Genomic DNA, 121,817 nt, shown 5'->3' on the forward strand with positions numbered 1-121,817 from the left:
TCCCCTTATATTATTTATTTTCAGGTAGTTCATTCACAACGTCTGAGTGTATGTTGTCGGCGATTAGCCTAGCAATGATCTTAATTGTGGTTGTCAGCCCAAAACCCTCTAATTAAATGCATCTTACCAGATATAAAATGACTACTACATAATCTGTGGTAGTCATTTGGAGCCCAGTTTTCTCGTCGAATTGCAGCAGTCAATCTCGGTCTCCTCTCCGGGTCTCTCGGAATACGGTAAAACTTCAAGTCTCTCCGTCTATCTTCTCTGTTTTTGCAACCGACCGCCACACACGACTTCACCATTTTGATTATTAATGTTAACGAGCAGAAAAACATGCCATAATAGGAGGAATTTGCGAAGCGCTAATGCATCAACATGACGAGTATACGGACAACATGGCGCGGGGGCGTGGCTGTGACGTCACGTGAGTAGGGTCTATAGGATAAGGATAGGATAAGGAGGTTTTGTGGGGGGGGGGGGTCACGCCAGTGAGTGAAAGCCGGTCCAATGTGTATTCTGTATATCCTGTCAGCCTTCCCTTTTTTCTCCAAAGACAAAACTTTTTGTCTCTTTTGTTGCTCTGCCATCTTTACAGAATTCGCGCGAAATCGTTTGCATGGACCTCCGTCTATAATGAATGGGAAAAGGAAGTGACGTATGCCGTAAAGCAGTCAGCACATTTGTAGGTTTTTTTGTTCCTGCCACCCTCCTCAAAGTTAATTAGTGTCGGTGATAGCGATACAGCCCCCTCAAGATACATAAGAGGTGTCATCACAAATGTCATGAAAATATTTTAGAAAAGTTGAAAAGTTACCTATTGTTGCGTTAAGTATTTTGACTGTTATTGTTTTTTCTAACGAGTGACACGACAAGAATTAAAAGCAATGTTTCTACTCACTGCTTTTGTAGTGTGTGGTCTATTCGAGATGACGAACAACATCCCACACATCTCCACTGACATCATACATCTCCTGCCCCAAATTAAGGTACATGTCTGCCATAGTACCAAAACCTATAAGTGGGCACCTATAGTGCGCACAGGGCATCCAGACTGCTGTAAATACAAAGATGAAGTAGTAAAAATTGATAAAGTTAGAATGCTGGCTTGTTTGGTAGCTACAGTACTTTACAATTGCGAACACTTTGTGTAATTTATACTTATGATTATCTTTTAGAGGCATACAAAAGAGGGTCCATTATTGATGCGAAAAGGGGCAAAAGCTCAAATTCAGCCCAAAGGGCCTATCACAAAACCTAAAGCAGGGGTGGCCAACCCTGGTCCTCAAGAGCCGCTATCCAGCTTGTTTTCCATGTCTCTCTCCTTTAACACACCTGAATCAAATGATCAGCTCTTCAGCAAGCTCTGCAAGAGCCTTATAACGATCCTGATTATTTCATTCAGCTGTGTTTAAGGAGGGAGACATGGAAAACAAGCTGGATAGCGGCTCTCGAGGACCAGGGTTGCAGACCACTTGCCCAAAGTACCCTGTAAATGCCCTAAAATGAACAGGAAATGACCTGTAAATGCCCACAAAACCGGGAAGACTGGCTGTGAATGCTCTAATTTCAGTGCCATTGACGGCACTAGACGTCCAAGCCAGTCAAAATGAATTGGATGTTAGCACTTTCAATGGCAGCCAGTGAGCTCATGTAAACTAATCTATTGGAAGATTTTGGTAGCTTTTTTGGTAAGATTTTGTTTGTTTGTTTGTTTTTTGTTTTTTTTTTAATCAGTGAGACCTTTTTGAAACGATACAGTGATCCCTCACTACTTCGCAATTCAAACTTCTTGCCCTCCGTCCATCGCGGATTTTTTTTTCAATTAAAAAAAAAAAAAATACAGATGAGCTGTCCCGAGCCGATCGCGCAGTCTCACTCTCCCTCCCTCAATCCCTCTCTCTGCTCTTTGTTCCTCAGGCAGTGCACTGGAGTTGCTTATTAAAGGTAACGATGATTGACAGATGTTTAATGTTTGATCTTGCCACAGATGCCTGGAACCCGAAGCTTCAAAGTGCAGCATGCATCAATCATCATTTAACTTGTTAAACAGTTGCTGTGGCAACTCATCCTGTGTAAGTGAGTAGCTTGAGCGGATTGGAGTGGACTCATTCAATGAAGCATTTAATAAAGACAAGCATTTTTATACTTTATTCTTGTTTTAAAATAATTTGGTGGGATAATAACATATTTAAAACCTCTAATTCGTACATTTGAAGTGCTTATAGACCATTCATCAAAATATATGTAAACATAAAAGTGTTTTCTTATTCTTTGGGAAAAAAGTGAAAAAACATGCACACTTTTTTGTATCTATTTCCGATGCAAATTTTTTTAGAGGGTCAGGGTGGGGGGGCACTACTTCGCGGTTTTTCACTTATCACGGCAGGTTCTGGTCCCCATTAACCACGAAAAACGAGGGATCACTGTACATCGATTCTTGGCAGGACGATATCGGTAACCTTTTGGGCTACAACGTATTGCGATATATCACCTTTTCGATATACAGAACAAGTATTTGATACACTGCCGATTTTGCTGGTTTTCCCACTTGCAAGCCATGTAGAGGTTTGTAATTTGTATCATAACTTCTCTTCAACTGTGAGGGACGGAATCTAATACAAAAATCCAGAAAATCACATTGTATAATTTTTAAATAATAAATTTGTATTTAACTGCATGAAATAAGTATTTGATACATTACCAACTAGTAAATATTTCGGCTCTTAGTTCTTTTTTAGGAACCCCTCCTGTTCTCCACTCATTAACGGAAGTAACTGCACCGGTTTGAACTTGTTACCTGTATGAAAGACACCGGTTCACATGCTCAAACAAACAAACTCCAACCTCTCCACAATGGCCAAGACCAAAGAGCTGTGTAAGGACATCAGGGATAAAATAATAGACCTGCACAAGGCTGGGATGGGCTACAGGAAAATAAGCAAGCAGCTTGGTGAGAAGGTAACAACTGTTGGAGCGATTATTAGAAAATGGAAGAAGTTCAAGTTGACGGTCAGTCTGCCTCGTTCTGGGGCTCCATGCAAGATCTCACCTCGTGGGGCATCACTGATCATGAGGAAGGTGAGGGATCAGCCCAGAACTACACGGCAGGACCTGGTCAATGACCTGAAGAGAGCTGGAACCACAGTCTCGAAGAAAACCATCGGAAACACATTACGCCGTCATGGGTTAAAATCCTACAGCGCATGCAAGGTCCCGCTGCTGAAGCCAGTGCATGTCAAGACGCGTCTGAAGTTTGCCACTGACCATCTGGATGATCCCGAGGAGCAATGGGAGAAGGTCATGTGGTCGGATGAGACCAAAATTGAACTTTTTGGTCTAAACTCTGTCGTTGTGTTTGGAGGAAAAAGAAGGATGAGTACAACCCCAAGAACACCATCCCAACCGTGAAACATGGAGGAGGAAACATCATTTTTTTAGGGCTGCTTCTCTGCCAAGGGTACAGGACGACTGCACCGTATTGAGGGGAGGATGGATGGGGCTATGTATCGCCAGATTTTGGCTGACAACCTCCTTCCTTCAGTGAGAGCCCTGAAGATGGGTCGTGGCTGGGTCTTCCAGCATGACAACGACCCAAAGCACACAGCCAAGGCAACTAAAGAGTGGCTCCGTAAGAAGCATCTTAAGGTCCTGGAGTGGCCTAGCCAGTCACCAGATCTGAACCCGATAGAAAATGTATGGAGGGAGCTGAAAGTCCGTGTTGCCCGGCAGCAGCCCCGAAACCTGAAGGCTCTGGAGAAGATCTGCATGGAGGAGTGGGCCAAAATCCCTGCTGCAGTGTGTGCAAACCTTGTCAAGGACTACAGGAAACGTTTGGTATCTGTAATAACAAACAAAGGTTCCTGTACCAAATATTAAGTTTGATTTTTGTGATGTATCAAATACTTGTTTCATCCAATTAAATGCAAATGTATTATTTAAAAATCATGCAACGGGATTTTCTGGGGTTTTGTATTAGATTCCGTCCCTCACAGTTGAAGAGAACTTATGATACAAATTACAGATCTCTACATGCTTTGCAAGTGGGAAAACCAGCAATATCGGCAGTGTATCAAATACTTGTTCTCCCCACTGTATTCTCACACCCCTAGATTAAGTATTTAGGGTGACCAATTAGGATTTTTCCCCCTTTTTGGTTAACGTAAGGGTTCCAATAAATTAGATCGTTTGCATAAATGAAGTAGTGTCTCAGTGTGACGTATTACATTTTGACACCGCTGTAAACTACAACACAATATTGTTGGATAAATACCTCACTGAGAGTGAGCAATACAGTCATTTTTAGGTATATTGAAATGTTTTTTTGCCCTGGTTTTTTGATTGTTCATGTGCGCTTTATAAAGTGGCCGACAAGTGTATTTCATGAGCCCTCTGTGAGTCTCAGAGCAAAACCATCAGGAGGAGACCAAAGGTCATTGATGGAGAGTCAGCATGCAGTCAGGGAAAGTTCAAGAAAAACATGACCATCTGAGAGCAGATAGTATGTTTGAACAGGGCCAGCACGTACACCCAGCTGTTACCACTTGACGGAATTCCTTACTCACCTCTCATGGCAACAAGTGGAATAGTTTGTCATATAGTTCAATTTAGAGGCTGACATTATTTCAATTAGGTTTCACTGTACTGAGCAATATGAAACCTATATCATGTATGTGTATGTTTCACTTTTGAATATGTTGCAGACTTTTGATTTTTTTCGGTACAGGTTTCAATATAGATCTATCAATGCTTTGGAGTAACCTTTACTATTCAGTACATTAAAATGCATGACAGTTATGCAGGAAGTATTACCAAAACTAAAGGAACATTTCTTTTTATGGCTGCCAGTTAAATTGAACTCCATGTATCTATTTCTAATGTCACTGCTTACAAAAATACACAGATAAATTTGACGAACCGGTCTTACACATTGGCTACTGCATTGTAACAAGGCATACACAAGAAAGAAGAAATTTTCAATCAAAATTGTATTTTTTCAATGATGTGCAAAATAACAGTTAAAAAAAAACACCAGTAATCCGAACCTCCATCTCCTAATTATTATGTTCCCTCATTTCCTCACATTTAAATGCAAAAGCTCAATTTTAACTACTTTAAAACATAACTGTATGTACGTATTATTGATTTATTATCTTAAATAATGATACAAGTAACATACAATAACAAAAATACATACAAATGGCTTACATTACACATATGAAATGTTTATTAATATATGTAATTATAAATATGTTGATGAGAGATCGACTGATATGGGTTTTTCAGCACCGATACCAATTACAGTGATCCCTCATTTTTTGCGGTTAATGGGGACAAGAACCCGCCACGATAAGTGAAAAACTGTGAAGTAGCGCACCCCAAACCTCACCCCAATTTTTTATTTTTGTGTTTAATGTATTTATTCATGTTTAGCATTAGAAAGAGACACATACTGTATAACACGTTTTCGCCTTTTTTCCCACAAAGTATAAATTTTTTAAAAATCCATATTTTAATAAATGGTTTTTAAGCACTTCAAATGTATTAATAATGAAAACTTTTAAAACATGTTACTGTCCCACCAAATTATTTCTAAACAAGAATAAAGTCCAAAAATGCTTCTTTATTGAATGCTTCAATGAATGAGTCCACTCAAATCTGCTCACTTACACACGAGTTGCCACAGCAACTGTTTAAAAGGGTTAAACTATGATTGACGCATGCGGCGCTTTGAAGTTCGTGTCTCTGGCAACATCAAACCCAAATATCTGTCAATCTTCGGCAACTTTAATAAGCAATTCCAGTGCACGCCTGACAAACAAAGAGCAGGGAGAGAGAGGAAGGGAGGGGGAGTGAGCCTTCGCAATTGGCTCAGGACCGCTCATCTGTATTTTTTTTTTTTTTGGAAAAATAATCCGCCATGGACTGAGGGCGCAAAGTTTCAAGCGCGAGGTAGCAAGGGATCACTGATCACAAATGACTTACATTATGCACATTGAAATGTTTAATAATATATAAAGCTATAAATATGTTAGAGATCAACCGATATGGGTTTTTCAGGACCGACACCGATTATTAGTAGTTAGAGTAGCCGATAAACAATTTTTGGAGCCGATATTCATTTGAAGTTAAAGTGTAAAAATTGAATAATGCACACACTGAACTTGATTGAAATGCCCAAAGAATGTTTACTGAATCACACAAATAGAATTTGAGTTTTCTGGCCGGAGCTTCTCATACAAGAACATTTTTCCTCTCATGGTCCAGTGGGTGTTTGTGGGTTCGATTCTCCGCCCTGATTACCTCGTCTAAGTATCCGTGTGCAAGATAATAAACCTCACGTTGCTCCTGGTGCTGCGTCACCAGTAGGTATGTAGATGAGGATATAGTGTGAAACGTTTTGAGGGCCTTGAAAAGGTGGAGAGGCGAAATACAAGTACAACTCTATTTACCTTTACCATTTAACCAATCAGAGGACGGGGTTAATACTCGTGCAGGAGAGAGAGGCACATCTGCATCAGAGCCGAAATCACCCAGTTTTAAATAGATTTTTCATATCGGCCGGTCGGATTTAAAAAAAAGGCCGTTATCGATATATGTCACATTTCCAAATATCGGCGCCAATAATCGGTCAATCTCTAACATTAATATTTTAAAATCACACAATCGTCGTCTTTTTTTTTAATTATAAGAAAGTCAAATAAGTAGCCTAACATAAATGAACAAAAATAAGTCCAAATGTGCACAACATGGAAAATGTTTTGAACCTCCCTATCTGAGCGAATAAAATAAAACAATATAAAATAAATTGAGCCCCTTCAACTCTACCTGTCTGGTAAAAAAAAAAAAAAAAGCATTTCCTGTTCCCAGCAGGGGACGTCAGGCCTAATGGGTATTTCAATGCAGTCATGTTCAGGCTAGAATACTCATCATTAGGGCTGCAGCTATCAATTATTTTAGCAGTCAATTAATCGATTAACTAGTTAGTTCGAATAATCGAGAAATCGGATAAGGAACATAAAAAAATTAAAATACCTGAGTTGAGCCTCAAACGGTATAAAAAAAATCAATAAACGACGATCCAAGTACAACAAAAGAACAATTGGCTAACTTACATAGCAAAATGTACGCTAGGTTGAATGCGATCAAATGCTAACATTTTTTTTTTACAATGCTTTAAAAAAATGGTTCAAACACATGTTCCCACAAAAAAGGGCTAAATATACTTATAAACTAAATTACGAATGCATTAAAAAACATTGGCTCAAACAAAAACTTAGCTTATGTTGGTCTTAACAGGAAGCATTTGGATTCAGCCATATGAAATGAGTGATGTCATATTCACTGTCACCACTAGACGGCAGTGTATCACCCCCAGATCAATAGAACTAAATGCAAACACTTTCAAAACAAACCATTACAACACCACTTTAATTAAACAAATACCGTGGTACCTCAACATATGATCGGTTCGACACACGATCTTTTCGACATCCGACGTAAAATTTAACTCCCCGTTTGTTTCTACATCCGACGACATGCTCGAACATGACAGCCCTGTGGATGGACGCACGGCAAATTTTTTTGTGAGAGAAATCAACACAGGTTTCAAAAAGGTTTATACAGATGGTCAAACAAGGAAAAAGGTGACACCATCGAAATTAAGATGCAAACTATAGAAAAATATGAGCGTGGGGTGCGCATCCATGAACTGGCTCAACAATACATCTCCACGGTCCTCCTCCGACCACCGTTTGCCAGTCTTTATAAGTTAAGATGACAATTATTATTGTGCTAACATCGCCAAAGAAATTGCCAGCTTCGTCAGGTTTTTATCATTTATTTCAGAACTTATCCAACACAAAACACCTCATGACCACCAAAGTTGACGGTGTTCGCCAGAAAACATTTGAAGCGAAAGTAAACTCTCAGCCGCGCCGGTCCCTCTGTGTCACGTCAGCCACGCGGTGTGTTCAGGTACAGAAAAAAACGGCCGCCACATTACAACCCGATTCGTTACACCATTAGAGGAATTACTGTTATTATTATCATTATATTTTTATTCCGATTTCTATTTATAATTTATTTGTTTTGCTATGTGTGACTGCCATTTTTAAAAGTACCAGCAGTATTTATTAAGGATTTAGTGTAGGTTTTTGGGATGTGGAATGAATTAATGGGATTATAATGCATTCTTATGGGAAAATCCTGCTCGACATACGACCATTTTGACTTACAAACAAGGTCCTGGAACGAATTAACTTCTTATGTAGAGGTACCACTGTACTCAAAGCAGCAAAATGTAATTTGAATCTTTTTCTAGTCGAATTACTAGAGTTAATCGATTAATCGTTGCAGCACTACTGCTCATGCATGCCAGATATGAAAGACTGAATTTTGGAGCAGGGAGTTATTAGTCATTTACTAAATTTGGCATGTTGCCCCCCAAAAAAGGCTGACATTGGCACCCTGCCCAGGAATGATAATTCACCATTTTGATATCTTTAGATCTGATATGTCTTGTTAACAGTCTCACCAATTTTGAGGAGGATAGGCGGAAATGTCTCAAACGTGCACCCTGTAAATCGATAAAAAACTACACATATCTGATTTCCTCTTGGGTTTGGGATATGGGGCCAAGAGACTTTGGTGCAGTTTTGCACAAGGTTTTGACTCCCAAATTTTCAGCGCTCTACGTTGAAAAAAATTTAATAGGAGATACCTTTTTGAAAAATTCAAGGGAGTGATGTTGAGCCATTTTGTTACGGTTTCTGGCAAGGTTGCAACATTATAGAAACTTACGTTAAGTATCTGCAAATTTTGGTGAGTTTTCGAGCATGCTAAGGCCTCTACATTGACCATTTTCATTTGCCCCGATAAAAGAATATTATTATTAATACTTTGCATTACAATAGGGCTCTCGCACCACTCGGTACCTAAATAACAAATAAGCTTAGGCGGAGTTTGACTTTTGGGGAGGGGGGGGGGGGGGGTGGACAACCTGTTGATGACCCCGAAACATAGTGTCAGCAATAAAATTAACTTACAAGAATATTTATAATAATAAGTTGACAACGAGTGTTTTTTGTTTCCCATTATTCTAAAGGGGAACTCTAAACCAGGCGGCTTCGGCAATACTTTTCGCCAAGATCGTCATCCATTGAATATGGTACGCCCACCAGTGTCGTGCCAATGTTGTTACCACAGTCAAAAATTGTATCCCCTGGGCAGAGCCATATGGAGGTAGATTTGTGACTTTATTCTTCAATCAAAAAAAAGTTGCTTCAATCAAAATATATATTTTCAACCAACAAAAAGTTGCTTCAATCGTAAAAAAGAATGTTTGAATGCAAAAATAAATGTAAAACTAAAAAAAAAAAAAAAATGCATGTGAAAGCTATTTTTCTTTGATTTTTTTTTTTTTTTTTTTAATTGAAGCAACTTTTTTGATTGAAGTAATGTTGATTTGTGTTTAGGCCACATTTTGGCTAGGACATATTTATCTTTATTATTCAATAAAAAAAATAAGTTGCTTCAAAAAAATATATTTTCAAAAAGAAAAATCACTTCAATCAAAAAAAAAAAAAAAATTCAATCATGGAAAAGGTTTTTGAATGCGAAAAAATATTTGAGATTGAAAAATTTGCATTTGAACACTTAATTTTTCATTGAAAAAGTTTTTTTTGAATGAAGAAATCCTTTTTGTGTTCGGGCCATATTATAAGTAGGACATTTGTGTCTAAATCATTTAATCCCCAAAAAAGTTGATTCAATTAAAAAAATATATATATTTTCAATCAAAGAAAAAAATCATTTGAAAAATAAAATTGTCCTTCCCTAATTTTTTTTTTTAATGATATGCAAAGCAAATGACCGTCTATGTTGCTAGTCACATGGTATGTTCGAAAAAAAATTTTTGACCCATTATAAAAAATTTTTTTTTTGTTCATTTAATTCATTTTTGTTGCAGTTTTATTGCTTTACAACTTTTATATGTATAGGAAAGTCAGTTACATGCAATCACACTTTTCGGCCACCCATAAAATCCGCTTATTCAAAAAAGATTCGAAGATTAAAAATAAATATGGAAACAAATACATAAATAAATCAAAGAAAAAATGAATATAAATACAAAAATAAGATTTAAAAATTGAATTAAATATTAATCAACGAACAGAAGCACCTTACTCTCGATTGTCAGCGTGAACATGCAGGGGGAAATGCTATTCAAATGATATCTTATCAGAGCAAATGAAAATATTATCTCTGTGACACAACAAGGTCAACCTTGGTAACACACATAAATCCTCCCTTCAGTTGTTATCATGCGTCTTTTTGTCCGCTTTTTAAAATACAGACATGGCTTATTGAACCAACTTCAAAAACAACAAGACTGTAGAGTTATGCAGATTGCTAGTGTGCCACGAGAATTCCAACGCTTTGGTCATCCACCATGTTCATCCCCATATTTCCTCTCAACGCTCAATGCAGATTAACAAAGTACCAAATGAGGCAGATAGAAGGCAGGCCCCTCTAACACACACACAAATACACACATGGCAGCAAACAGACCCTCTCTTATCCACTCCACAAATGTTAGTCCAGAGACAATCTGAGTATTTATAGCCTCGGTAACTCAATGCTGCTTCATTAAAAGTCACAATTCTACTGGAGGGGCCTCTGCCAGGACCATAGGGGCAGGACCAGCATTGTTTTATATTTCTGATTTTAAGCCCCTTTTAGTAGCTTTCTCTTTTCCATGATGCTTCAGGAACAATAAATGACAAATATGATCATTTCCAGTGCATTCGGTGGATGAAGCATAACCACAACTAAGCTGCTCCACAATTGGACTAGTTAAAGCCAAAGCAGAGCCAAGACAAATGGTGTAAAAAGAACTGCATCCATGGGGGGTGAGAGTGGCGGCTCTCTGTAATTCTAAGGTCTGAATGTAAAGCTGCTCGCTTGCAAGACACTAAGAGAAAGAGTTGTCTTATCAAACTAAATTTAGAATGAGGAAGTTTGGAGTTTGAACCCTGCATCCCATGTGTTTGTACAAGGGGTGTAATTGTACACAACAGTCACGGTTCGGTACGTACCCTGGTATGGGGGTCATGGTTCGGTACAGGTTTGGTACAACATGAAAAACAAAAAGGATTTTTTTTTTTTTTTTTTTTTTTTTTTTATCCCCGCATTTGAAAGTTCAAGTATGTTCTATTAGATAAAACTAAAAAGCAGCTCTTATTTAAGTGCAAAATAAATAGATGAAAACATCAAACTTGTGAATTTGTGTTTTTGTTGTTCTAACGTTCTTTAATTTGCAGTTTATGTGCAAAAAATAGACAACACACCCTTTTTTGTAGGGATCCACTGAGGTAACAGTTAAAGTCAGTTAGCACTCACCAGCCTTGGTAACTTTTTAAATATAAAAATAAGATACTACGTAAAGATAGACGTACACGTTTAGCGCTGCCCAACTCCCCACCGCCACTGTACATAGTATGTCTCAAAACACTGTATATTACAAAAAAAACCCAACTAATTTTTGAATTGACCAGAGTTTTTAAGTTAATGCCATAGCAACACCTTAGCATCGAGGGACGCGCCTCACTGCCGGCCGCTACCCAATGACGTAATTTACAGAAGTCCTCACCAGCATTCAAATACAGGAGTACGTATATATTAAGCTTGAGAACGATAAAACGATACGACCGGATATCCGGTTTTACAGGTGAGAGATACAGCTGTATCGATAGTAAAGTTACCATTCGACAGTAATTACCCATTAAATATTCAATGTTTTTATTCCTCCAATTATACCAGTGGTAAAGCATAATTTATTATTTATTCATGATAACATTGCAGGTTTAATTCTTTTTTTCTAGAGCTGCTGCATATAATTAAAATTTTTTGTTTGTAAGATGTTTACGTTGAAAGTTTGCACTTAAATTACTTACCTCTTGTGTTCGAAACACCAGAAATACAGTAATTGAATGATTGCACTAGGAGGAGCATGCTGTGACGTCGTTACTCTCGCGAGACTCCGTAGACGCATGACGCAATCAACTGGCTAGGCTAGCAAGTAACTTTGCTCAAGAAGACTTCAACTAATTTTCCCCTAAAAATTTTCACGATCGTGATTTACCTTTTTTCTCCGACTCCGCCACACATCAAGGAAACGCCATGGCAACATCCAGTCAACGCAGTGATCTCCCGGCGAAGCGTAAAAAGGCAGATTCTATTGATTCGGCTACATCGACCAACGATCTGTTGTTAGCAAGCCCACCCGAATACACAAAGTCACTTAGAGAGGGAATTGGATCAATCGATAAGAAAATATCGATAGCATTAGAAATCCTTCAAGCCGAGATTAAAGAGTTAAAAGAAAGCCTCGTGTTTACTCAGCAGGAGGTAGTATATCTCAAGTCGCAAAACGATATCCTTAAAGGCGCCTTCGAGTCGACGACAGGTCTATTAGAATCCCTGAAAAAAGAGAACAGGATAATGAAAGAATCTATTTTGGACCTTCAATCAAGGAGCATGAGGGACAATTTAATTTTCTCTGGCATCGAAGAAAACACAGTAGACAAACCAGAAGCCCTCGTTAAGTCATTTATGGCAACATCTCTCAAGCTGCCCAAGGAAATGGTGGATTCGATCAAGTTTGCGAGGGTACACCGTCTTGGGAAGCCAAGAGGAAGCGGTCCGCGTCCAATAATCGCCAAGTTCGAGCTCTACCAGCAGAAAGTACTGGTGAAATCCAAAGGAAGAGAATTACAAGGAACAAGATTCGGTATGAATGATCATTTCCCACGCGAGATCAACGAAAGACGGAAAATCCTCTATCCAATTCTGAAGCGGTCCAGAGCAGAGGGCAAACGTGCAATTATCACGCTCGACAAACTTTTCATTGATGGTCAACTATACCGAGACCAAGTGTCCACCCCATGGCTATTCTGACCGATAAGTAATGCCTAAATATTTCTATTATGCATACAATGCTGAATGTAGCTGTCTTGATTTAAGCAAGACATATGTATAGATTAGGGATGCTTAATACTTAGTTTACTTACTATAATGCTGAATTAAATTGTTTTGGGTTGATTAAGGCATATATGTAGATTAGGGCTGCATGATAACTATTTTGTCTGTACCTTCGAAACACTTCCAGTTCGTATATAATGCTGAATTAAGTGGTTTTTTGTTTGAGCAAGGCACATGTGTAGATTAGGATTGCATGATAATCACTTTGTCTGTACTTCCTAAACACTTCCAATATGTACACAATGCCGTATTAAGTCGATTTTATTTCAACAATGCACACGTACAGATCAGGGTTGCATGATAATCACTTAGTCTTTAAGAGTCACGCATGTCTCACACTACACATTTCTGTACTGGCGCTCATATCTTTTCTTTTTCTGGGTTATTTGTCTCACCTTTTCCACACCGCTGTTTTCAAACACACACTAAGTACACGCTTTAAAATTGTAATGTTTAGTGATGATGCTACCCATGTATTTAATCCTTCTATCAACGTCTTAAGGTCGTGTGAATTATGCCAAGCGGTTTACAAAAAATTGCATTCATTTCTATTAGAATTTGATTTATTACATACTCGTATGGCTTCTAATGAATGTGAATGGTTGATGACACTCAGGACCAAATATTATAACACACATCCTGAGATCATTACTTTCCTTAAGATACTTAGAAATATCCGCATATGACATATATAAATTTTGTTTCATTTAATGTGAATGGCTTCCGATCGCAGGCAAAGAGAACTAAAATTATGGAATACATCACCAAATTAAAGGCAGACCTCTTCTTCATGCAAGAATCACATCGAGCCAAATCCGAAGAGAAATATCTTAAACACTCAAATTTTAACTTGATGTATTCAGCCAGCTATAACAGCAGACAAAGAGGAGTATCAATATTAATAAATAAAAGAATCTCATACACATTAAATAGTGCAATTGCAGACCCGGAAGGTAGATTCATAATAGTACAAGCTACCATAAGTAATAAACTGTTCACATTAGTGAACATATATGCCCCAAACAACGAGGATACACAGTTCTTCCACAATATCTTTGGTAAACTGAGTGACATGTCAGTGAACTCAACAATTATTATAGGAGGGGACTTTAACACTACACTTGATCCAAGTATAGATAGCTCCAATTATAAACTCACTAAACAGTCACAAACTGCAAGAACCATTAGGAAATATATGGACGATTTTGGCTTAAGTGACGACTGGAGAGCAAAACATTTAACAAAAAGGGAATATACCTTTCAATCCCTAGCCCATGGTTCGTGCTCAAGAATAGATTTTTTTCTAGCGAATAATTCCGCTATTAATAATATTTCGCCAAGAATACATCCAATAATCATCAGTGATCATGCACCAATTTCTTTAGCCCTTAAAACTGACTCCCGCACGATACCCCAAGCAACCTGGCACTGTAATGATTCCTTATTAGATGACCCAGCATTTGATACATTCGTTAAGAAAGAATGGAAAGACTTTATGGAACTTAACGATTCCCCAAACATCTCACCGTCATTGCTTTGGGAATTCGAGGCAAGATTATCTCATATTCATCATATAAAAAAAAACAAGAACAGAAGTTGGAAAACGAATTAGAAATGAAAATCAAACAACTGATGGAGGAATTCGCCAATAATCCCACAGACGATACCACAAAAGAACTTTTCAGCGCCAAAGAACGGCTCAATAGTATTCTGTCTAAAAAAACTCAGTTTCTGTTACAACAACTACGATATACCAATTTTGAGCACAATAACAAATCCGGGAAATATTTAGCAAACCAACTCGAACGTAACAAAGAAAAAACATGAATTACAACAATACAAGATTCAGCCGGCATAATAACACAATCACCAGAAAAAATTAACGAAACTTTCTATAGCTACTATAAAAAGTTATACTCGGGGACAAACGATCATAATGAAGACATTGACCTATTCGTTAACAATCTTGACATCCCCCAAATAACTTTAGAAAGCCAACAATTGCTAGATACCCCACTTACCCTCGCTGAATTATGGAATGCCGTAAAGGACATGCCAATAGGTCGCGCACCGGGGCCCGACGGGTTCTCAACATCATATTTTAAACACTTTTGGAATATGCTGGCACCACTTTTCTATAGAATGGTTCAAGAAATCAGTGTCAAGGGTCAAATTAGAGACAATATGAACACTGCAGTAATCAAACTACTGCCAAAAGAAGGGAAAGACCTAACCCAACCAGCAAACTATAGACCAATATCCTTAATGAATACAGATATTAAAATTATTGCAAAGGCTTTAGCTACGAGATTAGAACAAACTCTTCCCACTATAATTCATAAAGACCAGACCGGCTTTATTAAAGGACGTAACTCTACAAACAATATAAGACGCGTGTTAAATCTTATTAATATTGCACAGAATTATAAACAGAAAGCAATTATCCTCTCTTTGGACGCAGAAAAAGCATTTGACAAAGTCAACTGGATTTTTCTCTTCAAAGTTTTGGAAAAATTTGGCTTCGGTGAGCCATTTATCCGCTGGATAAAAATATTCTACAACGCCCCAAAAGCCACTGTAAACACAAACGGGGTCATTTCACAAAGTTTCTGTCTGTTCCGCGCGGGTGCCGGTCCGGGGCCACGGCCCTTCCCCGGCCGGCCGGGGTGGGGTGGAGTTGGGGTGGGGGCCGGGGGGTGTATGCGGCAGCCATGGTTCCCTCCCAGGTCCGCCCGGCCGGAGCCGCGTCTCCCTGTACCGGGTGCCGGGGAGGTGCCCTCTGGTGCCATACCGTGCGCCCCTCTTGGCCCGGGGGTGGGTTGTGGGGGGTGCGCTTCCCTCTCCTTGGTCTGTTTCCGGCCCTCTCCGCCTCCCTGGGCCGCGGCGGCCGCGGCTGCCCCCCGGCCGGCGGGGTCGTTGGCGGGGCCTCTTGGGGCCCGCGGGGCCTAGGGTGAGGCTTGCTGTCCCTTGCCGGTGGGGTGGACGCCCCCTGGTCGCCGGCGCTTGGTGTGGCGCCTGCTCGGGGTGCGGGGTGGGTGCTCGGTGGGTGGGAGGGGGATGGGCGGTCGCGGAGGCGCCGTGGGTGGTCTGGGGCGGGGATTGATCGGGGCCCTGACGCTTCTTCCGCCCTGGGGCCGGTGGTTCTGGTGGACGGGGCCACGCCCGCGGGAGCCTGCCTCTTAACTCACGCACTTCTCACTTCGGCACTGTAAATATTTTTCACCCTGGCACTTACATGCTCATACATTTCTCCGGGGAGAGTTGGGACGGGGCTTTACAGTCCCAGCCCGACTCCCCCCTGTTTTTAATGCACCACACACCAAGGTTGTGGGATGGTTGGGACCTGTTGGGGGGGAGGAGCCTCACGGCTGCCTCCTCACCACAGGCCCCGCCATCCCTGCACCTTTTTTAAATGCACCACACACATCATACTCCACAGGAGAGCTCCGGCAAAGGGCGGTGGGACGGGCGGCTGGGCAGAAACTCCATGCTGCGGTCCCACTGCCCCAAGCCAAGCTCTCCTATTTTAATGCATACATTGCACTACCCTCCCCTCACACCCCCATCACGGTGCTGGGTGATGGCTGCCAGTCGGGAACCTGGCAGCCACAGTAATAGGGTGGTAGGTGGGTCCCACACTTTTTCTATATGGCGTGGCTCCCGGGGTGTGGCCTCCTCTCTGCCTCGGCTGCCGGCCGCGGGAGTGGGTTGGGGGGTCGGGTCTCCGATCTTGCATCGCCCCGTGGCAGTTCCTGGGCGTTCTCCTGCCTCCGCCTTCCCCTCTCTTCTCTGGCTGGCATCCGCCCTGCGCTCCGTCGCGGGTCGCTGGCTGGGCGCCGGTGTATCAGCGGGGTGTCGCCTGCACCGGCGGGGGTCCCTGCCTTGCCTGGGGCTTGGTGGGCCGCTGGGGGTCCCGTGGCGTGCCGTGCCGGTTGGGGGGCTGTGGCTGTGGCTCGTGGCCCGGGTGGGCGGGCGGGGGTGGGTGTAGGCGTGGGGTTGGTGATGCGTCCCCTCCTGCCATCCCTGAAGGCCGGTTGATGGGCGCGCGGGTGGCCCGGGGGACCACCCTGGGTCCCGGGGGGGGGGGGGGGGGCGGTGGCTCCTTTGCTGGGCGGCGGGAGGAGGGATGGGCTGCGCATGGCCCCCCCACCCCCCCGCCCGCCCTCCCTCCCCAGGCTGGCTGGGTGGGGGCCGTGGCCCTGGGTTGGCGCCCGCGCGGTTTCTCCGCCCGTCTGCGTGGCTGTTGCGCGCCCGGTGGGGCTTGCGTGCTGCTGGATGTGGTATGCTCGGGTTGGGGGTTCCGGTGCCGGGATTGGCGACTCGGCGGCGTAGGGTTGGTCGCCAACGGGCTTACACTCATAAGAGATTCACACGATTACTGGGTTCTAGATCACAGAACTGATTTGTGTACACTCTACCCCTTTCAATCACTTAGCTTATAGTCTTATAGACACCCCCACCCCCATTCTCCTCTTTCACTGGCCAAGAGGCCCCCACATGGTGTAAACAGGAAATACATCTCGCTGACGATAGCACCAGCATATTAGTAACTAGTTTAGATGTTCAATGTATTTCTTGTTGTTGTTTGTGTATGTGTTTCTTTTCTTTCTTCTCTTGTATTTCTTTTCTTCTGTCCCCCCATAATCCCTTCCTGTTCGCTGCTTTGTCATAATAAAAAGGTATTTTGAATGATCACAATGGGAGTATGTAAGACTCTCCATGTGAAACATTAAAACTGTTCAGAATCCGGGCACTTAGACTTCCATTCTCTGTGTCAAACAGCTGAAGAGGACAGGTTTTAAAAAAAATAAATAAATTAAAAAAAAAAAAGAATGATTGCACTTTATTGTTGTCTGTGACGGTCATATAGTAAGCCTTTTTTTTTTTTTCATAAAAAAAATAAAAATAAAACATAACATTGGTATGAAATTTTGTTGTTTAATTTTGCTATTAGAAATGTGGTCTTTTTTTATATGTTGAAAATACTGTACGAACACACACAACAAATGTTTACTATGGTATTGTTTTCACTCTGTATCGAACCGTATCGTTCTTAAACTGTATCGAATCGGTCGGCCTTAAAAATCGTTTTTGAATCGAATCGTAACATATGTATCTAGATACATATCGAATCGGCTTCATGCCAGAGATTCCCAACCCTAGTATATATACTCACCAAGTCCATGCCTCAGAGACTGCAAGCTGTCATAAAAGCCAGAAGTGGTGCTACAAAATACTAGAGATGTGTTTTGACTTTTATTTCTTTGTTTGTTTTTTGTGATTCCATATATTTTTTCCTCAGGATGGAGTGATTCCATATACACTCACCGGCCACTTTGTTAGGTACACCATCCTAGTAACGGGTTGGACCCCCTTTTGCCTTTAGAACTGCCTCAATTCTTCGTGGCATAGATTCAACAAGGTGCTGGAAGCCTTCCTCAGAGAGTTTGGTCCATATTGACATGATGGTATCACACAGTTGGTGCAGATTTGTCGGCTGCACATCCATGATGCGAATCTCCCGTTCCACCACATCCCAAAGATGCTCTATTGGATTGAGATCTGGTGACTGTGGAGACCATTTGAGTACAGTGAACTCATTGTCATGTTCAAGAAACCAGTCTGAGATGATTCCAGCTTTATGACATGGCGCATTATCCTGCTGAAAGAAGCCACCAGAAGTTGGGTACATTGTGGTCATAAAGGGATGGACATGGTCAGCAACAATACTCAGGTAGGCTGTGGCGTTCCAACGATGCTCAATTGGTACCAAGGGGCCCAAAGAGTGCCAAGAAAATATTCCCCACACCATTACACCACCACCACCAGCCTGAACTGTTGATACAGGGCAGGATGGATCCATGCTTTCATGTTGTTGACGCCAAATTCTGACCCTACCATCCGAATGTCGCAGCAGAAATCGAGACTCATCAGACCAGGCAACGTTTTTCCAATCTTCTATTGTCCAATTTCGATGAGCTGGTGCAAATTGTAGCCTCAGTTTCCTGTTCTTAGCTGAAAGGAGTGGCACCCGGCGTGGTCTTCTTCCGCTGTAGCCCATCTGCCTCAAAGTTCGACGTACTGTGCGTTCAGAGATGCTCTTCTGCCTACCTTGGTTGTAACGGGGGGTTATTTTAGTCACTGTTGCCTTTCTATCAGCTCGAACCAGTCTGGTCATTCTCCTCTGACCTCTGGCATCGACAAGGCATTTCCTCCTACAGAACTGCCGCTCACTGGATATTTTTTCTTTTTCGGGCCATTCTCTGTAAACCCTAGAGATGGTTGTGCGTGAAAATCCCAGTAGATCAGCAGTTTCTGAAATACTCAGACCAGCCCGTCTGGCACCAAATACCATGCCACGTTCAAAGTCACTCAAATCACCTTACTTCCCCATACTGATGACCGGGTTGAACTGCAGGAGATTGTCTTAAACCATGTCTACATGCCTAAATGCACTGAGTTGCCGCCATGTGATTGGCTGATTAGAAATTAAGTGTTAACGAGCAGTTGGACAGGTATACCTAATAAAGTGGCCGGTGAGTGTAAATTTCCCTGCATTTGCTCTATAAAAGTAACATTTACTGACCACCACAATGTTTTTATTCATTTCTTTTAGTGTTTATGAATGCTAAAGAGTTGCACTTTTGAACTAATTCATTATTTTTTCTAGCTATTTATCTAAGTTTGTCCTACATGATAAAATGTCTGAGTGAGTGCCCGTCCGAGACCGGTTATTCCATACTTTTTGCTAGGGGTAGTATCCTTATTGGAAAATCCTGCTCAACATACGACCATTTCGACTTAAAAACAAGGTCCTGAAATTGTCACGGTTCGCGGGCAGGCAGGTAGTGTGGACCCAAATGCAGGGAAACAAAAACGCAGTACGGCAGGTGGCGGTGAACTCAAAAAACATTTTAATATTAACTAACAAAAACACAAAGTACAACCGAAAGGACTGGGGATCAAAAAGGCAATGTTCAAACAAAACTTACTTAATCGGAGGGACTGGTACACGAGGGCTTAGACAGGACTTGACATCAACATTGACAATGACGCAACAAGGAGTGAACAGAAACTTGGTGTTTATATACACACAGAGACAAGGGGTAACGTGACAAAGAGGAGCAGATGGGTGACACAGAAGGATGCATGTTGGAGGATACACAGGGAGTAGTTACAACAGGTGAAATCAATGGGCAATCACAGGGACACACTAAGAGGGAACCAACACAAAACCGGAATGAGTTTACTTTGTATTTAGAGGTACCGCTGTATAGGCTACGTGGTCCAATAATATATAAAAATAAGTCAGCTAAATCACAACACTATGCTGCAATAAAAAAGAAAAAAAAAAAGGTCAGGGCAGTTTTATTAAAATTTATTTAACTAGAATATACTGAGGATCCATACAAATCAATATTTCAGAACAAAAGGGCATCTTTTTTAAGTCTGTTTTATCTTGTATAATATTGAATAATGTATTTGCAATTTGTAGTTAATATTCTGTTTCACAAGTCAACTACAGGTTAAGAAGCGCTCAAACTAAGTAAATAATAAATAGAAGTACTTATGCTCTTGACAACAGAGAAGGATATTGTAATTGCACTGGAAAGAGATGTGGTGATTAATAGAATAGCTGAAAAAAGTAATTTGCTAAAGAAACTTTAGATCACTTAGCATTAGAGTGTTTTGTTTCAGCTATGGAAAATTGATGATTATTGGTTCTTTTGGAGACAGTTTATTTTATTTTACTTCTTCAATAAACGATGACTTGAAATGCAGACATTTATAGGCAATCTTGCCTTGCCTTTTTTCTGAATATTGATTTTTTAAAATACTTGATTTCCTAGTGGTTATGCTGCATGCTTCTGTTTGCTTATTCGGTTCTTTAAAACAAGGCTTTTACATGAATATATGTTGTTGCATAGTTTTGGGTTTTCAGACAGTCTTTTCTATTTTTTATTATACGAGTTTTATTGATTTACTAGCTCTCTTGTTCTTGTTGTTAATTGGAGATACAATTATTTTTTAATAAAAATATTTTTATAACGAGTGCATTAATGTGGCTTCGCGGACGTTTACTCAAATATGGACTGGGCTGATCAAGAGTCCAGGGCTGTTTTTCAATCCCAGTCCGCCCCTTGTTTAGGTGCATTACCTCCACCGCCCCCTGGATTGGAGGATGACTAACTTGGACATGGATGTTTTTTTTGTTTTTTTTTAATCCAACATATTCGCTGTCTGACTGCGTGCACCGAAACGCGACGGTCAAGACAAATATAGTTACACTCTTAGTTTGTACACAATTAGAAAAAAAAGGAGGGAGAGTAGACTTAATACATGAATGTTTCCAGAATACTTTATTTTGTATTCTCAACACTTGACTTAACTTCATACCATACAGTTGCTGTACCGTTCAGGATTTGGTCATCACCATGGAGTACAATAATTACTCTTCTTGATGACGACGGCTCTGATTCCTAATTGTAAAATACAGAAATGGCATTACTGTACTTATTATAATCTTGTTTTATTTTAATTAACACAACATTTTCTTAGCTGTTAAACTAACATTGAATGAGATTACAATTGGAGTCAAAATTTCTATTGACATCAATCCTCTTCTGATATATGGAACCCCTTTGCATAAAGAAGCTTTTGACTAACCCTGACAGCATAGATAAGGTGGGAAGAAGGTAAGCAACAGCTGTCTTTTCTTGGTCAAGGCCAGTTTATGAAAACCATCACTGTTTAATCTGTATTGCAAACAGGGCCTTTGCATAAGTGTGCAAATTTTCTCAAAAACTGTACATAGATTACATGCACAGAAACATCTTCCCCCATATCCAGAATTTGGAAACTGTTATCCGCAAAGAATGGTTCCTTTTTGAGATGCAAATGACATGCTGATTCTGGACCGAAAGAAGCAGCTCATCTCACCAAGTGTCTCCAATGTAGAGGCAGCGGTGGAAAAGTACTTTGCCACTGTACTCCAGTACATTTTTGTGTATCTGTACTTTACTTGAGCACAGATTTGAAGTGGTTTTACATTTAGCATAGACTTCATAATGGTATTGACGGGTCACATCCATCATACATTGCACCTCGCCTTCAAGTAGGGGGCCTCCCCACATCAAGAGGAGTTATTCTCAGACACGCACGCAGCGATCTAAAGCCGGATTTCAGCTGAAAAAGTACGAAAGCTGTACAGCATACAAACAGGAAGGATTGTCTCAGGAGTGATTTGTTTGAGGATTCAAGGTAATTATTATATTTTTCGTACCATGCGTGCATTTTGAAAAGTGAAAAAAATCAATGGGAGAAATTAGCCGTTACGGCATTGGCGTCGTAGTTCGCAATATTTACGTAAAATACAGTAAATGCTAACTGCCGTTTTTTTTTTCGCTGTTGCGTTTAACCCTTTACACCGAACGTGTCGGCAGCGACGCGTTTACGTATATCGTCTTTGACGCTTCGTCACGCTGTAATTACGTCACCCATGTGCCGCTGGTTGGTCTCGTTTGAAAGTGCGGAAGTTGATGTCCACACCAGTTTTTATTTGAAGTCAATCGGCCCAGAAAAACGGGAGATAATGTCATTTGAGTTTTATAGTTTTATTGCACTCATAAATATGCATTAAAACGCTGCATGGACCATGTATCCATCTCCATATTTCCATCATTTCTTGTCCTTTTTCAAAACCGAAAGCAGCACAAAAGACTACATATCCCAAGAGCCGTTGTGATGTCAAGAAGGACGAACCGAATGTGATCATTTTTAATAAATTTCCGAGCGAGGCGCCAGCTATTGAAAGGGAGGCATGCGAAGCAAGCAACGGCCAATTGGTTTGAGCGAGCGACTTTGAAACGTGCAGAATGAATCTAAAACTATATTTAGCACAAGCTAATGCATTATTTCATTAACTCAAGGAAGAAGATGAGCCGTATTTTTCGTTGTTTTCTTGGGATGAGTCGGCGTCTCGGCGAGTAGAAGTGACAGCAGCGCGCAAACGGCAAAAGAGTAGGCTGTGTGACGTTGTGTGTGATGCAGCTCCGTGACCTGTTCAAGAAGAAGCTTTATTGAGTGCGCAAAAAAAAAAAAAAACTTTATTGGGTCGCATGCCTGAAAATTTTGAATCGAACTGAACTACTTGTCAATATTTTTTAAAATACTTTTTTCAATGTTATTTTTTTTTTTTTTTTCTTCACTATAATCTTTTCAATTTTTATGTAGATGTGTGTTCGAGAAGCTTGATTGCATGTACTTATATACTTTTGATAAGGTGATGGGTACAACACCTAACTTCACAAAGAGATATCCTCCAAACCGTTTTTGTGTTAGATGATATATATATATATATGTTTTTCTCACTATTTTGCACAGTATATAACCTGTTTTGACCATAGTATGTGTAAAGGCCAAAGACGCCGATGACCATACCTGCTGTTTGTGTTGAAATGACAAACATAAAACTATTCAATCTTATTTTTTTCTATTGAATGTTTATCCTAACAAGTTGAATAAATATTATCAAGCTTCAAAACGGTTGGTCGAGCATGTTTGGTTGTCAATAAGACATCAACATTACAAATTTTGAAAAAAGATTTTGGGATTTTTTTGTCTTTTTGGGTCCAAAATGTGGATTATAATTGGTCAGTGAAGAAAACAACAGTTTAGACATGAAGTTCAAGGTGTCCTGAAAAAAGGGACCAATTTGGCCATTGAAAACAATTTTTTTTTTTTTTTTTTTTAAAAATATAAAGGCAACATCAAATGCATGCAAATTCGGCCAAAATAGGCTTAGGTGTTAAAGGGTTAACCAAGAATCGAGACTGTTTTATGTCCATATCTATAAAGAATTCAGATGATTTAAGCATTTATTCACAAGAGTTTCCAACGGAAAAAGCTCTTTGTTGAAGTAAGGCGCCACAGTGCACATTCGACATATTTACATTAGGGCTGTCAAAATTAACGCGTTAACGGGCAGTAATTAATTTTTTAAATAATCACGTTAAAATATTTAACGCAATTAACGAATGCGCGGAACGACCCACTCAAGCATTGCTGCGAACAGACTACAATGGCGCCGTTTGAAGTATATTGAGAGCTAAGGGCAGAGACAAGCAAGTGGAGTGGACGCAGGTGTTACCGGCACCCGCCAAGGGGGCCGCTGTTATTTTCAATGTGACCGGCATTGTCAAATTGAGCAGTGAGGAAGAAAGTGGTCGAGCGAGAGAGGGAGCGAGAGAGTAGAGAAAGTGCGCAGTTAGCGCAGGCCCGAGTGCTGCGTTCCCCACATGCTTTTGTTTTGTTAATAAAAGTATATGTCAAGTGTATGTCAACACCTAGGGAAATGCTAATATTCCATCATTTATCCATAAACGAATGCCTTTTGGATTCATATCATGTCACTTCGTGTAATTACACACATCGCAACACCAAGAAAATGAGAGAAATTTGGGTCAATTTCAAGCTAAAAAGACCCGCCCCCGAGATCCCGGAAATCTGGCAGATTGTGGGCGTGACATCAAAACAAGGAAACAACCGGCTCAGTGCTTTAGTACTGAATGGCGGCGATGATGGCGGACAATTACGTTTCTAGTTGCAGCGACGAATCCGACGTAACGAACATTCTTCTAATGGTGGCGAGGAGCGTTATGAACCTTTCTTTGGTGTTTTGGGTTATCAATTTGAGCCCAAACGAAAGCCAATGCAGCCTAATGAAAGGATCATTGAGGGGAGCAATCACACTGATGAAACCCCGACAACAGTTCGTGTGGGAAACACCAAATGGTATGTTTTGCATTTCTTTTTGTGAAGCTGATACACCGTGACCGCAAAATAAAGTAATGTATAGAATAATTATCATTTAATATGCTATCATCGGTTTCGCTCTGCCAACCGACACAAATATGAATGGGATTAGAGCAGGGGTCCCCAACCTTTTTTGCACCACGGACCGGTGTGATTTGGGTCTTTTTTTCCACAGACCGGTGTCCCTCTTTTATATTCAGTTGGACTCTCAATGTTATCCAATGGTGCTAAAAAACTATTTACATCACAAACATACATGTGCAACACGGAAATGGCGTAAATTAACGCTTAACGACACGGCGAAGTCGTTAAGTGTGAGGGCTACGTGCAGTTGTTGTGTGCGCCAAACATGGCAAACGTAAGTTAATATTCCTTTCTTTAAAGAAAGTTTGTAGTGTGTACTTAGGAATCGCTGCATTCGCGGTCCTTTTTAACGTTACGCGCATGCCAACTTTGTCAGAACACCGGCAATGTGCGGCAGAAAAATACAGCAAATATAAAATAGCATTTGTTTTTAGCCCCGTCGTGTTAAGTGCAGGGAAAAAACTACAACTCACCCGCTGAATCAGTGGGAGGGCTGAGTTTGTTTCGTTGAGACGAGATGGGAGAGTGAGAGAAGCTAGCATCAAGCTAGCAATGTTGGCAATTGTAGCACAGTTTTCAGCGCGCTCCAAGCGATGTCGGGATATTCCGAAATTACTTTAATCCAGAACTTCGGTAGAGTTGTTGTCTCAAATGTACGTTTAAGTCGCCGTGATTTGCGATCTCTACAAGCTGATATTCCTGTTCTGCAGACATGCTCGAATGACTCGATTTATTCACATACGGGTCACGAATTCACTCCTTCGCAGTTCGTGGGTCTTTAGTGATTGGGAAGTAGCATAAATTTTGTTTTCTTTGAGGTTGTAGGCACATCTTGTGGCTCGTCAGGTTCCCGTTTCCCTGTAAAATTGCAAAATTAGCCCTCTTAGCACTGACGAACTTTACTCATTGTCTGCGTAGTCCAGCTATTTTTCTCGCGTTCGGGAACTCATGGCTACTACATTGCGACAAATGGCTATTTGTAAACCACATAGCATGACAGGTTTGAACCATTTTAGCGATTTTTTGACAAAGCACGAACGCAACTCTCTCGTCGATAAACAACAATGGCACCTGCCTCGACCTTTTGTTTCCTTGTTATGACGTCTCCGCCCCATTCGGCTGTTTCCGGAACACTTTCGGAAATGTTCGTCATTTTCGATCTATTTTCGATAATTGCTCATCAAAAATGGAACAGGAGAACGACACGTGGATTGGTCCTGCTTCTGCAGTGATGCGGACTCTGCATCAGTCCGTAGTGGTGAAGAAGGAGCTGAGCTGAAAGGCAAAGCTCTCGATTTACCAGTCGATCTACGTTCCTACCCTCACCTATGGCCACGAGCTTTGGGTCGTGACCGAAAGAACAAGATCCTGGATACAAGCGGCCGAAATGAGTTTCCTCCGCAGGGTGTCTGGGCTCTCCCTTAGAGATAGGGTGAGAAGCTCGGTCATCCGGGAGGGACTTGGCGTCGAGCCGCTACTCCTCCGCGTAGAGAGGAGCCAGCTGAGGTGGCTCGGGCATCTGGTTCGGATGCCTCCCGGACGCCTCCCTGGAGAGGTGTTCCGGGCATGTCCCACCGGCGGGAGGCCCCGGGGAAGACCCAGGACACGCTGGAGAGACTATGTCTCTCGGCTGGCCTGGGAACGCCTTGGGATCCCGCCGGAGGAGCTGGTTGAAGTGGCTGGGGAGAGGGAAGTCTGGGCTTCCCTGTTAAAGCTGCTGCCCCCGCGACCCGACCCTGGAACAAGCGGAAGATAATGGATGGATGGATGCTCATCAATGTGATTGATTTTTTTGTTAACTTTATCAATATTTGTTATCTTGGCACATAACGGTTCTATTGATGTCTCACACCCCCTTTGCGTTTTCATACCCTTTAACTATTGTGGCAAGCAAAATGGGAATGTATACTATAGATGATCTTTTACTTAACACCATGTATTGTACTCAACGCAGAGAAGATATATCCTTTGCAGCAACCACTGTGACTCATGGTTGCTCAAATTCCCATTATGCATTTGGGCAGTTAAGAACATTTAAATCGCTACAGTATCATTTAGTGAAAGCACAACAAAAATAATATTCCTATCTCTCAAAAATAAAATATTGTTCACAAAAAGAAAAGTGCTCAATGCAAAGAGATCTGGCATTCCCAATCAAAATAGCTATGCAAAATAATACGCTATTCAAACATTAAGTTTAGCTAAAAAAAATATACTAGATGGCAATATTTGGTCACAATATACAAACTATCAAAATTACTATAACTTGTACTCACATTTATCTTTTATGAATTAAGTCTTTCTGTCCGTGGATCCCTTTCACAGAAAGAATGCTAATGTTAATGCCGTCTTGTGGATTAATTGTTATGATAAACAAACACAGTACTTATGTACAGCGTGTTGAATGTATATATCCGTCTTATCTTTCCATTCCAACAATAATTTACAGAAAAATATGGCATATTTTAGAGATGGTTTGAATTGCGATTAATTGCAATTAATTACGATTAATTAATTTTTAAGCTGTAATTAACTCGATTAAAACTTTTAATCGTTTGACAGCCCTAATTTACATACAATAAATGCTAACTGCCAGTTTGGTTTTTTGTTTTTTTTTTTTGCTTTTAACCAAGAATCGAGACTGTTTTACGTCCATATTTATAGCGAAATGATGGATTTATTCACATGAATTTCAACGTAAAAAGCTCTTTTTTTGTGGTAAGGCGGCGCCACAGTGACTTAAAGACTAGCAGCACTTTCATCATATTTACATAAAATAAACGCTAACTGCCCGTTTTTTTTTTTTTTTTAACCCAACAATCGAGACTGTTTTACATCCACATCTACAGCAGGTATCTTTACTTTTTACTCCATTACTTTTCAAATTTGTAGCCTGGATTACACAAATTACTTTTGTTTCTTCTTTTTTCAGTGTGAATTGATCGTTTCGTTTTCATGCCTCCGGCATAATCAGTAAGTTCCATGTAACTATAACATAACTGAGCACTAGAGGCAGCCACATGAGTACAAGCAAGATTAGGCATCTGAACAGGATATTGACCAATAAAAACCACCACACTCTTGTCCAGTAGATGGTGGTATGCACCTGATAGTGGCTTGCAATCCGCCATTAAGCTAAGTTTTGGAGTTTTTGAGATTGCTAAGCTTATTTACAGTGCAGTCAATTTTATTGCTTGTTGTTTACATTCTTGTTTTCACAATGAATTTTCTGATTCTTTCTTTGAATATTGACTAAGATCTATGTGTGAATATGTACTATACTCTATATAGGTTATTGTATACGTGTATTGCATTTTTGCATCGGGAAAAAATGCTTTTAGTTTTTCTTGTACTTTTACTTGAGTAATTTTTTTTCTTACATATACATAAGGGGCCGTGGAGCAGTTGGTAGCTGGAGCTGTCCTTGGACCGAAGGGTCAGTGGTTTGATTCCCGGCTACGACTACTCACTGTCGAAGTGCCCTTGGGCAAGGCACTGAACCCTGATTTGCCTCCAATGGGTTGACAGCACCTTGCATGGCAGCAGCCCCATTGGTGTGCGAATGTGTGCGTGAACGGGTAAATGTGTGCTAATGTAAAGCACTTTGGGCATTGGTAACCATGCAGATAAATGCGCTATATAAGTACTGTCCATTTACCATTAATTTTTCGCACCTTTAACTGTATTTAAGTCCAAAAAAATATATAAGTGCGTACTTCATCCACCACTATGTAGAGGTCATTATATTCTTCACTGTTAAGGTGCGAGAGCAATAGGGGATCCCAGAGTGGACACACAGTGGTAAAAAATGAGCAATCGTTTATTGTAGGTCACAAGGCTGTCTTGGGTGTAGATTGCTGGGAGCGGAGCAGGGGAGCTGACGTGGGAGCTCGGAAGGAGGCAGGCGTGGAAGCTCGGAAGGAGGCAGGCGTAGAATCCGACAAGGAGCGCGCAGAGAACAGGACCTGGGGCAAGAGCAAAGTAGTCGTGAGCCGGGAATCAATGATATCATATAAGGAATGCGAGAAGCAACTGACGGCGAAACCAGACGAGTTGATCGGGCGACGAGGTGGAGCGTCTGCTGGGCTTTTAAAGCTGGCTGATGTTCATTGCTCTCAGCTGTGGCCGCTCCACTCGTCTGACCTGCAATCAGCTAAAAACATGCACACCTGCTGGAGGTGGGCATGTCTCAGAAGGAGGGGGAAGAGGACCTAACAGGACCCCCCCCCCTACGGGCGACACCAGGCGCCCGACGGAGACGCCCAGGATGGGCACGGTGGAAGTCCCGGATGAGCGCCCGCGACAGCACCCACCGGGCAGGGATCCAGGACCGCTCCTCCGGGCCATAGCCCTCCCAGTCAACTAGGTACTGGAGCCCACGGCCACGGCGGCGGACATCCAGAAGCCGCTCCACCCGGAAGGCTGGACCCCCGTCGACCGACAGAGGCGGCGGAGGGGGCGGAACAGGGGGGGCCAAGGGACTAGTGGAGACCGGTTTCACGAGGGAGACATGGAACGTGGGGTGGACCCGGTAATGTGCAGGGAGCCGGAGACGCACTGCGTTGGGGTTTACCACCTTCGTGATCTCAAAGGGCCCAACGAACCGGGGGGTGAGCTTCACAGACCCTGTCTTCAAGGGCAAGGACTTGGAAGAGAGCCACACCTTTTGGCCGACAGTGTAAATCGGTGCGGGCGAGCGGCGACGATCGGACTGGGTACGGGACCTCTCAGAGGCGCGGAGGAGAGCGGCGCGCGCTTGTTCCCAGACTCTGGAGCAACGGTCGATGTGGCCTTGGACAGACGGGACGGCTATCTCACTTTCCTGGGAGGGGAACAACGGGGGTTGGTAACCCAAAGAACACATAAAAGGTGACATACCCGATGAGGCATTCGGCAGGACGTTGTGCGCGTATTCAATCCAGGGCAACTGGTCACTCCAAGTGTTGGGGTGAGCTTGAGTGGTGCACCGGAGGGCCGCCTCGAGTTGCTGGTTTGCACGCTCACACTGACCATTTGTCTGTGGGTGGTAACCGGAGGAGAGGCTCACTCCCACGCCTAGCGCCGCACAGAAAGCCCTCCAGACCTGAGAAGTAAACTGGGGCCCCCTGTCGGAGACTATATCTGACGGGATGCCGTGCAAACGGAAGACATGGTTAGTAAGCAGGGTTGTAGTTTCCATGGCTGAGGGAAGTTTGCGAAGGGGAATGAAATGAGCGGCTTTGGAGAATCTGTCGACAATAGTGAGAATTACAGTATTACCTTTGGAGGGGGGCAAACCGGTGACGAAATCCAGGGCTATGTGGGACCAGGGTCGGCTTGGGACAGGTAGTGGGCGAAGGAGTCCAGAGCTGGGCTTGGTGGACGTTTTGCTGCGCGCACATACTGTACAGGCTAGGACATAGGATCTAGTATCTTCTGGCATGGATGGCCACCAGAACCGCTGGCGTAGGACAGCCAATGTCCTACGGATGCCGGGGTGACAGAACAGCCGGGATGAGTGAGCCCACTCCAAGACCTGGGAACGGAGACTCTGGGGCACAAACAGGTTAGACTGGGGACCGGCTCGAGGATCTGGGTGCTCAGCATGGGAATCCTTTACTTTGCGCTCTATCTCCCATTCCACGGAGGCCAGGAAGCGGGTTTGAGGAAGAATCGGCGCGGGTTCTTCCTTAGGTTCAATGGTTTGAAATTGGCGTGACAAGGCGTCGGGTTTTGTGTTTTTGGAGCCTGGGATGTAAGAGAGCACAAAGTCAAAACGGCAGAAAAACAAAGCCCACCTGGCCTGTCGTGGATTTAGTCTCCTAGCCGCCTTGAGGTACTCCAGGTTCTTATGGTCAGTGAGTACGAGGAATGGCTCTGGTGTGCCTTCCAGGTGGTGACGCCATTCTTCCAGAGCCAGTTTTACTGCTAGGAGCTCCCTGTCCCCAATACTGTAATTGCGTTCAGCGGGTGAGAGCCTGCGGGAGAAAAAGGCACATGGGTGGATTTTGCTATCGGCGGGCTGGCGTTGGGAGAGCACTGCGCCCACCCCCGACTCTGAGGCATCAACCTCCACAATGAACTGGAGTGACGGGTCGGGGTGGACCAGCACGGGGTCTGAGGTGAAACGACTCTTGAGGTCACTAAAAGCGGCGTCTGCAGCGTCGGACCAGAGGAACGGTTTGGCGGTGGAAGTGAGGGCCGTGAGGGGAGCTGCAATCCGGCTGTAATTGCGAATGAATCTCCTATAGAAGTTTGCAAAACCGAGAAAGCGTTGTAGTTGCTTCCTGTCAGAGGGGCGAGGCCAGTCCAGAACAGCAGTCACTTTTGCCGGGTCCATTCGTAGCTTCCCATGCCCCACAATGTAGCCAAGGAAGGCAGTTTCGGGAACACTGAACTCGCATTTCTCGGCTTTTACGTACAGCCGGTTCTCTAGCAGTCTCTGGAGTACTTGACGGACATGGTCCTCATGTTCTGATGGGGTGCCAGAGAACACCAGAATGTCATCCAAATACACCACGACGAACTTGTTAATCATATCACTCAGGACGTCATTCACCAAGTTTTGGAAGACTGCAGGGGCGTTAGTGAGCCCGAATGGCATAACAAGATATTCATAATGGCCCATGGGCGTGTTAAAGGCAGTCTTCCATTCATCGCCTTCCTTAATACGGACGAGGTGGTAGGCGTTACGTAGGTCGAGCTTCGTAAAGATGGTAGCCCCGTGCAGGGGGGTGAAAGTGGAATCAATAAGAGGAAGAGGGTATTTGTTTTTAATTGTGATTTCATTCAGCCCCCGGTAGTCGATGGTGGGTCTGAGGCCGCCATCTTTTTTATTCACAAAAAAGAACCCTGCCCCGACAGGGGAGGAGGAAGGGCGAATAATACCTGTGGCCAGGGACTCCGTGATGTATGACTTCATGGCCTCCCTTTCTGGTAGAGAGATGTTGTAAAGTCGTCCCTTGGGGAGGGTCGCACCAGGAAGGAGAGAGATGGCACAGTCGTACGGACGGTGAGGAGGGAGTGACACCGCATGGTCCTTACTAAAAACCAGTCCAAGGTCATGGTAGCCTTCTGGCACTGCGGAGAGGTCAGGTTGCGTCGGTTCCTGGACCGAACAGGTAGGCACTAAGGCAGATTTAAGACAGTGTGAGTGACAATAGTTACTCCATGCAGTTAACTTAGGGTGGGTCCAGTCTATGGCGGGGTTATGAGTTCTTAGCCAAGGCAGACCAAGAACCAGAGGTGTGCGGGGACTACGGAAAACAAAAAAGGAGCTCACCTCTCGATGGTTGCCAGATAAGAGGACATCAACGGCTTCGGTCTGTCTGCTCACGCTGAACAGGGGCTGTCCGTCCAGCGCAGTAGTCTTTAAAGGGGCAGGAAGCGGGTGTGTACGCAACCCCAACTGGCTCACCAAGGTTTGATCAATGAAGTTTTCGTCGGAACCACAATCTACAAGGGCGGTGACCGTGCGGGATTGGCCCCTCCAGGACAGCGTGGCGGTGAGCTGGAGCCGGCGTGAGGAACTGTGGGACATGTGGCTCACCAGTCGTCCCTCCTCTAATGGTGAGCCTAGCAGTTTCCCGGACGCACCGGGCAGCTGCGAATAAAATGCCCCCCTTGCCCACAGTAAATACACAACTGAGCGCTGTACCTGCGAGTGCGTTCCTCCTGGGATAACCTGGCGCGGCCCAACTGCATTGGTTCAGATTTGTCAGCAGGGGGCAGTGTCGCCTGAGCCGCATCAGTGGCCTGAACAGGGAACGAAGACGGGCGTGGAAGGGCAGCTAGGCGCAGGCCGGGGGGGTTCGGCGGTTCCCGGCGTTGTCTTCTTCGCTCCCGCAAGCGATTGTCAATTTGGATCGCCAATTTAATAAGGTCGTCCAAAGACCCAGGCTCATCCCGCGTGGCCAATTCGTCTTTGAGGGACTCAGTTAAGCCGCGGGTGAAGATCTCCTGTAGCGCCGCATCGTTAAAACGGCTCTCAGCGGCCAACGTGCGGAATTCCACCGAGAATTCTGCGACGCTCCGTGACCCCTGGTGAATGGCCATCATCCGCTTGGCAGCCTCTTTACCACGAATAGGATGGTCGAAGATCTTTCGCATTTCATCGGTGAAGTGGGCGTATGAACTACACACCGCGGACCCCTGCTCCCATATAGAGGAAGCCCAATCGAGAGCCGCTCCGCGTAGGCATCCGATCAAATAAGCAATCTTTGTTCGGTCCCCTTGGTACATGGATGGCTGCTGTTCGAAGACGAGGCTGCACTGGACTAAAAAAGCACGACATGTACCAAGGTTGCCATCGTAAGGAGACGGAGCCGGGACGTGGGGTTCCCGTGCCGCAGCTGTTGACGCCAGGTTAGTTACGGGAACATGACTCGGCGAAGCGGCGGTGTGGCGGAGGGGAGGCGGGGCTGTACGTGCATGAGGCAGCGGCGTGAGTTGTGCCTGGATGGCTTGAAGTGACTCAGAAATGTCCGTTACCTTACTGAATAGATATTCGATTGCTTGGTGGTGGTCAAGGAGTGACGTGGGCGAGCTGGCTGTGTTGTCCGTGGGATCCATGATGGCCCGATCAAACTGTTAAGGTGCGAGAGCAATAGGGGATCCCAGAGTGGACACACAGTGGTAAAAAATGAGCAATCGTTTATTGTAGGTCACAAGGCTGTCTTGGGTGTAGATTGCTGGGAGCGGAGCAGGGGAGCTGACGTGGGAGCTCGGAAGGAGGCAGGCGTGGAAGCTCGGAAGGAGGCAGGCGTAGAATCCGACAAGGAGCGCGCAGAGAACAGGACCTGGGGCAAGAGCAAAGTAGTCGTGAGCCGGGAATCAATGATATCATATAAGGAATGCGAGAAGCAACTGACGGCGAAACCAGACGAGTTGATCGGGCGACGAGGTGGAGCGTCTGCTGGGCTTTTAAAGCTGGCTGATGTTCATTGCTCTCAGCTGTGGCCGCTCCACTCGTCTGACCTGCAATCAGCTAAAAACATGCACACCTGCTGGAGGTGGGCATGTCTCAGAAGGAGGGGGAAGAGGACCTAACACTTCACTGTACTGTGGAACAGCACTGCCGAGTTTGCTTCTGAAGGTTAAGTAGGTAAGTAGGGTATTTTTGTTCTATTTGCTTGTATAGCGGCTGTATAGCTTTGCATGTGTGTGCGCAGAGATGCATTTGAGTCAGGAGGCAAGCTGGTCCCAATGACTTCCTGGTTATAAATTCCTTAATTTTAATGAGATAAAAAACGAACTCACTTGAAATCAACACACTTACACAGTGTGTGGAACTCATCTTTGTTGGATAAAATCCAAAAGAGATAGTGGGGCGGGGTTAAAGATGCTCGGACAAGGACGGTGACTTTTGATGGCGGAGAACCCAGCAAAGTGCCTCACTTGGCCAGCTAGACGGCAAGGAGAGTGGCTAAGGAAATACCATTGAGCAACAACCATGAGGAAGCTTTTACTTTTAGCAGCTAACAAGCCGACGAAGTGCCAGAAATGACCTTGATAGTGGCCGTGACAGATGAATGAAAAGGGCGGGTACTTGCATCAGGCCACAGTTCTATTTCTACCTATCTTACAGTTTAAAATACTGTAATGGAAACTGAGTAAAGAACCTTTTACCTTTCCACAACTTTTGTTCTTGCAGTATATTGTTCTATTCGGAGTGGGTAGAACACAAATTTGTAGGGCTGCAACTAACAATTATTTTTTATAATCGATTAATCGGACGATTATTCGGATAATGTCACTTTTTTCAATTACCTTCACAATTTAAGTTGTTTTAGGTATGTTGTAAGTAACGATGAAGACAAAATGGGTGACTATTTCCTTTAAAAATATTGTTATTACAGCTTCCTGACTTAACGGAAGTCTACAACTGTACTGTTTTACAAACATAAAACTTATTAAAGTTTTTAATAAAGGTTCTGAGTATAAAACATAAAAAGAATTTCTCAGTAAACAAATCAGACAAAAGTCCTGTTCATTCAAATTTTTAAAAAGTGCTGCTGATTGACATTTTTTTCTTGTGGGCAAAGCGCTGATATAAATTGTGTCAATGACTCATTTATTTTCTTTAAACAAACTACACAACAAAATCGAATCAGGAGGAGGCAGACTTTAATGAATCTGTTTATATATATATATAGGAGTGTATAAGAGTGTGGTTTCTTTATAAAAAGAAATGAGACATCAAGATCTAACAATAACTCAAGTGCTAATACAACCCTTAGCAAAAAGTATGGAATCACCAGTCCCGGACGAGCATTCACACAGACATTTTATCATGGACAAACCCAAAAAGTGCAACTCTTTAGCATTCAGAAACACTAAAAGAAATGAATAAAAACAGTGTGGTGGTCAGTAAATGTTACTTTTGTAGAGCAAGTGCAGGGAAATGTATATGGAATCACTCCTGAGGGAAAAAAAAGTATGGAATCATGAGAAACATACAACAAGAAATAACAATCAAAACACATCTCTAGTATTTAGTAGCACCACCTCTGGCTTTTATGACAGCTTGCAGTCTCTGAGGCATGGACTTGATGAGTATTCTTCATCAATTTGGTGCCAACTCTCAGTTGCCAGATCATCCTTGCAGGTCAAGTGGACCATTTTTTTCAATTTTCGCCAGTTTTTCAATAGGGTTGAGATCTGGGTTATTTGTGGGCCATGACATTGAATGGATGAGTCTTTCGCCAAGGAATGCTTAACAGTTTTGGCTGTGTGGCATGATGCATTGTCATCTTGGAAAATGACAAACATATTTTCAATTGAAGGGATAAGAAACCTGTCTAAAATTGAAATGTAAACTTGTGCATTTATTGAAGATTTAACCACAGCCATCTCCCCAGTGTCATTGCCTGACATGCAGCCCCATATCATCAAGGACTGAGGTAATTTTGATGTCTTCTTCAGGCAGTCATATTTGTAAATCTCACTGGAACAGCACCACACAAAAGTTCCAGCATCATCACCTTGTCAAAAGTCAAGATTCTGCATTGGAGTTGTATGCTTCTCCAAGCCACGATAAAAACGGACACTTAAAGACACTGATTAGCATAATCGCTAACTAGTTTAGCGCTCCATGCTAAGTAGTAACGTCTCATCAACGAAAGAATAAAAACAATACAGTAGGCTGCATTGACTCATCTCTGACGGAGGCACACTGTATCTAACAACACACCTGATTTAAGACAATCTAACTCTCGCATAAATATTATTGAGTCAGCTACTAAACCTGAGTGTAGCAGTAAACTCTCCCAATCTCTTTTTCCAATCACTGGCACGCGCGCAGCCTCACATTACACACAAACAAGGACCCAAACAAGACTGCTCATGGCTGCCGGCAAAAATCAATTATCAAATTCGTTGGCAAAAAATTCATTAATCTATTAGTTGTTGCAGCCTTACTATTTTGTTTTGGGGTGGGAACCTCTGGGTAGCTCACGTTACGATTAGGGCTGTCAAAATTATCGCGTTAACGGGCGGTAATCTTTACTGAGGTAAAGAGTCTAATTATGCAGTGCGACAACAAAGATTCCACCGACCACCAGGAAATTGACATGAAACTCATTAAAAGCATTCATAATGAAATTCTACTCCCCATAACTCATATTTTTAATACATCTTTTGAGACTGGAATCTTCCCTGATGAAATGAAAATTGCTAAAGTTATCCCAATATTCAAAGGTGGGAACCCACATGAGTTCAACAACTACAGACCTATCTCCATCCTGCCCCAACTATCGAAAATTCTTGAAAAACTCTTCAACAATCGACTTGACAAATACATTACAAAACATCATTTATTATATGATAGCCAATACGGGTTTAGAAAAAACCACTCCACGGCGCAGGCCCTAGCAGAGTCTATAGAACTGATCACAGATGCTGTTGACTGAAAAGAATACTCAGTGGGCATTTTCCTGGACTTAAAAAAAGCCTTTGATACTATTAACCACAATATCCTACTGGACAAACTAGAGAGACTTGGAATGCGAGGCATCGTTCTAAACTGGGTGAGAAGCTACCTGGAAAGTCGCTCGCAATATGTTACATATGATGGGTGCAGATCGTCAACACGTCTAATTACATGTGGCGTGCCCCAAGGCTCCGTCCTGGGACCGAAACTATTCATCCTATACATAAATGACTTGCATCAAGCATCTAAACTACTAAAAATGGTACTTTTTGTGGATGACACCAACATCTTTTGTTCTGGAAAAGACCCACAGAGTCTATCTATACAAATAAATGCAGAATTAGCTAAACTACAAAAATGGTTCGACGCAAATAAATTATCTCTGAACCTCGAGAAAACTAAATACATTGTATTTGGAAGAAAAGGTCTGAATAAGAACCTAAACATACAAATAAATAATGTTGTGATACAAAGAGTACAACAACACAAAGTATTAGGTATAGTTCTTGATCACCGTCTAACTTGGAAGCCACATGTAGAGAAACTGCGCAACAAAATTGCTAGGAGCATCTCGATTCTCTTTAGAGTTCAAAACATGCTAGATACGAGGGCTCTCCAAACCCTATACTGCGCACTCGTTCTGCCGCACCTCAATTACTGCCTAGAGATCTGGGGACGTACTTATGCAACTCATTTAAGCCCACTCTTTATCCTTCAAAAAAAAGCCATAAGAATTATTCATGGAGCACCGTTCAGAGCACATACCAATGAACTTTTTATCAAGTCCAAGCTATTAAAATTTCACGACCTGTTTAATTACAAAATAGCTCAAATGACGTTTGAGGCCAACGCAAACTGTCTCCCGACTAACCTGCAAGCATTGTTCCAACTAAGAGAATCCTCCTACGATCTAAGAGGAAGCAGAATGTTTTCCTATCAGACCATTAGGACTACAATTAAATCGTTCTCGATCGTAAACACTGGGGCTCGCCTATGGAATACATGTGATGCAGCGCTAACGAATATAAATTCATTAAGTTACTTCAAAAAAATGTATAAACAAAATATAATAAAACAGTACATTGACCTAACTCAACTGTAAAACGCACACACATCACAGATAAGATGTTCTCGCAGCAAAGGATGATTAAATGTCAAGGTCAGAGAATAAGACATAACACTTGCTCTTAGGACATGCCCTTCAGCAAAATCACACTACTGAACCGCCATTGCAACGTGCGTGCAGAGTTTAAACCTGAGACAAAATGGAACTTGTAGATTGGGCAATGAGTTCCATGGATAAAATATTCTACGTCTGGTTATGTGGAGGATGCCTGGGGTAAATGGAGGCCGTTATGCCTGACGTCCCTCCAGATAGAGGACGCAGAGGACCTGTATATCTTCGGCGCTCTGATGGCTCTCGCCTTCCTGTTGCTTCTTGGTGCCCTCTGGGTTCGCCGATTTTCGATGAGGATGAAGAACCAACTCCACGAGATACTGGAGGTTGATCGTCACAACGGCGACAAATTGGCACAGGTGATGAAGGAGCAAGCAACGCTAAGTGACGCCGCCGCACGACTGGTCACAAAAATCGACGCGGAGCTGCGTGATCATGAGAGACACGCTCGACCAAACCGGGCAAGGGATGATAATGACTAATCTCCTGAAGCGGATACTGCACACGCGAGCCTCCATAGCACCCCAGGCTTTCCCTCCCTTCATCTACTTGGGACTTCAACTGATGCAATGAACTCAAATTGACAATATGCGAAATTTCCATGGCAATCAATGACTTTTGAATGAAATGCGTTAGACAATGACTGGATTGATACACAACATGCTGTTTGTGCGACCCGGGCTGATGGGGGACGGGTTTCCGATAAGCATTTGCTTTTCCCGTCTTCCTTGTCTGTCTTCATCTTCGTTCTTCCTTCGGGTAACAAAAAATTCCACACTCTGAAAAATGTTCCACACTCTGAAACTGTTAATGATTTTGATAATGATTTTGATGATTTGATGATGATTATGACGACAATAAAAAAATTCATACATCTAATCAATTTTTTAATTAATCACGTTAAAATATTTAACAAATTCAACGCATTGCCGCGAACATGCTACAATGGCGCCGTTTTATGTATATTGAGAGCTAAGAGGCAGAGACAAGCGAGTGGAGTGGACACAGGCATTCATTGGAGCCGCGCTATTTATTGGTATAAGCTTTGGTATGTCTTCCACAACAATTATAACTATTGTGGCGAGCTACGTGAGGAAGAATGACAGGAGATGAGCTTTTTCTTAACACCCTGTAAGGAACACAACGCAGAAAAGGTATACCATTTGCAGCCACCATTGACAGTCATAGATGCCCAACTTTACGTCATGCATTTGGGCAGTTAAGAACAGTTAAGTCGCTACAGTATCATTTAGTGAAAGCACAATAAAAATAATATTCCTATCCCTCAAAAAAAAAAAAAAAGTTCCCTAAAAGAAAAGCGCTCAATGCAAAGAGAACTGGCATTGAATTAGTGATGAGGGTATCACTAGTATAGTGGGAGGGTGCCAACGAATGAACATTCTTTCATTCGCTGCCATCCCTTCCACTTGAAACGGGTCGAATTTCTGTGGCCGTCAATGGCATACAATGAATTAATTTAGGGGCATTTCAGGTCATTTCATAATGATTTTTCATCACCTCCTGTATATTTTGGGGCATTTACGGTCCCCTTCCTGTTGATTTTGGGTTACTAAAAAGCAAGTGACTCAAGAATTTTCCCAAATTAATACAAAGTGACTCAAAATGAACTGTAAATGCCCCCAAAACCGGGAAGTAGCCAGGTTTGAGTGCCATTGGCGGCGCTAGACGTCCAAACAGACACATTTTTAAATCGATACAACGATTTTTGGCGGGAGCATAACCGTAACCTTTTGGGATACAAAGCCGCCGGTATCCATCAATGAGTTTCTTACAATGCTCTGCTGGAATTTTAGACCATTCTTCTTTGGCCAACAGCTCCAGGTCTCTTGAGATTTGTAGAGTGCCTTCTCCAAACTGCCATTTTCAGATCTCAGACTTAAAACTCCTTTCTTTTTTTTTTCTTCTTTTTTTATACGGCAAAATTTGTACTGAGGCACTGCAGATCAAACCATGAAAAAAAGTGACTTATAGTCGAGAAAATATGGTAACCACATTCAAACTCATATTAAATGAGATTCTGTCCACAACAACCACAATTTAAAGTGGAAATGATTAACCAACAAATAAAGTTCAGTTGTTATAGTATGGGTGAACCCTGAGAAAAGGATAGTTTACCCATACTGAAATGGCTATGGTGTCTTGGTGCCATTTGTGGTCCTTTTCAGTCCTTTGCCAAGCCCAATTTTCTGCTGATCTTAAAAACCTAAGGAACCATTGTTGCAAATCACTCTCTTCCAGGTGCAATTCATAACTCATGCCACGTACTTAATGTTGGATTGGAGTTTAACTTGCTAACGTCACAGTGTTTTTGCATATGAATTCTTAGGAATTAACTTCTGATTAACAAATCCGTGTGCGCACATGTTTTCTGCAGTACATGTGTGTTTGCATAGCAGGTAAGAGGCTTCATCCTGAACTGTGGTGTGAAGCACCAAATTGTTGGAAAGAACATAGATTTTCCACTGGATTTAGAACTTTGGACATTGGTTTTATAGTTGTTGTTCTCCCCCATTACTTTATTCATATTGAAGTCTAGCAGGACAAAAAAAGACACTGTTACTGCTGACACGAGCAGATTTATTTTTCAGGCTAATGATTAAGTATGTTTGTAGTCTGCCAAGGGGTATTAAACACTGACAAGTGCCAATGCATAAAAATGTACTGTACCTTCAAATCATGTCTGAATAAGAGTAATTCAATAGGTATGCTTTTTTGTTTCTTTTTCAACACCCCCTGCAAACACAAAATAATGACATGAGCTCACCAAAAAGTACTTAGGTCCCAGACACAGGAAGTAGTTTATCGGAGAATTAAGTCATAAAATGGATTTCTTTGAAGATTCGGAAAATATATGAAAGTTTATGCCAGATCGTTAGAAATGAGTTACAAATGTGCCTGAGTACTTCAGAAAGGTTGAAACAATCAGCAATAACAAGAGGCATTGAGGACTAGCGGGAGTGCAACAGTGGCATTCTATCATATTATGCTATATGTGGATTTGTCGCCTACAGTGCTGGCCAAAAGTACTGGCACCCCTGCAATTCTGTCAGATAATGCTCAATCTCCCCCAGAAAATGATTGTAATTAGAAAAGCTTTGGTTGTAATATCTTCATTTATTTTGCTCGCAATGATAAAACACACAAAAAAAAAAAAAAAAAAAAATCAGTATCATTTTACACCAAATTCCAAAAATGGGCCAGACAAAAGTATTGGGACCCTTTAAAAAATCGTGTGATGCTTCTCTAATTTGTGTAATTAACAGCACTTGTTACTTACCTATGGAACATAACAGGTAGTGGCAATAACTAAATCACACTTGAAGCCAGTTAAAATGGATTAAAGTTGACTCAACCTGTGTCCTTGTGTGTACCACATTGAGCATGGAGAAAAGAAAGAAGACCAAATAACTCTGAGGACTTGAGAAGCAAAATTGTGAGGAAGCATGGGAAATCTCAAGGCTACAAGTCCATCTCCAAATAACCTGAATGTTCCTGTGTCTACTGTTTGCAGTGTCATCAATAAGTGTAAATCCCATGGCACTGTGGCTACCCTCCCTAGATGTGGACGGAAAAGAAAAATTGACAAGGGATTTCAATGAAAGATTGTGCGGATGGTGAATAAAGAACCTCAACGAACATCTAAACACGTTCAAGTTGTCCTACAGTCTGAGGGTACAACAGTGTCAACCCTTGCTATACGTCGGCATCTGAATGAAAAGGGAATATTTTAGGATGCCCAGGAAGACCCCACTTCTGACCCACAGACATAAAAAAAGCCAGGCTGGAGTTTGCCAAAACTTACCTGAGAAAGCCAAAAATGTTTTGAAAGAATGTTCTCTGGTCAGATGAGACAAAAGTAGAGCTTTTTTTGAAAAAAAAAAACAACAACAAAGAGTTTTCGTGGAAAAAAAAAACAACAAAAAAAACGAAGCCTTCAAAGAAAAGAACATGGTACCCACAGTCAAACATGGCGGAGGTTCCCAGATGTTTTGGGGTTGCTTTGCCGCTTCTGGCACTGGACTGCTTGACCGTGTGCATGGCATTATGAAGTCTGAAGACTACCAACAAATTTTGCAGCTTAATGTAGGGCCCAGTGTGAGAAAGCTGGGTCTCCCACAAAGGTCATGGGTCTTCCAGCAGGACAATGACCCAAAACACTTAAAGCACTAGAAAGTCATCTGAGATAAAGCATTGGAGACTTTTAAAGTGGCCAGCAATGACTCCAGACCTGAATACCATAAAACACCTGTGAAGAGATCTAAAAATAGCAGTGTGGAGAAGGCAAACGAGACCTGGAGCAGTTGGCCCAAGATTAATGGTCCAAAATTCCAGCAGAGCATTGTAAGAAACTAATTGATGGATACCGGAAGCGGTTGTTTGCAGTTATTTTGTCTAAAGGTTGTGCTACCACTTATTAGGCTAAGGGTGCCCATACTTTTGTCCAGCCCATTTTTGGAGTTTTGTGTAAAATGATAATGATTACATTTTTTTTTTTTAATTCTCTTTTGTGTTTTTTTTTTTGCAAGCAAAATATATGAAGAATTTATCACCTAAGCACTTGTAATTGCAATCATTATCTGGGAGAAATCGAGCATTATCTGACAGAATTGCAGGGGTGCCAATACTTTCGGCCAGCAGTGTGAAATAAAGTTTAGTGAGATGTTCGTAAGTAGAAGTACCACTGTATATACCCATTTCTGTGCAGACTAAGTAGAGAAGCAGAGTGTAGGAAGAGGTGAAGAAGAGATGGTGAAGTTGATGGGAATGAGCAGAGGTTAATTGACTATCAACACAGAACAAAAAAACGTGACTTTTTTTCCAGAAACTTGTATTTTAGTTTGATTATACATAGTATAAAGCGCTATTTCGCATTTTTTATGATAGTTGCCTGGCACGGCCAGACTGTTCTCCATGTATTTTCCAAACACTGTGAGAATAGTCTGGGACCCTGATCCTTAATGGCCTCTCGAGGCGAATGAAATTATCCGTCGAATCAGATTCGATTATTTGCGTGACGTGTTCTTAACGAGTAACGTCGCCCTTGCACGTCGGAAGTCAACGAACGGGAGAGCCAAGAATATCTTCCAATCCGTGGTAAAATCAGTTTTAAATGACCAAAAACACATCTACACAAGTCATTGACAACAGTCCGTCTCGCGCTAGCCATGTTGAATAAACTTCTCTATTCTTCGCTCGCGCTAGTTTCTTGTCGCTTTACCAAAGTCACGTTTGCCCATCGCTGATTGGTCCACTCCGCTGTTTGTTTGCTGTGGCGTGCTCCGCCCTGGGATTATAATCCGCCGGACGGTCGCCAGACTCAATCGCTGGAACAGCGGTGAGGCTGGAGTTCCAGGCTAGCTCGCCAGTACTCCAGTATTGTATTATTTCTAGTGATGCACCTGGTTCTTACACCTTTTTCATAGCTAAATTCAAGCACTTTTTAAAGACTTTCAAGACTCTTGCCCCGAGTCTCTGTATGTACAACCCCTAGCAAAAAGTATGGAATCACCAGTCTCGGAGGAGCACTCACTCAGACATTTTATCATGTAGAACAGGGGTACCCAAACTACGGCCCATCCGGCCCGCGGCCACATTTGGTCCGGCCCCCTGAACAAAAAAAAAAAGTTTTTTTTTTTTTTTGAATAGTGTTATTTATTTCCTGGCTTTTTTTCTGTGAAGATCCCACAGAGGGTTATTTGGTTCTTATCTATTTAATTAAGTGTTATTATATTTTTATTATATTTTGTTCCGCGATGAATCCAGAAAGGGTTATTTGATTGTGGCTTTCTGAAAAACAATACATTTTTACATTTAGGCGCTCCTGCAATCGTCACACCTTTTCTGTTACAAACTGACCCCGGCCCCTCATCAGAGAAGGGAAAGGTTATGTGGCCCTCACAGGAAAAAGTTTGGGGACCCTGATGTAGAATAAACTCAGAAAAAAAGCTCGAAAAAATAATGAATTGGTTCAAAAGTGCAACTCTTTAGCATTCAAAAACACTAAAAGAAATGCATAAAAAACATTGTGGTGGTCAGTAAATGGTGGAAAAAAATATGGAATCATGAGAAACAAAGAAATAACAATCAAAACACATTTCTAGTATTCAGTAGCACCACTTCTGGCTTTTATCACAGCTTGCAGTCTCTGAGGCATGGACTTGCAGGTCAAAGCCTTGCTGTGGTCCATTTATTTCAATTTCCACCACAGGTTTTCAATAGGGTTGAGATCTGGGCTATTTGCAGGCCATGACACTGACTGGATGAGTCTTTCTCCAAGGAATGCTTTAACAGTTTTAGCTCTGTGGCATGATGCATTGTCATCATGGAAAATGACAATTATATTTTCAGTTGAAGGGATAAGAAAGCTGTCTAAAATTTTGATGTAAACTTGTGCATTTATTGAAGATTTAACCACAGCCATCTCCCTAGTGCCTTTGCCTGACATGTAGCCCTATATCATCAAGGACTGAGGGAAATTTGATGTTTTCTTCAGGCAGTCATCTTTGTAAGTCTCACTGGAACAGCACCAAACCAAAGTTCCAGCATCATCACCTTGTCCAATGCAGATTTTTGACTCTTGTCCAATGCAGATTTTTGAATCTTGACAAGGTGATGATGCTGGAACTTTGGTTTGGTGCTGTTCCAGTGAGATTTACAAAGATGACTGCTTGCAAAATTCCCTCAGTCCTTGATGATATGGGGCTGCATGTCAGGCAAAGGCACTGGGGAGATGGCTTTGGTTAAATTTTCAAGTAAGTACATTGAAATTTTAGAAAGCTTTCTTAACCCTTCAATTGAAAATATGTTTGTCATTTTCCTTTCTTTCTTTCAAATTTCTTTTTATTGGTGTTAAAAAAAAAATACAGAACACCCCTCCCAAACTAAACAAAATAATAATAATAATAAATAAATTAAAAAAAAAAAAAAAAAAAAAAAAATTGTTTCACTCTAAGTTATCCAACACAAACAACCATGAAGTCTATGTCTAATCGTAAATGTCCAGAGAGTCATAGAAAGTTCTTCCGTGCCATCACTTCGATACATAGTGGTTACGGAATAAAAATACAGTGCAATACATTCAAATGTCCCACCAAATAGGAGCAGCATGGAAAGCGACCGTACCGTTGCCCATCCCCCATGGCTAAATTAGCAATATAACAGTGCATATGTCATTCCTGCACTTGTGTAGTGGTGTTGTCAAAGAATGAAAGAAAAGGTCCCCATGTATTATAAAATTTCTTTTCAGAACCGCGAAGAATATATCTGATTTTCTCGAGCCTAAGATTCATCAGCACATCCCTTATCCAATGCGAAGTTGTGGGTGGGGCAGCCTCCTTCCACCTCAAAAGAACTAAACGTCGCGCCAAAAGGGTGGTAAAAGCAATAACCCTACACCCCCAAGTAGGCAGCCACAGACCCTCCGGTAAAACTCCAAATATTGATATTATAGGATCAGGAGTGATTCCGACCCCTAACACGAGGGAGAGGGCTTCAAAAATACCCTTCCAAAATATTTCTAAGCTGGGACATAACCAAAACATATGGATCAGTGTTGCATCCGCCAGCTTGCACCTATCACACAAAGGGCTGATTTCTGGAAAGATTCTGGACAATCTTACCTTAGAATAGTGTACCCGGTGTACTACCTTAAATTGAATCAGAACATGACGAGCGCACATAGATGAATTATGTACCCTACCCAAAACCTTAGACCACAGTCCCTCTCCGATTGGTGTTTGAAGATCCCGTGCCCACAGGTCTTTGATTCTGGATAAGGACGGAGCTACCTTATTAGAAATTAGATTAAAAATGCGCTTAATTCCCCCTTTCTCTGTCGGATCTAAAGACATAACATCATCTAAAACTGTTGTAGGAGGTTTATTTGGGAAAAGCGATATAATACTCTTAACGAAGCTTCTAAGTTGCAGATATCTAAAATGATGAGAGTTAGGAATATTAAATCTTTGGACTAGCTGTGCGAAAGAGGCAAAAATATCATCCACAAAAAGGTCATTTAAACGTGTAAGACCCAGGCTGGACCACAAATGAAAGGCTTTATCGACTGTTGAGGGGACCAAAAAATGATTCGATGCCACTGGGCTAAAAAGACAAGTACCAACTACACCATTTTTTTTCCTAAATTGAGATAGTATCCGAAGGGAGTGAGATAAAACTGGGTTATTTCCTGATACCCCAACTTTCAAGGGCAGTGGCGCACCACACAAGGCGGCTAATGAATTTGGGAGACATGCACAAGCTTCCATCTGCACCCAAGCGGGACCATTCTCCTTAAGATGGTAATATAACCAATATGCCATACAATTTAGATTTGCGGCCCAGTAATACAACTGAAAATTAGGAAGAGCCAAACCGCCGTCGCTTTTAGCCCCTTGCAGGAATTCTTTACGTAAACGTGGCTGTTTATTATTCCATATATAAGAAGAAATAATTGAATCCAATTTTTTAAAATATGAAACAGGAATGAAAATAGGCAAACATTGAAACAAGTATAAATATCTGGGCAATACCGTCATCTTGACAGCATTAACGCGTGCTGCTAGTGAGGTATGCAGCAGTGACCAATTAGCCAGGTCAGTCTTAGTCCTGACCAAAAGCCTGTCAAAATTATGCTCACGGAGTGCCTTATATTGCTTGGTTACCGATATTCCCAAGTAATTAAAGCTACTAGTATTCACTTTAAAAGGCAGGCTGACATCACCAATTTCAAATTTGTGAACATCTAAAGGCATCAATTCACTCTTATGGAGATTGAGCTTGTAACCTGAGAATCTGCCGAATCGTTGTAGCAGGTCAAGAGCAGGTGGAATCGAACTTTGTGAGTTAGATATGTAAAGGAGTAAGTCGTCAGCGTATAATGAAACTTTATGTTCTATGCCTCCTCTATTTATTCCTGTTATATATCGGTTAGATCTAATAGCAACTGCAAGAGGTTCAATGGCCAAAACAAAAAGCAGAGGGCTTAGAGGGCAACCTTGACGTGTCCCACGATATAAATTAAATGGCTCTGAAAGCTCATTATTAGTTAAAACCTTAGCCACAGGTCTGGAATATAATAATCTAATCCAAGATATAAATGTAGCCCCAAATCCAAACTGTTTTAACGTCTCGAACATATAGTTCCATTCCACCCTGTCAAAAGCCTTTTCGGCATCCATAGCTATAACACATTCAGAGGCAGACTGGCTAGGAGTGTAAATTATGTTAAATAACCGACGGATATTGAAAAAGGAACGTCTATGTTGAACAAAGCCCGTCTGATCATGGGTTATAATATTTGGTAAAACAGACTCCAAGCGATGCGCAAGTACTTTAGCTAGTATTTTGTAGTCTGTATTTAAAAGAGAAATAGGCCTGTAAGATCCAAGTTCCAATGGATCTTTATCTTTTTTCGCTAACAATGTAATGCAAGCTTGATTTAAAGTAGGTGGAAGGTAACCTGAGGAAAGGGACTCGCCATACACAGCCGTCAGAATGGGAGTCAACTGCCGAGCAAATTTTAAATAAAACCCACTGGGGAAACCATCTAAACCAGGCGCTTTCCCAATTTGGAGCCCGGCTATGGCATTCCCAACTTCTTGCTGAGTCACCGGCTTATCCAATTCTGAGACTATTTCGGGAGATATCTGTCGAGATTCCAAATCCTTAAAAAAACTTAGCATGGCCTCTGTGTCCCTGGGAGCCTCTGAAGTATATAATTCACTATAATAATCCTTAAAAGCTGTATTAATTCCCGGCTGATCCGTAATAATTTTACCATCCAACGTGATGCCGGTGATAGTGAATTTTGATTTAACACCCTTTAGTTGCCTAGCCAAAATTGAGCCCACTTTGTCCCCATGTTCATAAAAATTACTTCTACTCCTATTCAGCAGATTCTCCACAAAGTATGACGAAACACAGTCATATTCTGATTTGAGACGAAGTCGCTCTTTATACAGAGCAGGAGATGGAGATTGTGCATAAGTATTATCAAGGTCTGCTATTCTCCGGTCCAAGTCTAAAAGTTTTGCATTGGTTTTTCTCCTTTTGGCAGCCATATAAGAAATGGTTTGGCCCCGTAAATAGGCCTTGAGTGCCTCCCAAATTACTGAAAAAGAAACCTCAGGGGTGGTATTGATATCTAAAAACAGCGTAATCTGATCAGAAAGAAAATTTACAAAAACCTCATCTGCTAGTAAAAGTGAGTTAAACCTCCAATTCCTGCTGGTAGCACCTGCTTCCGGTAAATTCAACTTCAGCACAAGGGGTGCATGATCTGAAATAACTATAGTTTGGTATTCACAGGAGCGAACATTGGATATTAGTCTATTATCTGTAAAGAAATAGTCTATTCTGCTGTATGTATGATGTACATGTGAAAAAAAAGAATATTCCCTATCTTTTGGATGTAAAAAACGCCATATATCAGAAATGCCAAGTTCTAAAAAACAAGATTGAAGGTAAGAAGCTGATTTGGATGCAACCCTGCCAGGCTTATGTGACGACCTATCGAGCAAAGGATCCAAACAAAGGTTAAAGTCTCCACCCATTATAAGTAAATGGGAGTTGACATCAGGGAGCAATTGAATAAGTCGTACGAAAAACTGGGCGTCATCCAGATTTGGAGCATAGACACTAGCTAAAATTACCTTTAAATTATAAAGGCTACCCTGTACTATAATGTATCGGCCATTTGGGTCCGCTATGACTCCAGTGGGAGTAAAAAATATATTTTTATTTATCAATATGGCTGCCCCTCTTGCTTTAGCTTGAAAGGTCGAATGGAAGAGCTGCCCCACCCACTCACCTCTCAGACGGGAATGATCTGACCTTCGAAGATGGGTTTCTTGAAGAAAGGCGACTGCAGTCCTCATTCGTTTCAGGTGGACCAATACTTTCTTTCTCTTAACCGGGTGGTTAAGGCCTTTAACGTTCCAGCTTACCAGATCATGGTCGCTGTTCATGACGCTCCTCTGTGTAATGTTATATAGACAGTAGTCAGCATTAAACCCAAAAAATATAGTAACAGTTTGACAGCATTAATGACAAAGTGACAGCAAATGACAATATTGCTGTGAGTGAAACCCCAACCCCTTAACCCTCCTCGAACCCCTAAGGCGAAACTAGCTGTCAGAGTAAACAGCACACCTTCCCTAACTAACTCTAAAACTTCCAGATAGAGCTTAACTCTAATCCCTCACCCGCTAAAGTAATAGCATAATGATCCCCATGACTGTGAAAACCCCATATTGAAAACTTTATACTTTATAACAAAAGACCCCAAGTATGGGGGGGACAAAACAAACCCGAGTTTGCACCGAAACTAGCAGGTCCATCAACCTGCCCAAAAAATAAAATATAAATAAAATATCACTATTACTTCAGTATGAGCATGTTTGTCATTTTCCAAGATGACAATGCATCATGCCACAGAGCAAAACTGTGAAAGCATTCCTTGAAGAAAGACTCATCTAGTCAATGTCATGGCCTGCAAACAGCCCAGATCTCAACCCTATTGAAAACCTGTGGTGGAAATTGAAAAAAAAAAAATGGTGCACAGCAAGCCTCCGACCTGCAAGAATGATCTGGCAACTGCAATCAAAGAGAGTTGGCACCAAATTGATGAAGAATACTCATCAAGTCCATGCGTCAGAGACTGCAAGCTGTCATAAAAGCCAGAGATGGTGCTACTAAATACTAGAGATGTGTTTAGATTGTTATTTCTTAGTTTGTTTCTCATGATTCCAATTTTTTTCCTCAGAATGGAGTGATTCCATATATATTTCCCTGCACTTGTTCTATGAAAGATTTACTGACCAGGACAATGTTTTTTTATTAATTTCTTTTAATGTTTCTGAATGCTAAAGAGTCGCACTTTTGAATTAATTCATTATTTTTTCAAGCTTTTTATACGAGTTTGTTCTACATGATAAAATGTCTGAGTGAGTGCTCGTCCAAGACTGGTGATTCCATACTTTTTGCTAGGGGTTGAAGAAATAGGCCACAATGCTGGCAATTCAATTCAGCAAATACTGAAGAAAAAAACAACTTCCATATAAAAACAATTTATTACTATCAACAGTTGTGGGATGAATTGCATTTTCAGTTTTACATTGAATTTCACTACGTGTGTCACATTACATACTGCACTCTTAATCCCACTCCCCAATCGCCCTGTGTTAAAGAAAGACCTAATTACTGCCATTTTAAAGCAGTGGCTGATGTCTTTTGATGTAATATTACTATCCAAATCCAATTAGCACAACACTGTCAACATTGCTTCGCAGTGAGGGCCCAGTGCAGTCATTCCACTCTAATTCACCATGGTTTGGCTATACTGTGTAAATCCAAAAGTCAATTCTTTGTTTGAAAATTATAAGATTTACATTGGACATTTACAGGGCAAAGATCTAACTCAAAATACTACGAATGTTTAAATGATCAAACCAATTGACCCAGACTGACAGAACGAATTGGATATTAATTACTCTTCTACCTATTTTGATTCATTTGGTGACTAGAAAGTGAAGAGTACAATACCAGGACATCAGCAATATTGTGTCGTGTAGTAAAAGACATTGAATTACAGCAGAAGCAAAAAACACTGCTAGGCAAGTGAAAAAAGCCCCGCCAAGCAACACAGGCTGTGTGAAACAGCATGAGTGGAACATTGAGGATTTACAGTGGATGAAGGTTTCCATCTAATGGCCAACTGCTGAATATCTTACAAGAACGTGTACTATACTACAGTTTGGCTTTCTTTACTACCTCTTTGTCCCAGTCAGTGTCAAGAATGTCATCATTTAAATCACCAGAGCCAAAGAGCGGTGTGTTGATGAACATACCTTTTGAACCGTGAGGAGCAATAATCGGAGGGTCCAGGTCAAAACTCTTTCTTTTTAGTTTGCCGACATTTTCTTCCACCAGTTTTACACCATACAATCCAGCTTGCGTTGGTTCTGTTAGTTTTATACTATATTTAGGCATTATTCTAGCATTCCTCTCAGGGTCCTGTGCCTCTGAGTTTAGGCGTAATGATACGTTTACCTCAGGGATTTTTTCTAATTTCTGACTATGTGCAACAGAATTTTGAGGTTGTTTAACTAAATCACTACTTGAGATTTCAGCATGATCTATTTCTTGTGGACTTGTTTCCTTTTGATGATTCGTTGATTTGGGCCTGGGCTCAGTTGTGCCAGTGAATGAGAATCTTGAAAGTTTAGCTAGAGTTGAGGGGACGACTGTTGATTTCAAGGAGCTTGAAGGCGGTTTTACAAGTGTGAAGCCCTCTTTACTCCCATCCGTGCTCCCTCTGCCATGATTTGGGGATTTGTTGCCACCTGATTGTGCTTGTGTTGGCTTTTTCTTATCTGAGGTTTCTGATGTAAAACGCAAAGGTGGTTTCTTGCTAACACAGCTAACCGGTTTTCTTACGCCTCCACTTTTAAGACTCTGGTGCTTTTTGTCTTGTTTGTTTTTTCCGTCGTCGTTTTCTGGAAGGTCTTTATTGTCCTTACTGCCAACCTTCGGTTCAATAGGTCTTTGTGATGTAATTGTGCTCACATTTGAGTCATTATCATGGTGGACTAATGGTCTCATCTTCTTTGGTTTAAATGTAAAGTTTGAGAACTTGACAGGCATATTTTCCTCTGTTATTGTTTTGTTTATGGTTGTAGTTGAAGTTCGACACCCTTGGCTACCCTGAATTCTCTTATCCAAGCCACTATTGTCGGTTTGATTAGAAATGGTGACAGGGTCATTGGTATTATTCAGAGAGACTACGCTTTCTCCAATCCCTGCTTTTTCACCTGGTTGGATTTTACTGTGTTGTTCCTTTACTCTTCCTGCTAGATTTTTCGAGACTTTCTGAGTCACACTCCCTAAAGGCTGTGCGTGTTGACCGTCAATTCCATTTTGATTCTCCTGAACTTTTTGGTGTTTTTTCCGAACCATTCCTCTTTTCTCAGTAACTGACTGATCAGTATTTAAATCAAGATTGTGATTCACTCTTGAGGTGATGTTGGTTGACAAATCAGAGTGTGGTTTTTCATTGTCCTGCTGAGTTGATGTAGATACAGGCGAGGTAATTTCTTGTGAAGCTCGAGAAGGCGTGATGGAGTCAAACCAATGCAAACCATCATCTGGCTCAGCAATACTCTTCTGTGCCTCTGGTATGTCAGATTGCATTTGATGTTGGTGATCTGATGGTTGCCCAAAGCTGGAGGCCTCCGTGCGGCTGCCCCCAAGCCTAGTTAAAAAAGAAAAAGAAACATCCTTATAAATTAATTGGGTATGTTACTTGAAACTTTGCTCTAGCGATACAATTTAAATAACATGCATTTATTTCATGCAGTCACTTTGGGGTCAATCTTAAGTGGGCAAATGGGAACTGTGGCCAGAGTGCGCTTGCACCTAGCATAGACAAGTTTCCCAGGTACTTCAGCTTTATTTTCTTATGTCTGCTAGCAACTTTCGTTTTAGAATTTCTCCATCCAAAACAACAGTGGAGCTGGAGTAACATTACTCATCAAAATCCCTTAAAAAAGACAATTTGGAAATACTGCATCCATCTGCCATCATCCCGACAGGGGAGGACAACATGTTGATGAAGGCAGATGCGGAACCAAGTACCAAGTAGGGCTGGGCGATATGGCCTTAAGTACGTATCACGATAAATTGAGCAGATTTACCTCGATAACGATAAATTCGCCCAAGCGGACTGTTATATAATTTGACATTTTTAATCAATGCATGGAATACAAATTTCTCCGTTTCTCGTTAAATTTATTTACCAGCTTTCAATTTAACAATTGCACATGCAGTCTAAACATTAAGTATTATAAAAAAAAATCTTGTAAACAGTAAGAATTCTAGTGTGAACATTTATAACAGCTTGTATGACTTGAAAAATGTACAACACTATAAATATCAATATGACGACTGTGCAAACATGTAATTCCAACACAAATGACTTGCAGCTTTAACAGTACACTTCAGACAACTTATTGGTAATGGCTGATGTGACATAATTATTCAACACAAGTGTTAACGTCAAGGTTTCAGGTTTTTTTTTCCTGAAACATTTTTTAATACATGCACCCCCCCCCCCCCCCCCCACAGACACAACCAGATTAAAGCTGTATTGCTCTGATGCCAATGAAATATTTAAGGTTTTATGATGGCAGAATAAAGCACACACATACAGAAAAATAGCTGTGGCCATTAAACTGTCATATTATATATAGGCTTCACTGTTGGATTATACGTTATGCTGAGTGCTTTACCATCATGAAAGCTTTCAGAGAAATCACACAGAGATGCCAAATAACGCGACATAATGATTGCTACATGAAGTCCGTGCCCAGTCCACTCATTAATTTCAGCTGTTTCGACAAGGTTAGAGCCGCTATCCGACTCTTTCACGTTCATTTGTAGCAAGGCAAGGCAAGGCAAGGCAAATTTATTTATATAGCACAATTCAACACAAGGCAATTCAAAGTGCTTTACATCACATGAAGATCATAGAAATCACATTTAAATCATATATAGCACAATTCAACACAAGGCAATTCAAAGTGCTTTACATCACATGAAGATCATAAAAATCACATTTAAATCAACACAACGTAGAAACGAAGACAAAAGATCGCATTTAATCACAGAATAAAAATAAATAAATAAAATAAAAATAAAACAAAAACTACTACTACTAATAATAATTGAAATCAGCAATGGAGATAAAAACAAGAGGAATAGAAAGCAGGTAGATTGAAATATATAGACAGTTATAGATATGCAGTGCTAAACAAAAGCGTTTTTAGCCCTGATTTAAAAGAGCTAACAGTTTGAGCATACTTCAGACGTTCGGGTAACTTGTTCCAGAGGTGAGGAGCATAATAACTAAATGCTGCCTCACCCTGCTTGGTTCTTGTTCTTGGAACATGCAGAAGACCGGTTCCAGTTAGCCGCTAGCGTTAGCCTGTGGCTTGGCTACTAGAAGAAAGCACTGAAAGCATCCTCTCCTGAAATCGTGAGAACCAGGGAGGACAGCAGGTTAAAGCCCGTCTGGAACCCGCCAAGAGTTTACTTAATGTCGGGTGAAAGTTTGGCGAAACTAACTTAAGCCCGACTCCATCCCGTTTACTTGTAGCGTTAGCCGCTAGCGTTAGCCTACCGGGCTTCTGTTTGGCTTCCTGAAAATCACGCGACTCCAAACGTAAGCACACTGTCTGCTTTCTTAAAGGGGAATGAACATAGCCTAACAACACAGAGTCAAAGCGGGATGAAAGACTATATTTTCTTGTTTTATTAAATTACCGAATTTGCCGACATGGTCAAAATTACGTCGGTCATCGTGAAGAGTTTCGGTGACGGTAAATTTTCGGTTTACCGTCCTGCTCTAGAACCAAGCTCGTGCCACCACAAAGACCGGGTGTTTTTGTAGCCATGTTGCCGCAGTGTTATGGATTGTATGTTCTTCCTATCCCTGCATTTTCATGTGTCCGGTGCTCAAAAAAACACTAAAGCTAAAATCTTGTGCATGAAACAACTTGTTGCATTTGATATTGTTATTATGATGATGATTGTAATTATGATTATCTTTAATAATATTCACTACAATTACCTGAGGACGGCCGAGAGGCTGGGACAGCCGGTGGCTCGCCTCGCGGTGGACCGTCAACTCGTTCCCGAGATCCAACGACAAGCTTTTTAACTGCAGCAACTTTAAGATGCGCTATTGGAGCTGGAATTAGCGACGACAGCAAGAGAAAGCTTGTCTGTAGGCTGCCGAGGGTCTGCGTAATGTCGGGTCAAAGTTTGGCGAGGCTCTCAAGCCGCTCCGGAGCTCTGCTGTCTGATATCACATTCTCGCATGCTATTTTTTCTAACAATTTTAAAAACTGTGATTTATCGACATGTTTTGCACAAGCACCAATCATTTTAAAATGAAACAAGAAATGGAATAATGTTGTCCAAATATTTTATTGCGATCAATATCTGCAATAAAAAAGAATTACATACTATTTTTGTGTACATACCTTGTAGTATTTCCTTGTAACAACAAAATCCGTGTTAGCCCTTCTGTATTCGGCAAATGAGATATAATTTGTAATTTCACCTCATTTTGGTCACTCAAGTGGCCGGCGTATCAATCTATACCACACGTCAACACAGGCTGACAGATTGTTATAATTTTGTCCACGAATGATCAGCGAAGTGATAAGAACTATCATACATTCTCATCTACGTCTCATCTATGTCGTGCTGAATCCATTTTTGGAGATTCCGTGGGTTCCTCTGGCTTGATTTTGCAGGTTTAACTTTGTCAACACACTGCCTACTTCAACTTCAATTCATGTTGTTCTTTCTAAACTGGAAGTTCGGAGCAGACATTTTCCAAGATGGCGCCGCCCATATTTCGCTCAGGAAACTTGTCTATAGCCAGGCTATCCGTATAATAAATGGATACAATGGAAGCGACATCGCAGAGCGCAACAATGCCATTACTCATTACAGAATTGTAAACAATGGAGGTGAATGGTGCCAGCATTGCTTTCTTGCTCCCCATTTTACAACTAAAAGAGCTTGTAAATTTTACACTTCAATATGTACGGAGAAGCCATCGAAGAACGCCAAAAAATTATAAGCTTCTGGTTCAGATGTGACCCGAGCGGCCGATGACGTTACACACAAGGCCGTTCCTTTTTGTGCAGCCGTCCCGTGCAGGAGCATGGCGTTTATAAACGCACCTTAAACATAGTGCGCACAGGTATAAAATACTGTCAGAATTAAAGGCAAAAAAATTGTCCGTCCTAGTGTAGACTTAGCCCAATCTACTTTCATTTATCAGCCTATCCATAACCACAGGAAGGGTCTCAGTGCTAATCCCTGATGCATTCCAACCTCCATGTTGAAGTCCTCCATGACATCTGCTGCACATATCACTTCTATTCTGCTGCCCACCTTCATTTCCTGTACAATTCTAAAGTCCTTCTCTTGTACTACCTGAGGTTCTTCGGAGTAGCACAGTTCCTCTCTGGGTACACTGTGACTTTCTATAGAGCTCTAAAGAGACAATGTAGATTTTTCTGACCTCTGTAATTCTCCATCAACATCCACAGGGCGGTGCTCTTCCCAGGTATGAAACTGAATTCTTACATGCGAATACTCAATTCCGTCTAGCCTTTACCAATCGTTCCCACAACTTCGATACAAGTTTACCCCCCTTCCAATCCCACAACACTGCACATCAGTCTTGGTTTAAAAAACATAAATAAAAGGGCACACGTTTCCTTCCTTCTTCAGGCATTTTCTCAACTGCTAGAATTCTGTTCAACAACATGGTCAAGAACTCCTAAACTTACAGACTTCACAGGAATGAAGTTCTTCCTCCTCATTAGTGCCATTGTAGCATCACTTCTTCTTTGATTGTTCATAGTTCGGTGCATTACACTCACTAAGTTAGAACATTTTCATTTACAGATCGAATGCTCAAAATGGGAATTGGCTACCTCCTCAAGACTGGCATGCCAACAGGAAGTAAGCGTATTACCTACCTCGCCAGTCTGTCCATCTCCTTCTGGAGTAAGACGGGCAGGTTCAGGCCTTCTAACAGTACCTGACACTGTGTCTGATACTGCTGACCAGGCTCATCAGGAAATGAAGTCAGCACTGCATTCACACTTCCAAGTAAACCACCACCCTAATGGTAAAGACAATTTACAATATTTTAAGAAAACAAATGGGCGACTCAAGCAAAGCATTGACATCATTAGCTTTGGTGTCTAATGGAATGTGAAGTTCTTTAAACATGTCCCAGAAGGATTTAAAGACAAGATTGTAGTGAAGTCAGATATTATCATACTATAATTCACCAAAATTGTTATGTATGAAAAATTGACTTATTCCATATTGTGACAGGCTTAGTTGCATACATCATAAATTTTAAGACCCAGATATGAAAATTCAATACTTTTTGATTATTTTTTAAGGTATTATTTCCAAATTCATGAATTCAATGTTTTTAAGACAGGTCTCGTGACGCCCTGATTGTAACCACTTGTCCATGTTAAAACAACACTTAAATTAATATGTGTTCCCAGAGTGTAAAAGTGCCTAAATTACAAATGATTTCAAATACCTGCATAGAGCACTCCATTACAGAGACAGCCATTACAGCATCCTCTATTGTGACGGTCTCTCTGTACATGAGTCTAGCATGGGCTGTGCATAATTAAAACAGTGCAGTGATGATTATTGATAAGAAAGGTCCTTCACCTCATTTTAATGATCTTTTATGTGACTCCATAATTTTGCATGGAGTTTCAACTGAAAACAACAAAAGTTGGGAGTTTTTGATTATTTTCAAATTGACATGCTTACCTTCAGCCAGTCTGCCCAGACTTTCCAGCATCCGGATGGTTGTGCGTGCTGCATTGCGGCCTTCACTTCGCCTTTGCAGCTGATAGTACCGGGATAAGATGGAATTAGCCTCTGCTGAAACCTGCGGCTGCAAACGCTTTATTACACAGAAATATGCCTTCATTTTCTCCATGGGCCAGAGAGTGGCACTCTCAGAGGGCAATCCTGTGAAGAAAGAATGGGAAAGAATATAAAGGAAAGAATTGGTCACCTGTGCAGCTGGCATTTTGTACTTAAAGTTAACGATGATTGACAGATTTGCAGCTTTGATCTAGCCAGAGAAGACTCGATAGCTCTACGATCAAACGCACAAATGTGTGAATCATCGTTAAGTTATAACATACTAGCGGTAGTCTAGTCTGAAGTGTGCTGTGGTAACTCATTCATCGTGTAAGTATTTTTGTTTCTTCCTACCTCTTTCTTCCAAAATGAAGGACGAGATGATGCGATCCCAGTCTGTATTTCTGTTGTCCAGCAGAACCAGAACCAAGTCAAATCGACTTAGTAAAGGGCTACCCAGTGCTATGTTGACAGACAGTGATTCATTTGGGTCATACTGGCCTTTTGGATTGGTAGCTGCCAGAATGGTGGTACGAGTATTCAACTTACAGACCATACTGTGGAGAAAGGACAGAAACAATGTATGTAGAGGCGCACATAATTTATTTGCACTACCCCGGCTTTTTATAAGCAGCGCATCTTGATGTTCTGCACAGAAGGTAAAAAATATTTAGCCTTACATGTACTGAACTAACATTTTGAATAATAAAATAACATTGAATTGAATATCCTACCCAGCCTTGGCCACACTAATGGACTGTTGCTCCATAGCTTCATGAATACTGATGCGGTCATGTTCCTTGATGCTGTTGAATTCATCAATACAGCATAAACCGCCATCTGACAGTACCAGGGCGCCTGCTTCCAGATGCCAATCACCTCCATCCTTCACTGCTGCGACCGTAAGTCCTACAGCATTTGACAGTATATTAGGGGTGTGGCTAGAGATGTCCCGATCAGTTCACATGATCAGAAATTGGGCCGACTGCCCCATTTTTCAGAGGATCAGAATCGGGTGAAAAGGATTGGGGTTTTATGTTTTTATGCTTCATTCTCGCACAGCCTCTCACTCTCCCTCCCGCTGTTTCTTTCTGGTCAGCAGTGCAGTCGACGATGATTGACAGGTTTGTAGCTTTGATCTAGCAGGCAAAGGCTCTGTAGCTGTATGATCAAAGGTACGAATGTGTCAATCACGTTTAGTCATTCTTCATTGTCTAGAACGCTTTTGTCGGCAGTGTGAGCGTCAAAGCGTGAGTGAATTTGATTTGACTAACTCATATGAATTATGTGAATGTTATGAAGAGTGATTAAAAGTATGGCGTTATAAGTGCTCCAATGAAAAATGTGGGTGTGCCTACATTTTGTGCTGGTTCACATTAAGTTAGGTGCACCAGTGCAACCAATGCAAAAAGTAAATGTAGAGCCTCGTCATAATGGTAACTTTTCTCAATATAATTCAGGCTTAATTTATATAAATTTATTTTTACCTTTTGGCAATGCCATTGTATTTCTGGATAATCCCAAAATACAATGGCATTGCCAAAAGATACAAAAATATACACGTTGTATACTTGCTCCTGGAAATAGCGGAAGTACAGTAAAAAGTACAGAAAATTGCAGGCAGGCATCAGGATTCGGTACAGATTCTTAAAATCAGGGGGACCCTGACTTGGATGCAAAAATATGCGATCGGGACATCCATAGGTGTGACAATATATCGAAAAGGCGATATATCGCAATACAGTGGTACCTCTACATATGAAGTTAATTCGTTCCAGGACCTTGTTTGTAAGTCAAAATGGTCGTATGTCTAGTAGGATTTTCCCATTAGAATACATTATAATTCCATTAATTGGTTCCACAGCCCAAAAAACCTATACTAAATCCTTAATAAATACTGCTGGTATGATTATAAATGGCAATTACACATAGCAAAACAAATTAATTATAAATAAAAATTGGAATAATATGATAACAATAATTCCTGTTATAATGTAACGAATCGGGCTGTAATGTGGTGGACGTTTTTTGCGTGTTGTACCTGAAGGCACCACATAGCTGACGTGACAGTGAGATGGAGAGTGCGGTAGAGATTTAACTTTCTCTTTTAATGTTTTGTTGCTGCCGTCAACTGCGGCGGACAGTAGCAGGCGTGTTGTGTTGCAAAAGTTTATTGAATAAATGATTAGAAACCTGACGAAGCTGGCGATTTCTTTGGCGATGTTACCACAATAATAATGGTCACCTTAACTCATAAAGACTGGCAAACGGAGGTTGGAGAAGGGCCGTCAAAATCGTAAACATTCGACAGCCATATTGTCGAGCCACTTCACGGATGCGCGTACCACGCTAATATTTTTCTATCATTTCCATCTTCATTTCAATGGTAAGCATGACGTTTTTCCTTTTTCACTACCTGCACTAACCTACTTGGAACCCGTGTTGATTTCTCTCACAAAATCTGCCGTGCGTCCGTCTTCCAGCAAAACAAAGAAACTGCGGCGCTGTCCTAAATCCTCGTATTTCGAGGATTTAGGACAGCAAAAAGTTGCTACAAAATATCTTCCTCTGGAATTGTGTGTATGATAACTAAATGGCTGCCTTTGTTGGCACTGGACATCCAGTTCATTTTGATTTGATTAAGTGAATAGTACTGAAGCCAGAGCATTCACAGCCACTCTTCTGAGGGCATTTATAGGTCACTTCCTGTTGATTTTGGGTTACTGAAAAGGAAGTGACTCAAAACAGACAAAAGTAACCAGTAAATGCCCTAGAATGAACAGAAAATCATGTGAAAAGCCCCAAAATTAACAGTCATTGGCTGCCACTGAAGGCCATAGACATCCAATCCGTTTGAATTGGGAGGTTCAAATGGATTGGACGTCTGCTTGTGATAAACTTCATTCACAGCAGAAGGATGAAAATTGCTTATTTTTCTGTTTATTAGTTATTTTGTAGAATATCCTACAATGATTTCCTGGCCCATGTATCGATAACTGTTGTATCGCCTTATCGTGAGATCATTATCGTGAGCTTTGTATAGCAAATCCTATCGTATCATGCGGTACCCAGAGGTTCCAACCACTACAGTACAGTTAATCCCTGGGTTACAAACAATTTCCGTTTCTACTGTGGCGACGTAACCCGAATTTCCGTGTAATTCGGGATTAACCCCTCAGTTTCCCCAAAATAATATAATATCCAAAACGTCCAAAAGTATTGTATTTCGTTTAATGAGGGAGGATAAACTGCCCTATGTTGGCAGCGTTGGGTCTGGTTGGACTGTCGCCTTATATGACTGAGAAGCAGACTCGGATGTCTGGATAAAGGATAACAGCACTCTGGTTTGGCCCACAAAAGGCTGTAAGTTGTTTCAGCTAATATATGTTTATGCATGAATTTGTAATTAAATTCAGAGCTACAGTTTGTGGAGTAAAGTGTAAGCGATTTGCAATGAGAATTGTAAATAAATTAGCATTCGTAGCATTTAAGATAACGGATTTTTGTTATGTAAATTAGGCTAATTCAATCTACTAATTTTACATAATCATCAAACTAGAGGGACGTTTGAACACCAATTGTTTTGTGTCAAGTGTTTCATTTAAAACTGTGTCGTTTTGAACATAAGTGTACAGATGTGTGTTACAGCTTTACAAACTGTCAAAAGTGAAGGAAGTCAAAAGCTTCAAAAAGCACTATTGCCTTGTTTGCTGTCCGTCAAGCTGAACAACTTCACGTTTAGTGAGGACAGAGCACTTCATATTAATAAAGTAAAGTAAAAAATAAGATACTGTGAGGTACAATAAGGTGCTGTGTATGCGACAAAAAAAAAAAAAAAAACGACTGGAGACAAAATGGCGGACGAGACTCCGGCGTCGTAAAATCAAAATCGAGTAAGTCGAGTACGTCGTAACAAGGGCAGTACCTCTACTAACTGACTGGATATGCCATGACAGGCTAGGGAGAAGATAAATAGCACAAACCTGCGCTTGTTGAACCGATTCCAGCTGTGAGCACAGAACGAGGCATCATCTTGGCTGCATACTTCAAAAACTGAGACTTGCCTGTGCCTGGGTCTCCAACAAGCAGCATATGACATTCACCTTAGGGAAAAATACAGTAAGACACCAATTAATTACAGTACAGTGATAAGCAGCATTCTAATTTTCCAATCTCTTTAATTATCTGTGGACAAAAAAATCTCTATTAAATTAAGAATACAAACTGAGCACTGACCCATTTTTTTGGTATTATTTTTACAAAATATTTTCAGTGGACAAGGATAGGTACCTCTGGTCCTAGTTCCAGAAGAATCTATTCTCTGCACCCCTCCAGCTAACACCATTGCAACAGCCAGTTTAATTACATACATGCCATAAACTTGAGGGCAAAGACTCAACAAGATCTGGTTTCTGCCTACAGGTTGTGGAAAGAGAATAAAACATTAAAACACAAATTAATATGATTGGAAGTAGACAGTTTTTTCTACTTACCAGCTATTGGATCATATTTGTAGTGTTCCCAGAATTCTTCAAATTCCTTTTGAACATCTTCGGTCAGTAAAGAGGCAGCACCCTGTTGATTGTTAACTTCTATGTTGTTGGCTTTGAGGACAAGCTCAACATCACAACGAGACCCATCATAAAAGGGTTTCCAACGTTGGCACATCACTCCATAAACAGTCACGTCATCTCCTGAGAAACCAATTCAGGACATGCACTGGATCAGCTGATGCTCCAATACTTGTATTTTTTGGCTATGACTTTTGGCTTTGAAAACCAATTACATAACATTTTAATTTCCTTAAAACTTACATTTTGGCTTCTTACCTGACTTACAAGTGTCTACAAGGTCATCCTCCAGGACCACAACCATAGAACGAGGAATACTGCCAATTGACAACCTCTGCACCTATTATTGGTATGCCGATTGAAATTACTCATTACGAAAAACAAATGGCATGAAAATAGAGTGGACCCCAATTATACAAGCGCAATCCGTTCCACGACCAAGCTCTTAACGTGAATGTGCTCATAGCATACATAAATAATAATTCCAGTTAATGTCTGCAAGAATTTGTAAGATTTTATCCCGAAATAATAATTCAAAGTACCATTTCTAAGGCCAAATAATCTGAAAAAGTATTTGAAATTTGTTATTTATGGATGGATAAACGCACAAGCACTTACCAGACTGTAGAACATGAACGCTTATACTCCTTACAAAGAATGCAAACATGCATTTTCATGTTTTCTTTGATAGATAATTATTAAATGGTTATTAAATTTTACCAATGAAAGCTCATAATAAAGTATTGATTGCTATAATAGTATGTCCCATGATTGATTGCAATACAGAGACATTTTAGTGATTGATGACTATAGACATGTTTAGTTCTTGATAAAACTGCCTTGTCATTCTGACTGGTTTAAACTGGCCTAGGTTCCACAGGTCAACTTCAAGGACAAGCCACAGACACTGAGGAACTAAACTGTCTGGGACATTTGAAAAATCATATTGTTGCATTTTATTACTTGCCAAATGCTATTGCTTAATGAAATGTTTTTGATGAGATAATTCTTAAGATGTTTATTATATAATTGCTCTCATCAATAGAATTATTATGCAATAAAGAAATGCTTTAGCTTATTTCTGCTCGCAATGAAATGTTTTTCTTGAAGAAGCCTTAAAGACTATTGCCTTCTAAAGAGCAGAGACAATAACAGAGACAATTTTGCTTTGCTGGAATGTGCTGACACACATGTATTAAATCCACCTACATGCATACACATAGCCAAACAAATTCATAGAGGTGTTGCCAGTTTGCTTCCCCATTCCCTTTTAGGACAAGACATCCGTCTGTTGCAATGGCCATCCCATATAAAACGAGGTGAAGGAGGGGCTAGGCAGAACGATCGCAGAAGCTGTATAGTTTCCCCTCCTTCTCCTTGCAAGCTTTTCAACTAAATTGAGTGCCTTGTCTCCTTATTTTCGGTAATATTATAAATGTCTACCTATGGATTCATATTTGAACTTGAACTTCTTTTTTGTTCAGTTTCAATTACGAGCATTCTTTTTTCTCTCCACTGTCTTTGTCGCCATTTTCCTGGGGGATGTGGTTAATGTTCACTTGTAAGCACAAATTATTCCGATCTGCACTTCAATACAAAATCAATCAACGAGGATGAGCGTCATTTGTTGATATGAGATGCTTGAATACCCCCTAGTGCCACAATGGCTCTTTAGCACTGTCTTCGTGGCTCCCTGGAGCTTTTTCAAAAATATTTGTAAATGCAAAAGATTGGGGAGGGAACTATATTTTTTGTTTCAATATGGTTTCTGTAGGAGCACAAACATGACACAAACATTCTTCTAACACATTAAAATTGTGTTGAAGTTCAACTTGAGGCGCTATCGTACAACAGAGTAGTCACGTGGTGCAACATTCCCTATAGGATGCAATGCAGGTAAAATAAACATTTAATCATTACGGCTCATTATATATTTGTATATTTGTAGCCAACTTAGTAATTTTGATGGTAGGCTAACATAGATACAGCATGTGTTGCTTCATTATGAGGCTTTTTATTTCTTGCGGCTCCAGACATATTTGTATTTTGTTTTTGGTCCAATATGGCTCTTTCAACATTTTGGATTGACGTCCAGGACGCCGAGACAGTTAGGGAGGCAAAGCAAGAGAGAGCTTGCATTCCACTTGGCGGGACGTCAAGGCACTCGTGTAGTGAAAAAATGCTCACATAATGAGACTCATTTTCTTTCGTGAAAAACTCCTAATTTGAGGAGCTCATATCATGAGGGTCCACCATACCCATCAACCTTACTTGCTCTTGTATTTTGATCTCCTGGTAATCCCGACAGGCAGCAGGCTCAGATCCACCAGACAGACAGCTGAATTTACATGAATTACAGCCATCAGGATTGGGACAGACCACCGGTGGGACAAAGGAATAGAACTGCTCAAAGTCTGCCTGCAGCATGAAAATGTGACGACACTTGGCGCACATGTAATCACGCCCGTATTCAAGGACCTATGGAAATTGGCAGAATTAACACTTATTGATTTCAACACAAGCAGCACTACACATGAAATAATAACGATGGGTATCCATGAGTGCAAATATGATTACGCTGGTACCTCCACTTTAAAATGTCTCCCGCTATATAAGTATAACACCATTTACCATTTACATACAGAATTGTCAGATTAAGACACGCCTCAACGGAAGAATATTGCTTCTTGTTACAGAAAAAAATTTCAGGATACGAAAGGCAAAAATACAGTATGGCTGGTACGCGCAGCTCCCCAAGTTTACTCTATCTTTACTCTGTTCTTGTTTTTTTACATTATGCACAACTCAAACACAACTTTATGTTTATTGTGCAATAATATAATTGTAACATGTATTTGTTACGTTTTGATGTATTTTTATGCATTCTAAAAAATGTATGTCTGAATTTTGGGAGGCTTGGAACGGATTAGGGCATTTACATGGAAAATGCGGCTCTACTTACAGAATTTTCAGGTTACGAAACTACTTCCAGAACCCATTCATTTCGTAAGTAGTGGTACCACTGTATACAATTTGTTTACAGTAACAAACTGCATTATTATTACCTTGGCAATACTGGTGCGTATGACGGTCCCAGTGACAGACAAGAAATGCCCAACATCTCTAGACCGGGGAATTGTGTCCCTGGTGAGTTCTGGACAGACTGGTAGTCCTGGACACAAGAAAGATGATCAAAGGTGGGTAGAGTAGCCAAAACTTAATACTTAAAACGTAATGATTGTAAAGTAGCATTACTTCAAAATAATATTACTCAAGTAAAAGTGAAGTAGTTATCCAAATAATTTACTTAACTAAAAGTAAAAAAAAGTATTTGGCGTCAAAGAATACTCAAACAGTGAGTAAAATTGTGAGGAACTGCTTACAATGTCTGATTTTTTTTAAACAATGTTATATAATTTTTCCTCAGCACAACGTCATCTATGTGAACTGTTTTTATAATCCTGTACTATAACCTATTAGATGACCACATTAGGCCACAGAAATACACAAAAATCACCAAATTCTAACTAGAAAAATCTACAGAAATGAAATCACAAAGATGAAAAAACAGTGTCTGCTTTAACTAAAACCACCTAAACATTTATAGGTTTTTATATTTTAATGAGGATAGTATGCATCACCTGTGATACGTGCATGTAGGGTGTTTTTCACTCTTTGCTCTGTTGGGCGTAGTCCATCCAAATGCTTAACAGTAGCATTTTTTGACAACTCTCGGGCTGTTTTTTGCAAAACTTTGTCAAATATTGTCAGGACGTCACTGGGATAGGCATTAAAATAATCGCCAATCTGTGGACAAAATCAAACAAATGCATAACATTAAGTGTAGCCTATATAAATTCTTTTTTGTCAATCAATTGTGCTTTTTGCAATGTTTCCATGTATTGTCACAGATGCCTTTGTTTGAGTGTCCTTAAACTGAAAGACATTTCTGCTGACATATGAACGCATCGTGTTTTTCACACTGAGTGCTGTACATTTGCCTAAGTACATACATTTTCATTTTAACTGAAATGGGCGATACCAATACAGCAAAATCCAAAACTGATGGAACCATTGCCTGGTACACCAGACTCACCGCTGTTCCAGCTATTGAGTCTGGCCAGCATTCAGCGGATACAATTTCCAGGGCGGCGCAAGCCCAAGCAAACAGACAGTGGAGTGGACCAATCAGCGACGCGCAGACGTGACGTTAGTAAAACGACAAGGGCAGGACGAGGGACTTGCGCGCGGAAGTAAACATACGAGGAGAGCGGAGTTTATTCAACATGGCTAGCGCGAGACAGACTGTTGTCAATGAACCCGTGTCGATGTGTTTTTGGTCATTTAAAACTGATTTTACTGCGAATTGGAACATATTCTCGGCTCTCCTGTTCACCATCTGTGTTGTTGTGGAGACGACTTCCGACGCGCAAGAGTGACGTTGCTCGTTAAGAACGCGTCACGCAAATAAACGACTCTGATTTGTCGATTGATTTTGTACTTGCTCGAGAGGCCGTTAATGGGCTGGTTCCCAGACTTTTCTCTCAGTGTTTGCAAAATACAGGGAGAACAGTCTGGCCATGCCAGGCAACTGGAACCAGGGTTGTCCAGATGCCATATTTTTGCCCAGGTTCGAGTCCGAGTCAAGGGCGAAGGTTTGGATAGGGACATAACACTAGCAACTTTTCAGGATGCTCAAATTGTCCTCCACCAATTTTGAAGCAACCTTATTTGCATTACTGTATATATTGAGTTCAATTATATACAGTACCTTGCAAAAGTATTCGGCCCCCTTGAATCTTGCAACCTTTCGCCACATTTCAGGCTTCAAACATAAAGATATGAAATTTAATTTTTTTGTCAAGAATCAACAACAAGTGGGACACAATCGTGAAGTGGAACAACATTTATTGGATAATTTAAACTTTTTTAACAAATAAAAAACTGAAAAGTGGGGTGTGCAATATGATTCGGCCCCTTTACTTTCAGTGCAGCAAACTCACTCCAGAAGTTCAGTGAGGATCTCTGAATGATCCAATGTTGTCCTAAATGACCGATGATGATAAATAGAATCCACCTGTGTGTAATCAAGTCTCCGTATAAATGCACCTGCTCTGTGATAGTCTCAGGGTTCTGTTTAAAGTGCAGAGAGCATTATGAAAACCAAGGAACACACCAGGCAGGTCCGAGATACTGTTGTGGAGAAGTTTAAAGCCGGATTTGGATACAAAAAGATTTCCCAAGCTTTAAACATCTCAAGGAGCACTGTGCAAGCCATCATATTGAAATGGAAGGAGCATCAGACCATTGCAAATCTACCAAGACCCGGCCGTCCTTCCAAACTTTCTTCTCAAACAAGGAGAAAACTGATCAGAGATGCAGCCAAGAGGCCCATGATCACTCTGGATGAACTGCAGAGATCTACAGCTGAGGTGGGAGAGTCTGTCCATAGGACAACAATCAGTCGTACACTGCACAAATCTGGCCTTTATGGAAGAGTGGCAAGAAGAAAGCCATTTCTCAAAGATATCCATAAAAAGTCTCGTTTAAAGTTTGCCACAAGCCACCTGGGAGACACACCAAACATGTGGAAGAAGGTGCTTTGGTCAGATGAAACCAAAATTGAACTTTTTGGCCACAATGCAAAACGATATGTTTGGCGTAAAAGCAACACAGCTCATCACCCTGAACACACCATCCCCACTGTCAAACATGGTTTGGGCCTGCTTTTCTTCAGCAGGGACAGGGAAGATGGTTAAAATTGACGGGAAGATGGATGCAGCCAAATACAGGAACATTCTGGAAGAAAACCTGTTGGTATCTGCACAAGACCTGAGACTGGGACGGAGATTTATCTTCCAACAGGACAATGATCCAAAACATAAAGCCAAATCTACAATGGAATGGTTCAAAAATAAACGTATCCAGGTGTTAGAATGGCCAAGTCAAAGTCCAGACCTGAATCCAATCGTGAATCTGTGGAAAGAGCTGAAGACTGCTGTTCACAAACACTCTCCATCCAACCTCACTGAGCTCGAGCTGTTTTGCAAGGAAGAATGGGCAAGAATGTCAGTCTCTCGATGTGCAAAACTGATAGAAACATACCCCAAGCGACTTGCAGCTGTAATTGGAGCAAAAGGTGGCGCTACAAAGTATTAACGCAAGGGGCCGAATAATATTGCACGCCCCACTTTTCAGTTTTTTATTTGTTAAAAAAGTTTAAATTATCCAATAAATTTTGTTCCACTTCACGATTGTGTCCCACTTGTTGTTGATTCTTGACAAAAAAATTAAAATTTTATATCTTTATGTTTGAAGCCTGAAATGTGGCGAAAGGTTGCAAGGTTCAAGGGGGGCGAATACTTTTGCAAGGCACTGTCGGTAATTTAGATTGTCTTCCCATATGTTGTAAGGATACAAATGATCCTTTCATTGTGTTCAGACTTACATCTACCCCTTCTCACTAGCTGAATGTGCCAGTCCATTCTTCCCCTCAAACGCACGTTTGATTGGATGATGACTTTCATTTATTTAAAATGTATTTATATTTTTTTTCTACAGGATTTTTTCAAAAATATTTTTATTTCCAGCCCTTTTTTCGGGTACTCATAGTCAAGGTAAAAAGTTATCTTTTTTTTGTTGGGTTTAGCTGTGCTTGTTGACAAAAGCGGTAGTGTTTAACGAGAAGGAAGGCTCCATTTTTATTTATTTTTATAGCCTGATTAAGAAGTTTTTTAAGTTATATTTAATTTATTCATTCAGACAGACAATGTTGAGTGGTCTTAAGACAAATGTTTATTTTTTTGCATTCCAGGATAGTTAGGGAGATTATGAACAAGTTTGTATTTACTGTGTATGCTAGTATAATTTATGTTCAAATATTGAAATTGAAATTTGCTAATAAAATTCAGACATTTGTTCTGGGAGTTTTCAGAATTTGTCTTTAGTAGTTTTTGAAAACAAAGGTTTGATTTGAACGGTGTATCACCTGAAACAATACTCATGAAAGTTAGTATAAGTCAATACATATTTATTTTGCCTTAATCATTTAGGCCAGTGCTTCTCAATTATTTTCTGTTACGCCTGCGCCAGGAAGACGTAAATGTTCCGCGCCCACCCAACTCTCTGCCACCACTGTAAAAATACTGTAGTATCATTCGTATATAAAAATGGTATTATTATGAGTACAACTCTGCATAACATTGTGTTCTTTTTAATATTAAAGAAAAACATACTATAGATCAACTTACAATAAAGTGTAAGAAAAAAAACATCCATTCTGTAAAAATACACTCAAGATACATTTTTTGACCGTTTGATACTGAATTATAAAATTTAATAAAATCAATAAATAATAATACATTCAAATTGATTAATAACATTAACTCATGAGGACTATATGTCAGACAATTAGACCGAAAAAACAAAAATGAATTGAACAAAAATGTCGTGGCATTGGACAGAGGGACAGTTTTTATTTTTGCTGCAGGCAGTATCAGCTCCTTTGCTATGGTGTGGGGTTATTTTGCACTGAGAGACTTGGTATGCCACCTTATATGATGCTGAAAGTGCTCACTGGTTTACTGATGTAACACTGACAAAGCGGGAGGAATGTTGGCAATATTTGGCCCTCGCTGAAAAAAATAATTCCTGCTGTCCGTTGCAAACATTTTTAGACAAAGTAGACGGACTGGCCTTTCCTCGTCTCCCACTGTACCAAAAGGCAAAGCCAAAAGCTAAATGCTACAAACGCTTCTTCATATTTCCTTGTCTAAGCTTTTCATATCTCCAGTGCTCTTTGCTGTGTGCTTGGCTCAAAAATACTAAGCACATGCTGAAAATGAGAGCGGCACTGCCACCCACAGAGTGGATGTGCAATTACACTTTATTGCAGTACGACAGAAAAGTATGTTCCCCAAGGTCCCATGCGCCACCCCCGGCATCTCTCTGGGCCCCCCTGGTGGGGCCCACCCCACTATTTGAGAAGTACTGATTCAGCCTATCAATTAATTAGGTTCATATTCGTAAGAAATGTAACTCTGACCCCCGTTCCCCCAATCTGTTTGGTCCCGTCCCCAGCAAAAAGTGTACATGCAGGTTATAATGTAATATCGTCCCTACCGATGTTATGACAAAATCTACGCTCTTCGTCAGAGTCTCCGGATTTTGAGGACCTGTCGATACAGAGTACCAATCAGACACTGCAGTAATTTATTGATTAATTACGGAACATATTTTTTTTCTTTTAACGATGTCTTTATCTTTGTTGCCCTTAAAAAAATCCTAAAAACTCAATCTTTTCCACCCAATTCCAGTCTTCTAAAAATTATGTGATAGGGCCTGATTTACAATCACATGATCAGCTCAGGGACATTAAGACTTGTAGGTCCTAATATCCCACAATTGTTCTCTTGTACAAAAATGTTATTAGAAACACAGAAAATGTTGCAATTGATTTAAAAAGATTTTTACTACATTTTGACCTACGGAGGGCACCATGTTTTATGCGTGCAATGCACGCTGGGGGTGATGACACAATTGGGGCTACTTGGAGAATAGCTATGCTCTATACTAGCAAAGCTAGTCTGACAACTGGCATGATATTGTCACATTCCCCTGCTGGTCAAATTGTTTTGTTCCAGAGCTGTGGGATGAGTTTCTGACCTCGTACCTGCATCCAATTCCAGCTCATCAGCAGTTTATTTAAACCGATCCTAGGCATATTGCCGAGATACTGACTTGATGCCATTTGACATTTTGTGCTCTCGATCCCTTCGTTGCTTGTTGCATCTCTACCTTGTTTTTTTTCATTTGTCTGCCGCCCTTGTTTTTGGAATCCTCTACGTTGTGCAGCTATTTGAGTGAGATTACCCGAGTATTCAAACTAACTGATAGATAACTCGATGACTTAAATAATCAAGAGCTGCAGCCCGAGCTAGCATCCTACCTGCTAGCCACATACTACGTACTCCAGGGCGTCCGGCGGATGTTACAAATTCATGAAAATGTCCAATTTTTATTATTTTTCATGGGCACAATTCGCGCGTATTGAAATTGGCTGACGCTTTGCACAGAATACGACGGAACTGTGCTGCCTGCTACGTGTTCCCAGAGACTTCCAGAAGTTCCAGACTACTTTCTTAAAAAGGGGAATGAGCATAGCCAAACAACACATAGTCAGTGCGGGCTGAAAAGACTTTTTTTCTTTACATTAAAAATTTACAGACATGGTCAAAATTATATCGATTATCGTAAACCATCCCCGGTATCGGTAAAGTTTCAGTAAACCGCCCAGCTCTAGTTCGTGTCAATATTTACAATTTTTCACTTTTAATACTCTGTTACACGTAATCTTACATCATGATAGGGATGAATTGTCATGTAAGATGTGCTCTAATACTTTTGCATGCTAAGGTTAATAATGTGTGTTTAAAACTAATAGTTATAGCTACAGTCTTATTTAACAGTCTTAAGGCCTTACAAAAGAAAGAATGTGTCGCGGAAGGTCGCATTCAACTGAAGGACAGATGCCCAGCTTGACCCAGAGGGGTAGATTTCCTGTTTTAGGTTTCTATTGCTGACCATAAAGTTTCAACACAATGAGACAAGACAAATACTTGCCCGCATTCTTTTCTCAAGATAACAGCTATTTCTCAAGATGTGAAACTCACACATGTATGTTGAAACTTTCTCACTTGTCAATAAAAGCTGAGCTCCTCAGGGTGAAAGTCAGATAAGCTTGTTGAGAGCCACGAGCTCCCATCAACCTTTTTCTCCTGACGGCAGTCAGTAAATCTCCTCCGTTCCTGGTCTGATCTTTCTCCCGTCCCTTCCTAGGTCTTTGTTGTTTTCTTAGTTCAAGTATTAAGTTTAGACCTAACAGTCTTCAATTCATGTGATAGGCATCACTGGCAGTAAATGACTTAGAGTAGAAAATATTTAAAACTGCTAAACAGAACAGAGTGTTATCTATTGAGTATGCCGTACAGAATTTGTATAATAATATAATCAATATTTCATTTCGGGTATGATTACCTCCATATTGGCTTCGAACAATGTCATCGCATTGATAACAACAGGTTGGTGACTGTCATCACTGTAGGCTGCAATGAGCTTGATAATGTCACCATGATGATACTCTGTGATATAGGCTTCAAACATCTGGCTAATCAGAACCTCCTCTTCTGCATTTATAGCCATGATGAATAACGATCCACCTTGAGAGAAAAATACATGAATGAATGAATTAAAAATTATGGTAGGTACTAGCAAAAACGCGCCCCCTAGCTACAAAAATGGTATCCCAGGATTTGTCACCTTTTTGTGATTCCAGCCCCGCGTGCCTTTTTGAGGCAAGCCTTGAAACTATCGAAGCAGAATACTGTTTACTCCAAATTCAATCTCAGGGTCTTGTTTTGAAGCTGACTACATGGCGGATGCACCAAAGCTAATTTCAATAACATTAGTTAAGGTCACTTCATTGACTTCATAATGATAATGACGTGTCAGATTCAACCTTCAGTGCGCCACACCTTCAAGTAGGGGGCCATCCCACAATCCGCTTCAGTTATTCGCAGTCGGTCGCAGCGACACATGCAGCTATCCAACGCCGGATTTATGTTGAAAAAGTATGAAAGCTGTGCCGCGAACAAACAGGAAGGATTGTCTCAGGAGTGATTTGTTCGAGGATTCAAGGTAATTATTACTGGTGTCAACAATAATCGATGCGGCGATGCATCCCGATGCGGGGCATGGACGATACGATTCGATGCAGGCAACAAGCCGAATCGATTCAGCGCATTTTAAAATATATAAGACTAATAGCCTAGATCTTGAGCCCGAACCCGACCCAACCCGACCCGAATTTACCAAAATGTCAATGATTTACGTTCGGGTCGGGCCGGACTTCTTGCTCGCTTTTTTTTTTTTTTTTTTTTTAATAAATACAGTATATATTTGTATACTAAAACGATATAAGGATATTAAAGAGCATACGACACCAGAAAAAAAGTCTTAAATGGCATTATTATGTGAATTAGAATCATATTTTGAGACGATTCGACTATATACAACAATTTAGCAAAGCGCAGATGACGAGAAAGTAGTCTTTTAATCTGCCGGTTAGCCACGCCTACAATTATAGGGCTTTAGCGTCCCCAACAGGTGGATGACGTCAGCGGTAGACTAGGCTCATCGGTTTTACTATTCAGCCCATTGAGCTGCAAAATGGCATTGTTTCAGTCTCTCTACTCCCAATATTTTTACAGGATATTCTTTTTATCCAAGTATTTTCCCCAATAGCTATATAAATGGCTTGAGAAGGACCAGTCAGCCCGTCGAGGGGGAACTATTCACAATGAGGAAAACGCGACGAAGAGAGCGGCAAAATGTCATTGTTTCTGTCTCTTTACTTCAATATTTTTACAGGATATTCTTTTTATCCAAGTATTTTTCCCCAATAGCTATATAAATGGCTTGAGATGGACCAGTCAGCCCGTCGAGGGGGAACTATTCACAATGAGGAAAACGCGACGAAGAGAGCGGCAAAATGTCATTGTTTCTGTCTCTTTACTTCAATATTTTTACAGGATTTTCTTTTTACCCAAGTACTTTCCCCAATTGCTAAATAAATGGCATGGTCATGACAAATAACTTGTGCTAAATGGAATATAAAATAATAAAAATCCATTTATTCAAGACGACATGGCAAAATTACTCCATAATGGTCAAAACAGTCGACTTTACCTTTACTGTCACACCTGCCGAACGATATTTTATGACACCTAAATCGGACATATGTCATTTCCCTTCCCCGGCTTCGGAGAATGTAAACAGACCAGAAGGAGTGACAGCTAGCTGACATGCTAACCCGAACCGAGGGATGTTTCAAAGTCTTCGAAGTGGAAAATCACACATAACTAGCCTGGATTATTTGACATGACGACCCGGTTGTCGAGTTTCTTTGCGGATCGGCAAACCGCCCGGCGGAGAGCAATTTACAGTTCGTTCCCTGGAGGAGGGTGGCTGGAATTGTTGTGTAGCTAACGTGCTAACAGCTAACTGCTAATGAGCGTGAGGATAGCTTTTTACATGCCTATCAATGATCAAACGTAAGTAGTCCTTTATTTAAAGGAATTTTATAGTGTTTACTTTGTAATCACTGTGTTCGTATTTGACATAATAAAAAACAAGATGTTTACTCACTTCCTTGTAAATCCAATGGTCCCACAGTAAATATCCACGGTGAATGGGAACCTTTTGAAACTCCAAAAAGGCGCATACGCCTCTCCCGCATAGAGAATGATTTTTCTGCAGCCGTTTGGCTGGCGTGATGCAAAAAATAAAAGTATTAATCCGCAAAATCAGCTGAATCCTTCGTCCTCATACACAACAGTACACTGTAGCGTGAAGAGGACGTCTTCTACCGTACACGTCACAGCGCCCTCCTCCTCAATGCGAGACCGAAGCCGGAAGTCACTCATTTTCCTGGCGCGGGATTCAAAAAACTAAATAAATATAGCAATCGCTTCCACACACATCCAAGCGGTCCATGTCATTCAGGAGCATAAAATACCGCGTGTATTATGAAATAAACATGCTTTTTCGTGTCACAAGCACTTTAAACTAAATAACATTAGTTATAAAAATAAATACATTGGATAAAACAGAGAGAGGGCGCTTTGGTAATCCCAAACATGAGCCGCAGCGAGCCAGTGCATTGTTTGTGCACATGAACGCCGTGGCCCCGCCCTCCTTTTAATCTTCCCCTCGCACTTTGGCCTCTCCGCGAGTCTGCAACTGCATCCTCGTATTTCCTTTTCGAATTTCGATATAGAGCAGCAAGAGGTGAAAAGCAAACTAAAGACGGGGGGATTGAAAAGGCAAGAATCCACAAGTGGTGTGTGGAAAGGATTTAAATCGATAGTGGAAGATGCTACAGAAAACCGTGTCAGCCTTGCGGAATGCAACAAATGTGGCGCTTTGCTCTCGTACTAGAGCAGAAAGACTGGCACCTTGACGCTGAGCAGGCATTTTAAAAACTCTACTGGCCTAAAAGATGATATTAGTCAAACATCGTTATTATCATTTGTTTCGAGGGCTGTACCTCTTCGTGCTAACCAGGACATCGTGGTGTTCCTTTAAATGTTATTATTTATTTTGTTTCAGTGCTCCTTAAGGCAGGTTGTTCTTTTGTGTGTTCTAATGCGAGTCATTAAAATAAAGAATGTTGTTTAAAAGTATTTTAGTTTATTTTTGTATATGCTGCTGTTCCTCTCATTGTCATAGAGGCACGTAGTGACAGAAATATATTTAATAAACCTTTCCAGCGTTATTTCTTGTGTAAATGCATTTGCAATGATCAGAAAAATAGGTAGACTATTTAAACATTAAGAAAACTTGCGTTTTTTTCTGCCAACTCGAAGAAATTAAAATAAATGTCTATTGCATTTTGCCAAGGAAATGACGCATGAACTATCCACCTGATAGAACAGACACAAAAATATACAAGATATAAATGTTTATTGAATATGCATCTTACAGTCTTGTTTAACAGGGAGAATTTGTTACAAAAGACGGGCTTTAATTTGTTATCATTATGCACATGGCATCGTCACAAAAACACAACCACGCATCGCATCCCCGAATTTCCGAGCATACAAATAAAAAATGAAATTTCGATTTTTTCGGGCTCGGGCCTGCAAGGTAAGTTAATTGCTCGGGCCGGGTCGGGCTTTAATACGCGCGGGCCGAGTCGGGTCGGGCTGGATTTTTTAGCCCCGAACTAGGCTCTAATATAAGTACGTTCAAAAATCTTCCCTGCGCAATTCCGGTGATGCAACGGATTTGGTTTCCCCATTTGTATTATTATTCTCATGTTTACCTGTAGAGGAAGCTACTTTACATTCAAAGCAATGCAGGGGGGACGAGGAACCCAAATCCACTTCCTCACCGGAGTAACGTCACAGACATGCGCAGTTGCAATCGAGAGAGCAGAGCGATACGACATAACATCACAATGGCTGAAGCGGAGAAAGAGGGAGTGCTACTGTGTGTAAAAAAAAAAAAAAAAAAAAAAAAAAAGAGAAAGCCCTGGTCTCATTCAAAGCACAGATTAAATGCTGTGATGTTTTTTGTTGTTGTTTTTTTTTTTTAAATATATTATATCTGAAAGTATACTATTTTCATTTGACTTCAACCAGGAGTGACACAAGAGCCAATAAAAAGTTGTTTAATGTCTGACCGCTTGTGTTGCCTCATGATTCACGAAAAATATGCTTTGCTTTAGAATTTTAATGCATCCCAGGCTTTAATGCATCCCGATGCATTGCTGAATCGAACCAAATCGAATCGTGTCCCTCTGAATCGAATCAAATCGTGGCCCTCCGAATCGTAATCGAATCGAATCGTGAGGACAGTGCTGATGCACACCTCTAGTATTTATTATATTTTTCGTCTTTTCACAAGAATTTTCAACGTAAAAAGCTGTTTGTTGTAAGGCTGCCGCCACATTGTCTAACAGACTAGCATCAATCTTCGACATATTTACATAAACTAAATGCTAACTGCATGGTTTTTATGCTTTTAACCAAGAATCGAGACAGTTTTATGTCCATATCTATAAAGAATTCAGGGATTTATGCATTTATTCACAAGAATTTTCACCAGAAAAGCTCTGTTTACATATGGCAGCCGCCACAGTGACTGACAGACTAACATCGTACTTTGACATATTTACGTAAAATAAATGCTGAATGCACTTTCTTTTTCTTTCTTTTTTTCAACCAAGAATCAAAACTGTTTTACATCCATATCTAAAGAGAATTCAGGGATTTAAGCATTTATTCACAAGAATTTTCTTCGTAAAAGCTCTGTTTACACAAGGCGGCCGCCACATTGACTAACAGACTAGCATTGTACTTCAATATATTTATGTAAAATAAATGCTAACTGCACTTTTTTTTTTTTTTTTTTTTTTTAAACAAGAATCGAGACTGTTTTACGTCGATATCTATAAAGAATTCAGGGATTTAAGCATTTATTCACAAGAATTTTCAATGGAAAAGCTCTGTTTACATAAGGCAGCCGCCACATTGACTAACAGACTAGCAATTCATGTGTAAATGTTGAATCTCAAATGTATGCTGATGACGCCGTCATCTTCCCCAGTGCAAAAAATACTCAAGACGCAGCTTCTGCTCTCACATCGGCTATGATTCCTGTAAATGACTGGCTCAACAAATCTTACCTTCTACTAAACACAAGTAAAACTGTTTGTATGATGTTTACAAAGAAACCTTTGGACATCAAACATTCAGGCGTATTTTTGGGAGGACAGGAACTACAAATTGTCTCCGAATTCAAGTAACTTGGAGACACTCTCTTTTAAAAGTCATATTAAACGAATTTGTAACACTATAAAATTCAACCTGAATAATTTTAAACAGATAAGATCTTTTATAACACTTGGGGCTGCTAGAATGTTTCTACACTCAATGATTTTATCACACATTGAATACTGCATTACTTATTGGCAACTGGCAGGTGTAAATACATGCAGTAACATAGAGTCACTCTACAAGAAATCGTTAAAGGTTTTTGCCAGAAAACCAATGTCATTCCATGTGTGTAACATTTTAAAAAAGTACTGCTTATTGAGCATTGAGAATTTTAAAAATTTTAAAACTGCCTGTGTAATGTACAAGGTGTTACATGGATTTGCCCCACCTCCCATGTCGGACTTTCTAAAAAAAAAAGGGCTCACAGAGGTCTCGGGACCAGGGCTTCCCCTAGAGGGGACTGTAAAGTTCCAATCAGAAAAACAGCCTTCGGTCACAATTCTCTCTCTGTAATGGCCAGTAAAATCTGGAACAGTTTACCACTCGCCATCAGGCAATGTCCCACAATACGAACTTTCAAAACTCAGCTCAAGCAGTGGTTGAAAGCAAATCAGTCTTGCAATCACTGGCTTTTAAGTTCTTAGTAACGTATTGTATTGTGTTGTTTTATTGTAATCTTTTGTTATTTCTTTTCTTTTTGTATCTTTGTGTCACTTGTTTAGGGACTACAGATGTAAATTAGCATATACTTGCTACAATCTGGCATATTTACATCGTTTTAGATGTTCATCAATGTGCACTGTCCCTATTAAATAAATAAATAAACAAATAAATAAATGACTGAATGAATGAATTGTACATCAACATATATATGCAAAATAAGTGCTAACTGCACATTTTTTTTCTTTTAACCAAGAATCGAGACTGTTTTACGTCCATGCTTATAAAGAATTCAGGAATTTAAGCATTTATTCACAAGAATTTTCAATGAAAAAGCTCTTTGTCTGTGATTCCGTTCGATCAGCTTTGACAGCCACGCCAACAATGAAGGCCCCCTATTAATCTGCCCCGCGCCCTGTGTCCCGTCAATATCATTATGAAGTCTATGGGTCACTTATTAATGATTTGAATAATGGGGACTTATCAAAGTGATAATGGATGATGTAAAACTATATATTGATGTGATTTTACCGGCTAGGTTGTTGTTTATGTTTGATATTACTTGTTTAGGAAATATGAAGTTATAATGATGCTTTTATAGTGCCAGGCCTAGCCATATTGACTAATAGGCATATGATTTTGAAATCCATTCTATTCTACTGACTGCTATAATATAGCTAAATGGTATGAAATTGCACTTGAATGGCACTTAACATATTTCTTTCACATTTTAACTTTATTTAGATTTGTTTCTAACTATATAAAATATATTTTAAGCAGGAAATCGACATGTTCCTTTTTGTTTTCAGAGGTAAAATGTGTATTATTTATTTATTTTTTAAAGGTCATTTTATTGGTCAAAAGTCGGTCATTGTAAATTAACAGGTTAAGTAATATGCTATTATTGAACAGGTACACAATATTAATGACAAAGAAGATTTGACACAAAAAAATGTGGACCTATTTGTGAATTTTGATCGGCGAGAGGTCGACGGCTTATATTACAACATTCAGAGTCCACTATAATTCATCCAAATTTGGATCACAAAAAGGGGTTTATCATCGTGTCAATGAGCCAATTATTAGTGCACTTTTCCCCCCCATAACTTTTTTTTCTGTTTGGAATTTTTTATTGAAATAAATAGTGGCATCATTGTGTCAGTGAGCCTAGTAGGATTCAAGCAAAAATGTGTGAAAAAGATTACTTATAAATGTATTTCTAAGTGACTAATCATTAGTTAACCAGATGCTAATAAACTGTTAGCACACGAATCTCACACGTTAGAATGAAAACTATTCTAAACAGCAATATTTAGTCTTAACATGAATTTGATATGATACGCTCATATACCGATTTTACGCCACTGCAGTGCGGTCGATTCCGCTTTGTGTGAATCCAAACCCCCCAAAATCTCACCTTTGTCTTAAAGAGTTCAAACAGCATCCTTTTTAGATTGTAATCGAGTTAAGGTCCAAATACTAACAGCGCACCTGATAATAGAACAAACGTTTTTAATTAAAAGTAAAATTAGAAACAGGTTAGCATAGCCTCAACGAACACTTTTCCGCGGAAGTCAAACTACCCGCTTGAGCTTGTCGATAACATGCTATAGAATTTGACCTGATTTAAGTCTTTCAGGCAGTACACGTTGTTAAAATGCTAGTAAAAAAAATTACCCCCCAAAAAAATTTCTTTTTATATTTAAATATTTTTATATAACAATGTCGCATGTAAATAGCCAGTGTCGCTTAGCAACTGAGGAAACGCATACACATTAATTCTAAAATGAGGGAAAATTGTCCCAAATAGATAACAGGAAGTGAAAGCGAAAAATAATTCGAAATTAAACAGGCATGAATGCACACAAATAACTCAATAAACAGGACATTTTAAAGTAACCGAACAGCTGTCGTTAAAGTAAAAATCAAATCTAATAAAACACATCGTCATCTCGTACTTTTTCGGCATGCGTGGTATCCCACGTGAGGGTCGTTACGTAAAACTCATTTTGACCAATCAGCCGCAAAGCATCTGAAACGGAAGTTGTATGAGGTTCGTCCTCAAAACGGTAAACATTCGCAGTTCGCACCCCCAACCCCGATACGCATTCGAGAAAGAACGAAAATCGAAAATACTAGGCGAAAGTCGTTCACTTTTCGTGATGAGACACAACTCGAATGTCCCGGCTTTCCTCACCAAGCTGTGGACGCTGGTCGAGGATGCGGACACCAATGAACTTATTTGCTGGAGTCAGGTAAGCATGCTGCTACTGCGTGTAGTTAGCCTGCTTGTTGTGGCCAATGAAACCGATAAACCTCGCGACAACGTAGCGGACAGATCGTCGTACTACCTTCATTTGAATGTTAACCAGTAGTTGTCAATGTAAACATAGTTAAATATGATGTTTTTGTGATTAATGACTTGCTTAATCTGAACACGACTGTTCGACGGTATAGCTAACCAGGACCATATTGTATCTAAGCTTAGCTATTAAGCTCATTCAACAGTGATTTCTGATTTAGATTTAGACACAACAACGTATAAACATATATCTAGCTTCTAATAACGAATCTTAATGGTGTGGGTTGTCTTTAAGGAGGGCAATAGCTTCCTGGTGCTGGATGAGCAGCGGTTTGCCAAGGAGATGCTCCCAAAGTTCTTCAAGCACAACAACATGGCTAGTTTCATCAGGCAGCTCAATATGTGTAAGACATTTTATATCAGTGTTATTGATTGCTACTGCATGGATAAGATGTTAAGATTAGAGGTCGACGGATATGGGATTTTCAAATGCAGACACAGACATCTAAAAAAAAAAAAATCAGATCTCTAAAGCAGATTTTGTAAGCCAATATACTTTTTTTAAGCACGTGGATTATGAAAGGTAATTTTAAAATATCAGCAGCTTCAAATTTACAATGATGACCTGCAACTGAAAGGATTAGTTCGGTCTAGTGCTACCAAACCAACAAACGGAGCACTTCTTTTTATGATTATACATACACAGCAAGAACAGTACATTATTTTCAAATAACTAAACCCACCAGGACATCATGACGAGATGTAAACAAGTGACAGTTCAACCCTTTAAGGCCCTATTTTGTCCATTTTTGCATGCCTTTGATGTTGCGTACATATTTAAGGCTACCTCTACACTAGGACGGATAACAATAAAACAATATAAACGGCTCAGTGGCCTGGACGTACTTTTAAAACCATCAGCTTTCAAAATGTTCCAACCACTGTGAAATAATGCATCGATTTAAAAAAAAAAAGAAAAATCACATTAATTCCCAGTGCTTCCGTGTTTTGACGTGACGCTATCCAGATCAAAGACAACCTTACAGTCTTTGCTGCAGCCGTTGCTGTCCATGGGGCGTAAATGCGCGCAACCTGATTACTGCTGCTGATTAATTGTCTTTATCTCAGTACCCACCTAACGTTATACTAGAAGACGACATGTTTTTGAAACCCCCAGCACCCGGCCAAGCACCTAGGAAAAAAGACTACTCAAGGAGGAGAAGGTCACTGGAGGAGTTGAGGGAAAGCAAAATCCAATATGAAACGAAAAGTGAGATAAAGTTACAGCACCAGTGGTGAGAACGCTGGAATGGACTCGGCTACGATGAGACAAAAGAACTAGGTTTACTTTGTGGTGTGCTTATAACAATATCGTCATTGACGACGCTCAACACCCAATCCATTAAGACTGGGAAACCAGAGCATTCACAGTCACTCTTTCCGATTTTCAGGTGTTTTTCAGGTCTGTTTCTGCTCATTTTAGGGTGTTTACAGGTCACTTCCTGTTGAGTTTAAGTCACTTCCTATTCATTCCTGGGTCACTTTCTGTTCTGTAACCCAAAATCTACAGGAAGTGACACATAAAATGCCCAAAAATAAACCGGAAGTAACCCTGACATTCCTGAAAATCAACAGGAAGTGACTGAAAATCAACAAGTTTTGAAATGGCCCAAATTTACCTCGCAGCCTGGCACTGGCTGCCACTGACAAACATAGAAGTGGGAGGGGTTCATTCGCTGCACCCTCCCATTTCAAATGGATTGGGTGTATACTAGTGATACATTTACAGCAGAAGGGTGAAGATAGTTATTAGTTGTTTTGTAGAATACTCTAGAATGACTTCCTGACTAATGTATCGATAACCGTTGTATCGCCATTTCGTGAGATTGTTATCGTGAGCTTTGCATCGCAAATTCTATCGTATCGTGTGATACCAAGAAGTTCCCACCCTTAGTAACGATTACTCAGTATTTTTGCCCTGTTATATTTCATCAATGAGTATCACAAGATGTTGAGCTCTCGCATGATACCATTGAAAAAATTGGTTGAAATTTTAAGTTTTGTACAATTTTAGAAGCTTTGTTTCTGTTGAAAGATCCATCCATCCATTATCTTCCGCTTGTTTCGGGGTTGGGTCGCGGGGGCAGCAGCTTTAACAGGGAAGCCCAGACTTTCCTCTTCCCAGCCACTTCAGCCAGCTCCTCCGGCGGGATCCCAAGGCGTTCCCAGGTCAGCAGAGAGACATAGTCTCTCCAGCGTGTCCTGGGTCGTCCCCGGGGCCTCCCGCCGGTGGGACATGCGTACTATCTAGGGAGGCGTCCAGGAGGCATCCGAACCAGATACCCGAGCAACCTCAGCTGCCTCCTCCCTACGTGGAGGAGTAGCGGCTCGACGCAGAGTCCCTCCCGGATGACCGAGCTTCTCACCCTATCTCTAAGGGAGAGCCCGGACACCCTGGGGAGGAAACTCATTTCGGCCACTTGTATCCGGGATCTTGTTCTTTCGGTCACGACCCAAAGCTCGTGACCATAGGTGAGGGTAGGGATCGACTGGTAAATCGAGAGCTTTGCCTTTCGGCTCAGCTCCTTCTTCACCACTACGGACCGGTGCAGAGTCCGCATTACTGCAGACGCTGCACCGATTCGCCTGTCAATCTCCCGCTCTGTTAAAAGATGATGGTCAAATTCAAAATGACAAATTATGAGATTCCTTTGTACATTTAATTTATTTTATTACTAAATTATTTTAACCTAATTCTTGGTCCTTTACATTTGTTGTGTCAAGGTTTTTTTTGTTTCGAAATCGCTTCTTGTACAGTATCTGTACAGCAAGAATATAAAGTATATTTTCATTGTGTAGACTGCATGCAGTGCCCACCAAAAGTAACGCAATATCAGAACAGTAACATTTTCCTAATTCATTCCAAATAGAGGTGTGCAAAATTTCCGATTCTTAGATTATTCGCGATTCGGCCGTGCAAGATTCGAGAACGATTCACAAACATCCAAATTCCGATTATTGAAATATGCCAAGTAAAGCGGAAGTACAACACACTCAGCGCGCCGCGCGGTCTTCGGGGCAGAACGGAGCGGGAGTAGCTAAACATCATGCTTCTCATTAACCGGCCCCTCGGGTAATGCCAACGCTCATCTCACGGCTCTAGCTCAACTCATGCCACGAGATAAAAAAAACACAACAACATACCTGACTGCTGCCGAAAAGCTGCTACAAGTACAGCTAAGCTACATAATGTTACGGTAGATATCATTTATATAGGACTAGATGCACTGTAGACTCGCTGAAGCAGCACATCTGCAAAAAGCTAGATGCAGGCGTTAGTAAACGGCCGCCATCTTAAAGCAGTAAACTTCCCTGCAATGCTGTTGTAGCGAACCTTCCAAGCAAACCTAATTAACTTTTTATCTAAAATACTCCTAAATCGGTAAAATATTGACTTGAATCTATCTTTAAAGTAGTTTTAAAACTTTCACATGTCAAAAGTAGACAAAAGGGAAATTATGGAATAACGGGAGCAATTTTAACAACTTTAACGGTTGATTCACAACATTAAATTGATTGAATGTAGTTTAAAGCTGCTGATACAGAATGGGGACTGGAGTTTTTTTAATTTAATGTTATTTTTGTATATTTGTTTACTGCTATATGTTAACTTGATACTGAAATAGTAGTTTGGTTTAGCCTGAGAGTATTTTTGAACAATTTTGGAACTAATGTACAAAACTTTATTAAAAAAAAAAAAAAAAAAATTTAAAAGGAGGGGGGTGCATCAATAATCGTTTTATAATCGAATCGGAGCCTCTGAATCGTAATCGTAATCGAATCGTTAGGTGCCCAAAGATTCCCAGCTCTAATTCCTAATATTCTTTTTCATTCAGATGGGTTCCGTAAAGTGATGCATCTTGACCAAGGCATTGTCAAGCAAGAGAGAGATGGTCCTGTGGAGTTTCAGCATGCTTACTTTAAACATGGACAAGATGACTTGCTAGAGAACATCAAAAGGAAGGTAAAGTGTCCAACTGTCCATGTATTGAAAGGTTATTTAAGATACTGTATCTTGCTGAGGACGAGAGGAATAACATGGGTCGTCTAACTCCAGGTTAGACTTTTAAAAAGGCTAACAAAATTACCTATCCTAAATCGTAACATCAGGATTCCTAATTCCTTTGTATCAAGCTTTGTGAGTACGTTAATCATCACAAATTTATTTAGTTTTTTCTTTAAAAAAGACTTCTCTTTGTGGGACATGTTTTGTCCTGACTCTCAAGAATCAGTAGCCACGTTTACATGGAGCCAAATATTCCAATTGCAATCGGTTTAGATGTTTAAACCGAATAAATCTGTTCCATATAAACACCTCATTCAGAATGAACAGGCCCAAACCGAATGGAATTTCATTCCGTTTCACAGGGGTGGAATATTCCTTTTCCCAAACCGATTAGAAGTAAAATTATATCATGTAAACAGGGAAGCGGAATGGTGTCTGGTTGCGTTCTTTCTGCACATGCTCCGTACTGATGTGGTGACGTCAATTGGTGACGTAAGTAACGTCACTTGCAACATGGCTTCCAAGCACAGCGCACCTAATTGGAGTCTGGCGGAAAGTTTATATCCATGAATCCCTCCACCAGCCCACACAACTTTTTAAATGAACCGCGTGTCATTCTGAAGTTTTGTTTCCACTCGAAAAGTTAAAACAGCAGCTGATCTGACGATCGATCTCCATGTTTTGCAACGTGACGCTTTGTTTTGATTAATCTGCGCATGTCAGACGGCAGTTGTCAAACGTCCTTTCGGAATAAAGGCAGACACATGTAAACGCTGGATCGGAATAGATGAAGTGACATGTAAACAGCTGATCTGAAATTTCCATTCGGAATGATTTGAATCGGTATGAATAAAAGTCAGCATGTAAACGTGGCTAGTGATGTTGCATTGAATAAGGTGTGTCCAAAGTTTAAGCCTGTACTGTATATGGTGGAAAACAGACAAGACTGAAAAAGCAGCTTCTGCTCCTGCACCCCTCTTTAAAATAATCTGCTGTATTTTAAGCCAAAATAACTGTTTTGTTTGATAGAGCAATATGCCTATATGCTGCCATAGCAGATTCAGGGCGCATGAAGCCCCTGAACTATTTTTAATTTGTCATTTTTACCCTGGAAACCCCCCGTTTACAGATGTCGCGCAACTGCTTTTGTTTAAACTTAGCCATAAAAAGAAGGTACGTAATTGAATTTATTATTCAAAATGTCTGTCATTTTTAGCTTAGAATCATTAATTGATGTCTAACATTTCGTTTAAAAAAAAAAAACTTTTAAACAAATTATGTCACAATGAAAAAATTTGCGTCTGTAAATAAGTCACGGATATCTACCTCATAACTATCGCTTAATTGTATTTTCGTTTCTGTTGCATTTTCCCCAATATTTTAGATGATAATCGATCCAAAAAAAGAAAATTAAAAAAAAAAAAAAAACGTTTAAAAGGGTAAATATATGATAGTGAAAATCTCGACCACTCCTTAATGTCTGCGATTTTTGCATCGCGACTCTTGTTATATTACCATGTTTCACCGGTAAAATCCCCAAAAATTCCGGCTGCGGCCATTCACAGCTGTGTCTTGACACTCGATGATACATGCTACATGGAGTTTTGGGATCAAAAAGAGGTAAGTTTGCGATACATCTAGTTAAAATCATGGCGTCTTTAATTCTGCTCTCTCATACCCTCGCCTCCAGTTAGGATTTTACTGTTTTTAGAAAAAAAAAGAAAAACTGAAAATGCTGTCCTGGTGAAAACTTTTCTTTCCCTAGAAAATTGAGATTTTAAGCTTCCAATGATCTATCACACATGCATATAGGACAATTTTTAAATTTGGCCAAATTGGGGATCTCAGAGCGGAACTTCAAGTCACCTGAGTGTTTTCCGCCATATATATATATAAATTGTATAAAGATTAGAAGCGTGCAAAATTTCTGATTCTTAGGTTATTCTCGATTCGGCCGTGGAAGATTTGAGAACGATTCACAAACATCCAAATTCCGATTATTTAAATATGCCAAGTAAAGCGGTTAAAACACAGTCAGCGCGGTCTTCAGGACGCAATGAAGAATGGACCGAGAGTAAACATCACGCTCAACTCACGGCTCTGGCTCAACTCATGCCTCTGATTAAAAAAAAAAAAACAATAATACATGACTGCGGGCGACAGCTGCTACAAACTACACCCACAAAATGCTACGGTAGATATCACATGTATAAAGAACTAGATGCGAAATGAAAGACTCGGCGCCGTTAGCAAACAGCCGCCATCTTAAAGCAGTAGACTTCTCTGGAAGGCTGTTGTCGCGAAGCTTCCGAGCGAACCTAATTAACTTTTTATGTAAAATACTCCTAAATCGGCAAAATCTTAACTTGTATCTATCTTGAAATGATGAAACCGTTTTTAAACTTTCAACTTTTGTCGAAAGTAGACAGAAGGGAAATTATGGAATAACGGGAGTAATTTTAACAATTTCTAGTGGTTGATTCACAACATTGAATTAATTGAATGTACTTTAAAGCTGCTGATACAGAATGGGGAATTGAGTATTTTATTGACTTGATACTGAAATAGTAGTTTATTTAAGCCTGAGAGGATTTTTGTACAATGTTTGTAACTAATGTACGAAACATTAAAAGCAGCTAATAGCTGGGGGGGGGGGGGGCATAATCGATTTATAAATGAATTGTAGCCTCTGAATCGTTAGGTGCCCCGACATTCCCACCTCTATTAGTAAGTGTTTCCTGATGTCTTGCTGACAGGTTTCCTTTGGTCTGTTTACTACAAAAACATAATAAAAACATGAAATTATGGATATTAGTTTTGGTGTGCCACCATTTTTAAGATTTCAATCGGCCTCATTTGGCCATCCCATTGCAGGACGTTTTTTTTTTTTTTTTTTTTACATGCAAACGTTTGTTATGCTTCATAAAAGCAGCAGGTGTGCAGAGAAATGGCTTCCTGGACCCCTTTTACACTATATACAGCAATCTTCAACATTCACAGATGAACCCCTGAATTAAACAGTATTATAAGAGGTACAATGGGTATTTTTGTTTTTGTTTTAATATTGCAATATAAATCGCTAACCTATTATCGATATTATCGCGTACTTACCTTGTTTCGATCCAAAAACTCCATGTAGCATGTATCACCGGGTGTCAAGACACAGATGTGAATGACCACAGCTGGATTTTTGGGAGATATTCTGGGTAAAACATGGTAATATAACAAGTGTCGCAATGCAGAAATCGTAGACATGAAGGAGTGGTCGAGATTTCCTTTTTCATATATTTTCCTTTTTAAACTTTTTTTTCCCCATTTTTCTTTGTTTGGATCGATTATTTATCATCTAACATATCGTGAAAAAATGCGACAGAAACAAAAAAAAATACAATTAAGCGATGGTTATGAGGCAAATATCCGTGAGTTTTTTACAGACACCATTTTTTGCATTGTGATGTAATTTGTTTAAAAGTTTAAAATACGCGAGTGAATGATTTTTTAAAGTCGTTTTCTTTTTTTAAACGAAATATTAGACATCAATTAATGATTCTAAGCTAAAAATGACAGACATTTTAAATGATAAATCCGATTAATTAGCTTTGTTTTATGGCTGGGTTGAAACAAAAGCGGTTGCGCGACGTCTGTAAACGGGGTTTTCAGGGTAAAACAGACAAATTAAAAATAGTTCGGGGGCTTAATGCGACATGAATCTCCTATGGCAGCATATAGACATATTGTTTTATTTAACACAACAGTTGTTTTGGCTTAAAATGTAGCAGTTTCTTTTAAAGAGGAGTGCAAGAGCAGAAACTGCTTTTTCAGTCTTGTCTGTTTTCCGCCATATATATATAAAAAAATTACTGGTGTATGAGAATTATTGGTCCGATAATTATCGGTCCAATAATAGGAATTATGACGTCATCCCGATAAATCCAATAACATTATTAATAGGACCGATAATATGTACTGTGCTGGCTTTACAGTTTACACACTAGTATGGGAAATCAATTGACCATTTGCGGGGCATTTCTGCCACCTGCTGGTCAGAACAATTCGCTGCATCTGTTTTTTTGTTACAGTAGTTTGGTTCATTCACTTACATATTGCGGTGTCTAGCGGTAGCATTGACAATCGTGAATGCTTTCTGTTACGTTTCCGCCTCGGAAATATATGTCTGTAAGTATTTTATGTTTACTATAACATATGGATGTGCAATATATGTTTACTTCTGTGGTGGAGGGTGATATGTACAGAACTTCAGAAGTTGTTGTGTTATAGAAGCCAGCCAATGCTTTAGTAGCTCAAGCTAGTGTGCTATGCTATACATATAATCAGGGCTGTCCCAAACGACTAATTTTCTCCCGATTAGTCAGCCGACTATTTTTACGATTAGTCGACTAATCTAATAATTAATTTTTTTTTTTTTTTTTTTTTTTTTTTTTTTTTTTACTAATTTAGCAATGAAATTTTTGTTGACGCTTATCAATTCACAAAAAACATATTGGAACACTCAAATCATTTATTAAAGTACAAATAAACACGTAAATAACAATAATAAATCACAAATAAACAATGAGTTCAAATGCTGATAGAATTAACTAGTGTAGCATCCCGATTGAAAAGATGGTCTCTTAAACTGATGGTTTACAACTTTTATTCCATCCTTGATGTAAACACACCGTAAAGGCTACGGTGCACACAAATAAAGCAACACAATTAGAAATTAACAAAAACTTTTCACCTTTTTACTTTTAAACCTTATTTATATATCAATGAATTGCCTATATGAATTGCCTTTACCTTATCATTGACAATCTCTCCCTTGAGTGCAATCACTGTATATACTGTATATATTTATGACCTTTTAACCTTATATAATTTTCTATACCATAAAATAAACCATAACATGAAATAAACCTTTCAATTAGCATTAAGAACAATACTAATAGCACTTATAGGCCCATTGTCAATGAAACATTATTATTTAGTAAGGCGACAGCACCCTCTGGTGTACAAAAAATAAAAAAAATTACAAACTGCGTGAAGGCGCTTGAGGTGTTTATTCACGGCCGACGTGCAGCCAAGCTTGGCACTGAAGAGACAGGACAGAAGAGCGTACTCTCCTTTGTTTCTTTGAAATAAGTCGATGTTTTGGACACTCTGGTGCGCTTTTTTTGGCTTTGTGCCGCTTTCCCCACTTGCAAACAGAGCATCCGACATTCTAACTTTCCACGCATATATTTTTTTAACCCTTCATTAACCGTCGACGGGATGTTGTGCTCGTCGATGGATTTACGTCATCGATTACGTCGACTATGTCGACTAGTCGGGACAGCTCTACATATAATAGTTGTGTATATAAGTGTATTGGGCAGTTTGTTGCATATTGAGTATTGAATATGTGTATTTTTCTGTACTTTCACAATATTAATACGAGTGTCTTCCCATAAAAGCAAGAAAAGACCAAGCCGTGTGGTTTATGGAAGTGCATTCATTCTTAGCTGGCTGTCGGGCAGTGCAGAAGTGAAACGCACCGTTTTGTTCATGTCATTGTGAAAAATCTGGTGAGATCAAAGGCAAATCTATGTTTGTTCGTTTTTTTAAACCTCCAGGTGTTCAAAAACTCAGGTTATACATTTTAAAAATTATATATATATATTTATTATCGGTTATCGATATCGGCTTGACCCTTGAACAGACGTACGTAACAAACCGTGACTTGTAGATACCGTTACACCCCTAATATATAAATTATACAAATATTCGAATGTGAGTATATGCGTGCAGCGCAAATGTTATCATTTCTGTGGAAACTGGGTCAAAATGGCTCTTTGAGTGTTAAATGTTGTCAGCTGCTGGCAGACTGTATGTGTGTAGGCAGGGTCTGACCTCCATAATCATTGATCGTCAAGGCTACAAGAGACCTAATGTCTCATGATTTGTACCTTTTTCCTCTCCTTTAAGAAACAAGTTATTTTAACAGCATTTCACTTCTGTTTCTCTCAAAATAATGGAATGAAAATGAGTTTAACGTGATGACTGAAAATGAAATCAAAAATGAAATGAGAGCGGTGTGTTAACGAAATACTGAACTGTTTTTTTGGGGGGGGGGTCAAATTTTGACACTCAGGTTTCGAACACTCGTCCTGAGGAAAATAAGATTCGACAAGAAGACCTCTCCAAGATCTTGGCGAGTGTTCAGAGTGTTCACAGCAAGCAGGAAAACATTGATGTCAGGCTCGCAACACTGAAAAGGTCAGTTCAACCTCTGGGAAGTTGTGTTGTAGCAACCCATGTCAGCTTCTTAAATTTATTTCCCATTCATGGTACAAATGTACATGCATAAAAGTAAAAGCAGTCTTTCAAAAAATGTACTCAAAAACAAATTTAAAAAATTATTCCGTGAAAAGTAAGGCAGCAACTGACTATTATTTTGATAATTGATTAATTAGACTCCTAATCAGATGTCACTTTTTTCAATTACCTTCACAATTTAACTTGAAGTTGTTTTAGGCATGTTGTAATTAACAATGAAAACAAAATTGTAGACTACTTCTTCTGAAACAATATTTTATGACAGATTCATTCAAATAAAAAAAAGTGCTGCTGATTGACATTTTTTTCTTGTAGGCAAAGCGCTGATATAAATTGTCAATGACTCATTTAATTTCTTTAAACAAAAATTTTTAAATAAAGGAGGAGGCAGACTGTAATGAATCAGTTTCTTTTCAACCTTTTGTTCATAACTACTATCCAAACATTTTAAAGCGAACTCTTGAATGACAATTTACAGTTTGAATGGGAGTTTGTGTTGAAAGATGTTACATGAATGGGTTTATGTGTTTGGTTTCTTTATAAAAAGAAATGAGACTTTACTATCTCAATAACTGAAGTGCTAATATGCTTCTTCAAAACACAATATAAAGTAAACTGACATTTAAGACACTGACCTGCGTAATCGTTAACTAAACTCTGTGCTAGCAGTAACGTCTCAACAACAAAGAATACAAATAATACAATTGGATTCATTTACTCTGACGGAGGCACACTGGGTTTAACAACATTAACATTAACAAGACATTGTAAGCAGTTATGAATAACTGCTTACAATGTCAAAGCTTTTTTTTTTTTTTTTCTCTCCAAACAATGGTGTCATTTTACATTTAATTTTCAGCACAACATCATCCGTTATCATAATGTACTATAACTTATTACATTACCCTATTAGGCCTAAAAAAAAAATAAAAATCATCAGATTCCAACTAGAAAAATCTAAAGACATGAAACATCCCGTCTAAAGAGCAAGACCGCCATCTAGTGGAGCGAACAAATTTCCTACCATTAAATTAAAAACATCACTTCAAAATATTATTACTCAAGTAAAAGTCATCATCCAAAAAATTTACTCAAGTGCAAGTAAAATAGTGTTCGGTAAAAACAATATTCGAGTAATGAGTCCCTGTTTACAATGTCTTGATTATTGGTTTTTAAACAATAGTATTTTTTATCTCGGCACAACGTCATCTATATGAACTGTTATTCTTATTATCCTGTCCTAAAGCTATTACATGACAATATAAAGCCCCCCCCCAAAAAAAACACTAAAATCACTGAATTCCACCAAAAAAAAGCCTGCAGAAATGAATAATCACCCGTCTGAAGAGGATGAGTGCCCTCTCCTGGAGAAAACATTCCCTTGTCATGAAATTAAAACCGTCATATCTCTGGTTTTCCTCGGTCTACCAGTGCCAAATAAAACTTAAGAGAAAGGTTGAAATCCGCACTCTCAAGTAATGTTGACTGCAGCGCGCTATCTCATTTTTTTTATTTTTAACAGGGCTTTAAAGATGCCACGTGATTGAACAGGCCGGCGTAATCGTAGGGCTTTCAACTGCAAGCGTGTGTGTGGTAATGTGACCGTATTGTTATGTCTGATTGGTATAACTAGGTCATGTGATTATTGTTGCGACGTCTCATTGGTAAAACTGGTAGAGCCACTGTCGGCGTCTCTCAAATCAAATCTAGTCTTTAGGATAAAGGGGGAAAATGTAACGCAGCGGAGTAAAAGTAGCGTTTCTTTAAAAATCTACTGAAGTAAAAAGTATAGTGTGCAAGTGTCTTGGAACAATTAACATTTTTCTCCAAAAGTTACTCAAGTAAATGTTACACGTTACTACAGTTAAAAGTATTAAAAAAGCATTGAATTTAGTTTTCCATTATTAAAGGTATTAAAAGTGTTAAATTAGCTGTCGTAAGTCTGGAATTTTTTCACCGTGTTTTTAATTTTCAAGAACATCTCAGTGCAACCTGAATTATATCCGTGACGAAGTTTTTTTGTTTTTTTTAATCCAAAACGAAGATGACGCGTAGAATTTTTACGATGCACTGCACTTCGTGTGTGCGCGCCGTTAGCATAATTAGCATAAACATCACAACAGCAGGCAATCGCAGAGTACTGTGCGCAAATGCAAGGAACTGCTCAGATGCCTTAGTTGTTATGTTCGACGAAAGCCTCAACAATACAACCAAGTCCAAACAGATGGACCAGCATGTGAGGCATTGGATCGGCGACCAAGTCGCATCCAGATACTTTGGGTCGCAGTTCTTGCGAAGGCAGTGGACCTGCTTAACATTTCAAAGTAAGTTGCCAATTTCTCCAATTAAAATGTGTTCGATGCAATAATGTATTTCTGCACGGTTTGCCTTTCGAATGAATGTGAATATCGCAGTTTTAACTCAAGAGTTAGCCATGTTCAATGGGGTATTGGCAGGTGGACTAGCCTTAGCATGGATAAACCGGAGTCGTAGATTCACCATCACTCTCACACACAACACGGTTGACACTGTCTGTTATTGGAACGAGTGCGGGGTAACGTTGATCTGAATAACATGGCATGGTGATAGGCAAATTATAATGTAGGTGATAGTAGAACACCTCCTGGTATAGTTAAATGTTTTTCTTGATTAAATAAGAGTATGGATTTTCTCTATCTGATTAAAAGAAACGTCTTCAATAGCTAACAAAGGATTAACATGTGTTTTGTATACTTCTTGTAATTTGATTAGGAAAAAAACGATTACCAAGGGAAATGTTCATGTGTCCTTTTTTTATTTTGTGGTAATTAATGGTAAACTACTGCCATTTAGTGGCTGTTTTTAAAACTTTCACTGCCAATTGCAAGCACTTTACAGTTAAGGTGGCCAACTTGACAATCACCTACCACATTGATTAGGTCCTCTTAAAAGGGAAACCTGTTGTATTGCAAATGTAATTTCTGAAGTTGCTTTACAATAATAGTGTAAAATCCATTTTATCCCGGGGGAAAAAATTCTGAAAGACCTTATATTTAAATGTTTTAATTGTATCTTCAATAAATGTGCATTCTTTTGTCAAACACACTTAGTAATTGAGGTTAAATTTGATGTTCAGTGCTTTATTTTTTTAATATAATTCAATATTATCTAAATAATGGGTGCGAGAAAAGTATTAATTTTCAGTTGAAATGGCATTAAAAAAAGGTCTTAAAAGTCTTGAATTTAGATTTATCAATCCTGGGGGGACCCTGTACTACCCACCTCATATATGAACCATACTGGAAATCTGTTATTAAAAGCTTAATGATTTCCCTTCCAAGCATATACTAGTACAGTATTTCTTAATAATGACTCCAAACTAATTGTGTATGTCCAGGGAGAATGAAGCTATGTGGACAGAGATTTCTGATTTGAGACAGAAGCATGCCCACCAGCAACAACTTATAAAGAAGGTAAGTTTAGTTTTATACTTGAGCATAGACTTCATAATGATATTGACAAAGAAGGTAAGTTTAGTTTTATACTTGAGCATAGACTTCATAATGATATTGACAGGTCAGATTCGACCTTCACTGCGGCAGTCCTTCAAGTTGGGGGGGGGGGGGACTTTTTTTTTTTTTTTGCTTTCAACCAAGAATCGAGACTGTTTTACATCTATATCTATAAAGAATTAAGGGATTTAAGAATTTATTCACAAGAATTTTCACCGGAAAAGCTCTGTTTACATATGGCGGCCGCCACATTGACTAACAGACTAGTGTTGTACTTCGACATATATACGTAAAATAAATGCCAACTGCACGTTTTTGTTTTTTTTTGTTTTGCTTTTAACCAAGAATTGAGACTGTTTTACGTCCATATGTATAAAGAATTCAAGGATTTAAGAATTTACTCACAAGAATTTTCACCCGAAAAGCTCTGTTTACATATGGCGGCCGCCACATTGACTAACAGACTAGCATCGTACTTCGACATATGTACATAAAAAAATGCTAACTCCATGTTTGTTTGTTTTTTTTATTTTATTTTAACCAAGGATGGAGACTGATTTGGGTCCATGTCTATAAAGAATTCAGGGATTTAAGCATTTATTCTCAATTTTCAATGTAAAAATCTCTTTGTTGTCTAACAGAATAGCATCATACTTCGACATTTACGTAAGATAAATTCTAACTGCACTTTTTAGTTTTGTTTTTGCTTTTAACCAAAAATCGCTACTGTTTTGCATCCATATCTATAAAGAATTTAGGGATTTAAGCATTTATTCCCAAGAATTTTCACAGGAAAAGCTCTGTTTACATATGACGGCCGCTACACTGACTAACAGACTAGCATCGTACTTCGACATATTTTTGTAAAATAAATGCTAACTGCACGTTTTTTTGTTTTTTTTTTGCTTTTAACCAAGAATCGAGATTGTTTTATGTCTATATATATAAAGAATTCAGGGATTTAAGCATTTATTCACAAGAAATAGCTCTATGTCGCGGGGTTCTTCCAGCTACTAAAAAATAAAAAATAAAAAACTGATGGTGTAGTCAGGAGAATATAGGTGTTGTGAGTTTTTTAATATGTTCGACCCCCAGCAAAACCAAAGTGCACCATTGGAATATAAACAACAACAATATATATATATAAGTATGTACAGCAAAAAGTCAAAATCACAAAAAAAAGGAAGAAAATACTATTTACAAAAAATATGAATGGATTTCCACAGCAACATCCAAACATATAAACACAAGAAGCAAAAATGGGATTATGCTCAGACAACACTACCTTTCTGCTCTGGCATGGACAAACCCACCTCATGCTCCCCTCTACCTGCAGAAAATGCCTCTTTTTATACTAGTAACTCCTCCCCTCAAGCGCACCTGCTCCCAAATTACGTGGGAACTTTTCCCATTTAAGGGTCCCAAAACCATCATGCCTGTTTGGCTCTCCTTAATTGGCTTAATCCTGGAGACGTGGAAGGTGGGGTGAACCCGAGGGACCTGGGAAGACGGAGGCGCACAGAGACTGGGTTAATTACTTTGGCAATCGGGTAAGGGCCCACAAATCGAGGTGCCAACTTCCTGGAAGAGAAAAGTGTCCCGATTGTCCAAACAACGGCGAGAGTTTTAAAAAAAAATACGAGCGCCATGTGCGCGAGCACCGCTGCTGCCTATTGCGTGCGTGCGTGCATGCGTGCATGCGCACGCTGTCAGTGAGGGGGCCGCGCCGTCACATCCTTCATCTGTCATTTCACTCGGTCATCTTTGAAGGCCACGCCAACAATACAGGGCCCCTATTAATCGGCCTCGTGTCCCGTCAATATCATTATGATTCTATGACTTGAGCTAGACAGGTGTTTGCCAAATTGACCTCCTTTTGTTTCTTTTTCAGCTTGTGCAGTTCATCGTCACATTGGTACAGAACAACCACCTTCTGAATTTAAAGCGTAAAAGGTGTGTTCTCAAATCTATAAAGTATCATAATGGAATTGCTGACATGTCACTTAACCCGTTGCAGGCCAATTCTCATGAACAGCAATGGAAAGAAGGCCAAATATTTTCATGAGCTATACGATGATAAAGTTTGTGTAGAACAGGTCAGTGCTTTTACATTTATTATTATTTTTTTCATGGAGGGGGTGGTATGACCAGTGGTTAAAGTAGGATTTGACAGCTGGAGGAGACACAAAATTAGGTGTTCTGGCACGGTAGGAAAAACTAGGTTCCGTATTTTCAACACTGAAGGCGCATCGGAGTATCAGCCACACTTTCAATGAATGGCCTATTTTAAAACTGTTTTCATAAAGGGCGCACCGCATTATAAGGAGCAGTGTTAGTGGTAGTAGTAGTAGTTGGGGTTGCGTCATGCACCCACTAGATGGAGCTCCACTAAAGAGAATGTCATGTCATGCTTAACCAATATTATTCCATATACGATGGTGCGCGGCGCTACCTTTATATTCAGTCCATGGACGCTACTGCCAGTTTGACTTGAATTATTTGTTCATTTGACTAAGGAAGTGGAGCTCTGCTATAGAGCCTACCCACGTACCACGTGCTCGCTGTATGGTTCCGCCCACTTGTCCGTCAAAACATAGTGTTAACCTGTTACGGCTACGTACATTTCTCCTATTTACGGCGTGTTTTTCTGCTCCTTAACATTAATAATCAAAATGGTGAAGGCGTGTGTGGCTGTTGGTTGCACTAACAGAGAAGATGGAAGGAGAGACTTGAAGTTTTACCGTATTCCGAGGGATCCAAAGAGGAGAGCGAAATGGACGGCTGCAATTCGACGTGAAAACTGGACACCAAAAAATCACCACAGACTATGTAGTAGTCATTTTATATCTGGTAAGATGCATTTAATATATATTTAGAGGGTTTTGGCCTGACAACCACAATTAAGATCATTGCTAGGCTAATCGCCGACAACATACGACGTAGTACGACATAGTTTCAAATTCAAGATGTTTGTGACTTCCCTTTCTTCCACCATCGTTATTTTTTTGAATAATATTTAGCTGGTACCAAGTGAAAGAAACTGGCCTCGTCTACGGGGCTGACAAATAACCACAATTAAGATCATTGCGAGGCTAATCGCCGACAACATACGACGTAGTACGACATAGTTTCAAATTCAAGATGTTTGTGACTTCCCTTTCTTCCACCATCGTTATTTTTTGAATAATATTTAGCTGGTACCAAGTGAAAGAAACTGGCCTCGTCTACGGGGCTGACAAATAACCACAATTAAGATCATTGCTAGGCTAATCGCCGACAACATACACGTATGTATGTAGTGAGAGTGCTATCGCTAAACCATATAAACATTAAAAGCCTTAACTCCATTGACAAACGACATGAAATACATTAGACTTGACAGTGGATGTTAGCAATAACAAAAGATTTTGAATTGAAAATTTCGTAACTCACCTTTCCAAGCACAAGATAGATTCCTGCCGAATTTTCGTGGACGAGGACCTGTTTCACCCAACCAGCAACGAAGTATTTATAAGCCTCCAAGCTCTTGAAGTTTTTCATATTTTCGTGAGAATAGGCTGATTTAGTGTGGACAAGATAATTGTAAATATCTGCGTAGCAGATGTCAGGCAGACAGGGCGAAGACAGTGGGTCGAAAAACATCGATTTGGGCATCAAATATGGATCTGGCGACTGTATAGAACGAAGCTTTTCCTCATAACGCCTTTTATGCAACAGATCCAGTAAGTTTGCGGCATCAGAAAGCACCGGGTCTTCCATGAAATGCATTTTAAATTCCGCCATCAATTGAAAACAATGCTAATACAGAGTCAAAATGACGGACAAGTGGGCGGAACCATACAGCGAGCACGTGGTACGTGGGTAGGCTCTATAGAGAGCTTTAAATTTGACCCCTTGGTATGACAATACCTTTCTCAGAATCATTTTTGCATGAAATGGCGGAAGTCCACCTCAGTGTCTCGTTGTCCTTCCTTATTGCTGTTTAGTACAAAAAGAAAATATTTGTTTAGGGAAATACTTTTATTTGTATTGTAGGTGACCGGGAGTGTGCCTAAAACTATTATTATTTCATTTTGGGCAGTCACTGGCTATAAAATATGAAGTAATGACAACTGATAATCAAGGCTGTTAATCAATGTGTTGACTCTGAGATTTAGTTTTTTCAATTCATTAGTCACCTGTCAGCAGTCGGAATGGTGTTAAGGCCTCCGAAGTATCAGACGACGTCATCATCTGTGACTTTTCGGACAACGATGTAGATAGAGCCACTGAGATCACCGATGGGTCACCCAGAAATAACGAGCATAGGTGAGTCACTAACTATAATTGGTTGAATATTCTTGTTGTGTGTCTATCCTTCTCCTTGGGTGTAGTGGTAGTTGGCAAACCAACCAAATGGAGCATTACCGCATCCTCCAACTTGTGTAACTGCCCTTTCGCAAAAGCTCCGCCCTGTCATCACAGCCGAATCGGTTTAAAACCCAAAGGTTTTGGTGGCATGTCCCCCATACTCCAGAACACTAGGTGGCAGTAAGGCCCCAATACAAGTTTGCCAGTTTAGGGGACTAAAATACTGATGACGTCACCAACACGAGCAAGTTTATAACATGGCTTCATGTAACAAGCTAAGTTAACAATTGACCTTTCGCAAAAGTCCCCCCAGACTCAGTTACAGTTGCTAAGTCAACAAGCTCCGTGACTCCAACGGCACAAGCCATTGCAAGCAGACGTACACCTAAGTGTTTTAAGGCGGTAGTCTCCAACCTGGTCCGGGTGCAGGATTTTATTCCAACCATTCAAATGACAACATTTTTTCACCAATCTGGTGTTTTACAAGTGCAATCAGTTTATTGCAATCAGGTGCTGCAGAAACCTCATTGGTTCAACTACCTGTGCTGGATCGGCAGGAACAAAAACCAAAACCCACAGCGGGCCTTTTAGGACCGGGTTGCAGACGAGTGTTTTAAGTGATGTATTTTGGAGCAACACCAGGGCAACATTTTCCAGAGAGGCAAAGGGGTTTACAATATGCAGCGGAGGGTTGTATCGAAAAATTTAAAAATTGTAGCAAGCTTGGGATATTAAAGCAGTAATGTGAAGTAAGGTTGGCCAACCATCTTTTTGAATAATATCAATGGCTAAACAGTTATAAACATATTTTCGTTTTTTTTTTTTTTTAACGCAACCCTTCCAGATTCTTTGTTTAACCCATAGCAACGCCCTTGACAACGAAAATGCTTTTCTTCAGCAATCTTCGGAAATTACGTCACACCGGGAAGTGCGAGGGAAGTCCGCCATAGAACAGTATTGTTTGTTGCATTGCTTCTCGGTAAGATGTCACGGCGCTGTGTAGTGATGTTTTGTTCTCACTCAAACGAAAAGTTGTATGAGTGGCAAAAGGATAGCGGGGCACATAAATGGACATCTTTCGTTCGCACGAAGCGAATGAATTTCACGCCATCATCGAGTAGTGCTCTCTGCTGCAAACACTTCGAAGATGCCTGCTTCCTTAACCGGTCTGCTTATGATCAAGGATTTGAAAGTTAACTCCTGGCAATCCCCGATCATAGTTTTGCGTTCGCTAGGTTAAGCGTGTTTAAATTGTGCGTCATCTACGGTCTTGTCCGAAAGGGTTAATTCACTGTCAATCGGGAAAGGGGTGTTGATGTGCACATAAGCGGGTCGGCGTCGCGGTAATTCACGGTCACGTTGCCTTAAGAGACACACCGCCGGTGAGTTTGTGGACATTTATTTGTATTTGTATTATATATTTCCACCTTCATGCTTCAAGCATTGCTTTGCAGTTGTATGGTTCGGCGTTTCTTTCACGATGATCGCTTGATAGCCTTCTAGCTTGTGTTTTACGTGCGAGCCGCTGACAGGTGACATCAACAAGCATGTTGGTTTTAATGTCTGGCAGCAAATCAGTGCGCGCGCTGGTCACGCAGTGAATCATGGTAAATGTAGTCTCGGGACAACATTGAAGTGGTGCTTTGTAATCTGTCATCTTGTGTGAAAAAACTACATTTCCTCACGCCATTAGACGCCACTTCCTCCCGAGAGCCCCGAGTCGTGTTGTACGGTTAGCTCTACGTGTTAATAAAGAAACAAAGTTGTCAGCACGTCGTGTGTTCGATACATTTGTAAACAAAAAGCTCATAACAAGACACTATGCACGATCCGTTTAAGAGACGCTGGTGTAGTAGGAGGCGAGGAGGAGATCAGCGAGAAGCAAAACTTTGCGTCCGCTATTATTTTGTTTTCTTATTGTTGCCACAATAAAGTGGAGAAAGCCATCAACGACTCAAACCCCCCCCCCCACCCCCACCCCAACGTTTTTATATTATTATTTTATATGCACGAGAGCTGTCGGATCTGCCAAAATGAACATGAAGTCTGATTATTATGTTTTTTTAACAATGTCATCAGATAGACAAAAAAAATTATGTGCAAATACCTGAATCTTCAAATCATGAAAATAATAACAGCCTATATCTTACCAATCTTGTTATCTCGATGGGTCTTGTATCCATTCCATGTCAGGTAGTCTAGGCACATTGTTTGCATCCTGATTAGCGTCTGGCTAATACACGTTAGGTCCAACATAAAATTCCAACATAAAATTCCAACTCCTCTTCTTCCTCCAACTCTTCAAAAACTTGGATCTCCTCCCTTGCGCTCGATATATCGCTGTTTGAATCATTGTTTGAAGGGCTTTGTATGACGGCCGTATGTATGGAGCTGCCATCGCTGTTCCCGGTGTGACGTATCACTTCCGGGTTCGTCCCCTTTCAGGCTGGAACTTCGGAAACGCGATTATTTTGTCAAATATACAACATATAAATTCTTTTTTCATGCTTTATTTGTTGGACAATGTTTAATTATTTTAATTGTGACCCTTTTTGGCATGTTATGAAATGACTTCACATTACTGCTTTAAAGTGTAGCAAAGGGTTGGGATATTTAACTGTCCATTCACAAAATCTTAAAAATAGAAAACTAACTTCAAGCCGCCTTTTAGGATGTGATATGTTGAATTTTGAAGAAGGACAGATTTAATTTTAGCGCACTGATAGAACAGACTGCAAACGAAGACATGAAGCTATCTAACTTTAGCTACTGAGACAGCTTTACTTAGACGTTATGAATAAAATATAGATCAACTTAAAATAAAGTATAACTTTATGAACATTGTCTTTTCTGTTAAAAACAAAACAAAGTGCATCAATTTACCTGATTAAAAAAGTCACATCAAAACTGTAAAAATACTCTCAAGGTACATTTTTTTGACCATTTGATACTGAAAAATTAAATAAATAAATAATAATAAATTCAAATTGATAAGCAACATTAACTCATGAGGACAAAATGCCAAACAATTTGACCGGGAAAAAAAACAAAAATTAATAGAACAAAAAAGACATTGGACAGAAGGACAGTTTTTATTTTTGATGCAGGCAGTATCAGCTCCTTTGCTATGGTGTGGGGTTATTTTGCACTGAGCAACATGGTACACCACATTCTATGATGCTAACACTTCTTGCTGGTTTACTGATGTAACACTGCGAAACAAAGCGGGACAGTTGTTGGCAATATTTGGCATGTTTTCCCTGAAAAAAAAAATCAAGCGGCTTACCAATGTGATTAGGGTCTAATGCCTTTAAGTGATGTCTTAATTGATTTGGGTTCATGCTGTCCGCTGCAAACATTTATAGACATGGTAAACAGACTAGCTTTTCCTCGTGTCCCACTGTATTAATATTCAAAGCTACATACAGTTCGTCATATTTCCTCGTTTTAGCCCTTCATATCTCCAGTGCTCTTTTCTGTGTGCTCTTGTTTGGTTCAAAAATACTGCACTGAGCACACTCTGAAAATGAGAACGCCACTGCCACCTAACGAGTGGATGTGCAATTACTCTTTATTCTTGTACGGCAAAAACGTGCTCCCGAGGTCACATGCGAGTTTGTGAGAAAATTTAATTAAATAAGTACAGTGGGGAGAACAAGTATTTGATACACTGCTGATTTTGCTGGTTTTCCCACTTGCAAAGCATGTAGAGGTCTGTAATTTGTATCATAAGTTGTCTTCAACTGTGAAGGACGGAATCTAATACAAAAATCAAGAAAATCACGTTGCATGATTTTTAAATAATAAATTTGCATTTAATTGCATGAAATAAGTATTTGATACATCACAAAAATCGAACTTAATATTTGGTACAGAAACCTTTGTTTGCTATTACAGATACCAAACGTTTCCTGTAGTCCTTAACAAGGTTTGCACACACTGCAGCAGGGATTTTGGCCCACTCCTCCATGCAGATCTTCTCCAGAGCCTTCAGGTTTCGGGGCTGCTGCCGGGCAACACGGACTTTCAGCTCCCTCCATAGATTTTCTATCGGGTTCAGATCTGGTGACTGGCTAGGCCACTTCTGGACCTTAAGATGCTTCTTACGGAGCCACTCTTTAGTTGCCTTGGCTGTGTGCTTTGGGTCGTTGTCATGCTGGAAGACCCAGCCACGACCCTTCTTCTGGGCTCTCACTGAAGGAAGGAGGTTGTCAGCCAAGATCTGGCGATACATAGCCCCATCCATCCTCCCCTCGATACGGTGCAGTCGTCCTGTACCCTTGGCAGAGAAGCAGCCGCAAAAAATGATGTTTCCTCCTCCATGTTTCACGGTTGGGATGGTGTTCTTGGGGTTGTACTCATCCTTCTTTTTCCTCCAAACACAACGACAGAGTTTAGACCAAAAAGTTCAATTTTGGTCTCATCCGACCACATGACCTTCTCCCATTGCTCTTCTGGATCATCCAGATGGTCAGTGGCAAACTTCAGACGTGTCTGGACATGCACTGGCTTCAGCAGCGGGACCTTGCGTGCGCTGTAGGATTTTAATCCATAACGGCGTAATGTGTTTCCGATGGTTTTCTTCGAGACTGTGTTTCCAGCTCTCTTCAGGTCATTGACCAGGTCCTGCCGTGTAGTTCTGGGCTGATCGCTCACCTTCCTCATGATCAGTGATGCCCCACGAGGTGAGATCTTGCATGGAGCCCCAGAACGAGGCAGATTGACCGTCAACTTGAACTTCTTCCATTTTCTAATAATCGCTCCAACAGTTGTTACCTTCTCACCAAGCTGCTTGCTTATTTTCCTGTAGCCCATCCCAGCCTTGTGCAGGTCTATTATTTTATCCCTGATGTCCTTACACAGCTCTTCGGTCTTGGCCATTGTGGAGAGGTTGGAGTTTGTTTGTTTGAGCATGTGAACAGGTGTCTTTTATACAGGTAACAAGTTCAAACAGGTGCAGTTACTTCCGGTAATATGTGGAGAACATGTGGGGTTCTTAAAAAAGAACTGAGAGCCCAAATATTTACTAGTTGGTAATGTATCAAATACTTTTTTCATGCAGTTAAATACAAATGTATTATTTAAAAATTATACAATGTGATTTTCTGGATTTTTGTATTAGATTCCGTCCCTCACAGTTGAAGAGAACTTATGATACAAATTACAGACCTCTACATGGCTTGCAAGTGGGAAAACCAGCAAAATCGGCAGTGTATCAAATACTTGTTCTCCCTACTGTATAATATGTGGCCTTTTAATTAAAGTTGAAATCAACTCGGAAGTGAGTTTGCCGACTCAATAATATATTAATAACAGACTTAATACACACACTGCAACAACCTTTAATGATGGGCCTATTTTAATGTCTTCAGTGATGTTGAAATAGTGGAAGTAGAATTGGACACCTGCCCAGTGCTGGAAGCTGAGGCAGAGGCTTGCATAGAAGATGTGAAAGAGGCCGACGTTGTGGGACAGCTAAGGAGCGGCACTTTTGACAGCAGCAGACCAACCAGCAGTGCTCTTCAGCTCAATAAACCTGCTGGTCTTAGCCTCGAAGACCCTGTCAAGATGATGGACTCCATACTCAAGGAGAATGGGGCTATCTCACAGAATATTAACCTTTTGGGAAAGTAAGTTTACAGTGTCGTCTGCAATCTTGTCTGCAACGGGTGTTTTCTTCTTCTTCTTTTTGACTTGCTGGGGTTTGGAAATTTGCATAAAAAGCACACTATATTTCATGATGAAATTTAATTATTATAATGTAACAGTTGTGGGCCATGCACTTTTAACTCTTTAAGCGCCAAAGTAGCAAAATTGTGACAAGTAACATTGCTGACTTTAACAAGCCAGAGCTGCAAATACGGTGCTTCATGTACTTACTACATGAAAGACATCTACATCTTTTGGTGGGAAAAGTAGTCACAAGAAGCACTCAAAAATGCTTTCCTCATTTGCCATTTGGCATTAGGTGCAACTGAGAGGTCATTGTAAGACACTTCGGCATGGTCGCAGGCAGGATTGAACCCTAACCTTCAGGTTAAGAGACAATGACACGACCACTGGAGTCATCATTTTATGCACTATACTGATTAGACTAACATGCGAACAAATGTATGGAATCACAGGAGTGTCAAAATAAAAATAAAAAGTAATAAATGAATAAATAAATGGAACATAAATATAAAGAGAAATAAATGAATGAAAATATAAACGTATATTTTGTTGTTAACTTTTAACTTTTCTCACTGAAAATCCCAAACAAAGTATGGCGTGGTAAAACTACTCTCAAAGTACAAAAAGTTACTCAAGTAACTGTAACGGAGTAAATGTAATGCATTACAGTGATTCCTCGCTACTTTGCGCTTCAAACTTTGCCCCCTCAGTCCATCGCGGATTTAAAGAATAAATAAATAAATGAATACAGTATTTTATTTCAAAATGTTAAGATATATGTATGTATTCATGTACAAATCATTGTTTTCTATTACATTTGCAGTGCTTTAAAACTTTATATCAAAATATACATATAAGTTTTTTTGGGGGGTCTTTTTTTTTTTTTTTTTATGTTAAATTATACTTTTTTTTTTTTTAATTTTTTTTTTTAAGTAAATAATAGGGGGGTGCCATCTAATGCACCCCACGATTCGATTCGATTACAATTCAGGGAGCTACGATTCGATTATTGAACGATGATCAAGGTATAGACGATGATCACCGTTATCCCGATTATCGATGCATCATACATTATTAATTAAAGTAGCCAAGGAAATGCACGTCCATTATTTATTTAAAATATCATCAATAAAACAGGAACGATGGGAACATGCCCATACAACAAAAAGCTGCCCTTAAAGTGCCTGTGACACGAAAAAGCATGTTTATTTCATAATACACGCGGTATTTTATGCTCCTGAATGATATGGACCGCTTGGATGTGTGTGGAGGCGATCGCTATATTTATTTAGTTTTTTTAATCCCGCGCCAGGAAAATGAGTGACTTCCGGCTTCGGTCTTGCATTGAGGAGGAGGGCGCTGTGACGTGTACGGTAGAAGACGTCCTCTTCACTATACAGCGTACTGTTGTGTATGGGGATGAAAGATTCAGCTGAATTTGCGGATTAATACGTTTATTTTTCGCATCACGCCAGCCAAACGGCTGCAGAAAAATCATTCTGTATAAGGGAGAGGCGTATGCGCCTTTTTGGAGTTTCAAAAGGTTCCCATTCACCGTGGATATTTACTGTGGGACCATTGGACTTACGAGGAAGTGAGTAAACATCTTGTTTGGTATTATGTCAAATACGAATACAGCGATTACAAAGTAAACACTACAAACTTCCTTTAAATGAAGGACTACTTACGTTTGATCATTGATAGGCATGTAAAAAGCTGTCCTAATGGTCATTAGCAGCAGCCCGTTAGCTGCACAACAACTCCAGCCACCCTCCTCCGGGGAACGAACTGTAAATTGCTCTCCGCCGGGCGGTTTGCCGATCCGCAACGACAATAGACAACCGGGTCGTCATGTCAAATAATCCAGGATAGTTATGTGTGATTTTCCGCTTTGAAGACTTTGAAACATCACTCGGTTCGGGTTAGCATGTCGGCTAGCTGTCACGCCTTCTGGTTTGTTTACATTCTCCGAAGCCGGGGAAGGGAAATGACATATGTCCGATTTAGGTGTCATAAAATATAGTTCGGGAGGTGCGACAGTAAAGGTGAAGTCGACAGTTTTGACAATTATGGAGTAATTTTGCCATGTCGTCCTGAATAAATGCATTTTTATTATTTCATATTCCATTCAGCACAAGACTGTTATTTGTCATGACCATGCCATTTATTTAGCAATTGGGGAAAATACTTGGATAAAAAGAATATCCTGTAAAAATATTGAAGTAAAGAGACAGAAACAATGACATTTTGCCGCTCTCTTCGTCGCGTTTTCCTCATTGTTAATAGTTCCCCCTCGACGGGCTGACTGGTCCTTCTCAAGTCATTTATATAGCTATTGGGGAAAAATACTTGGATAAAAAGAATATCCTGTAAAAATATTGAAGAGACAGAAACAATGACATTTTGCCGCTCTCTTCGTCGCGTTTTCCTCATTGTGAATAGTTCCCCCTCGACGTGCTGACTGGTCCTTCTCAAGCCATTTATATAGCTATTGGGGAAAAATACTTGGATAAAAAGAATATCCTGTAAAAATATTGAAGTAAAGAGACAGAAACAATGACATTTTGCTGCTCTCTTCGTCGCGTTTTCCTCGTTCTGAATAGTTCTCCCTCGACGGGCTGACTGGTCCTTCTCAAGCCATTTATATTGCTATTGGGGAAAAATACTTGGATAAAAAGAATATCCTGTAAAAATATTGGAGTAGAGAGACTGAAACAATGACATTTGGCGGCTTTCTTCGTCGCGTTTTCCTCCTTCTGAATAATTCCCCCTCAATGGGCTGAATAGTAAAATCGATGAGACCAGTCTACCGCTGACGTCATCCACCTGTTGGGGACGCTAAAGCCCTATAATGGTAGGCGTGGCTAACTGGCAGATTAAAAGGCTAATTTCTCGTCATCTGTGCTTTGCTAAATTGTTGTATATAGTCGAATCGTCTCAAAATATGATTCTAATTCACATTATAATGCCATTTAAGACTTTTTTTCTCGTGTCGTATGCTCTTTAAGCTTTTTTTTTTTTTTAACAAGAAATTGCAAAAATATTAACCATTTCAAAGGCTGTACTATTTCTCAACATGCTTAACAACATACAGCTTAACAACACACCTTAAGATGCTCTTTTTCACAAGAAGGTACAAAAAAATTAGCTGTTTCAAAAGCAGTACTTATGTCTCTCAACAATACAATGAAATTTACACTGGTGGAATGAATTCCACATTTTCTGGAAACAAAGTGTCTTTAGAAATACAACTTCTTTAACCAATATACTTTGTTTTCAGATTTCTGTACTATTTCGCATATTTGTAGTGTTACCGCTGTACCTAATCCTGGTTTTACATGTTCTGCATCTGGAGTAACTTTTGTACACCACCAAACAACGCACAAATGGACATGGAAATACATCTTAGCGAATTCGCAAATTAGCATAGCGCGCTGCGCTAACTAGTAACATCTCAAAAACATCAACAATTGAAGGCTAAAGAATGCAAGAGGGTACTCACCTCTTACAGACGATTATTATGATTATGATTTATATTAGCGACACACTAGGGACATTTTCCAATTAACACAACTTGAACCTACTGCTGGACAGCTGAAAGGCAAAGAGCAACAAACTCTCTCTTCCCCTCTCGCTATAAAAAAAAATTTGCGCATAAAAGAGGACCCAAAGCACGACCGCCGGGTCCCTGCCTGTCTCATACGCAAATTTATTTTCTAGTCTTTTGAGCTGGAGTAATTCTCTCGCTCGGTAACTTCAGCTGCAGCCATCATAACCTTGTGCATCCCTTTAGGTGTCCGGGCGGCAGACATGTCTTGAATTCCGTTCCGCTACTAGCGGCTGTCATTAAGTTATTAGAGAAAATCATCATTTTTCAACATTTATGAATCGTAATTGAATCGTGACGTGTCGAACCTCAATGAATCTAATGATCGATTTATTGGCACACCGCCAGTAAGTAAGATCCGCCTCTACTTCGTGGATTTTCGTGCGGGGGATGGGCAGGTCCCCATCAACTGCGAGAAACGAGGGACCACTGTACTACCACCTCTGACCTATGAAGAAAAGTGTGAAAGCATTAATAATTTCAAGTTTGAACTTGTCAGGCATGGTAGTTACTAGTTAGAAATGACTGTTAAGTCACTGGTGTAAGTGTACTGTGTTATGTCAACATTGCACAGCCGCCAGCACCTGCTGGTGAATTTGTCAATCAATGTGCATATTTTTACTTTGGAAATACTGACATTATGCAGATACACTTTCATGGTGATGTTATGTCCCTGTTGTCAGGCTGGAGCTGATGGACTATTTGGACAGCATTGACTGCAGTCTAGAAGATTTTCAGGCCTTGCTATATGGGAAACAGGGCATCGACATTGATACGTTTGAGGTAAAATGACAGTTCATGTACTGTAAATATATGCATTCGAAAAACCTAGGACTTAGAATAACATTTTTAAAACCTCTTAAAGGTACAATGAGATGGTGTGCTTGTCCAAAAATGAAAATGAGTGTAATAATGTAATCATTTTGTTGAAAAGGAATTCACTCAAATCTGGCCTTTTTTTTTTTTTTTTTTTTTTTTTTTTTTTTAACCATTTCATTCATTACGCCCAAAACAATGCATTAGGAAAGGCCTAATTTTTTTCAACAATTCTGGTTTCAACATCACAAACGGATGGCTAGATGATCATATCTAGCCTTCTAGCGTTGCACTAGCTAGTACATGTTGACAGAATACCTCAACAGTCACACAGCAACAAGAGAATGGTTAGCATGCTAGCAAAATGCAAACATCTGCAACTCATTCTGGATGTGACACTGGACATTGACATTGGTTGGAGATTTTTTAGAAAGGAAGATTAATTAGGATCTAATTTCATTATTAAGGCCTTCTCTGACACTTTTTTGGATGCATTTGTGTCCAAAATAATCTCTGCTATCATTTTAGCGTCACGTGCTGTTGTATTTCATAGCATCTTTAATCTGTATTTTACATTTACCCAAGTACTGACTCAAAATTATGAACTAGTGCCTCCTGACATTGACAGTGTCATGATTTTCTTTAGGAATTTCGATTTGAAGCATGCAGTGTTTCATTTCCTTTTGTTTCCAGGAGAGTGCTTTGTCAAAACAAAACCCGGCACAACTGAATAGAAGCAAGCAGGTGGAAAACAATACAGGTGAGAGAATAAAATACCTTTTAGAATGCCCTTATCCATTAACTGGTCAAACTCTTGATTTATTTACTGTAGATTTAAAAAAAAAAAAAAAAAAAAAAAAGAGAAGAAGAAAAAAAACATTGTGTTCGTCAATATGCAACTTCTGGCAAAAATTTCATCTCCAGCCATGTTCACATAATTGTGTAATTCGGTTACAGGTTATGGAAAATTGAATTGAAATTCATGTCGTTTTCTGATTTCGGAAATGCTAAAATATGGAACCAAGATCCTGTGTTACCTTTTTCAGTGCTTTTTCAGCAGTTACCACTGCTTGACGGCTTGCTGGGCCGGCGAGTAGTGGCCATGATTCTTGCTTCTTAATGTTATTCAGGAAACACTGTTGGTGTTGCCACTTGTCACTCAAACATGTCTGACCAATAGCGAGGCGCAACATTTGTGTCAAAATGATTCAATCAAAAAAAAAAAAAAGACTTCAAAACTTTTTTTCACTTCAATCAAAAAAAAAAAAAAAAAAAATCTAATCTGGAGGATTTATTTTTGCATATGAGGTTTTCTTTGATTTAATTTTTTTTTTTTTTTTATTAAAGCAACTTTTTGGGGGGTTTGAATGATTGATGACACAAATACCCATAAAATGGCCCAAACACAAAAATGATTGCTTCAATTAAAGAAAAAATTTTCAATTAAAAATGAAGTTTTCAACTGCAAATTCTTGATTCTCAAATATTTTTTGGCATTCAATTTTTTTTTTCTATGATTGGGGAAAAAAACATTCTTTGATTGAAGTGATTTTTCTTTAAAAAAAAATATATATATATATATACATATATATGGCGGAAAACACTCAGGTGACTCTACTTTTTTAAGTTCCGCTCTGAGACCCCCAATTTGGCCAAATTTCAAAATTGTCCTATATGCATGTGTGATACATCATTGGAAATCTTAAAATTTCAATTTTCTGGGGGGGAAAAAAACTTGAACAGGAGGGCATTTTAAAGAAATAATAATTTTTAACCCCTAAACCCTAACTCGAGGTGACACCATTAAAGACACCATGATTTTAAGTAGATATTATCGCATATTTACCTTGTTTCGATCCTAAAACTCCGTGTAGCATGTCTCACTGAGTGTCAAAACACAGCTGTGAATAGCCACACCGGACGTTTTGGGGATTTTATGGGTGAAACACGGTAATATAACAAGAGTCGCAATGCAGAAATCACAGACATCAAGGTGTGGTCGAGATTTTCAAATATTTACCCTTTTAAACGTTTTTTTTTTTTTTTCCAAAAATTTTCTTTATTTGGATCGATTATTTCTCATCTAAAATATCAGGAGGAATGCGACAATAACAAAAACAATTAAGCAATAGTTATGAGGTGGATATCCGTGACCTATTTACAAGCACTATTTTTTCATTGTGACATAATTTGTTTAAGTTTAAAATATGCAAGTGAATTTTTTTTTTTTAACCAAATATTACACATCAATTAAATAAATATAAAGATTCAATGCTACAAATTTATTTAATTAAAAAATAGCTGGCAGCTACGACAAAGCATAAATATAAAGCCATCTATTGTTTATAATTTGATGTAGATGAGCCATAGATAAAGGAAATAATAATAATACGACTTTTATTCTAGTAGTAATAGTACGTTGGGCTACTTACTTTACGTAGCACTTCGTCTCTGTTAAAATCCACAATAGTGAAAGCATCTTTTTTTTTAGAACCAGTTTTACAAATAAAGAAAAAGAAAGCCTTCATTTTTTGGCTCCTCTACATTGTTATAATCAATAGAATGATTTATAGGCTATACCAGCACTTCGTCGTAGCTCCAAGCTACATTGTAGCGTTACGACGTAAGTGATGTAATAGCGAATGGGAGTAATAATGTGCATCTCCTGACCCTATATTTTAGAATCTGCTTCATGAATAAGGAAATCCTTTATCTTTTGGCTCATTTACATCAAATTATCATCAATAGATGGCTTTATATTGATGCTTCTTCGTAGCTCCCAGCTAAGGTACATGTATGTAAAGTGGGTAGCGGTCATAGGCTTCATAATGTATTGATGGGGCGCGGGGGCACTAAATAAGGGGGCTGCATTATTGGCGAGACAGTCAAAGCTGACTGAGTGGAATCACAGAAAGAGTTTTTTTCGTTGAAAATTCTTGTGAAAAAATGCTTAAATCCCCAAATTCTTTATAGATTTGGACGTAAAACAGTCTCGATTCTTGGTTAAAAGAAAAAAAAAACAGTGCAGTTAGCATTTATTTTACGTAAATATGTCAAAGTTCAATGCTAGTCTGTTAGTGAATGTAGCTAGCTACTGCCTTATGTAAGCAGAGCTTTTCCGGTGAAAATTCTTTATAGATATGAACGTAAAACAGTCTCAATTCTTGGTTAAAAGCAAAAAACCAGGCAGTTAGCATTTAAGTAAATATTGCGAAGTAGGATGCCAATGCTGTAGCAGCTAATTTTTCCCATTGATTTTTTTTTTCACAATGTTTCAAAATGCATGCATAGTACACATATATAATAATGACCTTGAATCCTCGAACAAATCACTCCTGAGGCAATCTTTCCTGTTTGTATGCGATACAGCTTTCGTACTTATTCAACCTAAATCCGGCGCTAGATCTCTGCGTGCGTGTGTTTGAGAATAACTCCTCTTGATGCTAGGTGTGGGAAGGCCCCCTGCCCGAAGGCGTTGCGCAGTGTCAGTGGTCCATGTCCCGTCAATATACACTGCCCTCCATAATTATTGGCACCCCTGAAAAAGATGTGTTTTTTAGCTTCTAATATTTTTTTTAAATTCAAATAATATGGGACCTTAATGGAAAAAAAGAGAAAAATCCAACTTTCAATACAAGTGCATTCATTCAGTGGGGAAAAATCCCACATAAAGAAAAAATTATTTGACATCACATAATGTGTGTCACAATTATTAGCACCCCTGGTGTTAATACGTTCTACAACCCCCTTTTGCCAACAAAAAAAGGTCTGGGGACTGAGATGGCCATGGGAGGAGCTTGATTTTGTGTCTGGTGAACCATTTCTGTGTAGATTTGGCCATATTTTTAGGGTCATTGTCTTGCTGAAAGACCCAGTGACGACCCATCTTAAGCTTTCGGGCAGAGGGCAACAGATTTTGATTTAAAATGTCCTGGTATTTCAAAGCATTCATGATGGAAGGTTCCCAGGGCCTTTGGAAGCGAAACAGCCCCACAACATCACTGACCCACCCCCATACTTCACAGTGGGTATGAGGTGCTTTTCAGCATGCGCATCTTTCGTGGCACGCCAGACCCACTTAGAGTGTTTGTTGCCAAAAAGCTCAATCTTGGTCTCAGACAGAAATACACACGGTCCCATGCTTCAACTGGGACCGTGTGCTTTGGCAATATGTGTTAAGCAGGGGTCCCCAAACTTTTTCCTGTGAGGGCCACATAACTTTTTCCTTCTCTGATGAGGGGCCAGGGTCAGTGTGTAACAGAAAAGGTGTGACGATTTGCAGGTGTGCCTAAATGTAAAAAAGTATTGTTTTTCAGAAAGCCACAATCAAATAGCCCTTTCTGGATTCTTCATGGAACAAAAGTAAATAAAATAATAATAATATAATATAATATAATACCACTATTAATTAAATAGATAATAACCAAATAACCCTCTCTGGGTTCTTCACAGAAAAAAGCTAGGAAAGAAATAACACAATTGGGGGGAAAAAAAATGTTCAGGGGGCCAGACCAAATGTGAAGGCGGGCCGTAGATTGGGGATAATACACTTCACGTCACGACACAATACGGGTCTTTAGGAATCGTTAAAGGGATCGTTAAGGCTTTTTCATTGTGATGTCGAGGCCTCGAAACACTAGGAACCGGTTCGAAATTGGAATCGGGAGTTCGATTCCCATCCCTAGATATCTTTTTGAAAGGCAATTTAATATAAAAATACAATAGAGAACAACATGCTGAATAAGTGTACAGTATGATAATGTTACATGATGCATGAACAACGAAGTGAGAATATACTGTCCTCACCAGGACGCTACGGCTCGGTCCTTGCTATACAGCGAGCTAAACTCCCAAATGACGATACTGGACGTACGTATAATTTGCTGAATCAATTTCATCCTCGATACCAAACAGGTTCGCATCAACATAAATAAATGATAATTAGGTGCTACTACAGCAATGACAAACACGGTTAGCATGCGTTCGCTAGCATTAGCACATCGTTCAAACAACCACACAACTGGCACTAAGTGTCCGATCGCGGGTGGAAAACACACAACAACAACAGAAAAGATGATACACACAGCAAGCATAGACAATGAATGTAGGATCACAGCCGTGTTTCTCTCACGCTAACTCGCCCACTCACGCAGAGCTGCGTAGCTCTCTGTCTTCTTCTGGCGATTGAACGCTCTTCTTCACGTAAACAAGTGCGAGTGCGCCCCCACGTGGGCGTGAAAGCGCCACAAACTAAAAGCATGCATTTCAATATAAACTAGGCCTGCAAGCAGGACTGAACGGGCCCTCGCAATCTAGCGCAACTCGGACGTCATGCAACGCGGACAGTGTGCAGGTCAGGGTGGTGGCAGATCGTCCTCTCTAATCATCTCATTAGAACCTAACATGCGCGAAAGTTGCCTCTTTACATTCACACACCTAAGAGATAAAAACCCCTATTGGACAGAGGACTACAAAAAAGGAGCGAATAAAGGGTCATCACAGCAACAGACAGAGACATGTGGACATGGGCCGTAAAATAAGTATTTTAAAAGGTCTTGAAACTACAATGACCAACCTGAAAAGAACTGGACATATATTTTAAAAAATGAGTGCCTTTCTATTGCCACTAGTTGGCGCTGTAGGGTTGATGCAAATGACCCCTACAGGACCCTTCAGACTATGACTCAACAAGCACGATATGTTTGGCGCAGATATGTTGTAGAAGTTATGACTGTTCAAAACTTGTGGTGAGACGAAATGGCTTCAGTCATTTTTACTTCTCCTGTTGGACCCTTCTGCTTCAACCAAACCTCAGTATTTTTCATCAGGCACCTGAACACATGTCTTAAGGCTCCCCTGATGCAGGTTTGAGGTGAATAGATTTTTTTTCCTTGGAGGAGGAGCCTGTTTCGTAAAAAAGGCATTTCCTGTTCCCACTAGGGGGCGCTAGGCCTAATGAGTAATATTTCAATGCACTCGTGTTAAGGGTGGGATGCCGCACATACATGCCAGATATGAAAAAGATTGAACGTTGTTTCAAGGAGCTATTAGTCCTTTACTGAATTTGTCATTTTGCCGAAAAAATGGCCGACTTTGGCACCACGCCCAGGTCAGACCCATGAATGAAAACGCACCATTTTGAAAAGTTTAGATTTCATATGTCTCCTGAATTGTCTAACCAATTTTGAAGATGATCCAACTGATTCCCTCTGTGACAAGGTCTCAAATGTGCACCCTGTTAATTGATAAAAATTTCACATTCGATCCAAAATACCCGATTTCCTGTTGGGTTTGGAATATGGGTGCAAGAGACTTTTTGGAGCAGTTTTGTACAAGGTATCGACTCCCCAAATTTCATTGCTCTACGTTAAAAAAACCTAATAGGAAACGCCTTTTTGAAAAATTCAAGGGGGCGCCACTGAGCCATTTTGTTACATTTTTTGTAACGTTGCAAGATTATCGAAATCCACACAAAGCCGCATGTATGTGCAAAATTTGGTGAGTTTTCGTGCATGTCCAGGCCTCCAAATGTAAACTGTACTAGAAATGGACAGAAATTTCACATTCGATCCAAAATACCCGATTTTCTGTTGGATTTGGAATATGGGTGCAAGAGGCTTTTTTGAGCAGTTAGGCATAAGGTATCTACTCCCCAAATTTCATTGCTCTACGTTGAAAAAAAAACAATAGGAAAGGCCTTTTTTAAAACTCCTTTCTGTCGCCACTAGTTGGCACTGTAGAGTTGATGCAAATGACCCCTACAGGACCCTTCAGGGTATGACTCTTAACAAGCATGGGAAGTTTGGCGTAGATATGTTGTATATCTGCTGAGTTATGACTGTTCAAAGTATTTTGCGAGACAAATTGTTGACGATCATTTTCACTTTCATGTTTGGACCCCTCCGCTTCAACGAAACCTCAATATTTTTCATCAGGCACCTGAACACAGGTCTTAAGGCTCCCCTGATGCAGGTTTGAGGTCAACAGATTTTTTTCCCTTGGAGGAGGAACCTGTCTCGTAAAAAAAGGCATTTCCTGTTCTCACTAGGGGGCGCTAGGCCTAATGGGTAATATTTCAATGCAGTCGTGTTCAGGCTGGGATACCGCATGTACATGGCAGACATGAAAAAGATTGAAAGTTGTGTCAAGGAATTATTAGCCATTTACTGAATTCGGTGTTTTGCCGAAAAAATGGTCGACTTTGGCACCACGCCCAGGTCAGACCCGTGAATGAAAACACACCATTTTAGAAACTTAAGATCTCATATGTCTCCTGAACAGTCTCACCAATTTTGAAGATGATCCAACTAACTCCCTCGGCGAAAAGGTCTCAAATGTGCACCCTGTAAATCGATAAAAATTTCATATTCGATCCAAAATAACCGATTTCCTGTTGGGTTTGGAATATGGGTGCCAATGCTTTTTTGAAGCGGTTTTAGACAAGGTATAGACTCCCCAAATTTCATTGCTCTACGCTGACAAACCCTAATGTTATAGGCCAATTTCAAAATTTCAAGGGGGCGCCACTGAGCCATTTTGTTACATTTTTTTGCAACGTTGTTAAATTATCGAAATTTACAATTTTCCGCACGTATGTGCAAATTTTGGTGACTTTTCGCGCATGTTCAGGCCTCCAAATTGGCCGTTTTCATTTGCCCTGAAAAATAAATAAATAAATAAATACAAAAAATAATAATCCTTTGCAAAACAATAGGGCCTTCGCACGCCTAGTGCTCGGGCCCTAATAAGTCAATAATACAATTGAACACACATTGCCAAAGGCAAAACACAAACATGGCCATAGCTATTAAGAGTTATTCGGATAACTATAGCATAAAGAGCATGCTAACAAGTTTGCCAAGCCATCAGTGTCACTCCAAAACACCAAAATAACATGTAAAATGATATGTGTTAATAATTTCACACATAAGTCGCTCCTGAGTATAAGTCGCACCCCCAGCCAAACTATGAAAAAAAAACTGAAACTTATAGTCCGAAAAGTACGGCACTTATTTTACGTAGCGCTTTGCCTCTGTTAAAATCCACAATACTTAAAGCATAATGTATTTTAGAATCGGTTTTACTAATAAGGAAAAGGAAAGCCTTCATTTTTTGGCTCATCTACATCAAATCATAATTAATAGAATGATATATAGCCTACCAGCACCTCGTCGTAGCTCGCAGCTACGTAGTAGCTTTACGACATAAGTGAAGTAATAGCGAATTGGAATAATAATGTGCATCTCCTGAGCCTATATTGTAGAATCTGCTTCATAAATAATGAAATCTTATGTTTTTTTGGCTCATCTACATCAAATTATAATCAATAGATGGCTTTATATTGATGCTTCATTGTAGCTCCAAGCTAAGGTACATGTATTTAAAGTGCGTAGCGGTTTACCCGATGTAATAATGCAACTTTTTTTCCCCTCATATTACCAGTACGACTTTAATGTTGTAGTTAGGGCTGTCAAACGATTAAAATTTTTAATCGAGTTAATTACAGCTTAAAAATTAATTAATCGTAATTAATCGCAATTCAAACCATCTCGAAAATATGCCATATTTTTCTGTAAATTATTGTTGGAATGGAAAGATAAGACACAAGACGGATATATATACATTCAACATACGGTACATAAGTACTGTATTAGTTTATTATAACAATAAATCAACAATATGGTATTAACATTGTTAACATTCTCTTAAAGCGATCCATGGATAGAAAGACTTGTAGTTCTTGAAAGATAAATGTTAGTACAAGTTATAGAAATTTTATATTAAAACCCCTCTTAATGTTTTCGTTTTATTAAAATTTGTAAAATTTTCAATCAAAAAAATAAACTAATACCTTGCTATTGTTGATGTCAATAATTACACCATGCTCACTCATGGTGCTGAAAGCTATAAAATCAGTTGGACCCAAGCGCCTCAGAGGGCGCCAAACACCAAAAAACAAGTAACAAGCGGACATTACACTCTGCTGTCATTTTAATCTGTTTGAGCTGGGCATGTGCGTTAATTGCGTAAAATATTTTAACGTGATTTACTTTAAAAAAAAATTAATTACTGCCCGTTAACACGATAATTTTGACTGCCCTAGTTATAGTCCTTTAATTTTTTTTCTCCTCCTTTATTTGGCCCTCCGTCGTACAAATCTACCTCCAGAGAGTCTCTGCAAAATATGCTGTCATTGAACTAATGGTTTGCTGTGTTTTTTTAATCAGACAAGCAGCTGGTTCAATACACTTCCTGCCCCCTGCTGGCCTTCCTCGATGGCTGTAACGCCCTTGCTGAAGTGGACATGAGCGGAGGGAGCGGCGCCCAGGCGGACCTCGGAGGGGGAACCCCCTCCGAGCTGCTGGACGGCGGCAGCGGGGAGTCGAAGCCACTCGGCCGCAGCTCCCTCATCCGCCTGGAGCCCCTCACGGAGGCCGAAGCCAGCGAAGAGACTCTTTTCTACTTGTGTGAACTGAGTCCCGACGGACCCGAGGCCATCTGCTCCGAGCTGGACGGCATGTAAGCGGTGAGGCTACATGCCGTTTGTCCCCACGTCCCCTCTAGCTGCGGTTTGATCCTTCAACAACAAGGATTTTACAGAAATGAAGAGATGTAAATGAGCTGCATTTGTTTTTGATAATTACTGTTTGTTATGAGGCCGTGTGTCAAAAATCGCAGTTGCATCAGCACACATGGATATCATTTCGGTTCACGGTGACCTGTCGCGGAATTCCAAATTTTAGCCACGATTTCATGCATGTCAAAGTTCTATGTGGTTTATGATTTAACAGCAATCACTTTCGCAACTCAAATTTAAAATCGTTATTGTGGTTTACTACAACAATTAATACAGTCTGTAATCATAGATTAAATACAGTTTTCATTCATTGACAACAAATATAGGCAGTTGATGAACGACAGCAGTCAGTCAATTGATTGAATGCTTAGCACTTCAAAAAAATACGCTCCGCTCTTGTCAAATGTTTGGTTAATTGTTTCCTGATTGATAGGTACGTGAGTTCTGTATATAAGAAATTCTAACAGAGAGTAACGTTTAGATTGGTTTGTTATTTATTATTTAAGTTTGTCAGTTGTTGCTAGTTAGCAACATAATGAGTGGTTGTTTGCCGAGGCAAGCAAGCGGCCAATTTAAATATTTAGGAAAAGAACGTTCTCAACACAAATCAACTTGCAAGTCTAATACATCAGCATTTATGAAGATGAATAATGATTAATTTTTATTTTAAAACACGATAGGTCACCTCTAAATGTCACGTATGTCCCATGCAATCCTTCCATTTCATTCTATGGAGGACCAAATCTTGTCAAAATTAAAAAATAAATAACTGAAAAAAAACCTACTATAAATACAAAAATATGAATGAACAATGAATACAAAAATAGAGCAATTGGAATAATATCAATTGCTCTTGTATTTCATTGTCAGCGTGAACACGCAGAAGGAAATCTTATTCAAATGAGGGGGCGGTCCGTTCTGGGTTTAAATGTTCGCCTGCCTATTGGTTGGTCACGCTGATGCTAATGCTAGCGCAATGCTGACGGCAAGCATTAGGCTAACGTAGACGCTATTTGCTTATGATGTTCGCTTACATTATCGGCAAATGCTAACTGCTAACGCTAATTGTCGTCTTCTGCAACAGCTGGCACTGGCTACTCATCAGATTTTGTAATGACTCGCTCGTTACCCGTTCTATGCTTTTTATTTTACTTGGTCGTGTGTACGGGCAGGATTTACCTAGCCAATCGCGGTGCTTGTATGTCAAATCGACCAATAGGTCAATGGGTCAATGCAGTTAGGACTGCCCCATCATTTGAATAACATTTCCTTCTGCATGTTCACACTGAAAATGAAAGAAAATTACTGTGATAGGAGATCAAAGTGCTATTATTGATTGACATTTAATTCAATTTATATGCAGTATTTTTTATTTTTTTATGAATTTATTTCCATATTTTTAATCTTTTAATCTTCTTACTTTTGTATTTATAGTCATTTTTATTGCCAGTTGTTTTTAATTTTGGCAGCAGTGGTCCTCCGTACTGTTTAGAGCTTTTCAGCTGGGCCGAGAACGAAAAGTGGTATTTGTCATGTGGCACATGGCAAAATCCATTTTGCTACATACCAAAATGGATTTTGCCATGTGGTATTTTTTTGGGCCATGTGGCAAAATGGATTTTGGTGTGTGGCATTTTGGGGGCCATGTGGCAAAATATGCCACATGGCAAAATCCATTTTGCCTCATGATTTTGCCACATGGCAAAAAATGCCACATGGCAAAATCCATTTTGCCACATACCAAAATGGATTTTGCATGTGGCATTTTTTTGCCATTAGGCATTTTTTTTTTTTTTTTTTGCTATGTGGCAAAATGTATTTTGCCATGTGGCATTTTTTTTGCCATGTGGCAAAATGGATTTTGCCATTTGGCATTTTTTGCCACATGGCCCCAAAAATGCCTCAAACCAAAATCCATTTTGCCACATAGCAAAAAAAAATATTAAAAAATGCCGCATGGCAAAATCCATCTTGCCACATGCCAAAATGGATTTTGCCATGTGGCTTTTTTTTTTTTTGCTATGTAGCGTTTTTTTTTTTTTTTTTTTTTGCCATGTGGCAAAATTGATTTTGCCATGTGGTATTTTTTTGCCATGTTACAAAATGGATTTTGCCATATGACATTTTTTTGCCACATGGCCCCAAAAATGCCACAAACCAAAATCCACATGGCAAAATCCATTTTGGTATGTGGCAAAATGTATTTTGCCATGTGGCTTTTTTTGCCATGTGGCAAAATGGATTTTGCCATGTGGCATTTCTTTTTTTTGCCACATAGCCCCAAAAATGTATTTTGGGTGCCACAAACCAAAATACATTTTTTGGCCCAGATAGCCAAAAAAAAAAAGGCCACATGGCAAAAAAAAAAATACCACATGGCAAAATCCATTTTGCCACATGGCAAATACCACTTTTGGTTCTCGCTGTTTCTCAAGCTTTTTGCGCTTTATAAAAGGGAAACTTCCCTGACATTTGTTGAAGTTTATGTCGTTTGTTTGTTTTGTTTTGTTTTTGAAGTGGCTAGTTTTTAATGACTATAGTTTGTCATCAAATGTTAAACTATATTAAGCTGGCACAAACTGTAGCTAGTGTAAATGCGCACACACAACTGTGTAGTCCGATCCAATGGAAACTTGTCTCATCACACCAACAATATGCTTTTCTTAGCAAATAAGACTGTAAATATTTCTATTTATTCTCATTTGTTTTTGTTTTGTTTTTATTTTTTAGTTCTTTGTCTTTCCACAACATTTCTCATCATTCCGTCATGGTCAAGCATAACATTGAGTTCGCGTTGACTTGTTTTTCCATAAGATTCTTGACAACTGGAATTAAAGATCATTTAAGAAGGGATTTGTACTTACCCCAAAAACAAGCTGTAGGGTTCTTATGTGATTCAGATAAGAAAATCATTGCTGTTTTGTTAAAATGTCATTCTTCATGTTCGCAAATAAATACCAGGCTTTGTGTTTTTCATGTAGATTTGAGAGCCAATATAAGTGCTGAAGTTGCTGAACTTTAAATTTCATTTTGATTGTCACTCATGCTTTATTGATTTAACTGCATTTTCATGTGAATGCAATAATGCATCCAGATCTTAAGAACATATGTTTATATTGGAAAGGAGACATATTAAATCAAATACTGTTTAGACATAAAGTGGTATGAAATTTCTCACATTTCTGCATAAAATCACCATCAAATGTGATCGGATCTGAGCTTTGTGAAAATCACACAGATGAAAAAACTATCCGCTTTAATTAAAACTACCCAAACATTTCCAGTTTTTCGTATTTTAATTAGGATAGTATGCAAACAATGACAGAAGGTGTGTGTGTGGGGGGGGGGGGGGGATAAGCAAGTGAATCATCACATTTAATATTTTGTGGCCCCCCCTTTGGCAGCAATAATCTCAACCAGACGCTTCCTGTAGCTGCAGATCAGTCTGGAACATTGATCGGTGCTAATCCTGGCCCATTCTTTCTACAAAACTGCTGTAGTTCAGTCAGATTCCAGGGATG

At 40.0% G+C, this 121,817-nt stretch overlaps 3 protein-coding genes across 4 annotated transcripts; 1 reads left to right on the plus strand and 2 right to left on the minus strand.

The window, feature by feature from the left end:
• Positions 1-28,709: 28,709 nt before the first annotated feature.
• LOC130907186 (uncharacterized) lies at positions 28,710-29,943 on the minus strand. Its single transcript, XM_057821987.1, has 3 exons — positions 29,821-29,943; positions 28,980-29,764; positions 28,710-28,907 (listed from the first exon to the last, which is right to left on the minus strand). The coding sequence occupies exons 1-2, from the start codon at positions 29,830-29,832 to the stop codon at positions 29,132-29,134; spliced, it is 645 nt and encodes a 214-aa protein (XP_057677970.1). The 5' UTR covers positions 29,833-29,943; the 3' UTR covers positions 28,710-28,907; positions 28,980-29,131.
• A 20,166-nt stretch (positions 29,944-50,109) lies between these two features.
• mcm9 (minichromosome maintenance 9 homologous recombination repair factor) lies at positions 50,110-79,674 on the minus strand. Of its 2 annotated transcripts, XM_057821995.1 has the most exons (15): positions 79,517-79,664; positions 72,137-72,318; positions 65,743-65,908; positions 65,167-65,273; positions 64,373-64,579; positions 62,360-62,441; positions 62,024-62,224; positions 61,821-61,946; positions 61,514-61,633; positions 58,265-58,439; positions 57,885-58,087; positions 57,432-57,635; positions 57,190-57,272; positions 56,606-56,751; positions 50,110-52,296 (listed from the first exon to the last, which is right to left on the minus strand). In XM_057821995.1, exons 2-15 carry the CDS (start codon positions 72,299-72,301, stop codon positions 50,793-50,795), a joined length of 3,489 nt encoding a protein of 1,162 aa, XP_057677978.1. In that variant the 5' UTR covers positions 72,302-72,318; positions 79,517-79,664; the 3' UTR covers positions 50,110-50,792. The 2 variants fall into 2 exon arrangements, with proteins under 2 accessions (XP_057677978.1, XP_057677980.1); XM_057821997.1 differs by lacking the exon at positions 72,137-72,318 and having other exon boundaries at positions 79,517-79,674.
• Positions 79,675-80,157: 483 nt separating this feature from the next.
• Positions 80,158-120,076, plus strand: hsf2 (heat shock transcription factor 2). The gene is made up of 12 exons (XM_057823292.1): positions 80,158-80,354; positions 80,697-80,805; positions 84,298-84,425; positions 90,598-90,722; positions 94,159-94,234; positions 96,165-96,226; positions 96,291-96,369; positions 98,448-98,581; positions 103,996-104,253; positions 108,587-108,686; positions 109,413-109,479; positions 117,947-120,076. The coding sequence occupies exons 1-12, from the start codon at positions 80,262-80,264 to the stop codon at positions 118,240-118,242; spliced, it is 1,527 nt and encodes a 508-aa protein (XP_057679275.1). The 5' UTR covers positions 80,158-80,261; the 3' UTR covers positions 118,243-120,076.
• The last annotated feature ends 1,741 nt before the right edge of the window (positions 120,077-121,817 follow it).

Source organism: Corythoichthys intestinalis, chromosome 19 (assembly GCF_030265065.1).
Source record: "Corythoichthys intestinalis isolate RoL2023-P3 chromosome 19, ASM3026506v1, whole genome shotgun sequence".
NCBI classification, from domain to species: domain Eukaryota; kingdom Metazoa; phylum Chordata; class Actinopteri; order Syngnathiformes; family Syngnathidae; genus Corythoichthys; species Corythoichthys intestinalis.

What these genes read in the sequence shown, in the direction of transcription:
- mcm9 (XM_057821995.1), bottom strand. Translation starts at nt 72,301, where the DNA reads ATGGCTATAAATGCAGAAGAGGAGGTTCTGATTAGCCAGATGTTTGAA. An exon ending in CAAATATGATCCAATAGCTG is followed by an intron (nt 61,947 to 62,023) that starts GTAAGTAGAAAA and finishes CACAACCTGTAG; the next exon opens with GCAGAAACCAGATCTTGTTG. An exon ending in TAATGGAGTGCTCTATGCAG is followed by an intron (nt 56,752 to 57,189) that starts GTATTTGAAATC and finishes CTTTACCATTAG; the next exon opens with GGTGGTGGTTTACTTGGAAG.
- hsf2 (XM_057823292.1), top strand. Translation starts at nt 80,262, where the DNA reads ATGAGACACAACTCGAATGTCCCGGCTTTCCTCACCAAGCTGTGGACG. An exon ending in TAGAGAACATCAAAAGGAAG is followed by an intron (nt 84,426 to 90,597) that starts GTAAAGTGTCCA and finishes TTTGACACTCAG; the next exon opens with GTTTCGAACACTCGTCCTGA. An exon ending in CCCAGAAATAACGAGCATAG is followed by an intron (nt 98,582 to 103,995) that starts GTGAGTCACTAA and finishes TAATGTCTTCAG; the next exon opens with TGATGTTGAAATAGTGGAAG.